Source organism: Dendrobates tinctorius, unplaced genomic scaffold (genome assembly GCF_039654945.1).
Source record: "Dendrobates tinctorius isolate UK_male_01 unplaced genomic scaffold, ASM3965494v1 ptg000035l, whole genome shotgun sequence".
Lineage (NCBI taxonomy): Eukaryota > Metazoa > Chordata > Amphibia > Anura > Dendrobatidae > Dendrobates > Dendrobates tinctorius.
Genome location: NW_027361703.1, coordinates 3,588,166 through 3,732,344, shown reverse-complemented (window position 1 = coordinate 3,732,344; position 144,179 = coordinate 3,588,166). Strand labels below are relative to the sequence as shown.

At 46.2% G+C, this 144,179-nt stretch overlaps 1 protein-coding gene across 2 annotated transcripts; it reads left to right on the top strand.

Annotated features, from left to right (window-relative positions):
- The first annotated feature begins 30,465 nt into the window (after positions 1-30,465).
- Positions 30,466-91,533, top strand: TWF1 (twinfilin actin binding protein 1). Of its 2 annotated transcripts, XM_073573230.1 has the most exons (9): positions 30,471-30,645; positions 48,651-48,728; positions 50,332-50,510; positions 60,105-60,200; positions 66,954-67,058; positions 72,769-72,894; positions 79,022-79,172; positions 80,294-80,415; positions 89,080-91,533. In XM_073573230.1, the coding sequence occupies exons 1-9, from the start codon at positions 30,621-30,623 to the stop codon at positions 89,248-89,250; spliced, it is 1,053 nt and encodes a 350-aa protein (XP_073429331.1). In that variant the 5' UTR covers positions 30,471-30,620; the 3' UTR covers positions 89,251-91,533. The 2 variants fall into 2 exon arrangements, with proteins under 2 accessions (XP_073429332.1, XP_073429331.1); XM_073573231.1 differs by lacking the exon at positions 72,769-72,894 and having other exon boundaries at positions 30,466-30,645.
- The last annotated feature ends 52,646 nt before the right edge of the window (positions 91,534-144,179 follow it).

Sequence of the window (144,179 nt, the reverse complement as noted above, 5' to 3'; positions counted from 1 at the left end):
ACATAGCCGTCATGGGACGTATTGGCATGACTTTTCATGATGCCTACGTGGCGTCAAAGGTCGGGAAGGGGTAAATAGTACCCTTTACAAAAGCCCCACACAATATACATGTAAAAGCACCACTTACACACACATTCCCAGTGTTTTGAAGAATAAAATAAAAATGGCGCATTCATCAAGAAGACACTATACACCACAGGAGGCATACCGTTTCCTTGCCTCTGACACGGATTCAGGCAGTGAGGAAGATCCCACATTCCTTTTCTATTTTTCCTCTTCTTCCTTCTCATATAGTGAGGAGGGACCCCCAGCAAGGCACCCTAGAACCCAGACAACCCCTACAGCAATCGATCCCATGTGGACTCCACGCCAAAAAATTATCTGCCTGTACTGGATTTCATGGGCAGCTCAGGAATCCAATTTGATATTACAGGCCTAACTGACTTTTTCAAATTCTTTTTTAGCGAGGAAATAATAAATCTTATGGTGACCTAGACAAATTTGTATGCCCATCAGCTATTCACCCAAAATCCCACATCATCATATGCCAGATGGACCCCTGTAAATCCAGCAGAAATGTTGACATATTTGGGCACTGTTCTCCATATGGATATAGTCAGAAAAACAGAACTTCGTCAATCCTGGAGTACTGATTGTAGGGGTTGTACTCACTTGGGTGCGACAGGAGGAAAACGGGAGGCTTGTTCCTTTAAAAGTTCATGTGGGTTTATTGCTTTATAAACCCAGAAGCAAAACAGAAAACAAACAGCCTTCAGATCAAGCAAACAAAATACAAATGTTCATAGCAGGGCTCTGCTCCGCCAGGCCTGTGGGCACACAGTCTAGGGTAGCGTCCAGTATTCAGGATCGGTCTGGAACCAAACACACAGGAGGCCTTCTCCCTCCCAACAGACAATGTGCCAAACAACAGTCTGCTTTATATAGGTTGTTAACCACACCCAGTGATGAGGTATGTGGGTAATTAGACCCGCCCATCTCTCATAGCTACCTGGTCCCAGGTGCAACAAACGAACCTCTTAGTGCTTTCATGCACTAGAGAAAATACTCCAGGTTACATCACAGAGACAAGCCATCTCTGCGACACATATCTCCCATCGATTACACGACCATTAGCCACACTACATGATATACTCTACAGCACACTGGTATTCTGTATGGCCATGACAAGGACACGATTTGAACCGATCCCAAAAATTTTGCATTTTAGTGATAATGCACAGTGTCCTCCCCAAGATGATCCTAACTTTGATTGTCTTTATAAAATTCAGCAAATAGTTTTACACTTCAGCAGAAAATTTGCTGAGGCATACAACCTCCAAAAAGACATCTGCAGAGATGAATCTCTGGCTCATTTCAAAGGGAGGCTAAAATTGCAACAATACCTTCCCAGTAAGAGGGCCAGGTATGGCATTAAACTATACAAGCTATGCAAGAGTACCTCACAGTACACTCACAGATTTAAGGTCTACGAAGGAAAGGACACCCAGATTGACCCTTCTGAATGCTCCCCTGTCTCGGGGGTGAGTGGGAAAATTGTGCAGCAATTACTGCACCCACCGCTGGATAAGGGATATCATCTCTACGTAGATAATTTTTACACTAGCATCCCACTCTTCAAGACCCTCTCTTTCAGAGGTACAGTTGCATGCTGCACCATGCGAAAAAAAAATCAGAGAGATTTCCATATGCCGCTTATTGGTCAACTGCTGAGAAAGGGTGAAAGCAGAGCGACAACATGCTGGTGGTCAAGTATAAGGATAAGAGAGATGTCCTTATCTTGACCACCATGCAACGTGACAACAGCTCCCTTGTCACTTTCCAAGGAACCATAACACAAGTCCCAAACCAAATTGTATCTTGGATTATAATAAGTACATGGGGGTGTATATCTCTCAGATCAGGTCCTCAAACCATACATTACTATGCAAAAAGCTAAAGTATGGTACAAAAAGTTGTCCGTGCACATTGTATGGATGGCACTGTACAATAATTTTGTGCTGTTTTGACCTTCCTTCAGTTTCAGAAGGAAGTCATCAAGGTCCTAATGTTTGGCACTCAGAAAGATAAGGGACCCAGTACTTCTGAAATGGATGGTACCCTTATCGTACAAGGTCAACATTTTCCAGGAGAGTTTCCCCAAACAGCGAAGAAGCGAAGATCACAAAAAAAGTGCTAAGTATGCTCCAAGAGGGGAATTCAAAAAGACACAATTTACCATTGTGAAATCTGTCCTGAGAAACCTGGTCGTTGCATTAAGGATTGCTTGAAGGCGTTACTACACGTCCACAAATTAATAAAATTTGGTTTTACCCTGTTGACACAACACACTTTTATAGTCTGATGTACTCTGCACAACTTACACATAACACCACATTATACATTCATACATCAGTAAAACCAAAAGCATTATTATCATTAATATACCTATGCTTCTAGATATTTCCTTGAGAGGTGTAGGTTTCCAAAATGGGCTCAACGTAATAAATTTCTGTGAAGCACCTAGGGCTTCAAGGTGTTCTCTAGTGACGAGCGAACGTGCTCGCCACTACTCGGTAGTCGCCCGAGTATCACAGTACTCGGTGTACTCGGAGAGCACCGAGCATTTCCGAGATTACTCGGCGGGAACTCGGGTCTCCACACAGCATTTTTGGCAGACTTTAGAGACTCAATCACGCTGCAGGGATTGTCTGCCAGGCAATGAAACACCACAGCCATCTTTATTGTGGTCATGCAGTGATTGGCTGGCCGCATCATCAGGGGTATAAGAGACCGGACGCCGTCCTGCTCGGCGCATTCAGCTCCGGATTGAGAGAGTGTAGGGAGAGCTGCAGCCTTGATAGGGTCAGAATTGGGGATTTATTAGCTAGTGTGGGGTCTACCATCTTAAATACTCACATCCAGCTGAAGCAACAGTCCTCCTAAGGACTAATTCCGGAATATATAGGTTCCAGTGTTAGGTAAGCAGGGTAGTGTACGTCGCTGTATACACATCAGTGCTAGGCCTGCAGGCACTGTATGTGTATATATAGATCACTGCATATATCAAGAGGGTCCATTCCCTTCCTGTGTTCTGGTGCTGCTACCAGTAGGATATATTAGCCATATATAGCTAGCCCCAGGTGTAATTGGAATACAGGCCACACATTTTTTTATGTGGTATCTCCGTTCCAGCTCATATCTGCATGCTCAAAGCATACCTCCCAACTATTGATGAAGGGAAAGAGGGACAAAGGCATGCCGCAGCAAATTTTAGGCCATGCCCCCAACAACACCCAATTCACAACTAGTCACAACCATGTCCACGCCCCAAACGCACCCATTTAGCACTGCTGATCACACTGACTGGTACTGAGGGCACAGTGGCTGGCATTATGGGCACAGTGGCTGGCATTAAGGGCACAGTGGCTGGTACTGTGGGCTCACTGACTGGTACTGAGGAAAAGAAAGAACAGAGTGAAAAAAGAACAGAGAAAAAGGAGAGAGAAAAAAAGAATAGAGAGAGAAAGAAAGAACAGACAGAGAGAAAGGAAGAACAGAGAGAAAGGAAGAACAGAGAGAAAGAAAGAACACAGAGAAAGAAAGAGGGGACAGAAAAAAGAGCAGAGAGAAAGAGGAGAAAGAAAGAACAGAGAGAAAGAAAGAAAGGGGAAAGAAAGAACAGAGAGAGAAAGAAAGAGGGGAAAGAAAGAGAACAAAGAGAAAGAAAGGAAGAACAGAGAGCGAGAAAGAAAGAACAGAGGGAGTAAGAAAAATCAGGACTATCCCGCTGGATCCGGGACGGTTGGGAGGTATGAATGCTCCCCACCATACACCTTGTACACGCACGGCTCCGCACACCTCATACACACACTGTTCTGCTTTGTATGCCTTGTACACACGGCTCCACTCCGTACACCTCGCACACACGGCTCCACTCAGTGCACACATTGCTCCACTCCGTAAACCTCGTACACATGCGGCTCTGTTCCGCTCTGTACACACACGGCTCAGCTCCGTACACTTCGTACACACAGGGCTCCGTTTTGTACACCTGGTACAAACGCAGCTCCACTCTGCACACCTTGTACACACAAGGCTCCGCACACCTCATACACACGTGCTCCGCTCTGCACACCTCATACACGCACGGCTCCACTCCGCACACCTCATACACATGCAGCTTCGCTCCGTACACCAAGTACACACATGGCTCCGCTCCGTACACCTCAGACATATGCAGCTCCGCTCCATACAACTTGTACACGTGCGGCTCCGCTCTGCACCCCTCGTACACATACGGCTCTGCTCCGCACACCTCATACACGGCTCCGCGCCGCACACCTCGTACACACACGGCTCCGCTCCATACACCAAGTACACACACGGCTCCACTCCGTACACCTCGTACACACACGTCTCCGCTCCATACAACTTGTACACACGCGGCTCTGCTCCGCACACCTCATACACACAGCTCCGCTCTGTACACCTCGTACACACACGGCTCCGCTCCATACACCTCATAGACACGGCTCCACTTCGTACACCTCGTACACACACGGCTCCGCTCCGTACACCTCGTACACACACGGCTCTGCTACATCCACTCTAAACCCCTCCTGACCCCACACATAAACTTCATCACAGGTCCTGTGCGCACAGAGCAGCCCAGTGACCTCATTGCTGGGATTTATCAGTGAGGGGCTGTGATGAGTCTCTCTGGGAGGACGAGGAATTGAGGGGTCGGTGCATGGGGGGGCATGGTGACTCAGTGCAGTGCGGGAAAAATAAGTGGGTCGCCCTCCCAGGACTGTGGGGTACTCGGTACCGGGCCGGTGTCAGCGGGATGTGTCACAGCAGCGGGGACCCGGTCCGTGGCCCTGGGCGCCCAATGTACAAAGGGGAGATTGAATGGTGGAATGTAGTTAATGGAATAGTTCGTGACGCCACCTGTGGTGTTCGGCAAGTGAGATGTTAGGCCGAAGCTGCATGCAGATCCTCTGGGGCTGGTGGTGTGTTGCAGCCAAGATGGTGAAGCTCCCCACAGGTGGAGCTGTAGCCCCAGGGCAGTGTAGATGTAGCGGGAGAGGAGAGGCGCAAGAATGAATGGAGGACACCAGGGCTTGCAGTTCCAAAGCTTTACTCACGATCTGTAGTACACACAGGTGCCTGCCTCCGTGCCCTGTCCTCCGGGTCAGGGACTCAGTCATCCTCCAGGCCAGATGGTATGCGCCCTTCCAACACTCCGCCAACATGTGCCTTTCTGAACGTCTCCTCTTATAGCGCCTTTAAGTGTGAAGTACTCCTAGTACTGAGTTACACTGGAGTGCCTCCTGACAGATGTTCCCAAGAACTCTTCTTTTACGGCAGACAGCTGTAGCCTGCTTCGGGGACTCCTTACTCCTGAGTCCCCGGCTCACTATCAATGTCGCTGTTGTGCCACCAAGTCTTAGTTGGGAGTAGTGCATTTACAGCCCACTGCTCCACCGGTGTCTGCTGTAGAACCATTAGTGTCCATACAACCTCGGGGACCGGGCCCCGGCCTTGCGCTTAGAACTTCTAGGCAGGGTTCTTCCTCTAACCCACGTCCTCTGTTCCCTTTTACTCCTACGTTCCGAACTAGTCTTTCCTTCTTATGGAAGATCAGGTTTCGGTTCAATGTCTTTCTCCTTCTTTCCTTTCCCGTGCCAGCAGACCCAGGTCACTGAGATCTGCTGCAGCACCTCCTTCCTCCATCCCTCTCAGGGATCTTCTGTCCTCACTCCTTTCTAAGTGACTCTCTGACTGACTGACCTCGAACTCCCTTTTCTATCCTAAGCCCTCCCGCTCTTTTATGTATCCTAACTCCACCCGCTTCCCAGCACGTTTCGTGTTCCAAGCACGGAGCCACCAAAGGTGCTCTGCTACACTCCAAGCAGGGAGCCGCAATGTGGCTTTGCTGAACTACTCTGTTGTGTGGGATGCAGGTGTTGGAGCATGGTCAGGAGCCTCCAACTTACCTGGATGGTGGGGTACCACACCTCAGGAGGAGGTGGCAACTGAGCCTCTGGGGTGCCACATAAGTTCCCACCTGGGACAGCGGGACAGGCAGTCAAAATCGGGACTGTCCCGCTAGATCCGGGATGGTTGGGAGGCTAGCTCAAAGTTTTGCCAGTTTACGGCGGTTTTTGTTTTTTGGCCTGGCAGTCCATGTAGTTAAATACAAAAATACAGGCCACACATTTTTTGGTGTGCTATCTCTGTGCCAGCTCATATCTGTGCTGCAGTTTTCTTTTTTTGTCCTGGGTGAAACTTTACTTATATACAACACTAGTTAGCCCAAAAAAAAAACAGGGCACGCATTATACAGTGGGGTCTATCTGTGACACGCCTCATACATCCATGTGACAAAATTTGAGGCATTTTAGGCCTAACTTCCCTTTTTTGGGCAGTCTGTCACTCTCTTTATAACTAGCAGTCTTTTTTATCCAAAATTTAAAAAAAATTAACACAGTCTGTTATCTCAGGCTGAGGCCTGGTGTATCTGTGGTGGAAAAATCTCCGTTTTGCAGGCATACTGATCACATATAATTTTTCTCCAAATCCAATTGTATTGAGCTTTTCAAATATTTCAGTAGTCCATTTAAATTGGGCAAGGCAAGGGGAAGTGGACGTGATGCTGAGGATGCATGTAGAGGACGAGGCCATGGACAAGCTGAAAGTGGGCCACGGCAAAGACTCTCATCTTCGCGCTCGACCTTCCTGTCCCAGTTTCTAGGGGACCGCACCACACCACTATTGAAGCCAGAGCAGTGTGAAACAGTTGTTGGTTGGATAGTGGATAATGCTTCCAGTCACTTAGCCACCACCACCACCAGCATGTCTTCCACACGGTCAAGTCTGAGTAGCCATGAGTGTGAACCAGATATTACCCTGATCCTCCTTCCTCCCGCTATGCCGAGTGCCCTGAGACAACTGATCCCACACTCAGACACGCTGAAGAGCTGATCAGTTTTCCATTTGGAGATTCCTGCCTCTCGCCCGCTCCACATGAAGCGGGGCAAGATGATATTCCATGTGGCGATGCACAAATCTTGGAGCAGCGACGGTCACAAGAGGTGGACGATGATGGGACACAATTGCCGGAAAGTCAGGAGGAGGAGCAGGGTGCGGATGTGGAAGACGAAGTGGTGGATGACATAGTGACTGACCCAACCTGGCAGGAGGACATGCAGAGCGAGGACAGCAGCACACATGGGAAAGGCGGCATATCACTCAAACAGGCAGGAAGAAGCAGTGTGGTGGCCGCAGACGGAAGGCGTGCATCCATTCCCCGTAACACCAACAGGACAGAAGTTGCCATTCTAACTGTTAGATCTTCCCTAGTCTGGTTATTTTTTAAAGACTATGCTGATAACCCCAAACAGGCCATTTGTAGCACTTGAGTCTGGTTATTTTTTAAGACTATGCCGATAACCCCAAACAGGCCATTTGCAGCACTTACCATGCCCGCATCAGAAGGGGTAGCAAACCTACCAGCCTGACCACCACCAGCATGATTAGGCACATGGCAGCAAAGCACCCAACTTTGTGGACCGAACCCCAGGCTCCAGGAACACTGCAGGTGACAACACTGCTTCTTCCACTGTTTTGCGTCCAAGCCAATCCCCAGTTCACCATGTTTGTGAGGATGCCTCGGGCCCTGCACCTGTTGTTGCCCACAGTCAACCAGCATCATCATCAAGCCCGTCCACGTCCTTGTCCCAGCCCAGCCTTCAGTTGTCTATACCCCAGTCATTGGAACGCAAGCGGAAATATGCAGCCAATGCCCCACAGGCCACAGTACTTAATTTGCACATTTCTCGTCTGCTTGCGCTCGAAATGTTGCCTTTTAGGCTCATTTAGAAGGAAGCTTTCTGCAACCTGATGGCAGCGGCTGTCCCAAGGTACTTGGTCCCCAGTCGCCACTATTCCTCCAGTTGTGCCGTACCAGCATTACACCAGCATGTGTTCCACAACATTACCCGTGCAATCAACAATGCTGTTACTGGGAAAGTCCACCTAACCACGGACATGTGGACAAGTGCCTGTGGGCAGGGACGGCACATCTCACTGACGGCACACTGGGTTAACATAGTGGAAGCTGGGACCCAGTCGGACCTTGGGATGGAACACATCCTCCCCACGCCGAGGATTGCGGGCCCTACGTCAATCAGGGTTGCCCCCACAGTCTACAGCTCCTGCACCTCCTCCTCTTCTTCAGCCTCCATCTCTGAAATGAACACATTAGTCAGAAGCTGCAAGCACTGCAGCATTGATTCAACCAAGCGGCAACAGGCTGTGCTGAAGCTAATCTGCATAGATGGCAAACCGCACAATGCAGAAGAGCAGTCAGATATTTGGATGACATAGCTGAACCTACAGCAAGGCATGGTCGTGTGTGACAATGGCCGGAACCTGGTGGCGGCTCTGAGGCAAGGTGAGCTCACACACGTACCTTGCCTGGCCCATGTGCTTAACCTCGTGGTTCAACGTTTTCTCAAAAGCTACCCGGAGCTGCCGGATCTGCTAGTGAAAGTACGTCATCTGTCTGCCCATTTTAGAAAGTCAGCTACAACTTCAGCTGCCCTTGCCGGGCTTCAGCAGCATTTGCAGCTTCCGGCTCACCGGAATGTGATGTCCCCACACGTTGGAACTCTACACTGCATATGTTGAAAAGGATTTGTGATTGGAAGAGGGCAGTTGTTGACTACCATCATCAACAAGGCCATAAATATTCAGTTTAGACTCCACACAAAAGACTTCAGGAGTAGACATGGATGTCAGACATATGTACCATCCTCCAGAACTTTGAGGACTGCACCAAGATGATGAGCAGCGATGACGCCATAATTAGCGTCACCATCCCGCTTTTCAGCATTCTGAAAACCTCTCTGCTCACAATTAAAGATGATGCATTGCAGGCAGAGCATGAGGGCATGGAGCAGGGAAACATACAGGGTAATTACACTCAGCCCAACCTCATGTCGTGGCAATGTGGATTGGCAGACAATGAGGAGGAGGAAGAACAGGAACTACTTTCATGCGCTATAGATGGTGCTACAAGCACAGCTGTCATACCATCTGTTCACCGGGGATGGCCTGAGGACAGGGAGGATGATGAGGAGGACAGCATGGTCAGTCGTCCTGTTGGTAAGGACACGGAAGTCTTGCCTGTTAGTAGTCTGGCATGCATGGCTGACTTTATGTTGCACTGCGTTTCTCGTGACCCTTGCATTATAAAAATTTTATAAAAATTTTCTGTGACACTCATTACTGGTTGATGACACTTCTAGACCCACGCTACAAGGAAAACTTTCAATCTCTTCTTCCAGAGGCAGACAGGTGTACAAAAATGTTGCTGTACCATAGGGCCCTTGTAGCGGAATTACTGAAAAAATTCCCATGTGAGAACGCTGGCAGCAGACGTCATAGTTTGTTGTACAGCCAAGGAGTCCAAGCGAGAGAGACAGAAGTAAAATCCAGCTCAGGCAGGGGAACAATGGCAAAGTTCTAGGACAGTTTTCTCAGACCCTCCCATCGTGCCACCACAGAGGCAAGGGGTGCTGTCACAAGAAGTGCAATGTTTGGGAAGATGGTGAAGGAGTACCTTGCAGATCATACAATCGTCCTCCGGGATTTCTCTGTGCATTTTAATTATTGGGTATCCAAGCTGGACACGTGGCATGAACTGGCTCTCCACGCCTTGGAGGTCCTGGCCTGCCCTGTTGCTAGCGTTCTGTCAGAGCGGAGTTTTAGTGCCGCTGGTGGCATTATAACAGATAAGCACATCCGCCTGTCAACTGACAATGCTGACAGGCTGACTCCTATAAAAATGAACAAGGGCTGGATTGGGCAAGACTTCTGTACACCACCGAATGAAAACAGTGAAACATATCCTCAAATACATTGTCTTTTTTGTGGAGGTGTATTCTCATACACCTCTTCACAACCACACATGGGTATCCGCTTCCTAATTTAGTCTGTTTGGTGTTATCCTCCTCCTTATCCTCATCCTCATCATCCACAACCAGTAGAATACCAGGGTGAACGTATTCCGTGATGCAAAAGTCACTCAATTTTTGGCAAGGGTGTTTTTATGATGCCCGTTACTAATTTGAAACCAAAACAAATTCTCCGCCACTAGATGACCAGGGTTAACGTGTTCTGTGCTGCTACAGGCAGTCCAATTTTTGGCAAGGGTGTCTATGATGCCCATAGTATATTTTTAAAAAATGTACCCTTCATGGGGAAATGTTTGACAGCCCATGCACTTCGTGTATGGGCATTACAAGTCTAGGAGACCCGCTCATTTACATTGGGCCTAGTTTTTAATGAGGCCTTCATCAATGTTTCCTCATTCTCCACCTCTAGATCACCAAGGTGAACGTATTCCGTAATGCAAAAGTCACTCAATTTTGTGCAAGGGTGTTTCTATGATGCCCGTTACTAACTTGAAACCAAAACAAATGTTACTCCCCCAGTGAGAACTGTCATAAAACTGAGATGTACTTATAGTCTTCCCATTCTTATATTTACCACTTTTCCTATCTGAGGAACATCCTCTTATGACCTGGTGTATACTTCTCCAATATAAAAATAGTGAAATCCTATTATATTATATTTTTATTTATATCCCTGTCTCTGAGCTGTTGCTAGGGACAAACATATCTCATTGAACACATTCTGGCTTCATATCAATGAACCTGTGTTCGCCCCTCCTTTTTGTTATTTTCTTTCATAGGTGGATTCACATTATTTATTTGATTTCAGTATGATTTATCATTATGTCTCCTCATTCTCCACCACTAGATCACCAGGGTTAACAGGTTCTGTGCTGCTACAGCCAGTCCAATTTTTGGCAAGGGTGTCTATGATGCTCATAAAATATTTTTAACAATTTTACTCCCCCAGGGGAAAATGTTTTTCAGCCCATGCACTTAGTGTATGGGCATTACGAGTCTAGAAGACCCGCTCCTTTAAATTGGGCATAGTTTTTAATCAGGCCTTCTCCACGTCTCATCATCCACCGCCACTAGATCACCAGCGTTAACGTGTTCTGTGCTGCTACAGCCATTGTCAAAATCCAAATAAGGGTGGGTGTTTATGCTGGGCGTTAAATATTTGTTATGGAAAAGGTTGAGGTGTACCCCACAGGAGAAAATGTTTGCCAGCCAACACACTTAGTGTATGGGCAATCTGCTGTCCAGAATCCCGGAGTGTCTATCAGCCATATCCTCCTTCTTCTCCTCCTGCTTCCTCAAACTCAGTGTGGACAAATCTGAACTCATCATCTTTCCTCCATCTCACATATCTCCCTTACCTGATCTATCACAATTAACGACATTGCGCTTTCCCCCATACCGGAAGTCCGATGCCTCAGAGTAACCCTTGACTCTGCCCTGTCCTTCAAACCGCACTTCCAAGCTCTTTCCATATCCTGTTGTCTCCATCTCAAAAATATTTCCAGAATCCATCATTTCCTCAACCGTCAATCTACTAAAATGCCCTCATCATCCCCCACCTCGACTACTGCAACATCGTTTCTGTGGCCTCACTGCTAACACCATCGCACCTCTCCAGTCCATCCTTAACTCTGCTGCCCAACTAATTCATCTTTCTCCTCACTACTCCTCCGCTTCTCCCCTCTGCAAATCTCTTCACTGGCTCCCATTCCCTCGGCGCATCCAGTTCAAATTACTAATACAGACCTACAAAGCCATCCATAACCTGCCTCTGACATATATCTCTGAACTAATCTCCCGATATCTTACCTCACGTAATCTCTGGTCCTCCAAAGACCTCCTTCTCTCCTCCACACTTATTCGCTCCTCACGTAACCACCTCCATAACTTCTCCCAAATATCCCCCATCCTCTGGAATTCTGTGCCCCAACATGTCCGACTATCAACCACATTCGGATCCTTCAGACGGAACCTGAAAACCCACCTCTTCAAGAAAGCTTACAGCCTGCAATGACCCCCCTGCCTCCTCACCACTAACGGAGCTATCACCTCACGATGACCAGAGCTGCTGCAACCCCCGTCAACGTACTGTCTTCTTCCTCACCATCCTGTAGAATGTGAGCTCGCAAGGCCAGGTTCCTCTCCCCTCTGTATCAGTCTGTCATTGTTAGTTTGTTTACTGTAAGTGATATCTGTAATTTGTATGTAACCCCTTCTTGTGTACAGCACCATGGAATCAATGGTGCTATATACCATATTTTGCGGATTATAAGACGCTCCGGATTATAAGACGCACCCCAAATTTTGAGGAGAAAAATACAAATTTTTTTTAATAAAATGGTGGTGTGTCTTATTGATTTACCGAGGGGTCCCAGGGTCACTGCTGGAGGAGGCAGGAGTGGGGTGATGTTGCAGGCCCCAGGCTGGGAGGAGGGTGTGTCCAATGTGCAGTGCGCTGCTGCAGGTGTGTTTCGCGCTGCGGATGTGTCCGGCAGTGCTGCGGGGGTCTCCGGTGCTGCTGCGGGGGGCTTTGCCGACATTCTGTGAAAGGCCAGAGCCTCTGCAGTTCCGGGATTTCCTGTGTGGTGGACTCCGGGAAAATGGCTGCCGGTGGGCGGAGCATGCCTAGATGGAGGTCTTGGCATCAAGATCTTGGGAGATGAGTTCAGCGCTGAAATATCATCTCCCGAGATCTTGATGCCGAGATCTCCATCTGCGCATTATCTCAAAGTCCACCACACAGGAAACCCCAGAACTGCGGGGGCTCTTGCCTTTCACAAAATGTCGGCAGAGCCCCCGGCAGCACTGGAGACCCCTGCAGCAGCACCGGAGACCTCCGCAGCACTGCAGGAGACCCTCGCAGCACCATCGGGCACCCCCTCATCCCAGCCTGCAGCAACGGTACCGGTAAGGTATATACTCATTATAAGACACACCCCCATTCCCCCAAAAAAATTTGGGGGAAAAAAGTGTGTCTTATAATCCGTAAAAAATTGGCAAATAAATGATAATATCAATCTTGGTGGCAAAAATGTAAATTATTATATTTTCACGGCCCAGTGGTTAAAATTTTGTGACACACCTGTGTTGTCAATATAATCACTGCAACCCTAGATGAATTCATTAAGAGGTTTTCATTGAGAAGTTTAGTTTGTAAAATGGGGTCATTTATGGGCGGGGGGGTTCTGCTGTTCTGGCACCTCAGGGGTTCTGCCAATGTAACATGGCACCCTCAAACAAGTGCAGCAAAATCTGCACTGTAATATGGCACTCCTTCCATTCTGAACTTTACACTGTGCCTCAAAAGTATTTTTCGGCCATATATGGGGTATCGTTGAACTCAGGAGAACTTGTACAACAAATTTTGGTGTCCGTTTTCTCCTATTACTCTTGTGAAAACACAATTTGAAGCTAAAAAAGATTTTTATGGGAAAAATGTGATTTTTTTTATTTTCACAGCTTAACGTTATAAATAGAGTTGAGCGATACCGTCCGATACTTCAAAGTATCGGATCGGAATGGATCGGCCGATCTTAAAAAAAAGTATCGGTATCGCCGATTCCGATACCGGAAGTCCCATTCAAGTCTATGGGACTTCCGGTATCGGAATAAGAAAAATCCTGTTTTTCCCTTGTACAGCCTCTCTGGGGTCTGTACGGGCCTTTCGGGGGGCTGTGCCGGCCTGCCAGGGGGTCTGTGCAGGCTCCGGTGGTCTGTGCCGGCCTGCCGGGGGGCTGTGCAGGCTCCGGTGGTCTGTGCCGGCCTGCCGGGGGGCTGTGCCGGCCTGCCAGGGGGGCTGTGCAGGCTCCGGTGGGCTGTGCCGGCCTGCCGGGGGGCTGTGCAGGCTCCGGGGGTCTGTGCAGGCATCGTCCGATGGGACTACAAGTCCCATCGGGCGATGCCTGCTACCATGACAGTGATTGACACATTAGCCAATGATGGGACAGTAGTAGTCCCATCATCCGGCTAATGTGTTGAATGTAAAAAAAAAAAAAAAAAATTACATGCTACATACATACAACATGCATACTACATACATACTACATGCAACATACATACTACATATATACTACATGCATGCAACATGCATACTACATACATACATGCTACATTCATACTACATATATACTACATGCTACATACATACTACATATATGCTACATACATACTACATATATACTACATGCATGCTACATACATACTACATACATACTACATATATGCTACATACATACTACATGCTACATACATACTACATATATACTACATGCATGCTACATACATACTACATGCTACATACATACTACATATATGCTACATACATACTACATACTACATACATACTACATATATACTACATGCATGCTACATACATACTACATACTACATGCATGCTACATACATACTACATGCTACATACATACTACATATATACTATATGCATGCTACATACATACTACATGCTACATACATACTACATATATACTACATGCATGCTACATACATACTGCATGCTACATGCATGCTACATACATACTACATACATACTACATGCTACATACATACCACATATATACTACATACATACTACATACAATACATTCATACAATACATACATAGACATACAGTACATATAACATAGAGTAACATACTTACCAATACTTGTCACATTGTTCCCCGAAGCCATTGTCTTTTTCGGAATAAATATTAACATAACAAACCACAAAAATACTCACCCACGATCCGAAGCAGTCCACGAGTGTGTCCCACGACGATCTTGGGTAGAGAACTGCAGCATCAGCTGTTGCTGCCGTTCTCTACGGGCTGCAGGAATCCAATGACGGAAGGTAGGTATCCTTCCGCACTGTATTCCTCCGCCACTTAAAAAAAAAAAAAGTCCCTAGTCTCACTTTATGCCATTGCTGTGTGGGAAATTCCCACGCAGCAATGGCATAAAGTGAGACTAGGGACTTTTTTTTTTTTTAAGTGGCGGAGGAATACAGTGCGGAAGGATACCTACCTTCCGTCATTGGATTCCTGCAGCCCGTAGAGAACGGCAGCAACAGCTGATGCTGCAGTTCTCTACCCAAGATCGTTGTGGGACACACTCGTGGACTGCTTCGGATCGTGGGTGAGTATTTTTGTGGTTTGTTATGTTAATATTTATTCCGAAAAAGACAATGGCTTCGGGGAACAATGTGACAAGTATTGGTAAGTATGTTACTCTATGTTATATGTACTGTATGTCTATGTATGTATTGTATGAATGTATTGTATGTAGTATGTATGTAGTATATATGTGGTATGTATGTAGCATGTAGTATGTATGTAGTATGTATGTAGCATGCATGTAGCATGCAGTATGTATGTAGCATGCATGTAGTATATATGTAGTATGTATGTAGCATGTAGTATGTATGTAGCATGCATATAGTATATATGTAGTATGTATGTAGCATGCATGTAGTATGTATGTAGCATGTAGTATGTATGTAGCATGCATGTAGTATATATGTAGCATGTATGTAGTATGTAGTATGTATGTAGCATATATGTAGTATGTATGTAGTATGTATGTAGCATGTAGTATGTATGTAGCATGCATGTAGTATATATGTAGTATGTATGTAGCATGTAGTATGTATGTAGCATATATGTAGTATGTATGTAGTATGTATGTAGCATGCATGTAGTATATATGTAGTATGTATGTAGCATGTAGTATGTATGTAGCATGCATGTAGTATGTATGTAGTATGTATGTAGCATGTAGCATGCATGTAGTATATATGTAGTATGTATGTAGTATGTAGTATGTATGTAGCATATATGTAGTATGTATGTAGTATGTATGTAGCATGTAGTATGTATGTAGCATGCATGTAGTATATATGTAGTATGTATGTAGCATGTAGTATGTATGTAGCATATATGTAGTATGTATGTAGTATGTATGTAGCATGCATGTAGTATATATGTAGTATGTATGTAGCATGTAGTATGTATGTAGCATGCATGTAGTATATATGTAGTATGTATGTAGCATGTAGTATGTATGTAGCATGCATGTAGTATGTATGTAGTATGTATGTAGCATGTAGTATGTATGTAGCATGCATGTAGTATATATGTAGTATGTATGTAGTATGTATGTAGCATATATGTAGTATGTATGTAGTATGTATGTAGCATGTAGTATGTATGTAGCATGCATGTAGTATATATGTAGTATGTATGTAGCATGTAGTATGTATGTAGCATATATGTAGTATGTATGTAGTATGTATGTAGCATGCATGTAGTATATATGTAGTATGTATGTAGCATGTAGTATGTATGTAGCATGCATGTAGTATATATGTAGTATGTATGTAGCATGTAGTATGTATGTAGCATGCATGTAGTATGTATGTAGTATGTATGTAGCATGTAGTATGTATGTAGCATGCATGTAGTATATATGTAGTATGTATGTAGTATGTAGTATGTATGTAGCATATATGTAGTATGTATGTAGTATGTATGTAGCATGTAGTATGTATGTAGCATGCATGTAGTATATATGTAGTATGTATGTAGCATGTAGTATGTATGTAGCATATATGTAGTATGTATGTAGTATGTATGTAGCATGCATGTAGTATATATGTAGTATGTATGTAGCATGTAGTATGTATGTAGCATGCATGTAGTATATATGTAGTATGTATGTAGCATGTAGTATGTATGTAGCATGCATGTAGTATGTATGTAGTATGTATGTAGTATATATGTAGTATGTATGTAGCATGTAGTATGTATGTAGCATGCATGTAGTATATATGTAGTATGTATGTAGCATGTAGTATGTATGTAGCATGCATGTAGTATGTATGTAGTATGTATGTAGTATATATGTAGTATGTATGTAGCATGTAGTATGTATGTAGCATGCATGTAGTATATATGTAGCATGCATGTAGTATGTATGTAGCATGCATGTAGTATGTATGTAGTATGTATGTAGTATATATGTAGTATGTATGTAGCATGTAGTATGTATGTAGCATGCATGTAGTATATATGTAGTATGTATGTAGCATGTAGTATGTATGTAGCATGCATGTAGTATGTATGTAGTATGTATGTAGCATGTAGTATGTATGTAGCATGCATGTAGTATATATGTAGTATGTATGTAGTATGTATGTAGTATGTATGTAGTATATATGTAGTATGTATGTAGCATGTAGTATGTATGTAGCATGCATGTAGTATATATGTAGTATGTATGTAGCATGTAGTATGTATGTAGCATGCATGTAGTATGTATGTAGTATGTATGTAGTATATATGTAGTATGTATGTAGCATGTAGTATGTATGTAGCATGCATGTAGTATATATGTAGTATGTATGTAGCATGTAGTATGTATGTAGCATGCATGTAGTATGTATGTAGTATGTATGTAGTATATATGTAGTATGTATGTAGTATATATGTGGTATGTATGTAGTATGTATGTAGTATGTATGTAGCATGTAGTATGTATGTAGTATTTTTTTTTTTTTTTTTTAACATTTAACACATTAGCCGGATGATGGGACTACTACTGTCCCATCATTGGCTAATGTGTCAATCACTGTCATGGTAGCAGGCATCGCCAGATGGGACTTGTAGTCCCATCGGACGATGCTTGCACAGACCCCCGGACATCAGCACAGCCCCCCGGCAGGCCGGCACAGCCCCCCGGCAGGCCGGTACAGACCCCCACAGGGTGCACAGACCACCGGCAGGCCGGTACAGACCCCCACAGGGTGCACAGACCACCGGCAGGCCAGCACAGCCCCCCGGCAGGCCGGTACAGACCCCGGGCAGTCCACACAGCCCCCCGGCAGGCCGGCACAGCCCCCCGGCAGGCCGGCAGAGACCCCCGGAAGGCCCGAAATGACGGCGCATCATGATGCGCACACACCGCGCATCATGATGACGTCAGGCTGTCAATCAACTTTGAACTTCCGATTCCGATGCCGACTTCCGATATTGAAAAAATATCGGAAGTCGGTATCGGAATTCCGATACAGCAAGTATCGGCCGATACCCGATACTTGCGGTATCGGAATGCTCAACACTAGTTATAAACTTCTGTGAAGCACCTGGGGGTTCGATGTGCTCAATACACATCTAGATAAGTTTAGTTTCCAAAATGGTGTCACTTATAGTGGATTTCCACTGATTAGGCACACCATGTAGGCATGTCCAAACCTGACATGACATTTGCTAATTATTCCCAAAAATTTTGCATTCGAAAAGTCAAATGGCGCTCCTTCCCTTCCAAGCCCTGCCATGCACGCAACAGTTGTTTTCCTCCGCATATTGGGTATCAGTGTACTCAGGAAAAATTGCACAAGAAATTGTATGGTGCATTTTCTTCTTTTACCCTTATGAAAATGCCAAATTTGGAGCTGAAAATCATTTTTGTGGGAAAAATTTGATTTTTTTTTTAATTTTCATGGCTTAACGTTATAAACTTCTGTAAATCACCTAGGGTTTCAAGGTGCTCAGCACACATCTATATAAGTTCTCTGAGGGGTCTTGTTTCCAAAATTGTGACACTTGTGTGGGGTTTCCACTGTTTAGGCACATCAGGGGCTCTCCAAACACGACATGGCATCCGCTAATTATGCCAGCAAATTTCACATTCAAAAAAACAAAATGGCATTCCTCCCCTTCTGAGCTCTGCTGTGTGCCCAAACAGTGGTTTCCCCCCACATATGGGGTATCAGCATGCTAATGAGAAATTGCACAACAAATTGTATGGTCCATTTTCTCTTATTACCTTTGCGGAAAAATAAATTAGGGCTATAGGAAAATTTTTGTGAAAGAAAGTTAAATGTTTATTTTTTCCTTCCACATTCCATTAATTCCTGCACAGCGCCTGAAGGGTTAATAAACTTCTTGAATGTGGTTTTTAGCACCTTGAGGGGTGCAGTTTTTAGAATGATGTCACTTTTGAATTTTGTGTCATGTGGCCTCTCAAAGTCACTTCAAAGGTGATGTGGCCCCTACAGAAATGGGTTTCCAAATTTTTTTGTAAAAATGAGAAATCTCTGGTCAACTTTTAACCATTATAACTTCCTAACAAAAGAAAATAATGTTTCAAAAATTGTGCTGATGTAAAGTAGACATGTGGGAAATGTTATTTATTAACTACTTTGTATAACATGGCTCTCTGATTTAAGGGCATAAAAATTAAATGTTTGAAAATTGCTAAATTTTCCCAAATTTCCGATTTCTTCACAAATAAACGTAAGTAATATCAAAGAAAGTTTACCACTATCATGAAGTACAATATTTCACAAAAAGACAATATTAGAATCAGTGGGATCCGTTGAAGCGTTCCAGAGTTATTACCTCATAAAGTGACAGTGGTCAGAATTGGAAAAATTGGCCCGGTCAGGAAGGTGAAAACAGGCTTGGGTGAAACCAGAGTCATCCAGCAGTTGCAGGGGAAACAGTGGCCTCCTCTGGCTGGTGATTAGTACTGCAGGCAATTGTATTGTAAGTTCTACATAACTAACAAAATAGAACAGCAGCTGCAAATAACATGCAAACGGATCATGGTAAATGACGGTCAGGGTATATTCCCCATCACCTCACATTCATGTGAGGCAGAATGGAGACATGGGGCAGAATTTAGACAAATTGGGTCAGAATGGAGACATGAGAGCAGAATGGAGACATGGGAGCAGAATGGAGGCAGAATTGAGACAAATGGGGCAGAATGGAGACACATGGGGTAGAATGGAGACAAATGTGGGCAGAAGAGAGACAAATGAGGCAGAATGAAGACACATGGCAGAATTTAGGCAAATAGGGGCAGAACAGAGACAAATAGGGGCTAATGGAGATATGGGGCAGAGTGGAAACAAATGGGGCAGAATGGAGACATGGGGCAGGATGGAGGCAGTGCGGAAAGGAGACAAATGGCACAATTGAGACACATGGGGCAGAATAGAGATATGGGGTCAGTATGGAGACACATGGCAGAATTTAAAAATGGGGGCAGAATGGAGATATGGGACAGATTGGAGATATGGGGAGGAATGGAGGCATAGGACAGATTGGAGACAAAGGCAGAATGGAGACGTGGGGCAGAATGGAGACAAATGGGGGCAGAATTGAAACAAATGGGGGAAGAATATAGACATGAGGGCATAATAAAGACAAATTGGGCCAGAATGGAGACACATGGTGGCAGAATTGAGACTTTGGGCATAATGTAAAAAATTGGGGCAGAATGGAGACAAATAGGGTTAGAATGGACATATGGGGAAGAATGGAGACACAATGAGGCAGAATGGGGACAGAAAGGAGAGACATGGGGCAAAATGGAGACAAATGGCAGAATGAATACATGGTGCGGAATCGAGACAAATGGGGCCAGAATGGAGACAAATGGGGCCAGAATGGAGACATGTGGGGCAGAATGAAGACAATGGGGCATAATGAAGACACATCGGGGCAAAATAGAGACACATGAGGACAGAATGGAGACTCATGGGGCAGAATGGAGATGAAATGGGGGTTGAATGGAGATTAATGGAGGCAGTATGGAGACACATGGGGCAGAATGGAGACAACATGGGGCAGAATGGTGACAGAGGGCAAGAATGGAGAAACATGCGGTAGAATGGAGAAATATGGAGGCGGATTAGAGATGACATGGGGCAGAATGGAGACTACATGGGAGCAGAATGGAGACACATGGGGCAGAATGGAGACATATAGGGCAGAATGGAGACACATGGGGCAGAATGGAGACAAATGAGAGCAGAATGGAGACAAAAATGGCAGAATTGAAACACATGGGGCAGAATTGAGACATGGGGGTATGGAGATATGGGGCATAATGGAGAAAAATGGGGGCAGAATGGAGACAAAGGGGAAAGGATAGAACCACATGGGAGCCGAATGGAGACACATGGAAGCAGAACGAAGACAAGGGGGCATAATGAAGACACATTGGGGCAGAATAGAGACAAATGGGGACAGAATGGAGACGAAATGGGGCAGAATGGAGACGACATGGGGGTAGAATGGAGATAAATGGAGGCAGTATGGAGACAAGGGGCAAAATGGAGACACGAGGGGCAGAATGAAGACAACATGGGGCAGACTGGAGACGACATGGGGGCACAATGGAGATGGCATGGGGGCACAATGGAGACAAAGGGCAAGAATTGAGGAATATGGAGCAGATTGGAAATGACATGGGGCAGAATGGAGATGACATGGGAGCAGACTGAAGTCACATGTGGCACAATGGAGTCACAAGGAGGCACAATGGAGACATATGGTGGTAGGATGAAAAAATGGCAGAATGGAGATGACATGTGGCAGAATGAAGATGACATGGGGCAGGATGGAGATATGGGGATATAATGGAGACATGGGGCTTCAATGGAGAAACCTGGGGGCACAATGGAGACAACAGGGCACAGAATGGATGACATGGGGCAGAATGGATACGGCATGGGGCAGAATGGAGACACATGGGGTAGAATGGAGACATCAGGGCACAATGGAGTCACATGGGGCACAATTGAGTCACATGGAGGCAGGATGGAGACACATGGGGACAGAATGGAGACACATGGGAGCAGAATGAAGATGAAATGGGGAAGAGTGAAGACAACATGGGGCAGAATGGAGACAAATGGAGGCAGAATGGAGGCACATGGGGGCAGAATGGAGACAAAATGGGGCAGAGTGGAGACAAAATGGGGCAGAATGGAGACAACATGGGGTACAATGGAGACAAATGGGTAAGAATTGAGACACATGGGGCAGAGTGGATACAAATAGGGGCAGAATGGAGTCACATGGGGCAGAATGGAGACACATGGGTGCAGAACGGAGACATGAGGGCACAATGGAGAAACATGGTGGTACTATGGAAAAACATGTGTAGAATGGAGAAATATGGGGGCAGATTGGAGACAGCATTGGGAAAAACGGAAATGACATAGGGCAGAATGGAGACAACATTTGGGTAGAATATAAACACAAGGGGGCAGAATGGAGAAACATGGGGCAGAATGGAGATGACATGGGAGCATGTTGTGAGTTCATTTTCCCCTTTACCACTGAGGCCCGAAGAACTCCCTCTTCTAGTAAAGAAAGATAGTGAGCCTGATTATCAGGCATCTGGGTCTAATGATGATGATTGGCTGAGTGGAGTTTCTGACTGGATATAAGGCTGTGCACGCCTTCCTGCTCTGCGGGTGATTTCTCTGTGGGATCCTTGGATACCAGTCTGAATTCCTGCTCTCCAAAAGCTAAGTTTTCTGCTCTTCCGTTTGCATTTGTACGTTGTCTTTGTTTTTCTGGATTTCTGTCATTCCCTGCTGGGGTGAGCTGAATTCCTTTAGCTCTGTCTTCAGAAAATACCTGAGTGCTGATACAGTTTTTGAAGCCTAGCTGCTTCATGGCCTTTTTCCATATCAGCCTGTTGGCTATTGTCTTTTTAGGGTTTTTTGCAGATTGCAGACAGCAGCTGTCCTATCCTGTCCTATTTTTAGTTAGCTTGGGCCCCATTGTTTGCTCAGCCTATCTTTCTATCTGTGTGTGTGTTTTTTCATCTTGCTTCACCGTCATTATATGTTGGGGGCTGCCTTTTACTTTGGGGTCTGCTCTGGGGCAGTTTAGATTTCCTTTTTCTGTCTTTAGGCTATTTAGTTTCTCCGGCTGTGATCGAGGGGTCTAGGGCACCGTAGGAACCCCCCACGGCTACTGCTAGTTGTGTTGTTAGGTTCAGGGGTCTGCAATCTGATAGTTGCCAACTTCTCCGGTTTTCTGGACTTAGCTGCTATTTTTGTGTCTGCCTCCTACGGTGACTCAATAACAGAATCACCCGCCGAACCGCAGATCCTAGGGTACTCAATAGCAGGAAAGAATATTAAAAAAAAAAAAAATAAAAGTGTGTATATTTTTTCCTCTATATCTCTGAGGCCGTAGGGGGATTTTTTTTTTCTCTCAATGGAGATAAAGCAATTGTCTGATCGTGTGGAGCAGCTCGCTGCGGAAGTGCGGGGAATTTCCGCCTACCTTGCTCATTCACATACTGCTGAACCAAAGATTCCCACACCTGATGTATTTTTTGGGGATCGGTCTAAATTTTTGAATTTCAAAAATAATTGTAAATTATTTTTTGCCTTGAAGCCTAACTCGTCAGGGAGCTCCGCGCAGCAGGTTAAAATTGTCATCTCTCTGCTACGTGGCGATCCCCAGGATTGGGCGTTTTCTTTGAAACCTGATGATCCTATTCTGACTAATGTGAACGCATTTTTTCAAGTTGGGTTGGGGTTGTCAGTGTGCCTTTAGTGAGGCTCCGGTGTTTTCCACCTCTCCTCAGTCGCATGATGTTCCTGATTATTTGGCGGACTTTTATGATGTATTTAGTGAGAATGAGTCTGCGTCTCTGCCTCCTCATAGAAGTTATGACTGTGCAATTGAACTGAGCCCGGGGTGTAAATTCCCCAAGGATCGGCTCTTCAATTTATCTGTACCCGAGCACGAGGCTATGCGATCCTATATTAAGGAGGCGTTGGAGAAGGGTCATATTAGACCATCCTCGTCACCCTTAGGTGCCGTTTTTTTTTTTGTAGCCAAAAAAGATGGATCATTAAGACCTTGTATTGATTATCGTGCCCTCAACAAAATTACTGTTAAATATCAGTATCCTTTACCCCTGATTTCGGATCTATTCTCTAGAGTTAAAGGTGCTTGTTGGTTTACCAAGCTTGACCTCAGGGGGGCGTATAATCTTATTCGCATTAAGCATGGGGATGAATGGAAGACGGCGTTTAATACTCCGGAGGGACATTTTGAGTACCTGGTGATGCCTTTTGGGCTCACTAATGCCCCTTCTGTCTTCCAGTGCTTCATGAACGATATTTTCCGAGATTTTGTCGATAAATTTTTGATTATCTATCTGGATGATATTTTGATCTTCTCCAAGGATTGGGATTCTCATGTGGAACATATTCGGACTGTGTTCCGGATCTTGAGGGAGAATTCCCTGTATGTCAAAGGATCTAAATGCCTTTTTGGAGTACAGAGGATTTCTTTTTTGGGATTTATTTTGTCTCCGTCAACTATTGAAATGGACCCGGCCAAGGTACAGGCCATTCACGATTGGGTTCAGCCCACTTTTTTGAAGGCCCTTCAGAAGTTTTTGGGTTTTGCTAACTTTTATCGGAAATTTATAGCAAAATTTTCTAGTATTGCCAAGCCATTGACTGATTTGACTAAGAAGGGTGCTGATGTGTTAAATTGGTCTCCAGAGGCTGTTTCTTCCTTTCAGGAGCTGAAGCGAAGATTCACCTCCGCCCCGGTTTTGCGGCAACCTGATGTCTCACTTCCGTTCCAGGTAGAGGTGGATGCTTCTGAGATTGGTGCAGGAGCTGTTTTGTCCCAAAAGGATCCTGTAACATCTAAAATGAATCCCTGTGCTTTCTTTTCCCGAAAGTTCTCTCCATCTGAACGTAACTATGATGTGGGGAATCGGGAAATGTTGGCCATGAAATGGGCATTTGAGGAGTGGAGACATTGGTTGGAGGGAGCTAAGCATCAAGTCGTGGTCCTCACTGACCACAAGAATTTGATTTACCTAGAGTCGCCTAAGCGCTTGAACCCTAGACAGGCTAGGTGGGCCTTATTTTTTACACGTTTTGATTTTGTGGTTTCTTTTCTTCCTGGAACTAATAATGTCAAGGCAGACGCCCTCTCTAGGAGCTTCTTTGCTGATTCTCCTGTGGTGACCAAACCTGCTACCATCTTAGGCGAAGGAGTAGTTCTTTCTGCCATCTCGCCCGATTTGAGACGTGCTCTGGAAGAGTTCCAGGAGGACAAACCTGAGCGTTGTCCCAGTGGGAAGTTGTATGTTCCTGACCAGTGGAAGAGGAGAGTGATGTCTGAAGTTCATTGCTCTGCTTTGGCTGGTCATCCAGGTATTTTTGGTACTAGAGATTTGGTGAGTCGGTCTTTTTGGTGGCCCTCCTTGTCTCGTGATGTCAGGAATTTTGTGCAGTCCTGTGGGACTTGCTCCCGGTCTAAATCGTGTTCTCGCTCTAGTGGGTTGTTGATGCCTTTGCCTGTCCCCAAGAGGCCATGGACCCATATTTCAATGGATTTTATCTCTGATATGCCTGTCTCTCAGAGAATGACTGTTATTTGGGTGATTTGTGATAGATTCTCTAAGATGGTCCATCTTGTACCACTCCCTAAGTTGCCGTCTTCCTCTGAGTTGGTACCCCTGTTTTTGCAACAGGTGGTTCGCTTGCACGGGATTCCTGAGAACATTGTATCTGACAGAGGAGTTCAGTTTGTGTCTAGATTTTGGAGAACTTTCTGTTCCAAGCTGGGAATTCAGTTGTCCTTCTCCTCTGCTTTTCACCCTCAGACCAATGGGCAGACAGAGAGAACAAACCAGACCTTGGAGTCATATTTGAGATGTTTTATTTCCGCTGATCAGGATGATTGGGTTTCATTTTTGCCCTTGGCCGAATTTGCTTTAAATAATAGAGCTAGTTCTGCCACTTTGATGTCACCTTTTTTTTGTAACTTTGGGTTTCATCCTCGATTTTCCTCAGGGCAGGTGGAGCCCTCTACCTGCCCAGGTGTTGACACTGTGGTGGAGAGAATGCACCAGATCTGGGACCAAGTGGTGGATAAGTTATCTCTCTCCCAGGAAAAGGCCCAGCGGTTTTCCAACCGACATAGGACCTTTGGTCCCCAGTTTAAGGTTGGTGATATGGTGTGGTTATCATCAAAAAATATTGCTATGAAGGTGGCTTCTCCTAAGTTTAAGCCTAGATTTATTGGACCTTACAAGATTTTGGAGATTATTAATCCGGTCTCTTTTCGTTTGGCTCTTCCTGTCACATTTAAAATCCATAATGTGTTCCATAAGTTTTTGTTGAAGAGGTTTGTTGAACCTGTTGTTCCTGGGGTGGCACCTCCAGACCCTGTATTGGTTGAAGGTAACATGGAATATGAGGTTGAGAAAGTACTGGATTCCTGTCTGGTTAGACGGAGACTCCAGTATTTGGTTAAGTGGAAGGGTTATGGTCAGGAGGATAATTCCTGGGTCTCTGCCTCTGATATTCATGCCAAAAGATTGGTGCGTGCCTTTCATCGGGCTCACCCTGATCGCCCTGGTGGCGTGGTTGAGGGTTCGGTGACCCCTCCTCAAGGGGGAGGTACTGTTGTGAGTTCATTTTCCCCTTTACCACTGAGGCCCGATGAACTCCCTCTTCTAGTAAAGAAAGATAGTGAGCCTGATTATCAGGCATCTGGGTCTAATGATGATGATTGGCTGAGTGGAGTTTCTGACTGGATATAAGGCTGTCCACGCCTTACTGCTCTGCGGGTGATTTCTCTGTGGGATCCTTGGATACCAGTCTGAATTCCTGCTCTCCAAAAGCTAAGTTTTCTGCTCTTCCGTTTGCATTTGTACATTGTCTTTGTTTTTCTGGATTTCTGTCATTCCCTGCTGGGGTGGGCTGAATTCCTTTAGCTCTGTCTTCAGAAAATACCTGAGTGCTGATACAGTTTTTGAAGCCTAGCTGCTTCAGGGCCTTTTTCCATATCAGCCTGTTGGCTATTGTCGTTTTAGGGTTTTTTGCAGATTGCAGACAGCAGCTGTCCTATCCTGTCCTATTTTTAGTTAGCTTGGGCCCCATTGTTTGCTCAGCCTATCTTTCTATCTGTGTGTGTGTTTTTTCATCTTTCTTCACCGTCATTATATGTTGGGGGCTGCCTTTTACTTTGGGGTCTGCTCTGGGGCAGTTTAGATTTCCTTTTTCTGTCTTTAGGCTATTTAGTTTCTCCGGCTGTGATCGAGGGGTCTAGGGCACCGTAGGAACCCCCCACGGCTACTGCTAGTTGTGTTGTTAGGTTCAGGGGTCTGCAATCTGATAGTTGCCAACTTCTCCGGTTTTCTGGACTTAGCTGATATTTTTGTGTCTGCCTCCTACGGTGACTCATTTATAACAGGAGCAGACTGAAGTCACATGTGGCACAAAGGAGTCACAAGGAGACACATGGTGATATGATGAAAACATGGCAGAATGGAGATGACATGTTGGAGAATGAAGACGACATGGGGCAGAATGGTGACATGGGGGTATAATGGAGACATGGGGCTACAATGGAGAAACCTGGGGGCACAATGGAGGCAACATGGCACAGAATGGAGATGACATGGGGCAGAACGGATATGGCATGGGGCAGAATGGAGACATATGGGGTAGAATGGAGACATTAGGGCACAATGGGGTCACATGGGGCACAATTGAGTCACATGGAAGCAGGATGGAAACACATGGGGCAGGATGAAGACACATGGGGACAGAATGGAGACACCTGGGAGCAGAATGAAGATGAAATGGGGAAGAATGGAGACAACATGGGGCAGAATGGAGGCAAATGGAGGCACATGGGGGAAGAATGGAGACAGAATGGGGCAGAATGGAGACAAAATGGGGCAGAATGGAGACAACATGGGGTATAATGGAGACAAATGGGCAAGAATTGAGACACATGGGGCAGAATGGATACAAATAGGGGCAGAATCGAGTCACATGGGGCAGAATGGAGATGACATGGGGCACAATGGAGACACATGGGGCAAAACGGAGACATGAGGGCACAATGTAGACATGGGGGCACAATGGAGAAACATGGTGGCACTATGGAGAAACATGAGTGCAGAATGGAGAAATATGAGGCAGATTGGAGACAGCATTGGGCAGAACGGAAACAACATAGGGCAGAATGGAGACGACATTTGGGTAGAATGTAAACACATGGGGGCAGAATAGAAACACAAGGGGCTAGAATGGAGACACATGGGTGCAGAATGGAGACATGGGGCAGAATAGAAACACGGATGTACAGTAGAATGGAACCACATAAGGACATGGAGGAAGGATGGAGACACATGGGGGCAGGATTGAGACAATTGGAGGTAGAATGGAGACATGGGGCAGAATGGAGACACTTTAGGGGAGAATGGAGTCACATGGGGACAGAATGGAGACATGGGGCAGAATGGAGAAACATGGGGACAGAATGGAGATGACATGGCAGAATGGAGACATATGGGGTAGATTGGAGACATGGGTGCAGAATGGAGACATGGGCAGAATGGAGACATGGATGCAGAATGGAAACACATAGGGCAGAATGGAGACACTTGGGGGGAGAATGGAGTCACATGGGGACAGAATGGAGACATGGGGCAGAATGGAGAAACATGGGGACAGAATGGAAACAACATGGGGCAGAATGGAGACACATGGAGCAGAATGGAAACAAATGGGGTTAGAATTGAGAAAAATTAGGCAGAATGGAGACATGGGGGCATAATAAAGACATCGGGACAGAATAGAGACACATGGCAGCATTATGGGGGCAGTCTGCTGGCAGCATTATATCGGGCACTCTATTGGCAGCGTTAAGGGGCAGAGTCTGCTGGCAGCATTATATCGGGAGCACAGCAAAAAAGGAAGAGATGCTTACCTGCCCAGGCCTCCAAACAAATGCAGTGGACCCCCATGGTTAAGATGGCGGCAACATAAGTGGAAAAATACAGATGAGACAACTGCTCACAGCCTACCAATGCATGGCGGGGGCGGTTGCTTGGTATATTGATGCACAATGAAGACTTGTATGCGGCGCTGTTAATACTATGGCAATGTGCAGCATCCAGGTTAAAAGTCTATTAGTTACGCCCTTCTATTAGATCAGGCGTGCTGCCCAGCACTATCAAAATGGGGTTGAATGGAAACAAATGGGGTTAGAATTGAGAAAAATGAGGCAGAATGGAGACATGGGGGCATAATGAAGAAAAAATTGGGACAGAATAGAGACACATGGCAGCATCATTATGGGGGCAGTCTGTTGGCAGCATTATATCAGGCACTCTGCTGGCAGTGTTATGGGGGACAGTCTGCTGGCAGCATTATATCGGGCACTCTGCTGGCAGTGTTATGGGGACAGTCTGCTGGCAACGTTATGGGGGAGTCTGGCAGCGTTAAGGGGGAGTCTGCTGGCAGTATTGGGCACTCTGCTAGCAGCGTTATGGGGCACAGTCTGCTGGCAGCTTTATGGGAGAGTCTGCTGGCAGCGTTATGGGGGAGTCTGCTGGCAGCATTATGGGGGAGGCTGCTGGCAGCATTATGGGGCATAGTCTGCTGGCAGCATTATATCGGGCACTCTGCTGGCAGTGTTATGGGGGAGTCTGCTGGCAGTGTTATGGGGCAGTCTGCTGGCAGTGTTATGGGATACAGTCTGCCGGCAGTGTTATGGGGGCACAGTCTGCTGGCATTGTTATGGGGGCACAGTCTGCTGGCAGTATTATGGGGCACAGTCTGCTGGCAGTGTTATGGGGCACAGTCTGCTGGCAGCGTTATGGGGCACAGTCTGCTGGCAGCATTATATCGGGCACTCTGCTGGCAGTGTTATGGGGGCAGTCTGCTGGCAGTGTTATGGGGCACAGTCTGCTGGCAGTGTTATGGGGCACAGTCTGCTGACAGGGTTATGGGGCACAGTCTGCTGACAGGGTTATGGGGGTAGTCTGCTGGCAGCGTTATGGGGCACAGTCTGCTGGCAGTGTTATGGGGGACAGTCTGCTGGCAGCGTTATGGGGGACAGTCTGCTGGCAGCGTTATGGGCGAGTGCTGGCAGCGTTATGGGGGACAGTCTGCTGGCAGCGTTATGGGGCACAGTCTGCTGGCAGCATTATATCGGGCACTCTGCTGGCAGTGTTATGGGGGCAGTCTGCTGGCAGTGTTATGGGGCACAGTCTGCTGGCAGTGTTATGGGGCACAGTCTGCTGACAGGGTTATGGGGCACAGTCTGCTGACAGGGTTATGGGGGTAGTCTGCTGGCAGCGTTATGGGGCACAGTCTGCTGGCAGTGTTATGGGGGACAGTCTGCTGGCAGCGTTATGGGGGACAGTCTGCTGGCAGCGTTAAGGGGGACAGTCTGCTGGCAGCGTTATGGGGGACAGTCTGCTGGCAGCGTTAAGGGGGACAGTCTGCTGGCAGCGTTATGGGGGACAGTCTGCTGGCAGCGTTATGGGCGAGTGCTGGCACTGTTTGTGAAGAGACACTCTGCAGGTACAGTTTATTGATGTCTGTCTGCAGCATGGTTTATGGGGTCACTCCTCTGACAATTAGAGGTCATGCAGTTATTGAAGGTATAGTGGTCATTAGCGTTATAGGCAGGGTACATTTCTGTTACAACTTGTGCCAGCAGCAAGCCTGCCTAAACAGTCGGGTGTTTGCCTTTGCAGTGGACATTTCCCTCTGCTGCTAGCCAGGGGGTCCCAAATCCCTGTGGTGATAGACTTGGCTCTTACGTAATGCAGCCATAGCATGCTTGTAGCTCCGGCGTTGTTCCACTAGAGGCCAGTATAACCAGCGTGTGTAATGCCCAGCTCTCCACTGTAGGGCGTGTACCCGGTGCCGGTGTTAGAAGCCGGCTTTGTTGCCCAGCAACCAGGCCGATGACGTGTATCCCGCTGGAGCCGGCTCACCGCTGTCACTTCCTGGTTGAGGTTCGGGAATTATTGCACAGTCCTTACCATGTCTCACCAGACCGGCATCCAGGGTGAGTACTACAGGGGCAGCATGGGGCAGAGGCGGGGAGCACACATCCCTAATAGATGCTGTACGGAGAGGAGTGTGATTCGCTAGTGCTGTTATAGTGTGAGGGCATAGAGAAGAGCTGCCATGTGAAGGCCCACTACAGGGTGCCCTGTACCCCTCCACCTGGGCACACCTCTATACAGTGCCCACTGCAGGGTGCCCTGTACCCCTCCACCTGGGCACAACTCTATACAGTGCCCACTGCAGGGTGCCCTGTACCCCTCCACCTGGGCACACCTCTATACAGTGCCCACTGCAGGGTGCCCTCTACCCCTCCACCTGGGCACACCTCTATACAGTGCCCACTGCAGGGTGCCCTGTACCCCTCCACCTGGGCACACCTCTATACAGTGCCCACTGCAGGGTGCCCTGTACCCCTCCACCTGGGCACAACTCTATACAGTGCCCACTGCAGGGTGCCCTGTACCCCTCCACCTGGGCACACCTCTATACAGTGCCCACTACAGGGTGCCCTGTACCCCTCCACCTGGGCACAACTCTATACAGTGCCCACTGCAGGGTGCCCTGTACCCCTCCACCTGGGCACAACTCTATACAATGCCCACTACAGCGTGCCCTGTACCCCTCCACCTGGGCACAACTCTATACAATGCCCACTACAGCGTGCCCTGTACCCCTCCACCTGGGCACACCTCTATACAATGCCCACTGCAGCGTGCCCTGTACCCCTCCACCTGGGCACACCTCTATACAATGCCCACTGCAGCGTGCCCTGTACCCCTCCACCTGGGCACAATTCTATACAATGCCCACTGCAGCGTGCCCTGTACCACTCCACCTGGGCACAACTCTATACAATGCCCACTGCAGCGTGCCTGTACCCCTCCACCTGGGCACACCTCTATACAATGCCCACTGCAGCGTGCCCTGTACCCCTCCACCTGGGCACAACTCTATACAATGCCCACTGCAGCGTGCCCTGTACCCCTCCACCTGGGCACAACTCTATACAATGCCCACTGCAGCGTGCCTGTACCCCTCCACCTGGGCACACTTCTATACAATGCCCACTGCTGTGTGCCCTGTACCCCTCCACCAGGGCACACTTCTATACAATATACTTATTCCAAACAAAGGAGAACAGTTATATTCACCCGAAAGGTACTAAATCATAATTTATTTAAGTAGACACACTAGAATCATATACCAAAAATAGACTACTTAAAAACCAAACTTTACCAAAGTGTTGTTCAATTAGACAATTTTTATTGATTAGAGACACCAACAAAAGATTTATTTAAAAAGTTTTTTTTTAAAAAAAAAAAAAGCATATTAGAGGAAACAGGTCAACATACATTATCAAAATATAGTAACCATGACCAGGCCATATAATATCTCCAAAAACTTAAAAACAGTTGATATAACCATATATAATAAAATTCCAGTGCTCATGTGCAGACTGTTGCTAATATACTATGCTAATAATATACCAAGTGTCACCATATTCTAATTATAAATAGATCCATAAAGTGCATAGTCATTTTTAATATAAAGTAAATCTAGATCATGATAATAATATAAGATAAATCTGAGTCATGATAAACAAGGGTTAATTTAACCGACCTGGATACATGCTGTGTATGTAGACGCTGTGACCTCGCACTCCAACGCGCGTTTCACACGCTTGCTTCCTCAGGGAGTGATGCGCATACTCCGGTGCCAGACTCAAACCCCCCCCCCCCCACCCCCCCCGGCCTCCGGCAGAAAGGGACAGTGCTGGACACAGGGAAGAAAGGTGAATATAGATGAAAGGGGGGTGAGGGGACCATGCATACCACGAAAGGGGGGTGAGGGGACCATGCATACCACGAAAGGGGGGTGAGGGGACCATGCATACCACGAAAGGGGGGTGAGGGGACCATGCATACCACGAAAGGGGGGTGAGGGGACCATGCATACCACGAAAGGGGGGTGAGGGGACCATGCATACCACGAAAGGGGGGTGAGGGGACCATGCATACCACGAAAGGGGGGGTGAGGGGACCATGCATACCACGAAAGGGGGGTGAGGGGACCATGCATACGACAAAAGGGGGGTGAGGGGACCATGCATACCACGAAAGGGGGGTGAGGGGACCATGCATACCACGAAAGGGGGGTGAGGGGACCATGCATACCACGAAAGGGGGGTGAGGGGACCATGCATACCACGAAAGGGGGGTGAGGGGACCATGCATACCACGAAAGGGGGGGTGAGGGGACCATGCATACCACGAAAGGGGGGTGAGGGGACCATGCATACGACGAAAGGGGGGTGAGGGGACCATGCATACCACGAAAGGGGGGTGAGGGGACCATGCATACCACGAAAGGGGGGTGAGGGGACCATGCATACGACGAAAGGGGGGTGAGGGGACCATGCATACGACGAAAGGGGGGTGAGGGGACCATGCATACCACGAAAGGAGGGTGAGGGGACCATGCATACCACGAAAGGGGGGTGAGGGGACCATGCATACCACGAAAGGGGGGTGAGGGGACCATGCATACCACGAAAGGGGGGTGAGGGGACCATGCATACCACGAAAGGGGGGTGAGGGGACCATGCATACCACGAAAGGGGGGTGAGGGGACCATGCATACCACGAAAGGGGGGTGAGGGGACCATGCATACCACGAAAGGGGGGTGAGGGGACCATGCATACCACGAAAGGGGGGTGAGGGGACCATGCATACCACGAAAGGGGGGTGAGGGGACCATGCATACCACGAAAGGGGGGTGAGGGGACCATGCGTACCACGAAAGGGGGGTGAGGGGACCATGCGTACCACGAAAGGGGGGTGAGGGGACCATGCGTACCACGAAAGGGGGGTGAGGGGACCATGCGTACCACGAAAGGGGGGTGAGGGGACCATGCGTACCACGAAAGGGGGGTGAGGGGACCATGCGTACCACGAAAGGGGGGTGAGGGGACCATGCGTACCACGAAAGGGGGGTGAGGGGACCATGCGTACCACGAAAGGGGGGTGAGGGGACCATGCGTACCACGAAAGGGGGGGTGAGGGGACCATGCGTACCACGAAAGGGGGGGTGAGGGGACCATGCGTACCACGAAAGGGGGGGTGAGGGGACCATGCGTACCACGAAAGGGGGGTGAGGGGACCATGCGTACCACGATAGGGGGGTGAGAGGACCATGCGTACCAGGATTGGGGGGGTGAGGGCTCCATGCATATCATGATGGGGATGAGGGGGTACCATGCATACTACGATAGGGATGAGGGGGTACCATGCATACCAGGATTGGAGGGTGAGGGGACCATGAATACCAGTATATGGATAAGGGGGTACCATGCATACCAGGATTGGGGGGGTGAGGGTACCATACATACCAGGATACGGATCAGGGGTACCATGCATACCAGGATTGGGGGGGTGAGGGTACCATACATACCAGGATACGGATCAGGGGTACCATGCATACCAGGATAGGAATGAGGGGTGCCATGCATACCAGGAAAGGAGGGGGGCAGCACATACCAGGATGGGAGACCATATACCAATAAAAATGCTCGCCACCCGGGCATAGAACAGGTTCATAGCTAGTATTTTTATATGGCACTCTCTGAACAGTTACTGTATACCCGGTTTGTGCCTATTCCGATAATTACTTTTGAATTTTATAACTTAAAAGGCCCATTCTGGAAATAAAAACTCATTTTATTCACTAAAGGCTCGAAGTTTAAAATAAAGCAAGAGTACAGTACTCAACGTGTGTGTTTCATAGCAGTGGTCATGGGCACCAGTGGCATGTGTATAAGCCAAAATAGACCGTCAGTACAGTACAGGCTTTCCCACATTCGTCACCGGTATAGATTAATCAGCAATTCAATAGGGAGACGTGAACAAGTGACACTAGTGATATCTGACCCTGAAGCACCAGTGTAACCGTAGCCTCGCTGCCAACAAGGCTTACTACTTAGTAATACGTCCCCTGCTGTCACATTATACTGCTATAGTATGGCAAGAATGAATTGACATGTTCTTTATTGTATGTGACTCACTGTAGGATCGCTCTGTTATGCACTGTCTGTAAGAACAAGAAGCCGGAAACCGGGGCACTTGGTATGGGAGGCAAAACACATTCTTCATTGGGAGAGATCAGCATGTTGCAGAGATACATAATATTACTGGCTGCTTGCGCTTGAGTCCATCCCGAACCTTGGTAAAGGCCTATGTCTTGTAGGACTAGAGAAGGACAAGTGCATTGACATATTGTCTTGCAAAAGTACTCACCCCCTTAGCATTTTTCTTGTGCAACCTGGAACCATGCCTGCTTGGCCCATAGGGGCTGGAACTGTGCCTGCTTGGCCTATACTGACTATCTCACTTACAACTCCTCATACTCTGTAATTGTGTAATGTAAATGGCTTAAGCAACCAACTTGTCCAAAAATGCTTGTTTGTCACGCATTGCAAAAAAACAAAAAACAAACAAATACATTGTGCAGTGTAGATGGAAATCATGGGCTCTTAATACAGTGGATGACATTCAGCAAGTGATTAAATGATCAAAAAATTTTTTTTTTTGTCACAATAAAGGTACAGTGTAAATGCTTGTCTGCCATCCAGTATATATTCCAATGATATCATGAATCCCTTGCACAATTTTGTACTTGTCTAGATATTCCTTTATACCTGTACATCTGTGTGAGATTGTTCTGGGGCTTGGATTATAGCCCAGTATACAATTGCTTCTTACTAAATTAGAATATCATCAAAAAGTTAATTTATTTCAGTTCTTCAATACAAAAAGTAAAACTCATATAGAGTCATTATGAACAGAATAATCTATTCCCAGTGTTTATTTATGTTAATGTTGATGATTATGGCTTACAGCCAATGAAAACCCAAAAATCATTATCTCAGTAAATTAGAATAATTAACAAAGAACACCTGCAAAGGCTTCCCAAGTGTTTAAAAAGTTCCCTTAGTTTGTTTCAGTAGCTCCACAATCATGGGGAAGACTGCTGACTTGACAGATGTCCAGAAGGCAGTCATTGACACACTCCACAAGGAGGGTAAGCCACAAAAGGTCATTGCTAAAGAAGCTGGCTGTTCACAGAGTGCTGTATCCAAGCATATTAATAGAGAGTTGAGTAGAAGGAAAAAGTGTGGTAGAAAAAGGTGCAAAAGCAACTGGGATAACCACAGCCTTGAAAGGATTAAGGCCATTCAAAAATTTGGGGGTGATTCACAAGGAGTGGACTGCTGCTGGAGTCATTGCTTCTAGAGCCACCATACACAGACGTATCCAGGATATGGGCTACAAGTGTCGCATTCCTTGTAGCAAGCCACTCATGACCAATAGACAACGCCAGAAGCGTCTTACCTGGGCCAAGGAGAAAAAGACCTGGACTGGTTGCTCAGTGGTCCAAGGTGTTGTTTTCAGATGAAAGTAAGTTTTGCATTTCATTTGGAAATCAAGGTCCCAGAGTCTGGAGGAAAAGTGGAGAGGCCACAGTCCAAGCTGCTTGAGGTCTAGTGTGAAGTTTCCACAATCAGTGGTTGGTGAGCTATGTCATCTGCTGGTGTAGGTCCACTGTGTTTTATCAAGACCAAAGTCAGTGCAGCCGTCTACCAGGAAATTTTAGCGCACTTCATGCTTCTCTCTGCCGACAAGCTTTTTGGAGATGGAAATTTCATTCTCCAGCAGGACTTGGCACCTGTCCACACTGCCAAAAGTACCAATACCTAGTTTACAAACAACATTATCACTGTGCTTGATTGGCCAGCAAACTCGCCTGACATTAACCCCATAGGGAATCTATGGGGTATTGTCAAGAGGAAGATGAGAGACACCAGACCTAACAATGTAGATGAGCTGAAGGCTGCTATCATAGCAACCTGGGCTTCCATAACACCTCAGCAGTGCCACAGGCTGATCACCTCCGTGCCACGCCGCATTAATGCAGGAATTGATGCAAAAGGAGCCCCGACTAAGTATTGAGTGCATTTACTGAACATACATTTCAGTAGGCCAAAAGTTCTGATTTTAAAATCATTTTTCAAGCTGGTATTATAAAGTATTCTAATTTACTGAGATAATGAGTTTTGGGTTTTCATTGACTGTAAGCCATAATCATCAACATTAACAGAAATAAACACTTGAAATAGATCACTCTGTAATGACTCTATCTAATATAGGAGATTCACTTTTTGTATTGAAGAACTGAAGTAAATTACGTTTTTGATGCTATTCTAACTTATTGAGTAGCACTTGTATATGCCTTTCGGGATTGTAATGTTCTGCTCTGGCACCTGCTTCCATACACTGAATGTATATGCTGGCACATGCCAGAGTGATAAATCGGGCACTAATGAATGCAGCCTGTAATAGGTTAAACAAATATTAAACTGGTAGTAGTAATTCTGCCTCATTGTTCACAGGGTTAATATGAAGTGTTCTGGGACCCCAATATGGCAGCATTGTCCCATTCACGTGCATAGGCGGTCGTCACGAAGTGTACGGCAGGGCAGATAGACCGCGCGATGTGCTTATATACTGGTGCCATTTCTTCAAGCCAACAGATGATCCCGGAGCAGGACCAGCAGTACTCCTCTGATCAAGGCGCCAGCTTTCCATCCCTTTCCAACTAGAGTTCATATCACTGCTCCCTTTTTTCCCATGCCCTAAATTTGAGGAATCTCCCACATAGTCTTGTGCGACAGTTTTAAACATGTAATCAGATGATTGTAGGGAATGAATCGGCTTTGTAGGTTATTAATAGCTGCGTTATTTTCTATAATGATATGGTAAATGTCATTCATAGTACAAGCCGTGTCTTAGCTGTGAGAAATCTAAATGCTGCAATGTTGGCCAATATTGACATCGGCTTTTCTTCGAAGCTTCTGAATCAGACTTTACCCCTCCTCAGACCTTTACTCTCCGCGTCCATCCTCCCGCCCCGTCTGCACAGTCCATCTGTGTTCCATGTAAACACAGCACAATGCTCTTTGCATTCCAGCGAGTGTCATTATGCTCCAAGACCTGTGAGTCTCTCCTAATAGGGAAGAGATGAGGGTTCTGTGTGGACATACATCATATAGAGTATGATGGGTAGAAGCATACCCTATCCTTGTTGTATAATGGACCCAAAATCGTTATGCAGAAAATGGCCAAGAAGGGCGGGGAATCAAGATATTACAGAACTGATACTAGACGATTGGAGCAGGGTAAGGAAATGCAAAATTAATGAACATTGGCAGGAAACCTACTTTAAACCGATGCGTGCCGCCTTGTATGCTTGCAACATACTGCCTTCCCTTAAGGGCCCTTTACACATAGCGATATCGCTAAAGCGTCACCGATTTTGTGACGCAGCAGCGATATCACTAGCAATATCGCTACATGTGATACTCACCTCTGACCGGCTCCCCCGCTGGCTGTCGCTGAGATCTCGTGCGAGATTGGCCTGGTCCATTTCTTGTCGTCGGCTTCCTGCTGGCGCCGACGAGCGAGCCATGGACACGGGCGGAAGACGGTCACCCTCGCCACGACAGACAGGTAAGTACGACCGCCGACCGCTGCTGCATCGCTGGTGAGATCGGCCTGTTTGGCAGCTCACTAGCGATCATTTAGTGATGCACCAGCGATCCTGACCAGGTCGTATCGTGGTCGGGATCGCTGGTGCATCGCTAAATGTAATGGGGCCTTAAGTTTTAGGGAATTTAAAGAGGTTGTCTTTAACATTGATGACTCATCCTTACGTTAAGTCATGAATGTCTGATTGGTGGGGGTGCATCACCCAGCTCCCACGACAATCACCTGTCCCACCTGTCCCAGGTGCTGGCGGAGGGCGAAACTACTACTTATGTAGCTGCTCCATCTACTGGTAGTGGCTGCGGCCGGGTACTGCACATCTTCCCTTTCTTCAAATCAGTTCCAGCCCCTGCCAGAACCTAGAACAGCTAATCGGCGGTGCGTGCTAAGAGTTGCATTCCCACCGATCAGACATTGATGACCTATCCTATTACAGTAGTGAACAACCTCTTTAAATGTCATGGTGGAATGCATTGTGAGATGTAGATGCCTCCCCTATAGGGTTCTGTTTGCATGACAGGTGTTCCTGATGTATTTTATTATCCGGATCATATATTCCAGCAGTCTTCATATTTACTCATGTATATAATGTGACATGATTAGATGGCAGAACTCCTAGTTCCATTTTGTGCAATGTGCAACTTTCTTTGATACCTCAGGTTTGAAAATACGGGAATCAGATTTACATTTGTTTTGTTCATATTTTACTTTAACACTATTAAAAAACAAGATTTAGCTAAAAAACCATGAAAGCATAATAAAACCTTCAAAACCTCATCATGCACATTATGGACCCAATTCAGTCAAGTTTTTGGCCATAATTCTGGTGTACGAAGGTGGAAAAAGTCCAATTTTGGCTCAACTTTTAGGCTGAACTAAAATCTTGTGAATTTTGTCATTCTCTGGCCATTATCACCCAGCGCCAACAAAGTGGGCAGAGCTGTAGCGTGGAAACTTCTGATAGTCACGTTCATGATGAGTAGCAGCGTTCCTTACACCACAGTCAGGGACTGGAGTAAGATTTGTGGCGAAGCACACTCTACATGTCAGGTGCCTCTGATTCTTGCGCGTCTTAATCAATTAGGAATGTCTGACTCCAGCAGACTCCCATCATCAAGACCAACATTGTTCAATCAGGGCTTGTGTTCATACTCTGCTCTCTTCTGGCCCTTTTCATCTTTTGATATTTTTGAATGATTACATGCGCACATCAGTGCAAGTATTGCACTTATCTACCATTCATTTGAGAGGAAGATAGCGGCCACTGCAGGTACAGATATTGCCAAATGTAACTACACAATAGGTAGGCACAAAAACACTGAACTTTAGGAAGGCAAACTGTGACCAGCTTAGAGATGCCCTTAATTTGGTGGACTGGGACAATGTCCTCAGAAATAAGAATACAGATAATAAAGGGAAATGTTAAGAACATCCTTAATAGGCACTGTAAGCGGCTTATACCTTGTGGGAATAAAAGGAAAAGAAATAGGAAAAACCCAATGTGGCTAAACAAAGAAGTAAGAGGGGCAATTAACAGTAAAAAGAAAGCATTTAAACTACTAAAGCAGGATGGCACTGTTGAAGCTCTAAAAACTATAAGGAGAAAAATACTTTATCTGAAAAACTTATTAAAGCTGCCAAAAAGGAAACAGAGAAGCACATAGCTAAGGAGACTAAAACTAATCCCAAACTGTTCAACAATATCAATAGTAAAAGAATCAAAAGTGTAGGCCCATTAAAAAATTGTGAGGAAAGAATGGTTGTAGATGACGAGGAAAAAGATAATATATTAAACACCTTCTTCTCCACAGTATTCACGATGGAAAGTAAAATCCTAGGTGAAATGCAGAGAGACAAAGAAAACCCTGTATTAGGGTGTGTGCACACTGCGGATTCTGCTGCGGTGTACAGTAGCATTCTCAGGCTGGTTTCACATTCGCGCTTTTTAAGCGCACGCACGGCCGGGGGTAGCTCCGCCCCCGAGCCGGCTCTCTGACCGGCGTGCCCGCCCCTTCCTTGTAGCGCCACCTCCTAGCGCACAGCGGCGCCTGCGATCGGCGCACCCTATCTTTAGCATAGGGTGCGCAGGCCGTGCGCTAGTTGCGCTTTGACCTGCGCTGCGCACTTTTGACGGTGCGCCGTGCGCGCCAAAATCAAACTTTTCGGATTTTGGCGCGCACGGCGCACCGTCAAAAGTGCGCAGCGCAGGTCAAAGCGCAACTAGCGCACGACCTGCGCACGATCTGCGCACCCTATGCTAAAGATAGGGTGCGCCGATCGCAGGCGCCGCTGTGCGCTAGGAGGCGGCGCTACAAGGAAGGGGCGGGCACGCCGGGCAGAGAGCCGGCTCGGGGGCGGAGCTACCCCCGGCCGTGCGTGCGCTTAAAAAGCGCGAATGTGAAACCAGCCTAAGCTATGGAAAAAAAAACCACTGTGCAGACGCTGCAGAATTTTCTGCGCGGATTTGCTGCGGTTTCAAAACCGCAGAAAGAATTGACATGTCAATTCTTTCTGCGGATTCCGCTGCGGTTTGCCATCTCCTCCATTGTGGAGATGAAAAACCGCAGGTAAAACCGCAGGTCTTTTGACTAATCTCTATTATTGGTAAAATATTTGAAGGGTTTCTGAGGGATGTTATTCTGGATTATCTCAATGAGAATAACTGTTTAACGCCATATCAGCATGGGTTTATGAGGAATTGCTCCTGTCAAACCAATCTAATCAGCTTTTATGAAGAGGTAAGCTTTAGACTGGACCAAGGTGAGCCAATGATCGTGGTATATCTTGATTTTTCCAAAGCGTTTGATACCGTGCCACACAAGAGGTTGGTACACAAAATGAGAATGCTGGGTCTGGGGGAAAATGTGTGTAAATGGGTAAGTAACTGGCTTAGTGATAGAAAGCAGAGGGTGGTTATAAATGGTATATTCTCTAACTGGGTCGCTGTGACCAATGAGGTGCCGCAAGTGTCGGTGTTTGGACCTATTCTCTTCAACATATTTATTAATGATCTGGTAGAAGGTTTACACAGTAAAATATTGATATTTGCAGATGGTACAAAACTATGTAAAGCAGTCAATACAAGAGAAGATAGTATTCTGCTACAGATGGATCTGGATAAGTTGGGAACTTGGGCCGAAAGGTGACAGATGCGGCTTAATGATAAATGTAAGGTTATACACATGGGAAGAAGGAATCAATATCACCATTACACACTGAATGGGAAACCACTGGGTAAATCTGATATGAAGAAGGACTTGGGGATCCTAGTTAATGATAAACTTACCTGGAGCAGCCAGTGCCAGCCAGCGGCTGCCAAAGCAAACAGGATCATGGGGTGCATTAAGAGTTCTGGATACACTTGATGAGAGCATTATACTGCCTCTGTACAAATCTCTGGTTAGACCGCACATGGAGTACTGTGTACAGTTTTGGGCACCGGTGCTCAGGAAGGATATGATGGAACTAGAGCGGGTACAAAGGAGGGCAACAAAATTAATAAAGGGGATGGGGGACTACATTACCAAGAGAGATTAGCAAAATTAGGGTTTAGTCTAGAAAAAAGACTGAGGGGAGATCTAATAAGCATGTTTATGTATATAAGGGGATAATACAAATATCTCTCCATCGATCTGTTTATACAGAGGAAGGTGGCGGTCACAAGGGGACATTCTCTGCGTCTGGAGGAGAGAAGGTTTTTCCACCAACATAGAAGAGGATTCTTTACTGTTAGGGCAGTGAGAATCTGGAATTCCTTGCCTGAGGAGGTGGTGATGGCAAACTGAGTCGAGGGGTTCAAGAGAGGCCTTTATGTCTTCCTTGAGCGTAACAATATTGTATCTTACAGTTATTAGGTTCTTTATAAGGACGTAGATCTGGAGATTTATTCTGACGGAATATAGGCTGAACTGGATGGATAAATGTCATTTTTCGGCCTTGCTAAAGGGCATGTCACACTAAGAGATATCGCTAGCAATATCGCTATAACTAGTGACGTTATAGCGATATTGCTAGCGATATCGCTGTGTGTGATACTTACCTACAACCCGCTCCCCCGCTGGTTATCGCTGATCGCGCGAGAACGTCCAGGACTGTTTCTCGTCGTCAGCTTCCTGCGGCGCTTCCTGCTGTGACGACGAGCGACGAGCGTGGACGCAGGCGGGAGGACGCAGGATCGCCTGGTGTGACAGGTAAGTAGCGGCCCCCGTCCCCAGCGATGTCGCTGGTGAGATCTGCCTGTGTGGCAGCTCACTAGCGACCACTTAGCGATGTACCAGCGATCCTGACGGCGTCATATCGCTGGTCGGGATCACTGGTACATCGCTAAGTGTGACAGTACCCTAACTGTCACTGTGTTATGTTAACATGCCATCTCCATAAGTTTTCTCAGAAAGTTATCTCTCTCACTGGACTAAGATAAGGTAACACTACAAAAGCCATCGACTGATCTCAAAGTAGTGTCCGATTTCTGATTACACTTTTCCGCTCTCTGATGTTCCAGTGCTGTTATCTGTGCTCTTTTAACTATTTATTTTACTCCTTTGTATTCCGCCATTAATTCCACAGCGCATTACAGATATTATCACATCTGTATTGTGCGCAAGGTAGTGTTCGAAGCTATAGTGTGTCTCCCCACATGATTTTTGTTTCTGGCCAGTGCTGGTTATTAAATAAAATCCATTTATATAGACTTGGCACACACCAAAAAGATTCTGATGCAGAAAGGTGGTTTTAATGAATTGCAGTACATACATACAGACGTTTCGGTCTAGGACCTTCATCAATGCACAATAAGTTGTACTGTGAGCTCTTAGTGACTGGGCTTTAAGGGGGACACCAATACTGCAAGGAGGCACCTGCGGCCATCCCACGTGGTTCTATATAACAAGTGGACGCAGTATCCGCCGCGAATCCACCCTTGTATGTACTGCAATTCATTAAAACCACTTTTCTGCATCAGAATCTTTTTGGTGTGTGCCAAGTCTATATAAATTGAAGTTCACGGATTGGGATCCTACTTGTCCACCACCTCCGGTTACCAGGGTTGTGCCAACGGTTTTGTTCTTTTAGTGCTGGTTATTGGACCCATTCTGTTATGATGTTGATGACCTAGTCCATGGCTAGGTCAGGAAAAGTGATGGGCGAACCTGTGGATGTTCGGGTCCAATGGATTCGGCCAGACATCTAAGAAAAGTTTGGTTCAGGTACCAGAGCTGTACCCGAACCTGAACCCCATTCAGATGATTGGTGGGCCCGAATTTCTATTTTTTGCTATACTGTCATCAGCATTACAGCGCAGCAAACATGGGATCTGATTGGCATAAGATCATTACCGCTAGTCAGAGAGCTGCGGCTCCCACGCTGTCAGATAACAGCATGAGCCAACAGCTGTGACCGGCGCTAAAAAGGTTACCTTCGGTCAAATGCATCAGCTGATGAGAATACTACTCCCATCAGCCTATACCTTCTTTCACTGTTAACAAGGAGAGCAGGTGCCATTGATGGGAGTATTTATAAGCCGGCCCCTGTGCTATAAATAAATAGTGAGTGGAATTGGGTCGGGAAAGAGTCGTGGCAACACGCACTCGTCATATTCATGACTGTGGCATTAATTACACCACATTTTACTCCAGGCCCCACGAGGCACCCACGGAAGTGCTAGCCAATTTTCAGACAGATTAATTAAGAAGCTTGTGTATCTTAATGAATCAATAGCGTCTGACTTTAGCCCATCTCCTCATCATGATGAATCGGGGCCCCTGTAAGTATTGAGTACTAACATTCAAAATATTATGGAATCGGGATCTGGGGCTGGGTGAGGGCTTTATTGCCGCCAAGCTGATTTGTTTATTGATGCCATTCTGAGGTAGATAAGATATTTTGATCACCTCTTATTGCAATGTTGCGGCAACCAAAATCTTAATTATGGCGGTTTTTTGTTCATTTTTACTCCATATACCAATTAGATCAAGCGTTTGAGCTCAGCATTTTTTCTTTTTTACTTTTAGGCCAGGTGCCCACGATCCGGAATTAGCAGTGCTTTGCCTTCACTGCTAGTTCCGAATTTACCACATTCAATACATTTCTATTGATGTAATTTCTCTTGCAGAGACTAGCGTCTCCGCAAGATAAATTGACATGTTGCAGTCTTGATAGACGCGCGGGGGATCCACAGGTGACCATGCACGCATAGTGGACATGGGATTCCTAGAAATCCCATCCACTATGCTGTAACATCTGGCCGCATAAATACGCAGCGTCAAACCCGCATCAGTTCGTGATTGTGGGCATGTACCCTTAGGGTGTGTGCACACGCTGCGGATTCTGCTGCGGTTCCACAGCGGTTATGGCTTCTGCGGGTCCGCAGCAGTTTTTGCTGCGGTGTACAGTACCATTATTCCCTATGGGAATAAAAATCCGCAGTGCAGCGCGGTGCGTTTTTTCTGTGGTTTTGAAACCGCAGAAAGAATTGACATGTCAATTCTTTCTGTGGATTCCATTGCGGTTTGCCATCTCCTCCATTGTGGAGATGTAAAACCGCAGGTCTTTTGACCTGCAGATTTACCTGCGGATTTTACAGAATCTGCACGGCCAAATCCGCACCCCATTCTGCAGCATGTGCATGTAGCCTTATAGTCTTAGTAGACTTTGATCTTCTGATCGTTTGTGCTACACATAGCAGGGCTTTAATCTGCCTGAAACACTGCGATTGGCTGTTCATAATTGAACAGCCAATCGCAGCGATCGTAGTTGCGAGGGGATCATCGCCACCCTCCGGGATGACTATTTCACTAGCTCAGCTCCAAGATGGCACTGGAATTTTAACACTGCAGTTGCGATGCCATATTAATGATCTGATATATCCATGTGTCCAATGTCGGTAAGTACCATTTGACCATGACGTATGGATACATCCAGTGTCGGGAAGGGGTTAAAGGAATCATCCTCCAACAGAGGTGGCAACCTCCCTAGTACCACAGTGTATAGTGTGTATCATGGTCTCCTATGAATCACAGTCCATAGCAAACCATTGGTACCTTGCGATCACGGCGTGGGGGAGGGCAATGGGAGCTGGTGTGCACATTCCATTTAAACACTGATGTCAGATATTGACAGTGGCATTTAAGTAGTTTACCACAGCAATCGGTGCTCGGCTTCTCTCCTGGAGCCCACTGCTCACAGCTTCTTGCTTTGCACAGGTGCAGTGCATTCCTGAAGATTGGCAGTTTCATTTAATTCAGGAGAAATTGTGTAACAAATTACGGGGTCTGTTTTCACGTATTATCCATTGTGAAAATTACAGATTTTGTCCTAAAACAACATTTTTGTGTGAAAAACTGAAAATTTTCAAGATGACAACATGTCAAATTCTATGTCGTCAAAATGCTCACTATAGCCCTGGAAAAAATCCTTGAGGGGTGTAGCTTCCAAAATGGGGTCACTTGTGGGAGGTTTCCACTGTTTAGGCACATCAGAGACTCTCCAAACGTGACATGATACCCACAGACAATTCCATCAGCCTGGGTTCCAAAACTTCACTCTTTTCCAGTTTTTCCCCCCATATATGAGCTTTCTGCGTACTGTGGAGAAATTGCACAACAAATTTTGGGGTCCATTTTCTACTATTACCCTTGTGAAATTAAAAATTTTGGGGCTAAAAGTACATTTTTGTGGGGAAAAATATGTGGTTATTTTTTTTCTCCTGGCTCTACATTACAAAGACCTTAAATTTAGATACATTCCTTGAGGGGGGTCTAGTTTACAAAATGGGGTCACTTTTGGGGTTTTTTATTGTTTAGGCACATCAGTGGCTCTCCAAATACGACAGCCATTTTTTGCGTTCAAAAAAAATCAAACGGTGTTCCTTCACTTCCAAACAGTAGTTTTCCCCCCACATATGGGGTATCGGCGTACTCGGGAGAAATTGCAAAACAAATTGTGCGGTCCATTTTCTCCTGTTGTGCTTGTGAAAATAAAAAAAATTTGGGGCTAAAGTTAAAATTTTGGTGAAAAAGTAAAATGTTCATTTTTTTTTTCCCTTCCACATTGCTTTAGTTGCTGTGAAGCACCCAAAGGGTTAATAAAGTTGAATGGGATTTTTATGACTTTTTTTATATTTTGTTGGAAAAATGAGAAATTGCTGATCAACTTTTAACCCTTATAACTTCCTAACAAAAAAAATGTTTAAACAATGATGCAGGTGTAAAGTAGACACGTGGGAAATATTAACTTTTTTGTGTGGCTCTCTGGTTTAAGGGAAGAAGAGTATTAGTTTAAGAATTTGCTAACCCTGCCATATAACACAGGGGCCTATGTTTTATCAGATATCACTTTTCCCTATGGGGTAGTGCAGATCTGTGATTAGCTCATGCTGATTCGTCGTGAGAAGACAATCACAGCATGCTACAAGTGCGTTCGAAAATCGGATCGCCCTTCCCATACAGGTTTGTGTGCATGTGAAACATCGGTCTTAGTTCGGATGTCATCCGATTTCATCTGAGTGCAGTCCAATAACCGCCGACAAAAGCATGGGATTTTATCGGGGTGTAGACCTTTTACATCCACGGTAAATATGGAACCAGGAAGAATAGATAGTACTTGCTTAAAGGAGATAAGGGCAAAAACAATTACTTTCGATAGAGTAAAAGGCTATAAAGCGTCAAGAACACATACACATTCTTTGCATTCTTCTAGTTGGAAATGAGGACCAGGAACCCATTTTCTCTTATTTTGCAGAGAATCCTCTTGATATTACCCTTATGAAAGGTTTCGCTGACCTGTTGGTAGATACGAAGTTGATTATGGCTATTTATGTCTAAGGGATGGCTAGCTTTTCACTAGTCCAAACGCTACTTTGCTAAACGGTAAGAACATATTGCATTAAGAGACCTTTAGTATATACTAAATACATACATGTATTTGGGTAAACTTCCTGTCATATATGTAGTGTATGAAAGTGAAGTCATAAGCTAACGGTTATGTATTGGAGAGGCTCAGTCATAAAGGGTTAAGAAGTTGAACTGACTTGCCATCAGTCACACTTGGCAAGCTTTTAAACAGAGGAAGTCGGTAGAGGACTTTGTACCAGTGTTACTCTACTGCACCCGGCTAGTGAGTATATTGTGTGTTCATGACTGCCAGTGCAAATATGGGCCATTTGTAGACCACTTACTTGCAATGTCTTCTCCAGTGCTGACGTACTTGTGTAATCGAGTGACACTAACCCCAATTTGCAGATGTTACACTTGTAGGTTGTTTCTACAGCTCTGGCAAGACCACTGCAAAATGTTCAGTTTGTCTGATTTTTCTCTTTCCAGGTATATTTTTGAGTAAAATATACATTGTTGTTTTATTCTATAAACTACTGACATGTCGCCGAAATTTAAAGCTAGAAATTTTGTATTTATTTGCAGCAAATGAGAAATGGTCAAAATAACAAAAAAAAGGCAGTGCTTGCAGACCTCAAATAATGCTAAGAAAACAAGTTCATAATCATTTAGAAGCAACAATACTAATGTTTTCACTCTGGAAGAGTACAGAAATCAATATTTTGTGGAATAACCATGATTTTTAATCACAGCGTTCATGCGTCTTGGCATGCTTTCCACCAGTCTTTTCATACCATAAGATACGTGCGCCTATAGGAAAATGCTTGTCAGCCACCATCAGTGGGCTGAGAGGAGCCGCAGGGGATCTGCCTGAATGTCTAGTCACCCATGCGGCTATTAAGTGTGTATCTCTGCAATGATCCTACAGCCAGTAACTGATACATGCTGCCCATGTTCCCGGTAATTTCATAATCGACCCATACTGCTAGATGGCAATGGTGGTGGGTTGCCAAAGCAACAAGCCGTAAACTAAAAAAAAAAAGTGTTAATTACATAGAAATGGTTAAATGCCGCCATACATATTCCACTGCCATCGGCTGAAAAATGCTTCATCTATTAGTTTGCCCGAATTTTGGCCTCGTTTCCCAGACCCAGTGTTCATCTGGTTGAGCGCTTATGTGTTCTCTACGAGAAAGACACTAACAAACCTTCCTGCCGGTGGCTTATGTTCTGGAGAATAAAATGGTCTCCAGTCCGATATTGGACATGCCCAATGGCCATCACCCCATACATATTAGATTGTCATCGAACCCATCAATATCGGAGGATAGGGCTGACGTTAATCTATTGTGTAGGTGGGGCTCAAAAATGTTAATAAACCTGTAAATTGCAAAGGTGCTTGATTTTATAGGCGCTATCCAACAATACCGATCCATGAGGATGGGAATATCCCTTTAGGAGGTTAATTGTGCCACATACTTTGTGCTGTCACTGATTCTTTTCAGAACCTGTTCGCCTACATTGAATGTGTTCTCGATATTCTCAAGCTTCTGACCGATTTTATTTTCACCCACAGCGAGTGAAGATGTTCAAGAGACCTTCGCCAAAGCTAGAAATGGCAAATACAGACTACTGAAGCTGGACATAGACGATGGTTTGTAATGCTCTTTATTTTATTTGGACAGCACGTCTGGGCTCCAGATCGGTGGCAGGAGAAATTACAATATACTTTTGTTTTTGTGTTTTATGTGTCTATTTGCAGCTTGTTTACTTGTGTTTTTTTTTACAATGAGCAGGAGCACATCAGAAGCAAATAACTCTATTTTATTGTGCATAATTTACCAGCGCTCTGAACACACCCGGCAGTGTAAACAGTGGAGGTTTTATGCTCTCGGCTACTTGTGTATTATGTGTGTGTGTATATATATATTTGTATATTTGTTTCCATGCATGCATAAGTGCAATTTCCCCTCTACTCTAGTACCATGGAAGATAAAACATCTGAGCGCCTGCCGAGCAATAAAGGAATGTGTTATGTGTATGGGGAATAGAGTGGAGGAAAACTTGTACTATTAAATTGCTCCAGACAACCGCTGCTGTTTCAGATCTGGCTACAAAGACCTGCAAAAAAGCTCCTGATTTTATAAGGAGATAGAGGCTGACTGCTCATGTAGTATAGAGAATAGGCAAAAATGGGGAAGCTGCTTGGGACCCCCACAATGATGTCCGTCTGCCCTAATTACAGCATCTGAACAGGAGGTATCGCTGCACAATCCCTTTATGTACGTGGCCTTAGCTACTGCTCGTTACAGACGGAAAAAACTTTTTCCAGCCATATGTGCTTCCTATATAGGTCAAGTCAAGATAAATGCCTAGGTTAGAATCATAATGTAGACCAGAGACCCTGATTCCAGGGATCTATCACTTACTGAGCTGCTTGCTGTAGTTTTGATAATATCATGGTGATTAAAGAGTGATTTTTATCATTTGTGGACTAGTAATGCTGCTGCCATGTAGTTCTTAAAATTTCATGTTTTTGTGTAACTCCACCCCACCACGGATTGGCAGCTTTCTGCCTATGCACAGCGTACACAGAAATCTGCCATTCAGTGATATGGGGCTGAGCATTCACACCTACACACAGCTTAGCATTCAGAGAACTGGTCGATCTGCAGCAGAGAAAACAGGAATTTTATCAAAACTGCAGATAGGAGACCAGTAAGGCTAGTTTCACATTAGCGTTGGGAGGCGCAGCGAACGCTCGCTATGAAGCTCCGTCCCCTGCCGCGCCTCCTCCATCAGCTCCGCCTATGGGCACATGCCGTTGCATGCGTCCTGCGTACCCTATTTTTATCATTGGGTACGCAGGCCATGCGCAGGTATGCTTTTGCTGCAACATACATCCTTTTGACGGTGCGCCGGCCGCACCAAAATGCAACACGTTGCGTTTGGCGCAGATCGCCACACCGGCAAAAGCATACCTGCGCACGGCCTGCGTTCCCAATGCTAAAGATAGGTAGCAGACCGCATGCAGCAGCATGCGCCCATAGGCGGAGCTGACCGGAGGAGGGGCGGCAGGGGGCGGAGCTTCACTGCGAGCATCCATTGCGCCTCCAATCGCTAATGTGAAACCAGCCTAAGTGACACATAGCTGGAATCTAGGTCTCTGCCCCTACATTATGCTCTTCTCAGATGGGGTAGCAAAAACCTTGAGATAAATTCCCTTTAACCTGTCTGGTTCTTTAAATTGTTCACAGAGGAACTGATCGTGAGCACCAGCGAAGAGCCAGCAAGTTCCTGGGACCAAGACTATGACGACTTCATTCTGCCGCTGTTAGAAGATAAGCAGCCATGTTATATTCTGTACCGGCTGGATTCTCAGAATGCCCAGGGCTATGAGTGGATTTTCATTGCCTGGTCTCCAGACTACTCTCATGTAAGTGTGGCGAGGCATAACCGCCGTCATTTTCCTTTTGATGTTCAGTATCCAGTTTCCATGAACCTGAATTGCGGGTTTTTCCTACTTTTCTCCTTCGCCTCATTGGGGGACACAGGTACTGCAGTGTATGCTACTGCCGCCTGGAGGCTGACACTAAGTGAAAAAAAAGAGGTTAGCTCCTCCTCCACCGTATACACCCTCGCCCCGATTGCGGGCGGAAACCAGTTCATGCTTAGTGTCCGTTGGAGGCACACGTCTGTTTTTTTTCTCCAGATTTCTTTTTTTTTTTTCTTTTTCCCTTTTTCTATGAAGATGAGACAGGGGCGACGGACCCTATTGAAAGGGTCCGATCTCCCCAAACCAACAACGGGCGATCACGTGTGAGTGTCGCCTCCACGTATCCTCTCCCACAACGTGGGACATGATGCCGGACTTAGCCCTGACCACCCCTAGGTATTGAAACCATGGGCTGTACAGAGGCACCAGCATAGTCCGTGCGGCCCCCACTGCTCCAGCAATGCTTGATTGCGGTGCTGCAAGGCGGCGGACGGTCCCTTTCCTCACCCCTTGAAGGGGTTAGATGGAGCTAGGGTGCCTGCACCTTCCTATGTGTGGCCCACCTCCCCTCTACCTGAGCTGGGAAGCTGAAGCATCGTCACGGAGGGGATGGCCTGGGAGGGCTCCTGCAGCAGCGTCCACAGGGCTGGAGCCCTTAGCCTTTTCATGTCGGGCAAAGGTAGCCCCCCGTCACTCATGGCGGCATGTCCTGGCGTCCGGCCACGTATCTTCAGCTGGCGGTCAGTGGCGTCCCCCCCCCTCCCCCTCGCGGGCAGACGCTGAAAATCCAGCCCGCGGCTTCGGCCGTGGCCTGGGCGGGAGCCGAAGAAATTGAGCTCCCGGCTTCGGACCAGCGCTAGGCCTCAACCGAAAGTACCGCCCAGGATGCCTCTTCTTCTGACAGCCCGCCCGCAGCTGAGGCGCGCGCTTCTTTGAGTGGAGCAACACCCGGCACTTCCAGGACACCTGGGGGGCACAGGACTGGGGTAAGTGCTGCACCCCAACCCGAGAGGCCACGTTATGGGTAAGCAAGGAGTGTTCCTTCTCTCCCCCCCCAGCAGGCTGCAGTACTGTCCCTGGCAGATGCAGCATCTCCGAAAAAAGAGAAGACGCACGCGTTCCTATCCGATGCATGCATCTCTTGACAGGCCGCTTTCCCGTGGGCGCAGAGCAAGCGATTATGCGAAGCCTGTGATACCAAACGTGCCCAGGAGCCCTCCCCTGTGACCGAGCCCGGTGTTCCAGAATGGGCCCTATCACTGTTGCAGTCTATGGCGTCACGAGAGCAATCTGGTCCATTCGCACCCCAGATAGGGGCAGGGATAGTGGCTCGCCTGTCTTGGAAGGGTCCTCCACCTCACAGGAGCCTCCGGCCTGCAGGGGCCGCTCTCACTCCAGGCAGACGCGGGGGGGAACCGAACCCACACTGCGTCTCCCGGCCCGTCCGGTGCCTCGGCATCCGTGAGTTCTACTTCTCGCTCTCCCTCACCAGCAGTCAAGAGCGAGCAAATTTCAGATTATGACTCGGACGAACCCCTGGATCTAAGTACCCCGGGGTGTCGAGAAACTGTGGACAGCCTCATCGAAGCCGTCAATCAGACTCTGGGGATTGAGGATGATTCCACCCTGGCTTCAGGCCATAAGGTGTCATTTAACCCTGTCACCCCTAAGGGTGGTTTGCACTTTCATGACCGGGCCAATTTTTACAATTCTGACCACTGTACCTTTATGAGGTCATAACTCTGGAACGCTTCTATGGATCCCGGTGATTCTGACATTGTTTTCTCGTGACATATTGTACTTCATGTTAGTGGTAAAATTTCATTCAAATAACTTGCGTTTATTTGTGAAAAAAATGGAAATTTGGCAAAAATTTTGGAAATTTCGCAATTTTCCAACTTTGAATTTTTATGCCCTTAAATCACAGAGATACGGCACACAAAAAACTTGATAACTAACATTTCCCACATGTTTACTTTACATCAGCACAATTTTGGAACCAAAATTTTTTTTTGTTAGGAAGTTATAAGGGTTAAAAGTTGACCAGCGATTTCTCATTTTTACAACACCATTTTATTTTTAGGACCACATCACATTTGAAGCCACTTTGAGGGGTCTATATGATAGAAAATACCCAAAAGTGACACCATTCTAAAAACTGCACCCCTTATGGTGCTCAAAACCACATTCAAGAAGTTTATTAACCCTTTAGGTGCGTCACAGGAATTTTTTTGAATATTTAAAAAAAAAATGAACATCTAACTTTTTTTCACAAAAAAAATACTTCAGGTTCAATTTTTTTTATTTTACCAAGGGTAACAGGAGAAATTGGACTGCAAAAGTTATTGTGCAATTTGTCCTGAGTACGCTGATACCTGATTTGTGGGGGGGAACGACTGTTTCGGCGCATGGCAGAGCTCAGAATGGAAGGAGCGCCGTTTGACTTTTTCAATGAAAAATTGGCTGGAATTTAGATCGGACGCCATGTCACGTTTGGAGAGTCCCTGATGTACCTAAACAGTGGAAACCCCCTACAAGTGACCCCATTTTGGAAACTAGAACCCCCAAGGAACTTATCTAGATATGTGGTGAGAACTTTGAACCCACAAGGGCTTTACAGAAGTTTATAACGTACAGCGGTACAATTAAAAAATCATATTTTTTCCACAAAAATGATCTTTTCACCCCAATTTTTATTTTCCCAAGGGTAACAGGACCCTAAAAGTTATTGTGCAATTTGTCCTGAGTATGCTGATACCCCACATGTGGGGGTAAACCACTATTTGGGCGCATGGCAGAGCCCGGAAGGGAAGCAGCGCCATTTGACGTTTTTGGCTGGAATTGAGATCGGACACCATGTCGCGATTGGAAAACCCCTGATGTACCTAAACAGTGGAAACCCCCCATAAATGACACCATTTTGGAAACTAGACCCCCCAAGGAACTTATCTAGATGTGTGGTGAGCACTTTGAACCCCCCAGTGCTTCACAGAAGTTTATAACGCCCGGGCGTGAAAATAAAAAATTCATATTTTTTCCACAAACATGATCTTTTAGTCACCATTTTTTTTATTTTCCCAAGGGTAACAGGAGAAATTGAACCCCAAAAGTTGTTGTCCAATTTGTCCTGAGTAAGCTGACACCCCATATGTGGGAGAAAACTACTGTATGGACACACGTCAGGGCTCGGAAGGGAAGTAGTGATGTTTTGGAATGCAGACATTGATGGAATGGTCTGCGGGTGTCATGTTGCCTTTGGAGAGCCCCTAATGTACCTAAACAGTGGAAACCCCCCACAAATGACCCCATTTTGAAAACTAGACCCCCTAAGGAACTTATCTAGATGTGAGGTGAGCACTTTGAACCCCCAAGGGCTTCACAGAAGTTTATAATGCCAGGGCATGAAAATAAAAAAATCGTATTTTTTCCACAAACATGATCAATTAGTCCCCAATTTTTTCATTTTCCCAAAGGTAACAGGAGAAATTGAACCCCAAAAGTTGTTGTCCAATTTGTCCTGAGTACGCTGACACCCCATATGTGGGAGAAAACTACTGTATGGACACACGTCGGGGCTCGGAAGGGAAGCAGTGCCATTTTGGAATGCAGACTTTGATGGAATGGTCTGCGGGTGTCATGTGCGTTTGGAGAGCCCCTGATGTACCTAAACTATTGAAACTCCCAACAGGTGACCCCATTTTGGACACTAGACCCCCCACGGAACTTATCTAGATGTGTTTTGAGCACTTTGAACTCCCAAGTGCTTCACAGAAGTTTATAACGCTCGGACGTGAAAATAAAAAAATCATTTTTTTCCACAAAAATGATATTTTTGCCCTCAATTTTTTATTTTCCTAAGGGTAACAGAAGAAATTGGACCCCAAAAATTGTTTTGCAATTTGTCCTGAGTAGGCTGATACCCTACATGTGGGGGTAAAACACTGTTTGGGCGCATGGCAGAGCTTGGAAGGGAAGGAGCACCATATGACTTTTTCAACTCAGAATTGGCTGGAATTGAGATCAGACGCAATGTTGCATTTGGAGAGCCCCTGATGTGCCCAAACAGTGGAAACCCCCAATTCTAACTCCAACCCGAACCCCAACACACCCCTAACCCAAGCCCTAACCCTAGCCCTAACCCTAGCCCTAACGGAAAAATGGAAATAAATACATTTTTTTAATTTTATTATTTTTCCCTAACTAAGGGGGTGATAACGGGGGGTTTGATTTACTATTTATGGCGGTTTTTATGTTTGGCGGCTGTCGCACGCTAAAAGACGCTTGTTATTGTAAAATTAGTTTTTGCATCACCACATATTGAGAGCTATAATTTTTCCGTATTTTGACCCACCGAGTCATGTGAGGTCTTATTTTTTGCGGGACGAGTTGACGTTTTTATTGGTACCATTTTAGGGCACGTGACATTTTTTGATCGCTTTTTATTCCGATTTTTGGGACTCAGAATGAACAAAAACCAGCGTTTCATGAATTTCTTTTGGGGGAGTGCGTTTACACCGTTCCGCATGCGGTAAAATTGATAAAGCGTTTTTATTCTTCGGGTCAGGACGGTTACAGCGATACCTCATTTAGGTCTTTTTTTATGTTTTGTCGGTTTTATGCAATGAAAACTATTTTATATAAAAAATAATTATTTTTGCTTTGCTTTATTCTGCGAGCTATAACTTTTTTATTTTTTCGCTGATGCTGTGTGGTGGCTCGTTTTTTGCGGGACAAGATGACGTTTTCAGCGGTACCATGGATATTTATATGCGTCTTTTTGATCGCGCGTTATTGCACTTTTTGTTTGGCGGTATGATAATAAATCATTATTTTTTGCTTCGTTTTTTATTTTTATTTTTTAAGGGGTTCGCTAAAGGGGTTAACTAATGGGACAGTTTTATAGGGCGGGTCGTTACGGACGCGTCGATACCTAATATGTGTACTTTTATTGTTTTGGTTTTTTTTATTTTCAAAAAATGAATTTATTGGGGAATATTTTTTTTTTTTTTTTTTTTACTAATTTATTTGGCGATTTTTTTTTTTAAATTATTTTTACACTTTTTTTTACTTTATTACATAGTCCCAGGTGGGACATCACTGTCCTGTGACAGATCGCTGATCTGTCACATCACAGATCACTGTGACAGATCAGCAATCTGTCACAGGCAGTGCACAAGGCTTCCTCATGCCTGCGCTTTGCAGGCACTGAGGAAGCCAGCTTCCTCCAGGCCCCCGAAGGCCCCCGTCGCCATCTTGGATCCGGGGGCCTGGAGGAAAGGAGTCCCCCGCAGCAGCGCTGCACATTGCGCTGCCGTGGGGGGCTCAGGGAAGCACGGAGGGAGCCCCCTCCCTGCCGATGCTTCCCTTTAACTCCCGGTACACCGCGATCATGTTTGATCGCGGTGTGCAATGGGTTAACGTGTCGGGGGCGGTCCGTGACCGCCCCTGACACATAGTGCCGGGTGTCAGCTGTGATAATCAGCTGACACCCGGCCGCGATCAGCGGCGCTCACCACGTGGGCGCCGCTGATCGCGCTAGACGTACTATCCCGTCCATGGGCATAGGGGCCCGGCTCCCATGGACGGGATAGTACGTCTGATGTCAGGAAGGGGTTAAGCAAGCTAAGCGGCCGCATAGAGTTTTTCGCACTCACCCAGAGTTTGAGGACATAGTGCAACGACATAGGGAATGGCCAGACAGGCGTTTCTCAGGAAAGAAGGCACTGGAAGCAAGGTATCTGTTTGCCCAGGATCTCATGGTTAAGGACATGGTGGGCCGATTCAACCTCCAGGAAGGCCTTGACTTCCCTACCTTATCAGTGCGGCTGCCTATTCAGAGAGAAGTTAGACCAGCTCATCTCCGACGCCACAGGAGGGAAGAGCGGGTTTCTCCCCCAACAAAGGGTCAAACCGCCGTTTCGCCACCAGTTTCAGGCACGGTTTCGGGCTTTTCGCAACCCCAGGTGGACTACAGTGGCCAATTCAAGTCGCCCCAACCAGGATAGGGATCGACAAGTCTCAGAGCCAACCCATTGGGGAGATTGCGTGCTCGCCAGCCCAGGTCGAGGGGAACCAGGCGGCCGCCTACTCTGGTTCGCCACGTCTGGGTCACCGTCGCACACGACTCATGGGTGAGAGAGCTGGTATCCTCAGGGTACAAGATAGAGTTTGTCAGGTACCCCCCAAAGCGGTTCTTTCTCTCCCGTCTTACCAAAGGGGAGACCCGGGCAAGGGCGTTGATAGGATCCATCGAATTACTCCAGCACAACGGAGTCATTATTCCTGTACCAGAGCACGACAAGGCTCAGGGCTTCTAGTCCAACCTATTCGCAGACCCCAAGAAAGACGGGACGGTCAGGCCTGTTTTGGACATAAAGCTCCTGAACAAATCAGGATCAGACGTTTCCGGATGGAGTCTCTTCGTTCAGTTATTACGGCCATGGGGCAGGGAGAATACCTGGCCTCTATCGACATCCAGGACGCCTACCTGCACATCCCCATTTTCCCCTCCGCATCAAAGATTTCTGCGCTTCGCCATCAGCGGCTTACCTTTCCAGTTCGCAGCGCTGCCCCTCGGGCTAGCCACCACCCCCAGAGTGTTCACAAACGTCATGGCAGTCGTCATGGCCATCCTGCACTCTGGGGGCATAGTCGTTTTGCCTTACTTAGACGACCTCTTGGTCAAGGGACCTTCAATTTGGGCATGCGAGGAAAGTGTCTCTTTCCCGCCTAGGATGGTTGGTCAACATGAAGAAATCATCCCTGGTCCCAGCTCAGAGGATTGCCTTTTTAGGGATGATCTTCGACACCTGCTAAGAGTTGGTAATTCTCCCTCGAGACAAAGCCCTAGCGCTCCGGCAGGGAGTCCGGACGCTTCGCCGACCGGTCCCTCACACCATCCGTTTTCGTGATGAGGATACTAGGAAAGATGGTGGCAGCGATGGAAGCGATCCCGTTCGCCCAGTTTCATCTTCGCCCCCTGCAGCACGCCCTCTTGTCATCCTGGGACAAGAACCCATTCACGCTCGATCACTGGTGCCGGTTGTCCTCTCAGGTCAGTCAGTCACTCGAGTGATGGTCAGTTCCGCACTGCTTCAGGGGAAACCTTTTCCCCCAGACCATTGGTTGGTAGTCACAACCGATGCCAGCCTCCTCGGCTGGGGAGCGGTTTTTTGCCACCACACGACCCAGGGACGGTGGTCACCGCAGGAGGCACGCCTCCCGATCAACTTGTTGTAAATACGAGCGGTCGGGCTGGCTCTGCAACAGTTTCAGCACCTTCTAGCAGGCCGCCCCGTCCGGATTCAGTCGGACAACGCCACGACGGTGGCTTACATAAATCATCAAGGGGGCACCCGCAGCAGAGCAACCATGCGCGAGGTAGGGCACGTTCTTCACTGGGCCGAAAGGAACCACTCGGTGATATCGGTGGTCCACATCCCGGGCGTGGAGAATTGGGCGGCAGACTTCCTCAGCCGGCAGGGTCTTGCGTCCAGGGAATGGTCACTGCACTCCGAGGTCTTCCTGCAGAGTTGCCAACGGTGGGGAACACCGGATGTGGACCTGATGGCCTCCAGGGTGAACGCCAAGGTGCCCATGTTTGACGCTCGGTCCCGAGACCCGCAGGCGATCGCCGTGGATGCGTTGGTTCTGCCATGGAACCAGTTTCGCCTCCCATACTTATTCCCCCCGCTGCCACTACTTCCGAGGGTCATGAAGAAGATCAAAACAGAAGGGATTTCAGCGATTTTGCTGGCCCCAGACTGGCCCCGTCGTGCGTGGTACGCAGATCTAGTGCAGCTGTTCGCAGACGTTCCTTGGCGTCTGCCAGAGCGCCCAGATCTACTTTCCCAGGGCCCGATCTTGCACCCGAGCTCAGGGGCAGTGTGTTTGACGGCATGGCCGTTGAATCTTGGATTCTGACCCAGGCGGGGTTTGGGCGCGAGGTGGTGGCTACAATGGTTAGTGCCCGGAAGCCTACCTCGGCGCGAATTTACCATCACACCTGAAAGGTGTTCTTTTCTTTGTGTCGAGACCACGGTTATCCTCCGCTGAGATTCTCTATCCCCAACATCTTGGCCTTTCTACGGTCTGGAATAGACTGCGGATTGGCCCCGAGCTCTTTCAGGAGACAGATATCGGCTTTATCCATCCTGTTCCAGCGCAGAATTGCTGCCAATTTACAGGTAAAGACTTTCATCCAGGGAGTGTCCCACTTGGTACCTCCCTATAGGGAGCCCCTGGACGCCTGGGACCTTAATCTGCAGGAAGCGCCATTTGAGCCGCTACTGGATGTCTCCTTGTCATACCTTTCCTGGAAGGTAGTGTTTCTTGTGGCGATAACATCAATCAGGCGGGTCTCGGAGCTGGCAGCTCTATCCTGCCAAGCCCCATTTCTCACTTTCCACAAGTTTAAAGTGGTTCTCAGACCAGCTCCCCCCTTTTTCTGCCGAAGGTCGTTTCCTCGTTTCACATTAATGAGGATATTATCTTGCCTTCATTCTGTCCAGCACCGATACACCAGGTGGAAAAAGCTCTTCACACGTTGGACCTGGTAAGAGCCCTCAGGAGGTACGTGTCACGGACGGCTCCCTTTTGGCAGACAGACACGCTATTCGTGCTCCCCGAGGGGCGCAGGAAGGGACTTGCTGCCTCGAAATAGACCATAGCCAGATGGATTCGTTTGACTATTCAGGAGTCCTACCACATCAGAGGTGCGTCGGTTCCAGCAAGGATCAGAGCACACTCTACTCGGGCAGTGGGCGCCTCTTGGGCGCTTCGGCACCAGGCTTTGACGGAAACAGGTTTGCAAGGCAGCAACCTGGTCCAGCCTGCACACGTTTGCCAAACATTACAGTATTCATACTCAGGCTTCAGCAGATGCAAGCCTGGGTAGAAGGATTCTCCAAACAGCGGTGGCGCACCTTTAGACAGGAGGTGCATGTAGCTTGGATCGGTGAGTCAACTTCCCACCCAGGGACTGCTTTAGGATGTCCCACAGTACCCCAATGAGGTGAAGGAGAAACAGGGATTTTTGTGATTAAACTCACTGTAAAATCCTTTTCTCCGAGACGCTCATTAGGGGGACACAGCACCCACCCTGATAGCCAGTTGGCTCTTGTTTTTTTAATTAATGTGCATTTTCGTTGACATTGAGGTGGTTATTTTCTAGACATATTGGTACTTGCATTAAGGCTGATTTTGTTGTTCTCCTACTGCTTTTGCACGAAACTGGTTTCCGCCCGCAATCGGGGCAAGGGTGTATACGGTGGAGGAGGAGCTAACCTCTTTTTTTCACTTAGTGTCAGCCTCCAGGCGGCAGTAGCATACACCACAGTACCTGTGTCCCCCAATGAGCGTCTTGGAGAAAAGGATTTTACGGTGAGTTTATCACAAAAATCCCTGTTTTACTGCAGTGTTCTCTTTATTATGTTCACATGACCCTTACACATAGAGGATAGTCCTTTTTATGGCTTAATATGGTGAGATTTCATCCAATTGTCATAATGATCTTCTCTTCTTGGGCACATTCAGGTGAGACAAAAGATGTTGTATGCTGCAACGAGGGCGACTGTGAAGAAGGAGTTTGGAGGTGGACACATAAAAGATGAAATTTTTGGAACAACTAGAGTAAGTGTGTGAAATGATAGACAATTGAGCTTATTTCTAGGCTCTCATTATAGCCCTGCCAGAGCCACTGTGTGATTTTTCTTACTTGTCAAAGTTAAGTTTTTTTGACCCTTCCACTTATCCTTATTCCTCTAGTGGACATTGATGGCTGCTTACGTTTTTACTATAAAACTGTGTAACATTTCACCTTTATCTTTGAACCATCCACTCCCCCAAACATAATGGGCATTCAGATCCAGTGTTAGGAAGCAGAGCGGATCATTCATCCCTTTTTATCAAATTGCTAAATATCCAGGTCAGCAGTCAGCACCATAATCCTTAAATCCAGGGAGCGGACATCTGTCTCATTTGCAATAAGGAATGATACTATGATACTATATATGCGATGTGATCTGGTGACTGTAGAAGAAGCAGCCTGTGTATCACATCACATTTTCCCCGGATGACTAATGGAGCTGGACATATTTTTCCTTGTAAGGGGAAGCAGAAGAGTAGCCATCATTGTAGTACTGCTATAACAGGGAAGCAATGAATGTTCCCATTAACCCCTGCTCAGCCCTTATTTCTTCATACTATCTTTATTTCAACATATAATTAAATAAAACCATTTCATTGATTTTTATTTTAATTATTATATAACGTCAGTAGGTCAAGCAGAGGATGTAGGATCAGGCGTTTTATTTGTGACTAATGGGCCTGTCACACTATCGCTAGCAATATCACTATAACATCACTGGTTTTGTGACATTATAGCGATATTGCTAGCGATATCGCTATGTCTGATACTTACCACCGACCAGCTTCCCCACTGGTTATCGCTGATCGCGCAAGCACGTCCTTGGCCGTTTCTTGTCGTCGGCTTCCTGTGGCGCCGACGAGCGACGCGTGGACGCGGGCGGGAGGACGTCAGGATCGCCGCGTCTGACAGATAAGTAGCGACCCCCGACCGCTGCTATGTCGCTGGTGAGATCAGCCTGTGTGGCAGCTCACTAGCGACCACTTAGCGATGCACCAGCGATCCATATCGTTGTCGGGATCGCTGGTGCATCACTCAGTGTGACAGTACCCTAAGGCTACTTTTACACTTACCGGGTTTTTTGCGGGCCGTATCGCCGCAAAAAAGGCGGATCGACGTTTTTCATGCTTCCAATACTATGGAAATAGTATTGGGGAAAAAAACGGCGTTCCGCAAAACCGGAAGTCAGTGGGGGCCATGTCTATACGCCGTGAAAAAGATTGAGCAAGCTCGATCTTTTATCACGGCCCTAAAAACGGCCCCCACGGCCGTACGGCACACAGCACACCGTGGAATTTTTACGGGCCGATTTTGGGGCCGCAAAAAACGGCCCGCAAAAACACGGTAAATGTAAAAGAAGCCTCAGGCTGAATGTTGCATCAGGCAGGTGTTCAGGTTGCTGCTAACCTGTATTTTACTTTGATTACTACCGCCAATTAATGACATTGTGTGTTCGGCTCTCGTTATATTTTTAGATACTTTTAAATGAACCTGGCTAAAGCGCTGCAAATAAGGTTTATGTGGTTGACTGTCTTTCTGGCGAAAGGCAAAATTTAATTATTGTCAACTAATCTGTAAACTAACAGTCATCCCTTGTGTCATTGGATTGGAGAAACCGCTCATTGGACAGACTTAAGATCTGATAACTTCCATGTGGGTGACAGCCTGTTTCAGCATGAAGGGCTGAGGCTTAGCCTTAATTTACGGTGGCTTTTTACAAAATGCTATGCTCACACATTGCATTTTTGCAGTGTTTTTTTTTTTTGTTGTTGTTGTTGTTGCCGCCACACTTTTTTTTTTTTTTTTTCTCTGCAGAAGCGAATCTGAGAAAGCAAGGAGAAAGTTCAGAAACTCAGCAAAAAATAGGTTTTGCAGCGTTTTTGGTAAATCAAACTAACTTTATTAAAGCACCACTCCAGCAGTTTTTTTTTGTTTTTTGTAAAGTGGTGCTACTAATATAAAGTCCCTTATCCTAGTCTTATACTTACCAGCCTCTGTCTTCAGCTTTTCCCAGCTCCACTCCAGTCCCGCAACACCATCTTGTGACCGCACCTTCTGACTGACCGGAAGTCAGAGGTAATGGCCACAAGCTCTGAGTGTAAGTCTGACAGCCACGTTCTGACCCCCATAGACTTACATGGAGAAGTGACCTTCGGCTCGCCCAGCAAACACTGGAGTGCATTTGGGAGGTCACCACCTGCAGAAGACGACTGGATTGATGGCAATAACCAACGAAGACATCGGCTGGTAAATGTAATACTAAGGCAGGGGACCTTTAGATTAGTGGCACCACTCCAGCTCTGCAATAAAAAAACACTGGAGTGCTGCTTTTAAACATGTTCTATAGACAAATCGCACAAGTAATCCACACACACAAAATGCAGAAGATAGTTAAATAAAAATCTTTAAAATAAATAAATCTTTATTTTTATATAGCGCTAACATATTCCGCAGCGCTTTACAGTTTGCACACATCATCATCACTGTCCCCGATGGGGCTCACAATCTAAATTCCCTATCAGTATGTCTTTGGAATGTGGGAGGAAACCGGAGTACCCGGAGGAAACCCACACAAACACGGGGAGAACATACAAACTCCTTGCAGATGTTGTCCTTTGTGGGATACGAACCCAGGACCCCAGCGCTGCAAGTTGCATTTTTACTGCCAAGAGGGAAGGTTTTGGCTGCTGAAAAAAAAAAAAAACACTGCAAGAACACTGTGCGAACATAGCCTAACACTGAGTCTGGCAGCCTTTCATGGAGTAGATGGATGTGACCAAATTTGCGTATAGGTTTTGTGGGAACATAGTCCATTTAGGGCTGCATTCTGCGGTCCACACTTTTGTGGTAAGAAATTGTTCAGATCCTCTCACAAACAAAGCATGGGGAAAGTGCTGTGCGTGCTATTATACGTGTAGCTGTCAGTCACAAAAGGACTGCTCACTAGACTTATGTGTAATTTAAATGATAAATTCCCATCTCTTTTCAGTATTGTACATGACATATTTCCATTACACACATTTAAGTAGGATATATATATATATATATATATATATATATATATATATATATATATATAAATATATATATTATATATACAGTATATTGTAATGTTCCACACTATGAGTGGATGGAGAGTTGAGGCATACGCTGGAACACTCAGGGTTAAAAACAAGACCAATGGGATTATTAGTAAGCAGCATCAACACAGTCTCTTTCTCTGTGACCCTGGTCAGTATAACACGGATCCCTATCCGTTACCTGTTGGTGTCGGCCACACAGGTTCCCTGATGTCTCTTATCCTCAGAGGTATCCCACAAACGTATCTCACTGACCCCGGTCAGTAACACTCACGGTTATCAGACGGTCCACTCTGGAGGTATCTCACAGGCCTCCTTCCTCTGGCTCAGACTAGCCAGCACTGCCACATGTGCCAAACACCCCTACATAGCCCTAACCACTCACAGGTACCTATCACATGGCTAGTCAGGTGATCGTGACCTCACCGCAGATCCTCAAACACACAATCACATACAGGCTTCATCTTGGGTATTCAGACACACACCCCTTGGGTGGGTATGTAGGTGTCTGGACTCACCCATCTCTCCAAGTCACCTCCCAATGTATAGCAAAAACCCTCCGCAGTACATCTGCTGAGCAAAACACGCCCAGGCTTCCATCACAGGGTCACCCACCTCTGCGATACATACCGCCCATCAATCACATGACCTGTCGCCATGTGTATGTATGTGTGTGTATATGTGTGTGTGTATATATATATATGTGTGTGTATATATATATATATATATATATATATATATATATATATATATATATATAATATCTTTAAAGGGAATCTGTCATCCCTTTTTTGAGATATCATATAATAACATTCAATTGTGTGTCACATAAGGATTCTCTTCGTACTTTTGCTTCCCCCTGACCCCGCACCTTTCATGCATAAATACCTTGTTTATATCGGTTCAGATGTATGTAAACTGCCGCTGTCCGGTCCGCTGGTCAGGGCTTATTCACCTGCTCCCCCCCCTCCCTGTCTTGCTTTACACAAGAAAAAATATGTAGAGGAAGACAGGGGGGGAGCAGGTGAATAAGCCCTGACCAGTGGACCGGACAGCGGCAGTTTACATACATCTGAACCGATATAAACAAGGTATTTATGCATGAAAGGTGCGGGGTCAGGGGGAAGCAAAAGTACTAAGAGAATCCTTATGTGACACACAGTTGAATGATATCATTATATGATAACTCAAAAAAGGGGTGACAGATTCTCTTTAACAGCATGCCTTTGCTTAACCCACAAGAACATTCTGTAAAATAACAGAGTGAGACATATTTTTAGGATTTATCGCAAATTGTTGTTCCTAAAACTATTTGACTAACAGTTTGAGAGAAAATAAAACAAGCCTCATGTGTCCCCTTCTGTGTCCTTCTTGCACTCGGGTCTTGTGGGCCCAGTTGGGATCATTGCTATAGTTGTGGCCAAAAGTATTGACACCCCTGCAATTCTGTCAGATAATACTGTTTCTTCCTGAAAATGATTGCAAACACAAATTCTTTGGTATTATTATCTTCATTTAATTTGTCTTAAATGAAAAAACACAAAAGAGAATGAAGCAAAAAGCAAAACATTGATCATTTCACACAAAACTCCAAAAATGGGCCAGACAAAAGTATTGGCACCCTCAGCCTGATACTTGGTTGCGCAACCTTTAGCCAAAATAACTGCGACCAACCGCTTCCGGTAACCATCAATGAGTTTCTTACAATGCTCTGCTGGAATTTTAGACCATTCTTCTTTGGCAAACTGCTACAGGTCCCTGATATTTGAAGGGTGCCTTCTCCAAACTGCCATTTTTAGATCTCTCCACAGGTGTTCTATGGGATTCAGGTCTGGACTCATTGCTGGCCACCTTAGAAGTCTCCAGTGCTTTCTCTCAAACCATTTTCTAGTGCTTTTTGAAGTGTGTTTTGGGTCATTGTCCTGCTGGAGGACCCATGACCTCTGAGGGAGACCCAGCATTCTCACACTGGGCCCTACATTATGCTGCAAAATTTGTTGGTAGTCTTCAAACTTCATGATGCCGTGCACACGGTCAAGCAGTCCAGTGCCAGAGGCAGCAAAGCAACCCCAAAACATCAGGGAACCTCCGCCATGTTTGACTGTAGGGACTGTGTTCTTTTCTTTGAATGCCTCTTTTTTTCTCCTGTAAACTCTATGTTGATGCCTTTGCCCAAAAAGCTCTACTTCTGTCTCATCTGACCAGAGAACATTCTTCCAAAACGTTTTAGGCTTTTTCAGGTAAGTTTTGGCAAACTCCAGCCTGACTTTTTTATGTCTCGGGGTAAGAAGTGGGGTCTTCCTGGGTCTCCTACCATACAGTCCCTTTTCATTCAGACACCGACGGATAGTACGGGTTGACACTGTTGTACCCTCGGACTGCAGGGCAGCTTGAACTTGTTTGGATGTTAGTCGAGGTTCTTTATCCAACATCCGCACAATCTTGCGTTGAAATCTCTTGTCAATTTTTCTTTTCCGTCCACATCTAGGGAGGTTAGCCACAGTGCCATGGGCTTTAAACTTCTTGATGACACTGCGCACGGTAGATACAGGAACATTCTGGTCTTTGGAGATGGACTTGTAGCCTTGAGATTTCTCATGCTTCCTCACAATTTGGTTTCTCAAGTCCTCAGACAGTTCTTTGGTCTTCTTTCTTTTCTCCATGCTCAATGTGGTACACACAAGGACACAGGACAGAGGTTGAGTCAACTTTAATCCATGTCAACTGGCTACAAGTGTGACTTAGTTATTACCAACACCTGTTAGGTTCCACAGGTAAGTTACAGGTGCTGTTAATTACACAAATTAGAGAAGCATCACATGATTTTTCGAACAGTGCCAATACTTTTGTCCACCCTCTTTTTTATGTTTGGTGTGGAATTATATCCAATTTGGCTTTAGGACAATTCTTTTTGTGTTTTTTTCATTTAAGACAAATTAAATGAAGATAATAATACCAAAGAATTTGTGTTTGCAGTCATTTTCAGGAAGAAACTGAGTATTATCTGACAGAATTGCAGGGGTGTCAATACTTTTGGCCACAACTGTATATTTGTCTGTATACTCTGGAACTTTGTGCTTGACATACTGCACAATTTGCCATTTTAGAGGGGAAGCCAGTGCAATCATCAGCAGGTCAAGCTTTTTTAATCCCTTGTGATCAGCTGTTAATGCAGAGCGAAGGTGCATCCAATTACACTATATCCCTTCAGGAAAATGCAGACTTAAAGGGGTATTCCCACCTCCAAGTTTCTTTTCTCATATGTAGTAAGTGTAATAATAATATTAACAAATCCAGTTAGAAATGTAGTATAGTTCTTCTGATTTGCTATGTTGCTTACCCCATGCTAAGTTATTCATGGTTGCGCCCACTAATTGTGAAGTGTCCACTGTGTGAGTGAACGTAACCATGGGTACCTTTAGCTACTGCAATCCCCAGCACATCGGGTAAGCGACATAGCAAATCAGAAGAACCATACCACATTTCTAATTGGATGTATTTGCTAATATTATTATTACTACACCTAGTACATATTGACATTCCAGGTCCACCAGAGCTGTTCTTACACAGCAGCGCTCTGATAGAAATTTACGGTCGTTTTTTTCAAAACGGTAATTTTCACTACATTTCACCACTGAACACTACTTTTATGTGCAGGAAGATGTTTCGCTGAATGGGTATCAGAAGTACTTGGTCTGCAGATCGGCTCCTGCCCCTCTTACAGCATCAGAAGAGGAATTGCGGCAAATTAAGAGGAATGAGGTAAGGTTTTCTATTCTGTAGGCTGCTTCCGATTTGTAGGTGGCAGTGGGCCCCCTTATCTCTTGGGCAGTGCACCTATGGAATGCCCATCCCGGAACGTTGTGTGTTGATGTGTTAGGGAAGTGCAAGCCCATCTCTGGCGTAGATATCAGCTATATGCACACGGTGCGGATCCTCCCGTGCAGATTTTTCCGTGCGGATTTTACTAAATCCGCAGGTCAAATGACCTGCATTTTTCCTGCGGATTTCTGCCTTTTTGTGCGGTTATCCACTGCGTTTTTCCACCTGCGGATTTGTAGAATGGAGCAGGTGGAAAACTGCAGCAAAACCGCACAAAAGAAGTGACATGCTGCTTTTTTTTTTTCCCCGCACAAAAACCGCGCTGAAAAATCTGCAGCATGTGCACAGTGTTTTTTTTTTTTTTACATAGGCTATAATGGTTCTGTACATCACCTGCAGTTCTGCTGCAGATCCGCAGCGGTAAATCCGCTGCGGATCCACAGTAGAAACCGCACCGTGTGCACAGACCCTTCAGCTTCTGGTGCCCAGACAGACCAAGATGCTCTAACTTTATTAAGATATGAGCACCACCTATGTACCGGCAACTTTGTTAGAATATTATACCCTGTATAGATTGTTTTCTCAATAAGGGCAACACTGAAAAGAAAAAATATGCGTACCTCCTAATATATTTGCCTCTTCCTGCTGCGCTATTATGCTTAAAAGGGGTGTATAGCGCATCATTCTTTAGTAAACTTCCAGCCATATGTTAATAGTCTGCATTTCGTGGGTAAACTTTACATTGGTATGCAGCGTTTAAACAACCTGCTTTTTTCCCCCAATTTATAAAATTATTACTTCTTGCCCTATATGAACAGACCTGTGCTATAACTGATAAATGGTATTTGTGGACCTTGATAAAATTGTTGCATTGGGCCCTGGAGTCTTAAAGGAATTATCCACTTTTGGCACGAAAGTCTGCAGTCCCTCTGTGATTGCAGATCTATGAATCCTCGCAGAGTGCTCTGTCAGGACTTTCCGGTGCCAGCAGTGAGACTGAGCAGTTATGTGATCTCAAGTATGCGCTATGCACACTTCCGGCCACATTCTGACTAGACGTGTGCGGCCTCACTCAAGTCACTAATTTTGAGCGAGGCACGTCTAATCTGAATGTGACCGGGAGCATTCATGTCACATACTTGTGATTTACATGAGCGCCAGCAACGGAGATTCCTGACAGTGCACGTGACTGAAGACTTTTTTTGCCAAATCTTGATAGCCCCTTTAAATGCCTTACACTATACCGCCTTTACACCTCCTATGGAAGATGCCCGTTTCCATAAGGATGTGAACAGGCTGTGGGATCGTGATCCTGCTAGCTCAGAAATGGCCGACGGGAATGAGTCCGTGTTTGTGGAGTCTTAAATAACTCCTGTCAATAGCAACCAAGGTATGTAAGGCGGTTGCTCCCTCTATCGCTCCGTCAGCTCCCCGCAACGCAAGAGAGACCGATGGTTTCTATGGAAACGAGGAACCCATCTATGGACTCTAAGTCTGCCATAGACCAAAGTTTAATAGATCACACCAGATACTTCATCTATTAGCTTTCCTGTTGGTATAAGACTAACAGGCTTGTATTAGCTGGGTAATAAAACAAATGACATGTTCAAGTCTCTTTTTGTGACTAAAAATATGGTAAAATAAATTGAAAAGTTTTTTTGTAAAAAATAAAATTTTTTTCCCAAAAAAAAGTAGTTTGTCAATAACCAAACACCCAAAAAAAAACATAGGTCTTAGGCTAGTTTCACACTAGCGCTTTTGAGCGCAGCGACGGCCTGCGCACGGTCGCCGCTAAGCCCCGCCCCCTGCCACGCCTCCGCCGGTAGCTCCGCCTACCGGCGCATGACGCTGCATGTGTCCTGCGTCCCCTATCTTTATCACTGGGGGCGCAGGCCATACGCAGTATGCGTTTGGCGGCGCATACGCCTTTTTGACGGTGCGCCGAGTGCAACCAAACTGCAGCAGGTTGCGTTTGGCGCAGGTCGGCGCACCGTCAAAAGGACGCATGCGCCGCCAAACGCATACTGCGCACGGCCTGCCCCCCAGTGATAAAGATAGGGGACGCAGGACGCATGCAGCATCATGCGCCGGTAGGCGGAGCTACCGGCGGAGGCGCGGAAGGGGGTGGGGCTTAGCGGCGGCCGTGTGCAGGCCGTCGCTGCGCTCAAAAGCGCTAGTGTGAAACTAGCCTTAGATCACCCGTCCATAATGACAATTAAACTATGTGTCACCCACAGTGAACACCGCATAAGATCAAAACTAACCAGAATTGATATTTTTATTAAAAAAAATGAAAATTAAGCCATGCCTCTCAGAATATAACCATAAGAAAAACTTTTATTTATTTTTTTGTGTGATTTTCTTGTAGTAAAACCTAAAAAGAACTAAAACCTGTAACGAAAAAAAAAAACTGGGGGCAGTATAAGTCTTCAAATATTAACCAAGTATGTTGACTTGGTTTTATCATTGTTGTATCAAAGTGCTGAAATATATATATGTGTGTGTATGTGTGTGTGTATATATATATATATATATATATATATATATATATATATATATATATATATATATATATATACACACACATATATATAATGTGTGTGTGTGTATATATATATATATATATATATATATATATATATACACACACACACTAGATGGTGTTCCGATTCTAACGCATTGGGTATTCTAGAATACGTATGTAGTTCATGTATGAAGTTTTAATAATAATGCACCCCCAAATCCTGATATGCATGGTCCCCTCACCCCCCCACCTTTTCATGGTAAGCATGGTACCCCCCCCATCCTGGTATGCATTGCCCCTCACCCCCCAATCCTGATATGCATGGTCCCCTCGCCCCCCAATCATGATATGCATGCTACCCCTCGCCCCCAATCCTGTTATGAATGGTCCTTTCAGCCCACAATCCTGGTTTGCATGGTCCCCTCACCCCCTTATCCTGGTATGCATGGTGCTCTCACCCCCCCTATCCTGGTATACATGCTACCCCCCTACCCCCCAATCCTGGTATACATGGTCCCCCTCACACCCCTTTCCTGGTATGCATGGTCCCCTCACACCCCTTTCCTGGTATGCATGGTCCCCTCACACCCCCTTTCGTGGTATGCATGGTCCCCTCACCCCCCCTTTCGTGGTATGCATGGTCCCCTCACCCCCCTTTCGTGGTATGCATGGTCCCCTCACCCCCCTTTCGTGGTATGCATTGTCCCCTCACCCCCCTTTCGTGGTATGCATTGTCCCCTCACCCCCCTTTCGTGGTATGCATTGTCCCCTCACCCCCCTTTCGTGGTATGCATTGTCCCCTCACCCCCCTTTCGTGGTATGCATTGTCCCCTCACCCCCCTTTCGTGGTATGCATTGTCCCCTCACCCCCCTTTCGGGGTATGCATGGTCCCCTCACCCCCCTTTCGGGGTATGCATGGTCCCCTCACCCCCCTTTCGGGGTATGCATGGTTCCCTCACCCCCCTTTCGAGGTATGCATGGTCCCCTCACCCCCTTTCATTTATACTCACCTTTCTTCCCTATGTCCAGCGCTGTCCCGTTCTGCCGGAGGCCGGGGGGAGGAGTCTGGCACCTGAGTACGCGCATGCCCATACCACACTGTCCGGCGCCACTGCAGTGTGTCTTCAAGAAAATGGTGGCGGTAAGCGCCGATTCATGTCTGAAGTGGGCATGTTGTGGTGCCGGACTCGGCGCCTGTGCAGTCCTCGCTCTCCGTCGCCATGTTCTTGAAGACACACCCCCCTTTCGTGATATGCATGGTCCCCTCACCCCCCTTTCGTGGTATGCATGGTCCCCTCACCCCCCTTTCGTGGTATGCATGGTCCCCTCACCCCCCTTTCGTGGTATGCATGGTTCCCTCACCCCCCTTTCGTGGTATGCATGGTCCCCTCACCCCCCTATCGTGGTATGCATGGTCCCCTCACACCCCTTTCGTGGTATGCATGGTTCCCTCACACCCCTTTCCTGATATGTATGGTCCCCCTCACTCCTATTAAACTACACACATACAAAAAAAAACATTTATACTCCCCCTTCTTTCCTGTGTTCCAGCGCTGTCACGTTCTGCTGGAGGCCGGGGGAGGAGTCTGGCACCGGAGTACGCGCATGCCCATAGCGCTGTCCGGCGCCATATTGCTGAAGACACACTGCAAATGTGTGTGTGTGTGTGTATATATATTCGCGTATAAGCCGAGATTTTCAGCCCATTTTTTTGGGATGAAAGTCCCCCTCTCGGCTTATACAGTCATATACCAGGGGATCAGCGCGGGAGCGGGGATTTCAGGTCATACATACCCCCTGGTGCGGTCTCTGCAGCCCCCCTGCTTCTCCCGGTCTCAGGCTCCTTCCTTCAGCGGTCACATGGTACCGCTCATTAAAGTCATGAATATGCGCATATTTATGACTTTAATGAATGGTACCACGTGACCGCTGAAGGAAGGAAGGGAGACCAGGAGAAGCAGGAGGGCTGCAGAGACCGCGCCAGGAGGGGGTAAGTATATTCTATATTCACCTGTCCCCGCTCCATCGCTGCTCTGTCCTCTCCTCCACGTCCTCTGTCTGTGATGTTCAGGTCAGAGGGCGTGGTGACGTAGTTAGTGCGCGCCGCGCCCTCTGCCTGAACGTCACTGACAGAGACCCGGCAGACAGAGCGACACACAGCCATGGAGCGGGGATCGATAAATATCGTCAGTGCCGGGGTCCTGAGCCAGCGGTGACACAGACACCTGGCCCCGCCTGCTCAGGACACTGGCATTGGGCCCCCAGCGACGAGAGGTGAGTGTCATTTTTTTTTTTTTTGCAGTGGCAGCAGCAGCATATGGAGGCATAATTCTGGAGCAGCATATGGGGGCATAATCTATGGAGCAGCATATGGGGGCATAATCTATGGAGCAGCATATGGGGGCATAATCTATGGAGCAGCATATGGGGCATAATCTATGGAGCATTTTATGGGGCCATAACCTTTATGGAGCAGCATATGGGGCATATTATTCTATGGAGCATCTTATGGGGGCATTATTAACCTTTGTGAAGCATTATATGGGGTGTATTTTGTGTGGAGCATCTTATGGGGCCATTATGAACTGTATGGAGCATTATATGGGGCTCCTGATTCAATAGGGATATTCAAAACATTTAATCTACTGATGTCTCAATTAATTTTACTTTTATTGGTATCTATTTTTAATTTTGAAATTTACCAGTAGCTGCTGCATTTTCCATCCTAGGCTTATACGCAAGTCAATAAGTTTTTCCTGTTTTTTGTGGCAAATTTAGGGGGGTTGGCTTATACACGAGTATATATGGTATATATTATTTTATTAATTGACCTGACCCTCAGAATAAAGTTAATACCTTATTTATGCAATGTATGAAAGTGTAAAATGTTATAGAAAAAAAAAGAAACATCAATTCTGCTTTTTTTTTTCCCATAAAGAGTTAATAAAAGTTGGGTGGTAAGCTGAATGTACCCCACAATGGTGCCACTACCAAGTCCTCTGGCAAAAACAAACCCTCACACAGCTATGATTATGACAAAAAAAAAATATTTGTGGTGTCCCATTATGATGTTTGCTGTGACGTGGTCATTTTATTAATGAAACGTTCCTTTATTGGGTTCACAGACTCACTCCGAGGTTTCTGTAGACACTAAACACCAGACTCTCCAAGGAGTGGCATTTCCGGTAGAGAGAGATGCATTCCAGGCACTGAATCAACTGAAGAGCAGGAAGCTGAATTATGTCCAGTTGGTGAGTCAAGGCTGCTTCTCTGCTGGCCCTACATACATACATACCGTATTTTTCGCTTTATAAGACGCACTTTTGTTCCCCCGAATTTTGGGGGAAACTGGGGGGTGCGTCTTATATAGCGAATCTGTGTGCTGCTGTGCTATAGAGTGGGGGGGGGCGGCTCTGGCATGGAGTCAGGGGGCTGGCATGGGCCGGATGGGGGCTGCAGAGACAGCGGGAGGTCCTGTGCTCCCGCTCATTAGGCTCATGTAATATTCACTGCACCCGCTGTCCATCACCTCGGTGCTGAAACAGCGGTGCATATTACATGTGCCTGCACTCACCCCCAGTCACTATAGACACCTACTGATGATCACTCCTGCTCTCAGCTCCCCCCTGGCTTTCCTGTGTCCAGTCTGCTGTCATCCTCCTCCTGCAGGGCGAGCGGCAGCAGCAGCTCATTCAGGCAGCTCATCGTTTCAGGACTTTGCATGATGTGACCATAGGACCTGCGGTCACATGACTCCCAGTGTGCACTGCGAGTCACATGACCGCAGCTGAACAGCTCCTATTGGTCACATCATGGAAGGTCCTGTAGCTACAATGAGCTGCTTGAATGAGCAGCAGCTGCGTGTGCCCTGCAGGAGGAGGATGACTCGGCACAGACACAGGTAAGCCACAGGGGAGCTGGGAGCAGGAGCGATCATCAGTAGGTGAGTTAACTGTTTATTATTTTAGCATGTGCTTGCCAGCAGGTGGGAAATATAGGGATGGGGGCCATGTGTGACAGCAGGGGGAAATATAGGGATGGGGGGGACAATGTGTGCCAGCAGGGGGGAAATATATGAACGAGGGGGCATGTGTGCTAGCACGGGGGAATATATGGAGGGGGGGACAATGTGTGGCAGCAGGGGAAAATATATGGAGGGGGGGACAATGTGTGCCAGCACGGGGGATTATAGGACCGGGGTGACAGTGTGTGCCAGCAGGGGGAACATAGGGACGGGAGGGCTATGTGAATGCCAGCAGGGGGGAATATAGGGACAGGGGGACAATGTGTGCCAGCAGGGGAAATATAGGGACGGGGGGCCGTGTGCGTACCAGCAGGGAGGCATATAGAGAGAGAGGGGCCATGTGAGTGCCAGCAGGGGGGCATATAGTGACTGGGGGGGTCATATCCAGGATAGGATGGGGGGCTATGTGCCAGCACAAGGGGGCCATGTGCCAGGATGAGGGACATATATATGATTTGTAAGACGGACACTGGCATTATAAGACACACCTACATTTAACATAAAAAAAATATTTTTTTCTCTTTTTCTTCACCAAATTTGGGGGTGCGTCTTATAATCAGGTGCGTCTTATAAAGTGAAAAATACGGTACATACATTAATGTAAAGTGCTGCGGAATATGTCGGCGCTATAGAAATAAAACATTATTATTATACATGCACGCCACTGTCCGCTACATCAGAAACTCTTGATTTTTTTTCTTTTGCTTTTATTTGATCTTTAACTTGCACAAGAATAAAATGTTTCTCAAAGAATTCTGTAGGTTTAGGGCTCACTCACACAAGCTTATAACACGGCTGATTGATATGCGCTATTTTATCGGGTATCATTCGGCCCAGTGTTATACTATAGAGAAGTACAGATCTGTGATGTATCCGATAACACTCAGCCCAATGTTATACTATAGGGCAGTACAGATTTGTTATATATCAGATAGCACTCAGCCCAATATTATACTATGGGGCAGTGCAGACCTGTGATGTATCAGACAGCACTCGGCCCAATGTTATACTATGGGGCATTACAGATCTGTGATATATCAGATAGCACTTGGCCCAATGTTATACTATGGGGCAGTACAGATCTGTGATATATCAGATATCACTCAGCCCAATGTTATACTGTGGGGCAGTACAGATCTGTGATATATCAGATAGCACTTGGCCCAATGTTATGATATGGGGCAGTGCAGATCTGTTATGCACATTATGCAAAAAAGGAATGGGGAACGGGAGAAGTCAGCTCACCATTTGCAGTCTCATTCCAAGAGTGAGTTCCACTCACGGAACCGCCTTGGCTTGGGCGTGCAAGTTCCAAAGAATGAAGAAAAAAGGTACTCCAGTGTGGAAAAATATAAAACTTCGTCTTTAATGGAAAAAAAAAACAGGCACAATGCAAACAACCTATAGATCCCAGAGTCAGGGCTGTGGAGTCGGTGTCATGGAAATTGAGGAGTCAGCGGTTTGGCTGACCAACTCCACAGCCCTGCCCGGAGAGCTACAAACCGACGCGTTTCGACACTCCGGTCTTAATTATGGTAGATGCCATCCGAATACAGTATGATTTACGTGGACACATACAGTGGCATTTAAAAGTTTGGGCACCCCTGGTCAAAATTACTGTTATTGTGACCAGTTAAGCAAGTTGAAGATGGAATGATCTCTAAAAGGGCTAAAGTTAAAGATGACACATTTTCTCTGTATTTTAGGCCAAAAAAATTATATATTGTCATTTTTTTACATTTTAAAAATTACAGTAAGGAAAATAAGCCAATGCAAAAGTTTGGGCACCCTGCATAGTTAGTACCTAGTAGCACTCCATTTTAAAAATATCACAGCTTGTAAACGCTTTTATTAGCCAGCCAAGAGTCTTTCAATTCTTGTTTGATGGATTTTCATCCATTCTTCCTTGGAAAATTCTTCCATTTCTGTGAGATTCCTGGGTCGTCTTGCATGCCACAGATTTTCAATGATGATCGAATCGGGGGACTGTGAGGGCCATTGAAAAACCTCTAGCTATCGCCTTTTGAGGTAGTCTATTGTGGATTTTGATGTGTGATCATTATCCATTTGTAGAAGCCATCCTGTTTTCAAATTCAGCTTTTTTACACATGGTGTTATGTTTGCATCAAGAATTTGTTGAAATTTCATTGACTCCATTCTTCCCTCTACCTGTGAAATGTTCCCAGTGCCATTGTCTGCAACACAACTCCAAAGCATGATTGATCCATCCCCATGCTTAATGGCTGGAGAGATGTTCTTTTCCTGAAATTCTATGCAATTTTTTCTCTGCACATACCTTTGATCATTGCGACCAAAGAGTTTTATTTTAACTTCAACGATTCACAGGACTTGTTTCTAAAATGCATTGGGCTTGTTTAGATGTTCTTTTGCATACCTCTGATGCTAAATTTTACGGTGAGGGTGCAGGAGAGGTTTTCTTCTGATGACTCTTCCATGAAGGCCATATTTGATAAGGTGTCTCTGAACAGTAGAACAATTACCACAACTCCAGAGTCTGCTAAATCTTTCTGAAGGTCTTTTGCACTCAAGTGGGGGTTCTGATATGCCTTTCTAGCATTCCTACAAGCAGCTCTCTCTGAAACTTTGCTTGGCCTTCCAGACCTTATCTTGACCTCCACTGTTCCTGTAAACTGCTATTTCTGAATTACATATTGAACTGAGGAAAGGACAACTTGAAAACACTTTGCTATCTTCTTATAGCCTTCTCCTGCTTTGTGGGCCTCCACCATTTTCATTTTCAGAGTGCTAGGCAGCTGCTTAAAAGAACCCATGGTGGCTGTTTTTTCGCACAAGGTTAGAGGAGGCTATGTGTTTCTAAACCTGTGGAATCTGCATCAGCTGGCTTTTCCTAACATTGAGGGTGAACAAGCCATATCCCTTACAGGCTAATTAAGGTCTGAAACCTTGGTCAGAGTTATCTGAGCACACAAATCTCCAAAGGTGCCCAAACTTTAGCATCGGACCATTTTTCTTTTTGTAATTTTAAAAATGTGAAAAAATGACTGTGTATTACTTTTTAGCCTAAAATACAAAACCAATGTGTCATCTTTAACTTTAGGCCTTTTAGAGATCATTTTATCTTCAACTTGCTTAACTGTTCACAATAACAGTAATTTTGACCAGGGGTGCCTAAACTTTTGCATGCCACTGTACAATGGAGAAATTACTTTCTCCATCTTCTCTGTACCTTTGATGCGATTTTCTCATGCGAGCGAATTGTGGCACAGCGCATTGATACTCGGCTCATACTTTGACAGCGTTTGAGCCGAGTGTCATTAGCATAATCTGCCCGATTCTCTCGCGTGAGAGAACATATACCAGTATGAGCGAGCCCTTAGATAGGGTTTTATTGTACAGTAGGGATGAGCGAGTATACTCGTTAGGATTCGGTACTCGGCGAGTAATGCGGTACTCGAATCCTAGCGAGTAAATTTCACTACTCGCCTCGCAATATTCGGATCTCCCGCCCGGCATGTGTTAGTCAATTACAGTAAAGCCGCTGCCGCCTTTGTTGTGGCGTTACTGTGATTGGATGGCCGCGCAGCGTCATAGTCATAGCCTATGAGTCATAAGCTATGACTGTGTGTGCGGAGAATGTGTGCGTCGGGCTGTGGGCTCTACCGGGCTGTGCGAGGCTGTGCCGTCCTCTGCCAGGCCTCCGGTCAGCACCTCCTATGGGCGCATGATGCAGCATGCGATCAGCGTACCCTATATTTAGCGTTGGGTACACTGGCCATGCGCTGGTTTGTTTGTGCCGGCGCATACGCCCTTTTTGCACTGCGCCGAGCATACAAAAATGCAACACAGTGCGTTTGGCGCACGTCGGCGCAGCGCAAAAAGGGCGCATGCGTCGTCAAAAACATGCCAGCGTACCCAACACTAAATATAAGGTACGCTGGTCGCATGCAGCGTCATGTGCCCATAGGAGAAGCTGACCGGAGGAGGCGCAGCCAGGGGCGGAGCTTAGCAGCGGCCCTGGCGCTGCGCCTCCTAACGCTAGTGTGAAACTAGCCTAAGAAAGCTGAGCGCACCGCTCCGAAGCCCTATAGTGAATGAATGGAGCGGTGGTTGGGCATGCTCACTGCTGCTCCATCCTAAAGGGAATACAGAGGTAAAAATGACCTTTTCTACTGATAAGGTCTCATTCCCACGTTTGTGTTGAAACATGTACGTGAAAAATGGCACTGACGTCATCAATGTTTTCCATCAGTGTGTCTGTTTTTACCATCAGTGTGGTCATCAGGGTTTTTCACAGACGGATAGAGGAAGAAATTACAGTTTTCTACTATACTTTGCATTGTTAAACAAGTACAGCAGACAGATGCCATTCATGTTCTGTATGTTTGTTTTTTCACGGACCCATAGATTTGTATTGACCATTTTCATCCGTCCTACCGGAAGTAAATGGACATGTCTCCGTGTGTTATGCTCGGGCACACAATCCGTGAAAAGCACCTTAGGTTATAATGGATACATCTTGTATTTGTGAAAAAACAGATACGCACGGAGGCCTCATTCCGATGTCAGTGTGCTATCTCAGCAGTCGGAACCATTCAGATCTGTACGTTCTCAAAGCTGCTGCCGGTAGAGAGGTCCTAGATGGCACGGTACCCTTTACTTTGGCAACTACAATAACTGCTTCCCCGTAGTGTATAAACCCAACATGAAGGAAAACCTTACACCACTAAAGACAAGTCACTGTCATATGTTCACACATTGCGTTTTATGCCTCGTTTTTTGGTGCGGATTACTTGTGTGATTTGTATACAGTACACATTTAATAAGTTAGCTTTATGCACCAAAAAAATGCAACAGTGTTTTTGCAGGTTCTCATGTCTTTTTATGGGTGAAAAAACTGCAAAAATGAAAGACCTGACTTACTGCAGATTTAATACACTGCAGTTTTCCAATTTAAGCAGTAAAAGAAAAACAAGTTTGTGTATGAGACTTCTGAAATCTCATAGCTGTTGCTGATACTGTGAAAAGTAGCTTTTAATTTGTATAAAAAAGCTGCCAAAAAACGCAATGTGTGAACACGGCCTCATACTGTATGAGCGCATTCTTGTAGTTTTCTAGAATTGCTTACTAAAACTGCATACTTTACATTCAGCTGTAAGGTAAAGTACATGTTAGTCCTAATATTTCCCTTTTACTTGCACACATGTATATGTTGTTCATTCAAATATATAGAACAGGTCAGCTGTGAATGTCATTTCCCAGGCACAGCCTATTTGCATGTCCTCTAGCACTATGTAAAACTGTGGTATATGCCCTAATGCATTTCATGTCATGTATTCACCTATCCTCTTTATTAACACTTTATTTCTTCTTAGAAAATCGACATACAGAATGAAATCATAGTTTTGGCAAACACTGCATACACAGAAGTGAAGGACTTGCCAGCAAGGGTTCCGAAAGATGCTGCACGATACCACTTTTTCCTGTACAAGCATTCCCATGAAGGGGATTACTTGGATTCTATAGGTACTGGACTTGCTTTTATCAATCATTTGAAATGATTTCTCTTTTCAGGTAACTAAGCATTCATTCAGGAGATCTGTTGTTCCTTAATTAAAGAAGTTGTCCTGCAAACAAAGTCCATTTTAATCAATAGATCCTGGAATAGTTGTAAATTCCACAATTGGATGTGTTTAGATAAAATGTCCCTGTGCTGAGATAATCTTATCGTGCCCCTGCTGTGTGCTGTGTAATGGCCGTGTATGACCGTACAGGGACATGGTCTGATCATACCACAGCTCCTGGGCAGGGGAGGAAGCAAAAGAGAATACAGACAGGACAGCAGGGGATCACAGCTAATGATTTTTGTGTAAAACAAGTTTAAAAACAGGTAGAGAAATATTTTACTTTACAGAAAGCATCAGCTGTGATCCCCTGCTGTCCTGTCTGTATACTGTTTTGTGTTCTTCCTTGCCCAGGAGCTGTGGTATGATCAGATCATGTCCCTGTACGATCAGACACAGCCATTACACAGTACACAGCGGGGGCACAATTCAAAGATTATCTCAGCACAGGGACATCTTATTTAAACACATCCAATTGTGGAAATTATCATTCCAAGATCTATTAAAGTGTACTTAATTTGTGGGACAACACCTTTAACTCATTAAATACATTTTAATAAATGGAGCTATACTGATTAAATTATTATTGACTACTTGGACAACCCCTTCTTAAAGGTAATCTGTCAAGTTTTTGCTATGTAATCTGAAGACAGAAGGATATAAAGGATGTGTCACTTGTCAGAGTGTGTGCGATTGTTTACTGTGTAGGATTTATCACTAAGGGATTAACATTGCCAGACTACACTAGTCTCCACCTGTGCTAAGCAGCTCACTGTCTGTGGACTTTGTACATACAGAAGCTGGTGTGGGCGGAGTTAGCTTTATCAGCTCAGCTTCATTTTAAATCTAAAAACTGATTGTATCATAACTGCTGCACCCAGTAAACGAAGTGATACATCCCTGGAGAGTCAGGGTCTCTTTGCCTATGCTGCTCTCAGATGAGGTAGATGGTGATTATCTGCATCCAGAATATAATTTTTAACCCTTTATTCTTAGAGATGTGTTTTTATTATATCTTTACAGTGTTTATTTATTCCATGCCCGGGTATAACTGCAGTATACGAGAGCGAATGCTTTATTCCAGTTGCAAGAGCCCATTGTTAGATGTAATTGAAAAACAGATAATGATGGAAATTGTCAAAAAGGTAATGTTGCCTTGTTCAGAGTACTTGCATCGGTTATTTTATGTTGCTGCAGACCTTAGTGATTTTTAATTTGAGCTTTGTAACTGCACACACAAACAGTTTGTCACTCTTCAGCTTGTACTGTGTACTCTAGGTAGTGTCTGGGGTGATCCTATTTCCATTTTAGCACTGTGGCTGCATTGACCAGTTTTTTATTTCTTTATTAATATTTTGGCAGGTTAAAGCAGTTGTCTACTACTTGGGCAACCGTTTCTCAATTTCTATATTCCTCCATATAAAATAAAAACAACCTATACTTTCCTCCTGTGACGCTGACGCAGGGACTCCCAGGGGTCACAAGATGTTATGTCACATGAGCCCTGCACCCATTCCGCTAATGGGCCGCTTCACTGTTGCCTCCTTCAGACATAACTAATGTCCGGAGGTGGTGTGAGAGCAGAAGCAGTTCTGGAGTGAAGCAGGCAATTATTGACCAATGTTGGGGTACAAGGATCCCTTGACATAACATTCCGCGAGACTCCACGCCAACTTCTCTGGAAGTGAGTATAGGCTGTTTTAGTTTTATATGGGGGGCCGATAGCAATTAAGAAGGGATTGTCCGAGTAGGGGACAACCTTTTTAACTTTGAAAGATGAGGCTGTATCTGTGGGTCTGTCAAAGATCACATCAAGATCAAAGGGTGTAATAATCTGTGAGGTCACATGTAGAGATGAGCGGATCAGACGAAGTTCAAATTCACTGGTTTTCCTGAGTTCTACAGAGAAAATCTATGAATTTAAAGTTCCTTACTGTGCTCATCGGTTTTTCCAAATTTTAGAGCATTGTAAACATAAGTAAAAACAAAAATATTAATATTCCACTCTCTCAACCACTCCTGCTGCTCCCTGCCCACTGTCCAGTCGTCCTCCCCTTCGTTGTCACATCTCCAGACCGTGTTCACTCTAAGCTGGAGCTGCAAGTATGTCCAGGCGCATGAGCAGTGAATTCCAGGGTCTGCTTGCGGCAAGACTAGCATAGTGGGTAAATTGCGACTGAGTACTGGACAAAAAGGCAACATCACTTACCTGCCCAGATCTAGGAACAAATGCACTGCAGGGTGCAGCCAGCCCATAAAGCAAGATGTCAGCAACACAGGTGCAAAATACCAGATTAGCAGTCACTCTCCACCTTACCTGGGCAGGTAAGTGTTGCTGCCTTTTTGTCTGCTGTTTAAAAATTAATTTTTGGAGACCTTGAGTCTTCTTTAGTGGCCTTGCTATTTAGTTTAGGCGACTGAGTACTGGACAGCGAGCAGAGCGCAGTGAGGTTGGTCAGAAAAGTAAGATGGTGACAAAAGGTGAAGAAAAAACATACCTCACCGCTCATGTTTACAGCCATCCCGATTGTTTCCTACCCCTGTCAGGTCTTTTGCGTGTCGAATATCTGACCCATTGTGCTCTCTAAATTGGGACTTCTGGCTGACGGTAGGCCCCGGAGCAGGCGCAGTGAACTCCTGTGCACGCTCGTTGCATGAAGTCCCAGCCTACAGTGAAAACCGGGCACAGATGTGACACAACGGAGTCGTGGAGGACCATACAGAGGTCAGAAAGCAGCGGGGATAGCCAGAAGAGTGTTTTTTGTTTTTTTGGCTTTTAAATTTTTTTTTAACCTTTTGCTGATCCTATGCTGTTCAGAAAGATGGTGTTTGCAGCAAGCTGTTATTTTGCTGAATCTGCTCAGAGTAAATTACAAAAATGTCCATGTTCTCCAGAATTCAAATTTCTCGTTCGCCTTATTGGGGGACACAGAGACCATGGGTGTATGCTGCTGCCACTAGGAGGCTGACACTATGCACAAAAAAAGGTTAGCTCCTCCTCCGCAGTGTACACCCCACCGACCGGCAGGAAGTTCCTCAGTTTAGCTTAGTGTCAGTAGGAGGTGGACACGGGTCTTTTATTAGACCCCTATCTACCTCGTCGTGCGTCGTTCCTTTACAGGTTTCGGAGGGATACGGAGTGAACAGTCACATCCGTACTCCCACAAAGAGACTATGAGTACGGCGTGTACTGCCACCCCGTATCCTCATAGGTCTCCGCGGCAGGACCAGGAGCCTCGCACAGGTGCGTGCCAGCTATACGGACGGTCCTTGCCCCCCGCCTCCCACCATCTCGCCTACCAGAGCCTGACGGTTGGACGAGGCGTGGATTCCATAAAGACGACAGACAGCGTGGGATTCGCAGGTACCTTTATTGTGGCCCCCGGCCTGGGTGAGTATGCGATCTAGCGGCCCCCCGGCATTTTCATCCTAGGGCGGTCGCCAGGGGACCACGGTAGGGCCTGCGCGCCCGCTTCTCCCCACGGTCGCCGCATCCATGAAGGCCCCTTTTCTTTCGGGCCTTGTTCTGCGCCCCCCCCCCGTTTCTTCTTCATCCCGGCAGGGGTATACAGGGGTCGGGCTGTGGGAAGCAGGGACGCGGCCCGGGGTTGCGGCCCGGTGTTGCGGCGCATCTTCCGCGCCGACCCCCTGCTGACAGGCGGCCGGCGCTATTAATTTAGGCCCCGGCTTCATCTCGGGCCTACCGCTGCGTCGCGGCCACGCCCCCTGCCCCTTTCTTCTAAGCGGGCTTCTCTCCCGCCCGTCCTAGGCCTTCCCAGCCCTTTTGCCTCACACCAGCCTGCTATTGGACAGCGGGCGGTGCTAAGGGGATCTCTGCGGCGAGCTCCGCCCTTCTTCTCCCTCTGGCAGCGCGCCCTTTCCCTGGTGGTCGCCATCTTCTCAGCCTGCCAGCCGGACCTCATTCCCTGCCGGATTTCGGTCGCTGGGCCTTTTTTTTTTTTCAGCCGGATTGGCCTGGCCTCATCCTGCAGCCAGATCAGAGAGCGTCGCCCTTGGGGACACCGGACCGTGAGTAGCTCTGCACCTGCAGACTGACACCCTTCTCTGCCTTCTATCCCCCAACCAGCCGGCACTGCCTCTCTTTTCACTATGTCCAACGCTAAGTCTGATCGTACCCGCTCTGCGTCCAGCCCGAAGCCGCTCAGGAGCCATCCATAGCCCCAGGGGCGAGTGAGCCCCCCATGCCGGGTTGGGCCTCCTCTCAATCACAGTCAGTGGCAGACCTCATCAAGGTGTCTCAGTCCCTAGTAGCCGTTCTGGACAAGTTGCCCTTGGGAGCTTCGGTGGGACCCAGCACGTCTCAGGACGTCCCATCTGAGCCAGCCAGCGGCAGTCGCAAGAGGCCCAGGCAGGACCTCCAGGCGGAGTCCTCCCCTCGTCCTATCTCACCCCATAGTCCCCAGCAGTCTCCCTCTCGGGCCTCCTCCCCGGAGTCAGGCGAAGCGCTTTCGGAATCGGAAGGGGTCTTAGAGCTGGATTCGGACCAGGATGCGAACATGAAGGTTACGGTGCAAAACCTCATTGCCGCGATTCACCATACCTTTGACATCGCTGACGCCCCTGCGAAATCCTCAGATCAGGAGGTTTCGTCCAGACGGGCGGAAACACCATCCAGGGTGTTTCCCTTCCATTCTGAGTTTGGAAAGATTTTTACAAAGGAGAGAGAAGATCCGACCAGACGCTTTCAAGGAGGAAAGCGTCTCGGCGTGCTGTACCCGTTTGCTAAAGAGCTCACGGACAACTGGGCCGCTTCTCCCTCGGTGGACCCTCCCGTGTCCAGACTTTCTAATAATACGGTCCTTCCGCTGTCAGGTGTGGCGTCGCTAAAAGATTCTAATGATAGGATCATAGAATCTCTAGCAAAATCTGCCTTCGAAGCGGCATCAGCAGCGGTATTTGTTTCTTCTTGGGCAGCAAAGGCCATATCCACTTGGGCAGATGACCTTCGGCAGGGCATTCTGGATAAGGCACGACCAGAGCATTTGGCCGATCTCGCCAATCAGATTTCCCATGCGGGGGATTATCTGCTTTCTGCCTCCTTGGATGCCGCATCTTGCGCAGTTCAGGCGTCAAGTAACATCGTGGCAATCCGACGTACAATTTGGCTCAAGGCCTGGCAGGCGGACTTGTCCTCTAAAAAGTCTCTGACCAATCTGCCTTTTCAGGGAGTGCGTCTCTTCGGATCACAATTGGATCAGATTATTAAGGACGCTACCGGAGGTACGAGTTCTCTTCTCCCCTCCGAGCCTCGCAGACCTCCTCCAAGGCGTCAGTTTCGTCCCTGTCGGACTTTCCGCCGTTTCAATACGGCGGAAAACCCTTCCAACAAGCAAAGGCCACAGGCACGTCAGGAAAGAAAGAAGGTTTCCTTCAGGCCCACTCCGTCCTGGCGGTCCCACTCTTCCCAGGGAAGACCGTCCAGATCTAGATCTGGACGGTCTACGTCCGCATGACTACCATCGGTCTCCCGTGGGTCCCTTCCAATTGGGAGGTCGACTTCTCTTCTTCAGCGACGTCTGGCTCGCCTCAGTAGAGGACGCTTGGGTCAGAGAGGTTGTATCAACAGGATACAAAATAGAGTTCATTTCTCTTCCACGGGATCGTTTCTTACAATCCCGTCCGCCGAGGGATCCGGCCTTGGTCCCGGGGTTCGGTTCGGCCATCGCCTCTCTTCTCAGTTCCGGGGTGATTGTGCCCGTTCCCGAATCGGAACGCTTCACAGGGTTTTATTCAAACCTGTTTGTGGTGCCGAAAAAGGACGGGACAGTTGACCCATCTTGGATCTCAAGTTACTCAACAAGAGAGTTCGCCTTCGCCACTTCCGGATGGAGTCAGTTCGCTCGGTAATTGCTTCCATGGAGGAGCAGGAATTCATGGGTTCCATAGACATCCAAGATGCCTATCTACATGTGCCCATATTTCCCGGACATCAGAAGTTCCTGCGGTTTGCGATTCTTCACGAACATTACCAGTTCGTCGCGCTTCCTTTCGGGCTCGCCACCGCTCCCAGAGTCTTCACGAAGATTATGGCGGCGTTGATGGCCTTGTTGAGGATCAGAGGTCTCGTTCTTTTTCCGTACCTCGACGATATCCTGATCAAGGCCCCCTCCTTTCAACAGGCCCGCCTAAGTGTGGCGATCGTTCTAGACACCCTGTCCAGTTTTGGGTGGATCGTCAACCGGGAAAAGTCCTGTCTGGTCCCTACTCAACGTCTTGTGTTTCTGGGCCTTCTGTTCGACACTCGTCGGTCAAGGGTATTTCTCCCACAAGACAAGATTCTTTCCCTGCAGCAGGGCGTGCGATCATTACAGATCACACGATTTCCATCCCTCAGGTCAGCCATGAGGGTCCTGGGGAAGATGGTGGCGGCGATAGAGGCAGTTCCCTTTGCCCAATTTCACGCCAGGCCACTCCAGCAGGCCATTTTGTCCAGGTGGAACAGGTCGGCTCTGTCTCTGGATCGTCCGGTTCGCCTTTCCTGCCGCATCAAGCGGTCTCTCAACTGGTGGTTGACGTCTCCCCTCATTCTCTTGGGGCGGTCTTTTCCCGTTCACTGGCAGATTGTCACTACGGACGCCAGCCTCATCGGCTGGGGTGCAGTGTTCCGCAATCACACTGTTCAGGGTCGATGGTCGACTCAGGAATCAGCTCTGCAGATCAATGTCCTAGAGATACGGGCGATCCATCTAGCTCTCGTCCACTGGGAAAGGCGCCTCAAGGGCCTGCCTGTCAGGATTCAGACAGACAATGCCACAGCGGTGGCATATATCAACCGCCAAGGGGGGACACGGAGTGTCTCAGCCCTGGCGGAAGTGTCCAGAATTCTTCAATGGGCAGAGACCTTTGTTCCAACGATTTCCGCGGTTCACATTCCCGGCGTGGACAACTGGGCCGCCGATTTCCTCAGCCGCGAGGGTCTCGCGGCAGGGTAATGGTCCCTACAGCCGGAGGTGTTTCATCTGCTCTGCCGTCGGTGGGGAACCCCGGATGTAGACCTCATGGCATCTCGCCTCAACAGGAAAGTACCACAATTCGTGTCCAGGTCTCGGGACCCTCTGGCAGTGGGCGCCGACGCTCTGGCCGTCCCTTGGTCACAGTTCGTGCTCCCCTACCTGTTCCCTCCTCTGCCTCTTCTTCCCAAGTTGTTGAAGAAAATCAAAGCAGAGGGGATTCCAGTCATCCTCATCGCCCCGAATTGGCCCAGAAGGTCTTGATTCGCAGACATTGTCAACCTTCTCGCGGACGCCCCCTGGAAGCTTCCCGACGGGCAGATCTGCTGTCTCAAGGCCCGATTTGCCACCCCAATTCTCGGTCGCTCAATTTAACGGCGTGGCTGTTGAGACCGAGGTTTTGAGACGGGCAGGAATCTCTGATCGGGTAATTCATACCATGATCCGCGCCAGAAAGCCTTCTTCTTCGAAGACCTATTACCGTACTTGGAAAGCCTATTTCTCCTGGTGTGAGGCCAATGACATCGCGCCCTTGGTTTTTTCGCTCCCTTCTATTCTAGCGTTTCTTCAGGCAGGGCTGGATGCGGGGCTTGCTCTCAGTTCCTTGAAGGGTCAAGTTTCGGCACTGTCCATTTTATTTCAGAAAACGCTGGCCTCCCGGCCCCAGGTCAAAACCTTCCTCCAGGGTGTGGCTCACACGGTTCCTCCGTACCGAGCTCCCGTGGATCCTTGGGATCTTAATTTGGTTCTTCAGGTTCTGCAGGGTCCTCCTTTTGAACCTCTCGGGGACGTTTCCCTTTCCCTCCTTTCTTGGAAAGTGGCCTTTCTGGTGGCCATTACCTCCATCCGGCGCGTGTCGGAATTAGCGGTACTTTCTTGCCACTCTCCTTTTTTGGTCCTTCATCAGGACAAGGTAGTTCTGCGGCCTCCGCCCTCTTTTCTTCCGAAGGTGGTATCTTCGTTTCACCTCAATGAGGACATTGTTCTGCCATCCTTCTGCCCGAGCCCAGCTCACCCTCGGGAGCGGTCTTTGGACAAGCTGGACCTAGTCAGGGCATTGAGAGTCTATCTAGCCCGGACGACTTCCTTGTGGAAGTCAGACTCTCTGTTCATCACCCAGCCTCAAAGGCCACTATTGCACGCTGGATCAGATCGGCAATTTTGGAGGCATACCGGGTCAAGCATCGAGTGGCCCCTCCAGGGGTCAGAGCGCACTCTACCCGGGCGGTGGGGGCCTCCTGGGTGGTGCGCCACAGAGCTTCCGCGCTGCAGCTTTGCAATGCTGCAACGTGGTCATCGGTTCACACCTTTGTGAAATTCTACAGGGTCCACACCTACGCTTCGGCGGACGCCAGCCTATGTAGAAGGATTCTGCAGGCTGCGGTGGCGAGTCCACTGGCCTGATGGAAGTTTGTTTCCCACCCCAGGGACTGCTTTGGGACGTCCCATGGTCTCTGTGTCTCCCAATAAGGCGAACGAGAAAACAGGATTTTTTGGGTTGCTTACCGTAAAATCTGTTTCTCGGAGCCTTCATTGGGGGACACAGCACCCTCCCATGTTCTACAACTCCTGTTCTTATGTTTGTCGGTTTGTTACAGTTGAGTTGTTTGTTCTGCTTTCAATCTATTCTGTTACTTCTCCTACTGCTTTCTCACTAACTGAGGAACTTCCTGCCGGTCGGTGGGGTGTACACTGCGGAGGAGGAGCTAACCTTTTTTTGTGCATAGTGTCAGCCTCCTAGTGGCAGCAGCATACACCCATGGTCTCTGTGTCCCCCAATGAAGGCTCCGAGAAACAGATTTTACGGTAAGCAACCCAAAAAATCCTGTTTTTTGTAAAAGTCAAATACATTTGCTCATCTGTAGTCACATGTTGAACCTCTAAGCAACTAAAGGCCTCTCTCACAATGGAAAATGTTAGTGTTCATGAATCCTCCATCAGGACGGCTTGTCATCATTGATGAAACAATTCAATAAATTTTACTAGGAAAATGTCAGGACGTCTGTCCATGATGTGAATCTTAACAAAACTACCCCAAGCACACAAAAGAATGGATTAAGGCTGTGTGCACACGCTGCGGATCTGCAGCGGTTTTGGTCCTGTGGATCTGCAACAGTTTCTGCTGCGGTGTACAGTACCATTATTCCCTATGGGAAATGGAAACCGCAGTGCAGACGGTGAGGATTTTTCCGCGCGGATTTGCTGCGGTTTCTAATTCGCAGAAAGAATTGACATGTTTCTGCGGATTCCGCTGCGGTTTACCATCTCCTTCATTGTAGAGGTGATAAACCGCAGGCTAGTCCGCAGATAATCCGCGGGTCTTTTGACCTGCGGATTTACCTGCAGATTTTGCTAAATCCGCGCGGATCAATCCGCAGCATGTGCACACACCCTAAGAGTAAAGTTAGTTTTGGAAAAGTCAAGTCAAATTCCTGACGTAAATCCTATAGAAACATGGTGGAAGGACCGAACATGGACAGTTCATGGGAGAAAATCCACTAACATAACATAATAGAACAGTCGATGTACACGACTTCTCACTAATCGCCGGAAACATTTAGCTCCACAAGTGGTTCACACCTGGTACTGAAAGCAAAGGTTCACATACTTTTGCCGCTCACAGACGTGACGTTGGATAATTTTTCTGATTTAGAAAAATTGCAAAGTCTAATATATTTGACTAACTTATTTGATTTGGTTCTCTTTATCTTTTGGGAGTTGAGTGAAATTCTGAAGTAATTTTTGGGTCAAATTTATGTAGAAAAATAGAAAATTGTGAAGACTCGCACGCTTTCAGGCACCACTGATTGGTAAATAATTTTTATTTTATTTGTACAGCTTGAAATAGATAATGGAGATGAACTGACCTCCGATTTCCTCTATGATGAAGTCCACCCAAAGCAACATGCACACAAACAAAACTTTGCAAAGCCTAAGGGTCCAGCTGGAAAGAGAGGCATCAGGAGGCTCATCAGAGGTCCTGCAGAAGCCGAAACGGCCATTGACTAGAACTGTATAGCGGGATCTTCATGTGTGGAGAGGTGAACAGTGGCCATTCCACCCCGGTGTTCATCTATGCACACTACATTATGATGTTTTCAGTTTGTCATTCCTCCACTCCTGTCACTTTCGACTCCTGTCCTGAAGCATTTTGATGATTGCTCCACTGCACTACGTTCTCTCCTACATAAAAAAGCAATATGGTCACCAGTAAAAGAAGGAGCTCACGACAATGCATTAGTGGTATGCACATAATAAGGGGGAATTGACACTATTACTAATATATGTTTGTATTTGTGGCAATTATGCTTTTTACTAAATGAGGAAATCTCAATGGCTTCCCTTTCCTATTTCCACCACCAAGGTAGACTTTATCATAGCTTAGTACCATGCAATGCATTTTTCATTTTTTCCAATGTTTGTAACATATTGAAACGAAACTCTTGTACAATTGTAAAATTTGACTACGAACATACTATACTATAGCTATCAGTACACTAATCGGTTGCCTCGGCAAATCCATTGCTGGTTATCTACAGCTCACTGTATCTTGTGTACAGTGTCCTACACAGGTCAATATATCCCCTAAGAAGGCGAAACCAAGTCTCGCCTCTCCCAAAGATCTGTGTTGCTACCTTTATGCAAATGGAAGAAGTTATACAAAATAGTCTATAGCTTTGCTTCGAATAAAGGAACCTCTAAATATTTTCCCTCGAAGATAAAGCAGATAGGTACCCCTCAGGTATTTATACAGTGCAAGGTTGTATTGGTAACAGCACTACAATAGGGGATTGTTTAAAGGGAATCTATCAGCTGGTTTTTGCTATGTAATCTGAGAGTACCTTAATGTAAGAGCAAATACTGTGATTACAGTGATATCACTTAGGGTACCGTTACACTTAGCGATGCACCAGCGATCCCGACAACTATATGGATCACTGGTGCATCGCTAAGTGGTCGCTAGTGAGCTGCCACACAGGAAGATCTCACCAGCGACATAGCAGGGGTCGGGGGTCGCTACTTACCTGTCAGACGCGGCGATCCTGACGTCGCTCGTCGGCGCCACAGGAAGCGCCCGGCGAGAAATGATCCAGGACCTTCTCGCGCGATCAGCGATGAGCTGCGGGGGAGCCGGTCTGAGGTAAGTATCACATGTAGCGATATCGCTAGCAATATCGCTGCTACATCACAAAATCGGTGACGTTACAGCGATATTGCTATCGATATCGCTATGTGTAACGGGGGCTTTAGTAAGCTGTGATTTGCTGTCCCCATACAATCGGCGTTTTATCAGCAGGAGATAATCACCAGAGGACAACCTGCCTCCTAGGGCAATCATGCCCCCAGCACTGATTAGCAGCCTCTTGTCACTGTACAATGTGCACAGAAATCAGAGGGGTGCGGATGCACAGCATAGAAAACTCTGCTGCACCCAGTAAACTACGGTAAGTGATATATCCCTGGAATCGGGGTCTCTGTCTATACATCATGCTGCTGTCAGGTTACATAGCACAAACCTGTTGACAGTTTCTCTTTAAATTGGTTGTATCCAATGTGTCTGTTCACTTCCATATAATGTAAATCTCTCAGGAATTTATCCTAGCAGCAAGAAGTGAAAATGTTTCCTCTGCAGGTCTTCATACCCTTTCTGGCAAAAGTATTGAACAGGACGTAGACCGCCATCTACAGCTATGTAGGTGAACCCTAAAAATGTTGTCAACTTTGGACAACCGTAGGAAATGTCCCTTAGTAATCTGATAGAGGGGGATCGTTGTTGTGACACCATGATTGGCTTCTCCAGCAGCGAAGTAACAATAACCAAAACTTGAATTTAGCAGGTGTTTTGCTGCTCCTTGCCTTGCTATTGATGGAAATTGGCCACGTTAGTCATTGGCCTGTGTTGTGGCGCTCAGGACAAGTTCTGCTGCTGCTTTTTTGTGTGATCTATGCATTCTATTGAATAGAGCAATATAACACTGAAAATACTCAGCCGCAGTGGCCACTTTATTAATGCATTTGTGTATCCTCCCACTTGTGAAATGCAGGTACAGTGGAATCGCCACACAGCCTGAAACTGACATTTCAGCCACAAGTGCCGATGTCTTATTTTGAACTTTTTTACTTCTGTATTGCACACAGTTTATACAGTATGTCACATCATGGTTACAATTATTGTTTTATATTGACCCCGTAGCGGTATAATGGGCAGGTCATATTTGTAAGCCCTTGACTACCACAGCGGTTCAGTTGTATTCAGCTGTGGCGCAGAATAAAGTGTTTTTTCCCTCTTCATCTTTTACTATGCGTTCTTTTAATCAGCTTTTTTTTTTCACAGCCTTGATTTCTTGGAACCAAAGATTTATCTGTTGTGAAAAAAACCTTTTTCGATGTTTTAAAGGGATAACGCAATAATATTGATTTTCTGCTCTGCCGTTAGTTGGTCACGTCATAATCTCTGCATCCACCGAGTGAGTATGTATGAAAACCACAGAAAACATGGTGGAGACTCGGATGGTCATTATGTAATATAACTGTGCTCCTCTTTGACAAACATTATCAAAGGTGTTCTTAAGTGATGAGCGAGTATACTCGTTGCTCGGGTGGTCTCCGAGTATTTTGGCGTGCTCGGAGATTTAGTTTGTGCCGACGCAGCTTCTTGATTTGTGGCTGCTAGACAGCATGATTACATGTGAGGATTCCCTAACTAACAGGCATCCTACACATGTATTCAGGCTGTCCAGCAGCCACAAATCATGTAGCTGCGTCGGCACAAACTAAATCTCCAAGCACCCCCAACTCGGCAGACACCCGAGCATGCTTGCGAAAACCCAAGCAACGAGTATATACTCCCTCATCACTAGTATTCTTCTATTTTTTTTTTTTTAGAAGTATTGAAATTGCAGAGTACTACGCTTTTTTTTACACTTCTAAAGGAAAATATGGATCCTTTTCCTAAAGATGGCCATATGTAAGCATAGTCGTGCTACATCATACACTACATCTGACATTTGTGGCCCCCCATTTTGGGCTTTTTAAATGTATCCATTCTGCGGATACGAAGATCGCAATGTCCTTAATAGATACATCGCTGCCATGGCTGACAGACAGGATTTTATTAGAATTTTTAGATTTTTATTTTCCAGGAATCTGACTACATTCTAAGCACATTGCCATTGATTGGTCCTTTGTTTAGATGTGGGGTCTGATCAAATCTAGGTGCAATCCTACAGGGTTTGATCCACAATTGAGCCCCTTTATCCTGGAACTTAATGATGGTGCGAGATAATAGTAAATCTGTCATGTGTCTTATGTATCAGAAGATCATTTGGCTGAATTTTCCCTATTAATGTGTTTCTCCCCCAAGTCTTCTAGAACGCAACTGTTTTTCAGCTGAGGATCTTTTTCACAAGTGTGGCGAACTTTACCTAGAACCAGGCCTTTAGTTTTGCTTGCAGGTAGCAGCCATTAATAAAATCTTACTGATTTTGGAATTCTTTCATAGAGTACTTTTTTCTATGCTTTCAATCTGGAAATTTACCTATAAACTGTTTTATTGAAATGGCATGTCTTACAACCTTTGCTGATTTATGCAAATTTCTAATAGAATAATTACATTTTTACTGCCTTTTGTTTCACCTGTATGTATGATTATGGAATGATATGAATTTGAAAGAAACAAAAAAAATCTACATATGAAGAATATTTGTGAATAAACTCAACCCAAAAGCATTGAATTTGGCTTGTAGATTCCTTTCCACTTACCTGATTGCTTTACTTTTTTACTGTCACATGTAGCCAGCAATCAAAGCTGGTTTCAGTTAATTACTTGTAATACTCTCGCATCAAAATGTTTGATTTTTTTTTTATTATTATTGCAGGATTATATTTAATTGCTATCAGCAGGTACTGGTCTAACTGGGCTCACATACAATATATAATCGAGAATCCAATCAGACTGGTGGTGGGCTCTGTAACCCTGATTTATCAGCATTCAGACCACACACCAAGCATAGAACAGAACACAAACAGACTTAATAAAATCAGATTTGTGTCTCCTCAGTTCAGATGACTTTGAGTTGGGCATGCACACACTGGTATTCGTGTCATCTATTAATTTTGTATACATGTAGCCTTGAGTGGCAGGGGGCCCTTGATCTACTATATTGTATCTTGACATCTACCGTAGGTGGCAACAGCATAAATAATGCTGGAAATTCAATCAGCCTTGAGTCAAGCCACCTACTACCAAGTGGCAAAGCGGCATATAGGCACATGGCACACATCATACAGAGGAACATTAATTTGTATATCAATACTTATTTTTTTAATCTTTGGATTGTGTAAATCCAGCTGTCTTGTGAGCAACAAACAGCTGATCATTGGGGTTACTCCGTGTCAACCCCCACCAATCTGATATTGAGGAACTATTCTTGCTATAGGTAATATATTAAGCCTAAACTCCTTTAACCCCTTAACCCTTGTATCATATGTTAGGTATCCTTTGATGCAGGCTCAGGAGCTGAGCCTGCATTTTTTTTTTACTGATAGATGATGCCTGTGTTCAGTCTTTAACAGCAGCGTGTGGAGTGAAGACCTGCATTTCTGTCATGACCATACATACACCTTTAAAAGCCTGCCAGTGGCTGACATTGTTAGGAGACTTTGATTTTATAATCCTATATAATTTTAATACCATAGTAGTGCTGTATATAGTATAAGCAATTGACTGCATGCTCCAGTAACATAAGTGACTACCCTGACAGACTGAGGATACTACTTTCCTGCTACCCTGACAGGCTGAACTCTCTTCCTCATCGATTGTGGGGGACACGTTCCCAGCATCCAGACATACTGGAGGAAAAAACCTTCCTTGCCTCCCTTATTACTTATTATATATATATATATATATATATTAGAAAATATAGCAGTTTTAATCTTGGGACAACTACCACTGGCCATATCACAATTCATCATGACGCCGGTCAGCTGCATGCGACCTTATAGTACCCCTGATTCTCCCCATCCTCCTCAAATACCTCAGGAGCAGTGATAATCACAGGATAGCTACCATTGTCCCAGTTAACAGTCCGTTGTGACACTGGTCATCTGCACGCAACTACCTTCATTATGATCCCCATGCCTGTTTCCATCGCCCTTAGCACTGACATTTGTGCCTTTTAAGGGATTGTAAGCCATATCACCCTGCAGTGTGACATGGCTGAGTTCTCCAGTACCACAAACCAAATTTTCATTATGAATCACATTGAAATTCACATAACCAACTTTTGAAACACATGACTACCAGATCTGGGAGGTTTGTCGGGAATGTTCTGGGCAACCAACCACCCCACATCAGTTCCCAATAAAACGTTTGTGGGGAGGCTCTCTGACACCTCCACTTTTCTTAACTCCCTCGCCGCACCCCAGTCCGGTAAAACCTTGGGACAGTAAAGGACAGCGAACCCCCACAAGCCCAGTGACAGTCAGGGTCTTCCCTGGGAATGAATTCTTCAGCTAACAAACTCAGCAGATGAAAATTCGTTCTGCATCAGTGTCCTTGAGCCTCACAGTGATGGTATCCGCCAAGGTAACCGGTTGCAAATTTCAACAGGCCCTCCCAACCTGCCTCAAACAGAAAATGAACAACTGCAGTAGGCTCCTCGGCCTCCGATGTGGGGATTCTCTTTCGCCTGGCTGGGCAAGATATAGCCAGTTCTGTCACAAGTATAACACCGGAGGGAGTCGGATGCAGTCCAGGTGCTGGAAGAGGTGAGACCTGAAGGTCAGCTGGCAGGGGCATTGGTGGTGGTTGTTGGCTTACCCCCTCTCTAGCTGGCATCGGCTAACTTCAATATCTCAAGTATGTGGTTGACCTCATTGGTATCGGCAGTCTGCACGAAACGCATGTTGGGGCTGCGTGTTCCGGGATCCTTTAAAGAGGGACTATGGGTAAGAGTGGCCTTTTGTTACCTTATTTATTTTTCTGACATCTTATGCTGCTTTCAGCGGGTTTTGTAGCCATTAGGATTTTCTGAATATCTTATGTTGTTCATAGCGGGTTAGGCATTAGGCAGCTTTTATGGAAAAGCCCTTTTCTGTGTTTGCACTTTACTACTGACCTTTATGGGATAATATTACTTGCTTACATGTTGACACTTGCACTTTTTGGCTACATTCAGGATGTATTCATCTTAGACATATTAGTGTTGCTACCTCCCCACCTCTATATATGTATACCTAAGGCCTGGTTTACATACTTGTTTGCTTGTTCCTTACCCTCTTTTTTTGAACCCTGTATTGTTTGTTTATATGAAATCTTATGTGGTGATATTTATATCTGAATAAAATATTGGATTTTTTATCTCTATTTTGGATCGACAGCTTTGTGTGTCACCTTTTCCAAAATTGTGGTTAAACAACTGTTTCAAACGTGATGCTAGAATAACCTGTGGCAAGTAACAGATTTGGGCAATTTGAAAATCACCTGAAACCAGATAAAAAGGGGAGAAGTTGACTGAATCTTTATATTTTGTCTCTGCATGTGCTAAACTAAGCTTGGAAAACAGAAAGAGAAGAGCACTATCTGAGGACTTGAGAACCAAAACTATCGAAAAATGTCAACAATCTCAAGGTTACAAGTCCATCTACAGAGAGCTTGATGTTCCTTTGTCTATGGTGAAAAACATAATCAAGAAGTTTAAACCCATGGTACTGTAGCTAATCTCCCTGGATGTGGACGACTGAGAAAAATTGACATTTTGCAACTCAGGACAGTCCAGATGGCTAAGCAGCCCCAATCAAATAACCAAAGAGATTCAATCTGTCGTGCAGTCTCAGGATGCCTCAGTGTCAGTGCGAAATACAGGCGGTAGTGTAGAGGGGGGCAAGGTTCGTAACCTCTCATCAGCCGACGGGCCCAGCGGTCGCGGGCCTACAGCTGTGAGTCTGTTGCGAATTGTACTTGCCTCACTCTGCTTATTAATAAACTGACCGACCTGTTCAACCCATCCATGCTTGTCGGTGTTTTGTTATTACGGGATTGGTGGGAGGCGGGATGGCACTGCTTACGACACACAGGTCTCTGCAGTCTGGCAGGCACCGTACTGAATAAGGATGGTGCCTCTGACTGTAGAGCCCCCTGTATCTGTTGACATTTGCATGAAATGAAATGCTGCTGCAGGAGACCCAGAAGAACCCCACTGCTGATGCAGAGACAAAATAAGACTGCAGTTTGCCAAAATTTACGTGAGTAAGCCAAAATTCTTCTAGGACAGCGTCTTGTGGACAGATGTGACCATAGAACCTTTTGGTAAAGCTCATCATTCCATTGTTTACTGAATGAGGCCTACAAATAAAAGAACACTGTACCTACAGTCAAATATAGTGGAGATTCAAGGATATTTGGGTGTTTTACTGCTTCTGGCAGTGTCTTGACTGTGTGCAAGGCATCATGAAATCTGAAGACTTGTCAAAATGATTTTGAGTCGCAATGGAGTACCCAATGTCAGAAAAATGAGTTTGCGTCATGGGTTTTCAGCAGCACAATGACCCCAAACATACTTCAAAAGCAACCAGAAATGGATGGAAACAAAGCGCTGGAGAGTTCTGAGGTGGCCAGCAATGAGTCCACATCTAAATCCCATTGAACATTGTGGAGAGATTTTAATGTTGCTGTTGTGAAAAGGCACCCTTCAAATATGAGAGACCGGGAGCATTTTGCAAAGGAAGAGTGGTCCAAAATTCCAGATGAGAGATGTAATAAGATTGTTGATGGTTATAGGAAGCAATTGATTGCTGTTATTCATTCCAAATAATGTTCAACCAAATATTAAGTTAAGCATGCCAACAATTTTGTCCTGCCCATTTTACAGGTTTTGTTTGAATTTATGTCCAATTCGCCATTTTGTCATCTTTTTTGTTTTGTTCCAATACACACAAAGGAAATGAACCTGTGCGTAGCAAAACATGTTAAGTGCAATAATTTCTGGGATAAATACTTCATTTTCTGGAACAATATCAAGGGTGCCATGACTTGTAACCATTACTGTAATATATATATACATATACACACAGGGGTTGGACAAAATAATGGAAACACCTGGAAACATCAACAAAAGTTACTTTTATATGGTGTAGGTCCACCTTTTGCGGCGATTACAGCCTCAATTCTCCGAGGTATGGATTCATACAAGGTGTGAATTGTTTCCAAAGGAATTGTAGCCCATTCTTCAGTTAAAACACCCTCCAGTTCTTTGAGTGATGATGGAGGTGTAAATCGACATCTAACTTGAATCTCTAAAATCGACCATAAATGCTCAATAATGTTGAGGTCTGGGGATTGTGGGGGCCAGATGAGATGCTCAACTTAATTAGAATGTTCCTCGTGCCATGCTTTAACGATTCTAGCTGTATGAATTGATGCATTATCATCCTGAAAGATGGCATTCCCCTCCGGGAACAGTGCTTGAACCATAGGATGCACTTGGTCGCCCAAAATCCCTAAATAATCTCGGCTGTTAATTCTTCCATGAAGGGATATCATTGGCCCGGCGGATCTCCATGAAATAGCACCCCAGATCACCACAGAACCTCCGCCATGTTTTAAGATTGGGAGAAGGCAGTCTGGATGGAAAGCTTCTTTCGGCTGTCCCCAAACGTACACTCGGCCGGAGGTCGGAAACAGGGTAAACGATGATTCGTCTGAGAATATCACGTTTCCACTGCTCGAGGGACCAATTCTGGAGGTTTCTACACCACTCTAAACGCTTGGAAACATTTGTCATTGAGAGCAGCGGTTTCTAATTGCAGCTCTTCCATGGAATCCAGATTTGTGCAGCTCCCGATGAACAGTTTTTGTGGAAACTGGGTTCTGTAGGTGTTTATTGAGCTCAGCAGTGATTTTCGGAGCAGAAGTCTTGCGATCCTCTCTCACAATTCGCTTTAGAGTCCGATGGTCTCTCTCAGTCAACTTCGACTTTCGTCAAGATCTGTGCTTTGCTGCGGACGTTTTTCCTTCTCTTTCAAACGCAGTCATTACTTTGGAGACAGTACCTCTTGACACGCCAAGCATTCGGGCACTCTCTGTTATACTAGCGCCTGCCATACGAGCACCAAGAATTTGGCCTCTTTGAAAATCTGAGAGGTCTGCCATTGGTATCAGGTTCTCATCAATGTTCTTACAATTCTGCAAAACAGTTAATTTACATACACATATCACATAACACAAATAATCAACAACAAAACATTACCATATGTCACGGTTTGCATGTTTATAACATGTTCGAAGATTATGATGCCAAAACGTTAGGTGTTTCCATTATTTTGTCCAACCCGTGTGTGTGTGTGTGTGTGTGTGTGTGTGTGTGTGTGTGTGTATATATATATATATATATATATATATATATATACACACACACACACACACTGGTGTAGTGACCACTGTATCCAGTAGGGGGCGCTGTATAGGTGGTCTAGGACAGGCGTATAAGCATTTCCAGTGTCCTGATAGGAGTAGGATGCTGAGTAATCGTAATGTATCTCAAGGTGGGTGGCCTTGAGATGAAGACTTGTGTATGTGTTGATCAGCAGTGATACTGCTGAGGTTCCGTGTCAATGTCTTAGGGAAGTCTTCAGTTAGCTGGAGAGATGGGCGGGAACAGCTACCTACAAATCCACCCAGGGGTGTGTCTGAAAACGCTGGTAGTAAAAGACTGTGAGTGTGAAGGACCTGTGATGAGGTCATAGCCATGTGACCCGGTGGCGTGGCTACGGACCATATAAGGTGGCCAGGGTAGGTCACATGGGTGAATGCTTGGACCCGGTTGGTCCGTATGGAAGGTCTCGCCAGACCGACTGTGCTAGGAAGAATAGTCTGCCTTCCTGCCTGACAGCACGTGTGTGAAGTGGCTGTGAGTAATGGCGACGTGTGCCTGATAGTTCCCTGAAGGGAATGAACGTGTACAGTGTGGTGAAGCAACTATGAGGTAACCCGGACACGGGGGTGTTACTAAGAGACTGTATACAATTTGACACAATCCAACATATCAATGAACATAATACTTTTTCTATCTAGAAATAAGAACGTTCAAAAATGGCTAAATAAGGAGGCAACTCCCATGGAAGTATATGAACCTATATAGAAATGGAGTGTGAACGCCAAAAAATTCAACAAGGTAGGTATATTATAGTATCAAAAATATTTACTCTTTATTAGTATAATAGCAAAACAAGTACATTAAAAAGTACAATCAAAAATGATCAGGGAAAGGAGATGACACAGAGGAATGGAATCGCCGCACATATATGGTGAGTACAATGGTACAAAAAATTGTCAAATCTGCATGAAAACCCAATTTTTTGTACCTTTGTACTCACCATATATGTGCGGCGATTCCATTCCTCTGTGTCATCTCCTTTCCCTGATCATTTTTGATTGTACTTTTTAATGTACTTGTTTTGCTATTATACTAATAAAGAGTAAATATTTTTGATACTATAATATACCTACCTTGTTGAATTTTTTGGCGTTCACACTCCATTTCTATATAGGTTCATAAGAGACTGTAAAGCCTGTTGGCTGGATGAAGCAAAGCCTGTGTGACCACAGGGCTAACAGAGGGAAGCTCTGTCATGGACGCTATACTGTTTATATGAACTTTATGTTGCTGCTGTGGGTTTATGATGCCTGAATAAACCGCATGGATTGTTATTGTTTTATGGAAAACCCGTGCCGGACGTGATTATTTGGCTGCTAAAGCGAGTGTCCCCAACCTTGAATGACAGCGCTACCTTACAATACATATATACATATACACACTGCTTAAAAAAATAAAGGGAACACTTAAACAACAGACTATAACTCCAAGTAAACCATACTTCTGTGAAATCAAACTGTCCACTTAGGAAGCAACACTGATTGACAGTCAATATCACATGCTGTTGTGCAAATGAAATAGACAACAAATGGAAAATATTGGCAGTTATCAGACACCCTCAATAAAGGAGTGGTTCTGCAGGTGGGGACCACAGACCACATCTCAGTACCAATGCTTTCTGGCTGATGTTTTGGTCACTTTTGAATGTTGGTTGTCCTTTCACACTTGTGGTAGCATGAGACGGACTCTACAACCCACACAAGTGGCTCAGGTAGCGCAGCTCATACAGGATGGCACATCAATGCGAGCTGTGGCAAGGTTTGCTGTGTCTGTCAGCGTAGTGTCGAGAGGCTGGAGGCGCTACCAGGAGACAGGCCAGTACATCAGGAGACGTGGAGGGGGCCGTAGGAGGACAACAACCCAGCAGCAGTACTGCTACCTCAGCCTTTGTGCAAGGAGGAACAAGAGGAGCACTGCCAGAGCCCTGCAAAATGACCTCCAGCAGGCCACAAATGTGCATGTGTCTGCACAAACTGTTAGAAACTGACTCCATGAGGATGGTCTGAGGGCTTGACGTCCACAGGTGGGGGTTGTGCTCACAGCTCAACACCGTGCGGCCCTCCAAAGAAATGCCACCCCACACCATCTAGATAAGCTCCTTGGGGGGGTCTAGTTTCCAAAATGGGGTCACTTGTGGGGGGTTTCTACTGTTTAGGCACATCAGGGGCTCTGCAAATGCAACATGACGCCCGCAGACCATTCCATCAAAGTGTGCATTCCAAATCGGCACTACTTTCCTTCCGAGCTCTGCCATGCACCCAAACAGTGGTTCCTACCCACATATGGGGTATCAGCGTACTCAAGACAATTTGATCAAACCTGTTAATACTGGTCTCTATTATTGGCCATGTAATGGTGAGCTTGCGTACAGGGGTATAAGCCTGGTGGGCCAAAATTTACATTATGTAATCAATACTAGGTGCCGCCACTCCGTGTATTATACTCTTAATATGGAGGCAATTATATAGTGGGTGAAGGTTTTATTATCTAAACAATATCTAGTTTCACCGCTTAATGGGGTGTACCCTAATCTATTATGGTCTTTTTATCATACACTATATCATCGTGTGAGCCCTTTTTTATGAATACTGAAGTCTGTACGCCTAAATTATCTCACCATCAATTTAGTCATTGTGTACATGCCTTTACAACCTTTGCTGTTTTTCAACTTGGCGCAGTGATGTAGATTTACAATCTATCATCTACCTATGGTCATGTACTAGCAGTTTATGGCCATTGACTATTGTTTCATGACTCACGCCGCTCTCTATTATTGGCGCATAGGCGTTGTTCTGTAAGACTCACTTCTATATTATTAAAATCTATTTATTGGACAAAGGTTCATATGTCTGTAACTTTTACTGATTGGTTTGTATTATGCGCAAGTGTGATAGTTCATAATGTCTGTGACTTTTGATTATATGCTGTATTTTCTATTTTTTGAGCCTTGAACGCCGGCACTTGTGCACTAACAGAGTGCCTTTTGCCCTCAATATTTGTCAACATTGGGTATATGGCATATATACGATGGGTCTAAATCATCATGGCCTTCGGCTTATTTCTAGGTCGTAGTTGCTGGTGACTGCACAGCAGAGGGAATTTGTCAACGATATGGGCCCTCTTATTGTTATTGTCTTTGTGCGTTTAGTGTGTATCACCGTTGCCTAGTTATACATTGGCGCTTGCGCATTTACTTATTTTTCATGCTTCTAGTATTTGTCAACATTTGGCTCAAAATACATGTAAAAGGTCTAGTTCACTATAACCCTAAGATTAGATACTACATGCTATGTCTTTGGACGCCGGCACTTGTGCACTTAATGGACCATTCTATGCCTCTAATATGTGCCAATGTCTGGTATACAACGCATGTGCAATGGGTGGAACTATTATGATCTTTGATGAACTTACATATTACAATTGCTGGTGTTTGCACATTTGAGCGAACATATCAGAGATATGGTTCTCTCGGAGGCTATTGAACTAGTGCGCCTGGAATGTGTTATTGTTGCTTAGCTACGCAGGCGCCTGCGCAGTAACACTTTCTCAAAAGTGCCTTCAGTATTTGCCAGTACCTGATATTTAGCGCAAACGCAATGGATTTAAACTATTGACTCTCTATCCACTTTCTGGTTATGGACGCCGGCGCCTGCGCATTAAATTGAATCGTAGACGCCAGCGACTGCGCATTGATACTTCTTAGAGACGCCTTTAGTATTTGCCAGCACTTGATATCCAGCACATGCGCAATGAGTCCAAATAATTATGACCTACTATTCACTTCCTGGATATAGACGCCGGCGCCTGCGCACTAGACAAAACTGGTCTTTGAGATATGGCTTCTTACCGTTACCATCGGCCACACGCTTTGTGTCCTTTACTGCGGTTTTGGTAAGCGTCAGCGCAGCTGTGCTCCATTATTGAATTAATGAAGTGTATAAAGAGACACATAAAATGGACAATTAGTACCCCTGACGAAGCCACGACTGGTGGCGACACGCGTCGGGTCTCTGGCTCCACTCCACTACATTTATGGGCGTTTGGTATAGATGACTTTAGGATATGGTATAGTTCTTTCATAGGTGGCTATTTTAGCCTGTATTATTTGATCGGATATGATCAAAGAGTTTGGGTATTGAAAATAAGTTCTGGCACGATGTGGCGGTTTATATAGAGGGGCATTTATACCCTTAGACTTTATCCCGCCGTTTATAAACGCACCAGGGGCAGGTTGCACTTTGCTATAGGGGGCCATGTTAGCCTCATTATGTATTTACTTTTACAGATCTAGCAAGATTTGACATTCTAAAGAAACATGGAAGCAATTGTATGCTACCTGCTGTAATTCCTATGTAAGACTTGTTATTTTGGTCTATAAATGTGTAGATGTTTGAGGAACTATGCATGTCTTATGTAAATATTTTACCCTTGATCATAAGCTTTAGATAATCTCCTTCACATGTACACCATATGCCATATACTTTTGCAGTATTGTTTAAACAGTGTATTGCCCTATTCAGCCTTTTTCATTCATGTTACATCAACCCACAATAATAATTAAGTTTGTAAAGGTTGTCTATTGTGGTATGCTATTTATATGCTTATAGGGCTGTTCTTAAGGGGCTACTTATTGTGGAGTGTTTTGTGCTATGAGATTTTGGTTCCATTTTGAACCTATGGACTTTTGTATGTCACATGTGTGACGGATTTTAATGTTTTTAATTCTTGTGTGTTCATCATGTGTGTCTTAATAAAGAATATTATTTGTATTTTTGCCAAATCCGGTCTCAGGTGATCCCCTTTCTGTGGCTTATTCCAAGGACAATTTGAACAGCAACTTTTGTGGTCCAATTTCTCCTGTTACCCTTATGAAAATAAAAAGTAGCAGGCTAAAAAATCATTTTTTATTTTCATGGCTCTGCGTTATAAACTTCTGTGAAGCACTTGGGGGGGTTCAAAGTTCTCACCACACATCTAGATAAGTTCCTTAGGGGGTCTACTTTCCAAAATGGTGTCACTTGTGGGGGGTTTCCACTGTTTAGGCACATCAGGGGCTCTGCAAACGCCACATGGCATCTGATCTCAATTCCAGACGATTTAGCATTGAAACGTCAAACGGCGCTGCATCCCTTCCGAGCTCTGCCATCCGTCCAAACATTGGTTTACCCCCACATATGGGGTATCCGCATACTCAGGACCAATTGCACAACAACTTTTGGGGTCCAATTTCTCCTGTTACCCTTATGAAAAATAAAAAATTGGGGGCGGAAAGATCATTTTTGTGAAAAAAAATGAATTTTTATTTTTACGGCTCTACATTATAATCTTCTGTGAAGCACTTGGGGGTTCAAAGTGCTTACCACACATCTAGATAAGTTCCTTAGGGGGTCTACTTTCCAAAATGTTGTCAATTTTGGGGGAGTTTCCACTGTTTAGGCACATCAGGGGCTCTCCAAACGCGACATGGCGTCCAATCTCAATTCCAGCCAATTTAGCATGAAAAGTCAAATGGCACTCCTTCCCTTCTGCGCTCTGCCATACGCCCAAACATTGGTTTACCCCCCCACATATGGGGTATCAGCCTACTCAGGACAAATTGCACAACAACTTTTGCAGTCAAATTTCTTCTGTTACCCTTAGTAAAATAAAACAAATTGGATCTGAAGTACATTTTTTGTGAAAAAAAGTTGAATGTTCATTTTTTTTAAACATTCCAAAAATTTCTGTGAAACATCTGAAGGGTTAATAAACTTCTTGAATGCGGTTTGGAGTACCTTGAGGGGTGCAGTTTTTAGAATGGTGTCACTTTTGGGTATGTTCTGTCATATAGGCCCCTCAAAGTGACCAAATGTGAGGTGGTCCCTAAAAAAATCATTTTGCAAATTTTGTTGTAAAAATGAGAAATCGCTGGTCAAATTTAACCCTTATAACTTCCTAACAAAAAAATCATGTTTCCAAAATTGTGCTGATGTAAAGAAGACATGTGGGAAATGTTATTCATTAACTATTTGTGTGATATGACTCTCTAATTTAAGGGCATAAAAACAAAGTTTGAAAATTCCAAAATTTTCAAAACTTTCACCAAATTTCCTTTTTCCACAAATAAACACAAGTCATATTGTAGAAATTTTACTGCTATCATAAAGTACAAAATGTCACGAGAAAACATTCTCAGAATCACCAGGATCCGTTGAGGCGTCTCAGAGTTATGACCTCATAAAGTGACAGTGGTCAGAAATGTAAAAATTGGCCTGGTCATTAAGGTGAAAACAGGCTTTGTCTCCAAGGGTTAATAATGAACTAAAAACACTTGAAATTTCAGGAATAGATGCAGGAATATAGAGGTAAAGGTAGTAGAAAAGTTTATAAATAGCAGCAAGGTATGCAATGTTACTTTATTTAAAAATCATGTACCACAATTCATAAAGTAGATTATAAATAATAATAATTAAAATAATTTCTAAAGTGCCAATGCATATAAAGAAAAGAAAAGTAGACATTGGAACAAAGTTTTAAATTGCTAATACTGGCCAAACAGTAATTGATTTCAGGAATATCCTGATTAAAATAGATCAAATAGTGTCAAAAAGGAGCCACCAAGTGCAATTTTAGTGACTGACCACTAGATGGCACTTCTATGTCATTATTCTAAGATGCATGTGCATAAACCACAGAAAAATTTTTTTTTTTTTTTTGAAGCAACCAAAATTGTGATCTATTACAGGATCTCCTCACTATAGGCTATACTAAATATGCCATTATAGTTGCAGTACATGCATGCATCTGTCTATAGCAGTCAATATAGTGGGAAATAGACTGTGTAAAGCCATGATTGAAAAGTGGAGATGAGAAAGCTTAGAACACCTCGGATCTTCTGCAGTATGTTTGTTGTGAAGCTATAACATCTTGGCCCCGACACGCGCGTTTCGCCCTGCCCCCGAAGAAGCTTTCACACCCGCTCTCTTCCTTAGCCCGTGGTCAGACTTGTGAGAAACTCGCACGGGTCTTGCAACTCAATACCCGGCACTGCCGCCGGCACTCGGGACCGGAAAAATAGAAATACATGCAGCCGCACACTCCATCCCGAGTGCCAGGTAATGAGATGCGAGACTCGTGCGAGTTTCTAGCAAGTCTGACCCCGGCCTTACGCACACTCACACCCGCTCACACTGACACACACACACACACATTCTCTTTCATACCCTCTTACAAGCAGAATCTCACTCTCACACACAAACTGTTTCTCACACACATACTCTCCACTCACAAACTCACACACACAGACTCTCCACTCACAAACTCACACACACACAGACTCTCCACTCACAAACTCACACACACACAGACTCTCCACTCACAAACTCACACACACACAGACTCTCCACTCACAAACTCACACACACACAGACTCTCCACTCACAAACTCACACACACACAGACTCTCCACTCACAAACTCACACACACACAGACTCTCCACTCACAAACTCACACACACACAGACTCTCCACTCACAAACTCACACACACAGACTCTCCACTCACAAACTCACACACACAGACTCTCCACTCACAAACTCACACACACAGACTCTCCACTCAAACTCATACACACAGACTCTCCACTCACAAACTCATACACACAGACTCTCCACTCACAAACTCACACACACAGACTCTCCACTCACAAACTCACACACACAGACTCTCCACTCACAAACTCACACACACACTCTCCACTCACAAACTCACACACACAGACTCTCCACTCACAAACTCACACACACAGACTCTCCACTCACAAACTCACACACACAGACTCTCCACTCACAAACTCACACACACAGACTCTCCACTCACAAACTCACACACACACTCTCCACTCACAAACTCACACACACAGACTCTCCACTCACAAACTCACACACACAAACTCTCCACTCACAAACTCACACACACAAACTCTCCACTCACAAACTCACACACACAAACTCTCCACTCACAAACTCACACACACAGACTCTCCCACACACTTTCACACATCCGTCTATCACCATCAGTCAAAATCTGCCGTTTTTTTCCCATTGAGTTGCATTACCGGCGGATCTTGATGGATGGTCATCCGTTGGATCCGTTTTTATACGGATCCACCAAAATTTTGGCGTCCGCCGACTTGCCCGGACGGACAATGCAACGTTTTTTTGGCCGGCCGGATCCGCATTTTACAGGGCGCATGCCCGGAGGATTTGACTCAGCCGGAAATTTAACCCTAAACTCAGTTCTGGCGGCTGAAAAAATTTTTTTCTCTCTCTCTCTCCTTTTCCAGGCACGGTTTCCTTTAAATTTCTGCCTTATCCGGATCCGTCAAAATGACGGTCCGGTGACACCCGTTTGTTTCAATCCGCCAACGGATCCGTTTTACGCCATTTTGGTTGATTTCAACTGAGCTAAAAAACGGATGTGTGAAACAGGCCTTAGACACACACTCACTTTCAAACACGCTCTTTCATTGTCCTACACACACACACACACACACACACACACACACACACACACACAAAACACACTCCAACATTCACTCTTTCTAAGGCAACTTTCACACATCAGGTTTTTGCCATCAGGTGCGATCCGGCTATTTTTTGAAAAACCGGATCCGGCGAAATCAGGCGCCAGATCAGTTTTTCTCTCATTGAATTGTATAGTGCCGGATCGCACAGCATGGCCTTCCGTTTCTTCAGGTTTTTGCCGGATCCAGCAAAAATTTTGATTCTGGCATCTGGAAAAAACGTCTCTAACGTTTTTCGTCTGCCGCGAAAAACCGGACAGCGCCGGAGCCGTTTTTTTAAGTCTGCGCATGCTCAGATCCATTTGGCCAGCCCCCAGGAAACAGATATAACCTGCTAGACGGATCCGGCAGAAAAACGGATCCGTTTCTTTAGTTCTCCAAAATTTACGCCAGATCCGTTTTTTCTAAAAATAGCCGGATCCTGCCTGACGGCAAAAAACTGATGTGTGAAAGTAGCCTTAGACAAACACACCCTCACACACTCAAACATACACATTCTCACACACTCTAACCCTCTCACTCTCTTGAAAATGCACTCTCACACACACACATGATCTCATACACAGTCTCTCACATGCATACTCCCACTCAGTCTCTCACACAAACACACATTCTCTCACACACAGTCTTGCTTCCATACGCTTTTAGACTCACTATTTTTCTTATACAATTTAACTCACACACAATCACAGACACACTCATTGTCCTTCTCACACACTCACAATCTTACACAATGTCTCTCTCATACACACCCACACTCGCTCTCTCATACACTCTTTCACATACATACAGACACACTCTTAAGGCTCATTCACACGTCAGTATTTTGCATCAGTGTTTGTATGCCAAAGCCGGAATGGAACTTAATGAGAAAAAAAATATAATTGAAAGACTGACTCCTGTTCCTTATTTTGGAGACATTCCTGGTTTTGGCATACAAATACTGATGAAATACTGATCAAAATACTGATGTGTGAAAGAGGCCTTATACACAGAAACACACTCTCGCACTCAAACATGCTCTCAAACACTCTCACTATATTTTTCTTACACAAATACACCCTCACTTTTTTCACACTCACTCTCTCACATATACATTCTTTTACACACTCGCACACACTAATTCTCTCTTACTCACAAACGCACTCTTTCACACCCACACAGTCTTACTCTCACTCATACTCACTATTGCTTACACACAATTTCACTCACACAGCCTCAATCACATACACATTCTCAGTCTCTCTCACAAACACCTTCACACACTCACAATCTCCCTCACATGCCCTCTCTCTCACACTCACTCACAATCATTCTCACACAAAAACACTATCATTCACACACTCTCTTTCCTTCACGCTCTCACAGACACTCACTCTCTCTCTTACACCCTTTCACATAAACACACATTCTCACTCTTTTACATTCTCACACGGTCTCTCTAACACATTCTCACACAAAGTCTCACACACACACACACACACACACTCTCCTACATACACACTCTTTCAAACACTCTCTTATACACACAAAAACACATATACGGTAGTAATAGACTTTTTCAGACACACCAATACATTCACTCCCACACTCTAACACAATCTCTCATATGTAACTCACACACACCATCACCACTTTCCCTCACACACGCGCTCTCACATACTAGCTCTCTCCTACACACACACACTCTCATGTGGGCATACACAATCGCTTTCACACACTCCTACACACTAACACACAGACTGTTTCACATAGACTCCCACACACACACACAGTCTCTCTCATACACACACATACACACACTCAGTTTTGCAAACACACACATACGATCTCTCAGTCACTCATACACACACACAAACACTCTCATACACTCTCCCACACGCCAAAGCACTCACTCTCATATTCACACACTCTCACACGCACTCTCCTACCCACATACTCTCCCTAACATACAGTCACACTGTCTCACTTACACAAACACTCACACACAATCTTTTTCATAAACTTTCTCTCACACTCCTTACCTCACACTCTACCACACTCTCTCACATACAGTCTGTCACTTTCATATTCACACTCTCACATGCACTCTCCTTCCCACACTCTCTAACATACACACAGTCTCACATACGCAAACTCTCTCACTCCTACACACAAGCACACTCTCTCATTCGCAAGCAAACACACACACCCGCACAGTTTCTCACACAATGTCTGTCATGCACTCTTTCATACCCTCTCTCATACACTCTCCTACACGCACTCTCCCACACAAACACTTTCACACTCACAGAAACACGCCTGCATTCCCATAGACTGCAATATGTTTTCTTTGCGCATTCCATGTGCATGCAGTTTTTTGAGACAGGTCGGACGGACCAAAAATGCAACAGGGTGCGTCCGGCGCGCCTGGGTGCACACTACTAAAAAAAAAAAAAAGCATACGCATAGAAACGCATGCAAACGCTAGACCATGCGCCCCTATTTTAAAGATAGGGGCTCAGGACGTATGCGCATGTACACGCAGGAAGCGCTGCGCTAAAAAACGCTAATGTGAAACCAGCCTTACACACTTTGAAACACACTCGCTCTTTCTTACAAGCTCACTTTCACACACACACACACACACACTCGCACATTCTCCTACACATACACACTTTTTCACACACAAAAACACTTAGGCGCTCACTCTGTCACAAACTCTCCCAAACCACACTCAAATACTTTCTCATACACACACAATCTGACACATTCATACGCATACTTTACACATTGTCACACACTTTCTCTCACACATTCTCCTACACACACATACAAAAACACTCTCACTGTCTAACACACAAACTCTCTCACACCATCACTCTTATACACAAACATTCTCTCATGTACATACAATCTGACACATTTATATGCATATTTTACACACACACTGTCATACACACACTTTGACACACTCATTCACACACATTCACTCAATCACTTTTACATTCATACTCTCACGTACACACTCACACACTTTCACTCACTGTCTTACACTCACTTTCCTACACACTCACTTTCCTACACACTCATATCCACACACACACAAACGCACTCACTCCGTCTCTGTCACTCACAAACACTCACACATGCAGTCTCACAGATTCTCCCTATTAGACACACAGTTTTTCTCACACACTCACACAAATTCTTACACTCTCTTACAAACTCTTTCACACACACTCAGTCTCACCCCCACACACTGTCTTTTCCTCACACACAAACTCTGTCTCACACAAATTCTGACACACACACTCACATATACTATCTCTCACACACACTCTCATACATACTCTTACTCATTCTCATATACCCTCTCTCAAATGCAAATATCACACTTTCTCACACAAAAACACTCATGGTCTCATTTTGCACACACACTCTCACACATTCACATTCTCCTACACATACACACACTCATTCACACATCTTTACACACACATACTTACAAATGCACGCACACTTCAATGCACTAACACTCTCCTTCACATTCCCGCTTACTCACACACACTCTCCTACAGACTTTTTCACACACTCACTTACACACACATGCGCTCACTCTCTCATACACATACTATCTAACACTCACACACATTCTCATACACTTACACACACACTTGCTCACACATACACACAATTTCCTACACACTCTCTCATATCCACTCACACACTCACAAATACAGTCTCTCCCTCACACACACATTCTGTCACACACACACACTAACTCACATTCTCACTCTTTCACAAACACATACTCTCTAACATGCACTCACATTGACACTGACAGTCACACTGTCTCACATGCACGCTATCTCTCCCACACACCCTCATACACACTCTGTCCCAAGCACTTTCTCTCACACACACATTTTTACTCTCTCATACTAATTCACACTCCTCTTTACACACACTCGCACACACACACACTCACAGTCTTGCATACCAACACTGTCACACACACACACACTCATAATCTCATTCACACTCATCCTTACACACACTCACATCCTCTCTCTCACATACACTCATACACACACTTTCACTCTCACATACACAAACACACACTCACACACATTTATACTCTCACACATATACTCATTCAAACTCATCCTTACACACCCTCACACTCACTCTCTTAGGCTAGTTTCACACTTGCTTTTTTTTGCAGCGTGTTTTTCCCGCAAAAAAAGCATTAAAAAAACGCATACAAATGCATACAAACGCTGCGTTTTTTTTCAAGCATTTTTATGCGCATGCAGGAAAAAAACGCAGCGTTTTTGCGCGTTTGTATGCGTTTTTTGTGCGTTTGCGTTTTTTTACAGATTTTGGAAAAACCCCACAAAAATGAAAAAACAACCATTCAACAACACACAAGACCAATGGGACTTCATTGTGGGTGTGGTATGTTAATATATAGACCCTGTCTACAGTATTCTTCACATTTGCTTGATTCTTCTCGTGACCATGGATCTGCGCTGGAAGAGTTTTCACTTCAACTTGGATTTGGACATCGCGATGGCTCAGGCGTATGCAGTTGCTTGCCATGAACAAAGGAAGAGAGAGAGGCAGCGAAGACGGCGGCGTATGTGGATACATCCGATTGTTGAACTCCGGGAGAGCCGTGGGGCATACCACACCCTCTACAGCGAGCTACAGGCAAACCCGGAGAAATTTACAGATTATATCAGGATGTCCCACGAAAGTTTCATGGATTTGCTTGCTCGTGTCCAACAATCCATCCGGAGACAGGACACACAGCTCCGTCGTGCGATTCCTCCTGAGGAACGGCTACTGGTGACATTACGGTATGTTTTAAAAACCAAGGGGTGCGGTCTGATGTTTTTTTTTTAAATTTAGTATTCAAAACCTTGGGTAATTATTTTTCGTGAATGTACTAATATTTTATTTTATAGTTTTTTAAAATAATATACATAAATATTAATTTTACTTCTTTGTCTGTTCACAGATTCCTGGCGACTGGAGAAACCCTATCTTCACTACACTTCCAGTACCGTATTGGAATCTCTACCTTGTCTGGAATTGTTGCTGACACCTGCCGGGCTCTCTGGAATGTTCTTTGCCCAGAATTTATGCCCCTGCCCACCACTGAAAAGTGGATGGAAATTGCTGACAAATTCTGGACAGTATGCAATTTTCCCAACTGTTTGGGAGCTGTTGATGGTAAACACATACGGATCATCAAACCCCAAAGAACGGGATCTGAGTACTATAATTACAAAAAGTACTTTTCAATAGTACTCATTGCGATTGCGGATGCCGGATGTATGTTTGTAGCAGTGGACATTGGAGCATTTGGCCGTGGTAATGACTCACAGGCTTTTAAAAACTCAGACATGGGCCGGAGGTTGTATGGCAACCAATTTAATTTCCCTATGCCACGGCCTCTTCCTCACACCGAAGCTCCGCCACTGCCCTTTGTAATGGTTGGCGATGAGGCTTTTCAAATGTGCGGAAACTTACTGAAACCCTACTCCAGCCGGGACTTGGACCACACCAAAAAAATATTTAATTACAGGCTGACCAGGGCCAGAAGAACTGTCGAGTGTGCTTTTGGGATTCTTGTTTCCAGATGGCGAATTCTGGGCACGGCCATTAATCTTAAACTTGAAACAGTCGATGAGGTGGTGAAGGCCTGTGTGGTTCTACATAACTTTGTGATGGCTAAAGAGCACCCGACCTTTGAACTGGACGATGATGCTCCTAACCCATTGCCTGAATTCACTCAGCACACTCTCAGGTCATCCGTTGAAGTTGGCCAAATGAGGGACCAATTTGCGGCCTACTTTATTTCTGATGTAGGACGGGTGCACTGGCAAGATGAAATGGTGTAATGTTTTTGTTTGTTTATGGAAATAAAAAACCTTATTTGATACCATTACTGAGTGCACTATATTTTTTAAACTCCAATTAAATAAAAAACTTCCCATGTATAACTGAATTTTTTGATGTTCACACACCTGGGCAGGTAAATACACATATGAGTTAAAATGCAGCATTGCTAGTCTGCGTGAAATATATTGGAACGAGCAAAGCTGCAGGCCATGAATCAGGAAACCATTTTTTTTCAAGAGAAAATTGTGCAACTAGTTGAAAACAAAGTATGTGATTTTCTCAAAACACAACCCTCAAAACCCAACCCCAATGAAAGTCCATGGGGAATACAAGTCAGCATTGAGTGGATGAATGTAATCTGCTCCATTCCAACTTACAAGTTATTACACTAGGCCTTGGAATGACTATACTAGGCCGTGGTATTTCAAATATGAGTATAGTAGGCCTTGGGCCTACTAGTATAGTCATATGTGAAATACCACGGCCTAGTATAGTCATAACAAGGCATACTCAATTTTTACCAACTAGGATCTTGTTTCACGAAAAACAACCAGATTCTAGTTGGTGAAACTAGAGTTATTACACTAGGCCTTGTAATGACTATACTAGGCCGTGTTATTTCAAATATGAGTATAGTAGGCCTTGGGGCTAGTAGTATAGTAATATGTGAAATACCACGGCCTAGTATAGTCATACCAAGGCCTACTGTAATAACTCGATTTTTAACAACTAGCATCTTGTTTCACAAAAAACAAACTGGTGAAACTAGAAAGAAACTTATTTTTAAGACAAGTTTCAACAGTTTGTTTTTCATGAAACCAGATCCAAGTTGGTAAAACTCGAGTTATTACACTAGGCCTTGTAATGACTATACTAGGCCGTGGTATTTCAAATATGAGTATAGTAGGCCTTGGGGCTAGTAGTATAGTAATATGTGAAATACCACGGCCTAGTATAGTCATACCAAGGCCTACTGTAATAACTCGATTTTTAACAACTAGCATCTTGTTTCACAAAAAACAAACTGGTGAAACTAGAAATAAACTTATTTTTAAGACAAGTTTCAACAGTTTGTTTTTCATGAAACCAGATCCAAGTTGGTAAAACTCGAGTTATTACACTAGGCCTTGTAATGACTATACTAGGCCGTGGTATTTCAAATATGAGTATAGTAGGCCTTGGGGCTAGTAGTATAGTAATATGTGAAATACCACGGCCTAGTATAGTCATACCAAGGCCTACTGTAATAACTCGATTTTTAACAACTAGCATCTTGTTTCACAAAAAACAAACTGGTGAAACTAGAAATAAACTTATTTTTAAGACAAGTTTCAACAGTTTGTTTTTCATGAAACCAGATCCAAGTTGGTAAAACTCGAGTTATTACACTAGGCCTTGTAATGACTATACTAGGCCGTGTTATTTCAAATATGAGTATAGTAGGCCTTGGGGCTAGTAGTATAGTAATATGTGAAATACCACGGTCTAGTATAGTCATACCAAGGCCTACTGTAATAACTCGATTTTTAACAACTAGCATCTTGTTTCACAAAAAACAATCTGGTGAAACTAGAAAGAAACTTATTTTTAAGACAAGTTTCAACAGTTTGTTTTTCATGAAACCAGATCCAAGTTGGTAAAACTCGAGTTATTACACTAGGCCTTGTAATGACTATACTAGGCCGTGGTATTTCAAATATGAGTATAGTAGGCCTTGGGGCTAGTAGTATAGTAATATGTGAAATACCACGGCCTAGTATAGTCATACCAAGGCCTACTGTAATAACTCGATTTTTAACAACTAGCATCTTGTTTCACAAAAAACAAACTGGTGAAACTAGAAAGAAACTTATTTTTAAGACAAGTTTCAACAGTTTGTTTTTCATGAAACCAGATCCAAGTTGGTAAAACTCGAGTTATTACACTAGGCCTTGGTATGACTATACTAGTCCGTGTTATTTCACGTATGACTATACTAGGCCTTGGGTTGGTTTTTAACATGTATTTACCCATCAGTGTGTGTGAGCGGCGCAAACAACATTAATGAAACTTAGTAATGGTGAACCACAAATGTAAATTTATTTTTTATCACAAAAATAAACCAAAAAATTATTTTTTCCGTCGTTTGGGGGCAGATGGTTTCAATTTGGGGGTGTGCAGGGAATATGCAACACTTGCAGTTGAAGACGGTGTTTGAGGGGAAGGGGCAACAAAACTTGTGGGGGAAGGTAGTCCAGTTAAGGGAATTAAACTAGGAACACTTGGAGGAGAGGAAATCTGTTCAGGTACATTAGTTGTAATGGCATGTCGCCGTAGGCTTGTGTGCCTGGACCGACTTTGGCCCAATGCCCGCCTTGATAGATTTCGCCTTGAACTAGGGGGACCTACATTCAATATTTGCCCCGTCTGCTGGTATGGCTGCTGCTGCTGCTGAGGTGGCGGCTGCTGCTGCTGAGGTGGCGGCTGCTGCTGCTGAGGTGGTGGCGGCTGCTGCTGCTGAGGTGGTGGCTGCTGCTGCTGAGGTGGTGGCTGCTGCTGCTGAGGTGGTGGCTGCTGCTGCTGAGGTGGTTGCTGCTGCTGCTGAGGTGGTTGCTGCTGCTGCTGCTGAGGTGGCTGCTGCTGCTGCTGAGGTGGCTGCTGCTGCTGCTGAGGTGGCTGCTGCTGCTGCTGAGGTGGCTGCTGCTGCTGCTGCTGAGGTGGCTGCTGCTGCTGCTCTTCGTTGTCAGTGCTCGTCCTTGCAGGAGGACTGGTGGCGGCAGTGATGGTCCAGGTTTGCAGAGTGGTGGTGGCAGGGCTACTACATGTTGTTGTAGCGGCAGGGCTGTTCCATGTTTGCCTAGTGGTGGCTGAGCTCCACGCATGCATGGGAGTGGCGGTGGTGCTCCAGACAGGAGCAGCGCTTGCCATGGTGGTGTCGGTGAAGTGACCAGCTGCACTCAGACTTGTGGTGGTGTAACGGTGGGTGTCCTGGCTTTGAATAGAGGTGTCCGTGCAGTGGTATGCAGCACAAGTCGGTAGTGAGGTGAAGCGAGTCAATGGTGGCACAGGTGGAAAGGACACCACTGACTGCTGACCGTACCGATTATGCTGCATAGCCTGCAAGAAAGCATTGTTGCAGGCCTGCAGCACATTCAGCTGTTGATCAGGACTAAGGTGTTCCGCCATGCCCTTTTCAATCTTACTAAAAAAATGGTGTGCTGGTCTGTTGAGGTCGGCCTCCAGACGGTCAAGGCGCTGTTCTACAGAATTGAAGCGGTGTTCAAAGTGGTTAAAACCACGTTCCATGAGTGCAAAACCGCTTTCAACTCTGTCGGACAGTGACTTGAGGCTGGAATTAAATGTCTCGCTCAAATGCATAAACTCGGGCAAGACATTCCTGTCCAAGGCCCTCTGCCGCTGGCGGGTAGTGCCCGCATAACCAGTGGCAGAGACCTGGGACAGGGGAACACCTGATGGCCCAGCTTCCTGGTCACCAGCTGTGTGTGTGGTTGACCTGCAAGGTGCTTCCTGGCTGTCGGATGGCTGGGACGGGTCAGAGGACGTCCGAGGAAGGACCGCTCCAGGGCCAGGTTGCAGGGTGCTGCTCCAGGTGCTGTGGAAGAAAGGAAAATCATTACTACCATGCCTTTACAAGAAGCATCAGCTGTGGATTAGAAAAACACAGATTAATAAAAATAAAAACCCTAAATATATAATACTTACGATCTCGTGGCAAGGACCGGTCTTAGGAACTGCAACGCGTGATAGTGACGGTATCTAGTTCTGGTCCTTGACGCAGATCCACTACGAACCTGGCCCTCAGCACGAACATCACTGTTGAAGCGGTCCTTGATCGAACGCCAACGTGTTCGGACTTTGTCCACTGTTGATAAAAAAAAAAAAACAGTGCCGTCAAGGACAACAGTCACTGCGGCACAATGTAGCAATACAATACTCAAAGCAGTCACTGTAGACCCCGATGGACACTGTTGGGTTTCCTGCTAGAATACACCTAGCACGAAACCCAACAGTGCCGTCAAGGACAACAGTCACTGCGGCACAATGTAGCAATACAATACTCAAAGCAGTCACTGTAGACCCCGATGACACTGTTGGGTTTCCTGCTAGAATACACCTAGCACGAAACCCAACAGTGCCGTCAAGGACAACAGTCACTGCGGCACAATGTAGCAATACAATACTCAAAGCAGTCACTGTAGACCCCGATGACACTGTTGGGTTTCCTGCTAGAATACACCTAGCACGAAACCCAACAGTGCCGTCAAGGACAACAGTCACTGCGGCACAATGTAGCAATACAATACTCAAAGCAGTCACTGTAGACCCCGATGACACTGTTGGGTTTCCTGCTAGAATACACCTAGCACGAAACCCAACAGTGCCGTCAAGGACAACAGTCACTGCGGCACAATGTAGCAATACAATACTCAAAGCAGTCACTGTAGACCCCGATGACACTGTTGGGTTTCCTGCTAGAATACACCTAGCACGAAACCCAACAGTGCCGTCAAGGACAACAGTCACTGCGGCACAATGTAGCAATACAATACTCAAAGCAGTCACTGTAGACCCCGATGACACTGTTGGGTTTCTTGCTAGAATACACCTAGCACGAAACCCAACAGTGCCGTCAAGGACAACAGTCACTGCGGCACAATGTAGCAATACAATACTCAAAGCAGTCACTGTAGACCCCGATGACACTGTTGGGTTTCCTGCTAGAATACACCTAGCACGAAACCCAACAGTGCCGTCAAGGACAACAGTCACTGCGGCACAATGTAGCAATACAATACTCAAAGCAGTCACTGTAGACCCCGATGACACTGTTGGGTTTCCTGCTAGAATACACCTAGCACGAAACCCAACAGTGCCGTCAAGGACAACAGTCACTGCGGCACAATGTAGCAATACAATACTCAAAGCAGTCACTGTAGACCCCGATGACACTGTTGGGTTTCCTGCTAGAATACACCTAGCACGAAACCCAACAGTGCCGTCAAGGACAACAGTCACTGCGGCACAATGTAGCAATACAATACTCAAAGCAGTCACTGTAGACCCCGATGACACTGTTGGGTTTCCTGCTAGAATACACCTAGCACGAAACCCAACAGTGCCGTCAAGGACAACAGTCACTGCGGCACAATGTAGCAATACAATACTCAAAGCAGTCACTGTAGACCCCGATGACACTGTTGGGTTTCCTGCTAGAATACACCTAGCACGAAACCCAACAGTGCCGTCAAGGACAACAGTCACTGCGGCACAATGTAGCAATACAATACTCAAAGCAGTCACTGTAGACCCCGATGACACTGTTGGGTTTCCTGCTAGAATACGCCTAGCACGAAACCCAACAGTGCCGTCAAGGACAACAATCACTGCGGCACAATGTAGCAATACAATACTCAAAGCAGTCACTGTAGACCCCGATGACACTGTTGGGTTTCCTGCTAGAATACGCCTAGCACGAAACCCAACAGTGCCGTCAAGGACAACAGTCACTGCGGCACAATACAGAGCAGGGAAATACTCACTAAACGCCTTTTTGGAGGATGCTGTGGCGCTGTCCCAGCCATCCATCAACGCTGCGGCCACCTCATTCCATAGCCGCCGGGTCACCACAATGTCCTTGTGCAGCCGGTCACGGCTGTCCCACAACGGCGAACGCTCCTGGACCAGGCTGATGAGCTGCTCATTATCCAGGTAGACGTCTTCATCCCGTTGTGGAACCTAGACAAAACACATTCATTAGAATAATCCAATTTAAATTGAATAAAAAGTTACAAAAAAATAAACATAAAAAAAGAGTAAAAATAGAAGATAAAAAATAAAGAACATTACAAATCATTTGATACTTACATTCCGTATCACCACCGGGACTTGGCTTCGCTGCTCCTGCTCTTCGCCCTCACTAGTCCCGTCCGCAGAAGATGATGATGACGATGTCTTAAAAAAGTTGAAAAAAAATGTAAGAGATTTGGAGAAGCAGCAGATATACTTACCAGATGCACTAAAATAATCACCTCACGGTCTGCTTGCGCCAATTCCTGCCGCGATGGGGAATACTCGGATTCTGAAGACATACTGCATGTAAAAATAATAAAAATCATTAGTACATACATAATTTAAAAGGACAGGCATATAATGTAATATACTCACATTCTTCGCTGATATAATGGGTTCTTGGTTGACTGTCTGCTCTTCAATCTGTCAGTGTAGTAGTGGCAGAGTTTTGGCAGGCACCTCCTTTATATAGACTTTTTTTTTTTGACTTTAGAAGATTATAACTAGGACAACAAGTGGACACCACCAAAAAAACGCAGCGCTAAAAAAACGCTTACATGCGCATGCCAGTGCGCACGTATGCGCATCCATAGGCTATAATGGCCATTTTTAGCGCAAAACGTGCACATACGTGCGCATGCGCTTTTTTCCAGGGCCAAAAAATGCAACATGCTGCGTCTGGAAAATACCAACGCACACCCCAAAAAAACGCAGCACATGAAAATCGCATACATGCGCTTACCAGCGCGCAGGTATGCGCACCCATGTTAAATATAGGGGAAAAAACGCATGCGCACGTATGCATTTTTTTACAGCGCAAAAAAACGCAAATGTGAAACCAGCCTTACATGCTCACTAACATGCACTCTTCCAGTCTCCTTCACATTTCCTCATACACACACATTTTCTCTCATACACTTGTAGTGTCGGTGGTGGGGTGCCGAGCTGGGGGGGGTGGTCCTACTTTTATGCCGCGCAGAGATGATACAGAGACACGATGAGGCAGATTCTGGGTGCAACAGGTCCAAGTTTATTGCTCACCGTCCGACTGACGGTCCTCGCGGTACACCGCGATATCTCTCTCTGCCCTCCGTGTTCAGGGCCGCTCCAACACCGTATGTTACACTAGGGACGTATTTATACGTCACGTCCCGTCTCACACTGTGACAATCCTGACAGCTCGGTTACTGTGGCCGCCTTAGGCCCGTACACCAACAGCACTTTACTAATCAGTCTCGTCGTTACACATACGGTGTCTTCCACCCAGAGCCTTGTCTCTGCTGCGGTCCTTCCCTGTCAGGACCACCCCCCTGACGTTTCCTCTCCTCAGTCCCCTTGGTCGGATTCTCCTCAGGGCACACAGACTGGCGAAGTCCTCCTGTCACCTGGGCTCCCCCTGGGGACTGGAACTTTCTGGAACCCTCCCTCAGTATTTATAACTTCCCCGGTTCCTTGAAACTGTCACTAACTGTCACCACGCCCCCCATGACCAACGGTTTCTAAAGCCCTAAGCTGCTGTAAAGTCCTTTGCTCACACTCCACCCTGCCATCTAATGGTCATCCCAAGGTACTGCACATCCACTACACTTTTCTAGTTGTTTCCCCACTGTAATCACTGTCTCCTACCTACACTGTGCAAACCTATCTTTCTTCACTCTGACTAGTCCGTCCGTCCGTCAGGTCACCTTCCCTACACTCCCCCTTCCTTTGTCCATTGTCGTCCTCGACAATCGTCATCCCTGCCTTCGTCGTTCTGAATCTACACCTACATTCTGTTGTCGGACCAGAAGTTGAGCCAAACCCACTATCTGCGGGGGCCGAACCATACTGGGAGCACTATGCTCTGAGCAGCCTACTGCTACTCACCAGCGCGCACGCCACATGACAACGTCTTTCAAATTGGGCAAGGTACACCCGTATTCTCTCTACGGCGTGTATCTTTCCCCTACTCTCCCCTACTGTTACCTTTCACTATCCGGTACGCCATGATCGAGGCCACTCACCTACCAGATCATTGCCGGCGCCCGCCTTTCCTTCTTCAGGGGTGTCCGTGGTGTCGGGGACCTGACCTAGGACGGCTGTCTTTCTCACATCTTCCCATTCATTTTCCTTCTTTCAATTACATGTCATGGTCGGCGTCCCGGTCTCCCAGACCTCAACTCTTAGATCCCTACCGGATCTCACACTTTCCTTTGGTCCCGCAGACCTTCCCTTAACCCGGACCTGTTGCATTTTACTTTGCATATTATACATCATACAACTTTATAATAGCACAAGTACCCCATTTTTTTATAATTTTTTTTTTTCCATTTTCTCTTACTTTTAAAACCAAAATATAACATAACATTGCATTTCCTCTTTCTTCCTCCCCCCCTTCCTTGGACCTGGACACTCCTCCACTTTTCCGTATCCCCGTTCTGTCAGGTAAACATATTTTCGTATATAAAGAACATAGAAAGAAGAAAGAAAGAGAGAGAAAATAGTTGCATCAGTTAAACAACAACAAAACTTTTTTCTAAATGCAACTGTCCTTATAATCTGCACAACGGTGCATCGAACTCCTGACAGTCTATACCACTCTCAATGGACAGAGGTGAGGGCTCCACGGGGATACTGAGGGTGTCCATTCAAGTCCTCTTCTTTTCCATGACGGCCTCTCCTTGAGTGTGGAGCAGGTTCCACACTTCCTGCTCCCGGGCCTTTTTCTTCCTGATCACCTCCACTTCCCACACGGAGGGAACAGCACGGGCCCTGGAGTCCGGTGGGCGGGACTCCGCTGAAAAAGACCGCAAGACAGAAACGGCCGAAGATTTCTGCGGCCCAGCAGCCGCTGGGGTCAGGTGGCAAATGGGGAGAACCGGGTCCTCGGGGGCTGGAATCACAGGGCCCGCTAAATCGGTCGCAGCCGACTCCAGCAGCGGCATAACCGCGGCCTCAGGACAGGCCGCATCCACTACTTCCAACGGAGTCGGAGTAACGGCCGATTTCAACAATGCAGCTGCTATTAGCAGGGAAAGCGCAGCAGCATCTTCTTTGGGTGAGCTCTGCACTGGTGACTCCGGGCGGGGTAGTTCGGGGACATGAGCGGGGACCTCGCTCAGCTCTGCATACACCACGGGGCCCGTGGTAACTAGGCCTTCCGGTGCGCAGGGGGCCGCGTGCTGCAGCAGAATGGTGGGGGCCGCTTGCGGAGGCACTGGTAGGGCCGGGGGTACTCTCACCTTCCCCGGCGCTGCGGCCTCCGTTTCATCATCACGCAGTTTCCCCCGCAGCCTCCGTTCCTTGCTCCACTGTCCTGCGGGCCTTCCCTCCGGACTCGGGGGCTCCGCTGAGAAGTCCTCTGCTGGTATTGGTGGCAGCCGTTCTCGCTGACTCCCCTCAGGCTCCGCTCCCCGGCTCAGCATCCCGCTGCCTGCCCGTAAATCTGAAGATGACTTCTGGTGCAGCTCCATCTCTCGCCGCCATTGCCACTCTAGGCGGCCGATGCCCCGACACCCGCAGCATCTCATACCGTCCGTTGGGCAGCACTCGAATGGCGTCAGACAGCCGCAGCCAAGTTTTTCTTCTGTGCCACTCCTCCTGCTGGGTGGGGCATTGGCAGACCTTTCCATCCATCTGCCAGGGTCCAATATATGGAAACGTCGGTCTCCGGGCATATATTGCTTCCTTTTGGGGTACGTTGGAGGGGGTCCCAGTCCATTCTGAACAACTGCAAACACCCGGACCTCTCCTCTGCGCTGAAGTAATACCGCCATCTTGGGCAGAATCAGCTACTGCCTTGGATCCTCTGCAAGCAACACAGATCCGACACAGCGTCCCAATTTGTAATCCACAGGTCAGTAATTTTTAGTCCACAGGTGTTTATAATCCGAAATAGAGCAGTCCAAGTTTTCCTCAGTCCTTCAGTTGCAGGCCTGCCGCAGAAGATAGCGTATTAGCGGCGGCGATCCTGCCGACTACGCCAAATGTAGTGTCGGTGGTGGGGTGCCGAGCTGGGGGGGGGTGGTCCTACTTTTATGCCGCGCAGAGATGATACAGAGACACGATGAGGCAGATTCTGGGTGCAACAGGTCCAAGTTTATTGCTCACCGTCCGACTGACGGTCCTCGCGGTACACCGCGATATCTCTCTCTGCCCTCCGTGTTCAGGGCCGCTCCAACACCGTATGTTACACTAGGGACGTATTTATACGTCACGTCCCGTCTCACACTGTGACAATCCTGACAGCTCGGTTACTGTGGCCGCCTTAGGCCCGTACACCAACAGCACTTTACTAATCAGTCTCGTCGTTACACATACGGTGTCTTCCACCCAGAGCCTTGTCTCTGCTGCGGTCCTTCCCTGTCAGGACCACCCCCCTGACGTTTCCTCTCCTCAGTCCCCTTGGTCGGATTCTCCTCAGGGCACACAGACTGGCGAAGTCCTCCTGTCACCTGGGCTCCCCCTGGGGACTGGAACTTTCTGGAACCCTCCCTCAGTATTTATAACTTCCCCGGTTCCTTGAAACTGTCACTAACTGTCACCACGCCCCCCATGACCAACGGTTTCTAAAGCCCTAAGCTGCTGTAAAGTCCTTTGCTCACACTCCACCCTGCCATCTAATGGTCATCCCAAGGTACTGCACATCCACTACACTTTTCTAGTTGTTTCCCCACTGTAATCACTGTCTCCTACCTACACTGTGCAAACCTATCTTTCTTCACTCTGACTAGTCCGTCCGTCCGTCAGGTCACCTTCCCTACACACTTACACAATCACACACACATTCTCTCACAGACTCAATTTCTCACACTTAATCTCTCACACATACACTTTCTAACACTCTCATACACCCTCACAGACTTTCATACAAACACACACTAACACATTTTATCACACACAATTTCTCTCATACACTCTCACTCTCCTGCATAATTCTTACACATAATTGCACACTGTCTCTCACAGTCACTCTATCACACACTCTGACGCTCACATTTACACACATACTCACATACACCCTCACTCACACTCTTTCCCTTACAATCACACACTTTTACATTCTCACCCACTATCCCACATACCTTCCTACACACACTCACTCTTACTGTTGCGCACACACACACACACACACTTTCACACAAACACTCACTGTGTTTCTAACTCACTCACACAATCTCTCATACTCCTACAAACACTCACATACACACACGTAAAACACGCTTACATACTATGTCTTACACACTCACTCACACTCTTAAACACACACTTTCTCACATACATTCTCTCACATATACTCACTCTCCCAGTCTCATGCACACACACTCATACAAACAAAAACAGATACACTCTTGCACACATCACACACTCCTACACTCTTTCACACACTTGCCCTCTCACAGTTTCTCACACATTCTCCTACACATACACACACTTGCTCTCACACTCTCACAGACACTTTGTCTCAGTCTCTCACACAATCTCTTACACACAAACTCACACATACTTACTCTCTCACATTCTCTTTCACATACTCTTACACCAAAACTGTCTCACACACTCACAAGCACACTCTTTCCCTCATATACACACTCTGTCTCAAACACACACTATTTTACTCACACATTCTCACTCTTACACACACTCTAACATACACACACTCTAACATACTTGTGGTCTTTCCTGATGAAGAAGTAATTTGTACTTTGAAACACGTAGCATAAACCACCATTTTGTTTTATATACTGGGATATACGTTTCATTAACTGCTGCAAGTGCAGAAACCATCCACAAACCTTTCCTTCCATCCTTTTATGTCTTATGGTGAATTGCTGACCCGTGGATCTGCTGCAGCTGAAATTCCATTTGACATGATTTTTGAATATGTCTAGAAGGTGAGTGTAATCTGATTTTACTGTCATATCTCTCGGATAAGACCCTATTTTTGCGCTGATGTCTCCTACAGCTTTGTAATCACTCTAACACAGTCACACTCTCCCACACACACACATCTCATACACACTGTCACAAGCACATTCTCACACACACACTCACTTTCTCTCACACACACTTTCCCAAACACATTCTTATTCTCACACACACTATCATCCTTACACTCACACACATACTCTCTTGCACACTCTGAAACACACTTTCTTACACACACTCTCACACATACAAGCACTCACTCTCCTTCACTCTCACATACACATTTTCTCACACTATCACTTACACACACTCAGACAGGCACACTATCACACGCAAGTGCTCTCACTTTCATACACACAAGTCCTTACGCACTCTCACACATACTGACTTTCACAAACTCAGTCTCACAATTTCTTGCACTCTCACACTCAATCTTTCTCACACATTCTCAAACACAGTCTCACACACATTCTCACACACTTTTCCTCACACATACTGTCTCTCACACTCTCAAATGCTCGCGCATACTGTCATGCACACACTCTTTCCCACACACTCAAACACACACACAATATCTCTCACACACTCGTTCACATTCTCCTACACATACACACTTTCTCACACTCTCTTACTCTCATTCACACTCATCCTTACATACACACACCCTCTCAAACACTCACTCACACACTCTTAAACACTCACACTTTATGCGCTTAATCTTACACACAAGCACTCGGTCTCCTTCACATTCCCGCACACACACAAGCACTCACTCTCCTTCACAATCCTTCACACACATTCTCTCACGCAAAATCACACACTATCCTACATACTCTTTAACATATACTCATACACGCAAAAAACACACACGCTCTCACTGTCATACACACAAACACATAGGTGGCATAGGTGGTTTCCTTAATTGGAGACTGCCCTTCCCGTGGTTGTTCCTTCCCGGGGAAAGACCTGGCTAGCCATTGCTTGCGTTGAGAAACATGTGATGGTGTCTCCGCGGCTTGTGTCTTGTATGTTTTTACATATTTCCTATAAGGGATGGGGGCATTGCTCTAGAATCACTGCGTTGAGAAACATCTGATGGTGTCTCCGTAGTGTTGGATGTTGATCTCCAGGAGTTCATTCATCCTCATTTTTCACAGTCTTCTTCTAGGCATTGCTCCTACTGGCCAGTTTCCTACTCCACACTGATGAGGGGCAATACCCCGAAACAGCTGTCTGTGGATGGATACCATGTTTTGGCATAGGTGGTTTCCTTCATTGGAGACTGCCCTTCCCGTGGTTGTTCCTTCCCGGGGAAAGACCTGGCTAGTCATTGCTTGCGTTGAGAAACATGTGATGGTGTCTCCGCGGCTTGTGCTTTGTATGTTTTTACATATTTCCCATAAGGGATGGGGGCATTGCTCTAGAATCACTGCGTTGAGAAACATGTGATGGTGTCTCCGCAGTGTTGGATGTTGATCTCCATGAGTTCATTCATCCTCATTTTTCATAATCTGATTTTACTGTCATAGCTCTCGGATAAGATCTTATTTTTGCGCTGATGTCTCCTACAGCTTTGTAATCACTCTAACACACAGTCACACTCTCCCACACACACATCTCATACACACTCTCACAAGCACATTCTCACACACACACACTTTCCCAAACACAGTCTAAGGCCGGGGTCACACTAACCTGCGCAAATACGGTCCGTAGTTTACAGGCGTAATACGGATGAATGACCTCTAAATAGTGGTCCGTAGGTCATCCGTAAGCAAGGTGTGGTCGCGTATTTTGCGCATGTGAGCATCCATATGTAATCCGTATGGCGAGATTTTCTCGCAGCCTTGCAAAATGGACATTTAACGGTTTTGAGGCCTGCTAACAATTTAAATCATTAGCCTCCACCCTATTTATTGGCTCAGGAACAGGTGGCTGCCTCCATTCTGGCCATTTGTGACCTTGCCTTCACTAGGTGTGTTGGTGTTGTATGTGCAACATGGCAGAGGGTCTGAGTTTCAATACAACTGAGCAGGTTCTCTTCAACTGGCTTTTGTCACGGCGCTTTGGGCAACCATACCCAGTGATAGTGGATCCGCGGAGGAGGATCCGCATGTGGGTACATCCACTTTTGAGGCAACGACTCACAAGAGGTCATTTTCACCGCCTCTGTTCTTCTCTGCGGGAGTATCCACTGCAATTTTACCAATACTGTCGCATGAGCATTTCCACATTTGATCGACTCTTGGAGGCAGTGGCGGATTAAGTGGACTATGGGCCCGGGGCTGTTCATAAAACCTGGGCCCCTGTACCCCCCTTCCCACCTGAGCGCTGCGGTCCCCGTGCGGGAATTGACAGCCGTACGGACCGCAGCACTTGGTTTGCTGCGGGTCCATACGGAAAACCCGCCACCATTCCACCACGTGTGGACATGGCCTAAAAAGACGTTGCACATAAGCTGTAGGCCTACGGCCAATACGCACAAAATCTCCCAACGTGATCCTGGCCATAGGGGATCCACTTTAATGTCCCCACTTTAATTTGAAGTCCCCTTACTTCATCCATTGCAGTCCCCTATCACCCACTCACTTCATCTGCAGTGCCGCTTCATCATTTGCAGCCCCTTATCCCCCCTTCCATTTCATCATGTGCAGTCCCCTTCCCCCCCAACTTCATGTGCAGCCCCACTACCCCTTCATCATGTGCAGTTAATTTTACCCCCACATCATGTGCAGTCCCCCTTACCCCCAATTCATCATGTGCAGCCCCACTCACCCCCCCTTCATCATGTGCAGCCCCACTCACCCCCCCTTCATCATGTGCAGCCCCACTCACCCCCCTTCATCATGTGAAGCCCCCACTCATCCCCCCTTCATCCTGTGAAGCCCCCACTCACCCCCTTCATCCTGTACAACCCCAGTCACCCCCCTTCATCATATACAGCCCCCAGTCACCCCCCCTTCATCATATACAGCCCCCAGTCACCCCCCCTTCATCATATACAGCCCCCAGTCACCCCCCCTTCATCATATACAGCCCCCAGTCACCCCCCCTTCATCATATACAGGCCCCAGTCACCCCCCCTTCATCATATACAGCCCCCAGTCACCCCCCCTTCATCATATACAGGCCCCAGTCACCCCCCCTTCATCATATACAGGCCCCAGTCACTCCCCCTTCATCATATACAGGCCCCAGTCACCCACCTTCATCATATACAGGCCCCAGTCACCCCCCCGTCATCATATACAGGCCCCAGTCACCCCCCCCGTCATCATATACAGGCCCCAGTCACCCCCCCTTCATCATATACAGGCCCCAGTCACCCCCCGTCATCATATACAGCCCCCAGTCACCCCCCTTCATCATATACAGGCCCCAGTCACCCCCCCTTCATCATATACAGGCCCCAGTCACCCCCCCGTCATCCCCCTTCATTGTGTACAGCCCCCACTCACCCCCTCCCCCATTTAATTCATTTTATAAATAAAAAAAAATAAAAAAAGTTCCCCATACTTACCTCACAGCCGGCTCGCTCCCCAGCAGCGCCTCTGCTTTCAGCATCCTCCGGGACATGTCGGCGCGTGCACGATGACGTCATCGCGCACGCCCGACATCTGACCCGGAAGTACAGCCGGAGCTGAGCAGCCGTCAAGGTGACGGCCGTGCACAGCTCCCGGCCCCTCATAGAATGTGACGCGGGCGGCTGTCTGCTGCCGGCGGCGTCACAGCACAGGGCACGGCCGGCCCTGTACAGGTGCTGGGGGAGCGGTCCGGGGGGCATTTGCCTCTCTGCCACCCGGCCCAGCCCGCCCCTGCCCCTGGGCCCCCAAAAAACCTTGGGCCCGGGGCGACCGCCCCATCCGCCCCTATTAAGATCCGCCATTGCTTGGAGACAGTGCGCCCTGGGATAACCTTTCAGGACACAAGGATGCGCAAAGCTATATCTGCAGAGGAGCGACTTCTACTCACAATACGGTATGTACTACACAACCACATTCTCTATGTTCATAATGTGTTTGCTAAAGTATGTTTTTTGGCCTTCTTGGATTAAGTTTAATGCCCTCATCTTACTCAAAATATGGTTCAACTTACACACCAGAATGTTAGCTCTAATATGTACTGCATATCACTTAGTCATTGTGCAACCAAATATGTGTGTGTTATTCTATCTCAATTCCTACCAAGTTTGCTCGGCATGTAACTGATGTTTTTCGACTTTATGCATTCTAAAATTATCAATTTCTGTTGTTCTACAGCTTCCTGTCCACTGGCCTGTCTTATGCCGCCCTCCACCATGAGTTTCTCATTGGAAGATCAACCATTTCAGGCATAGTGAGGTCTACATGTACAGAAATCTGGACAAGACTCCATCAAGTGGTCATGCCCAAGCCTAGGATGGAAAACTGGTTGAGGATATCAAGGGACTTTGAGGAGGACTGCCAGTTTCCTAATTGTATTGGGGCCCTGGATGGCAAACATATCCGGGTGCGTAAGCCGCCGAACTCTGGCTCCCAATTCTTCAATTATAAACAATACTTTTCTGTTATATTGTTGGCTCTGGCAGACCCTCAATACAAGTTTATAATTGTTGACATTGGGGCCTATGGAAGGACGGGAGACTCTAGAGTCTTCAACACTTCCATAATGGCTCGGCGGCTACGCACCAACCAGTTGGATCTACCAAAACCACGCCAGCTACCAGGCTCCACTGAAGAATCAGTCCCTTATGTCCTTGTGGCAGATGAGGCGTTTCAGTTATCGCGCAATGTCATGAGGCCATATCCCCGGCGCAACCTTGACCACAGGCGCAGAATTTTTAACTTGCGCCTATCACGTGCTAGGCGACTGGTGGAGTGTTCCTTTGTCATTCTTTGTGCCAAATGGCGGGTACTCCAGTCTGCCATGCAGTTGAGTGAACAGAATGTTAATGAAGTTGTGAAAGCCTGTGTGGTTCTTCATAACTTCACCAGGATACATGATTGTTCCTCCTCTGCTTGTGTTGTGCGTAGGCCAGACAATGTGCGCAGGGTGAGACCACCTATGAACCCTCAACGTAGACCGCTCTCTGGCCTCAAAGTGCGTGATATTTTCACTAATTACTTTATCTCACCTGAGGGGGCAACTTCTTGGCAAGACCATGCTGTGTCTATGTTATAATTTGTTTCTTTAAGTGTGTCTAAATATATATTACTCAACCCCTTATGATTCTATGACTGTTTCATTGCATTGGTTAGTGTATGTTAGTATATTGACAGGGTTTTTGAGAAATCACATAGAGACGTTAACTGTAGTAGACAAATTTTTAGTTTTGCCTTTTTGCTTTTTTTTATATCTTAAAGGCAAACATAATATTGCCATATGATAATTTTGGCAATGGGCAAAATTGCCCTTTTGGCATTATTAAACTTTTTTGAAAAGTAACATTATATAACATAACCCCAAAAAAACATTAGGCAATAACAACATTGCTCCCTGAGAATATTTAAATACAAAGGCAAAAAATAGGTGATCACCAAAAACAAAATTAATGCTAAAAGAGAACACTCACATTTCTTCAGAATGTTTTCCAATCATAGAAATATTTCACCATGACAGGCAAGGCTACCTCACGCCTTTCAGACAGATATTACCTGTCTGTAGAACAGAGAATATTTAACCATGCTATACTGGAAAGGATGAAAAAACAAAAATCACTTGTTAAGACATAGAGAGAACGTGATATTCTGAAGGCTGGTTGCCTTGATTTGTTACTATAGATTGCTAGCAAAAAAGGTGACTACTTCACTAAGGCCAGCACACCTTTCCTAGGCATTAGCAAGTGAGTAGTGTCTTTCCACCCTTTGACTTTACAGTATAGCGCGTTTAAATATTCTCTTTTGTACAGACATGTAATATCTGGCTGAAAGGCGTGAGGTAGCCTTGCCTGTCATGATGGATTCTTAATATGATTGGAAAATATTGTTCAAAAATTTGAATGTTATATTTTTAAACAAAGTTTGGAGATGGAGCCCAAATGTTTTTTCCTTTGTATTTGTAGCACCAGTGAAACCGCACTGGACATCTACGGCCATCAGACTTATAAATCCTCATAGGTTGGGGAAGGGGAACGTGGAAGAGCAGCCCATGGGTGCTGCTGGACACTGTGGCCAACATCGCCCTGTGTGGGGCCATACTGTTGCCCATGATGTGGGAATTGTCCTGCCTCCTGGGAATGTTGGGGGTACTGGCCAGAGTAATGATGGGGAGGGGCATCTTGTTGGCTGCGGTAGGCACGTGGCTCATACCCACCAAGATAGCCATAACGTCCCCAACCAGGTTGGAACCAGCCTCCAACACTGGGTGGGTACAAGTGGCCATATTGGTGGGGTTGGCTAGAGGCTGACATTTGTGGCTGCTGAATAGATGGTTGGGTAGTGGGAGGAAGGGGGTGAGGTGTAGGCCCACGTATTTGAGGATCCTCAGATCCTGCTTGAGCTTGCATTTGTGGGGGGTGCCTAAGGCGCATGAGATTTCGTGGTGAAAGCTGCCACCTCTCAATGTATTCAAATAGTTTGTAGGGCGTATTGGGGTATGTGCAGGCATCAAGCAGGATCTGAAAGCATCCTCTAATATGGAGCCTGACCTCACGGGAAAGGGCACGGAGATAATTGGCCAGGCTGCGAGAGTATGCCTCCTCCCCATCATCAGTGTGAACTCTGGCTAGATAATTCAGGACCCCAGTGTCCACATAGTGCGGGTATCAGGGGCAGGTATTTGCCGTCTTCGGCTTCTTCCTCGCCGGGATGTGGCAGCAGGCTGAGGGGAGCCCCGGATGAGGCCAGTTGGGCTGCTGCTGATATTGCCCTGATCCGCTGCTGGTGCTGATGCAGCAGCAGCACCAGATGGTCCTGGTGGTGGGCTTTGGGGCGCAGGCAATGGCACATCCTGACTCGAATCTTCACCCCTGCTCCTAGTAGGGGGAGAAGATGGGCCAGCCACCTCTTCCCCTGCAGACCCAGGTTCAATGATGGCCTCTGTATCTGAGCCAGTGCCTCTGTCCGTAAGGTTGGACTGAGTTCTGTGAAGAAATAGAACAGAGCCAAAAATAAATACCTATTTTTGGCCCTGTAAAATATCTGTGTAATGTGGTGTGAGGTATCTACTTACGGTCTCAGATCCAGAATTGGGGCGAGGAAGGAGAGGCGGTCGTAATAGATATATTTTCTTTTCACGTAGCCAGCATCCCCACTCCTGGACCGCTGCTGGTATTGGTCCCGGATGCTTCGCCAGCGTCTCATCACATCTTCCACTGCAATGTGACAGGAAATATTGTCAAAATCACATATTTGATAGGTCACATTTGCTACCAGTAGTCTAGGCATGGGGCCTTCTGGGGTGTGCTTTCTACCCATGGTGGCATATCTAATTGGGCAGATACACAGGGTCTCTTTAGTTGATGTATCAAATAGCTACACTTAATAATTGGTTTGTCTAGGAGGATGAGGAGCTTGTGGCCTAAACCCAAATTATGGCTGTGTGAATCCATGTGTCACATCCAAATCTAACGGCCTCATGAGGAAAAAAGTACAAGCACAGGAAGGGGGGTGCTGATTCTATATTCCTTTTTTGATGTGTGCTAAGGTTACTCATGTTTTGGCTTGTACTTACGAATTTTATGCTGCTCCTCACGTGGCTGATCACCAAAGTCATGGTACATCTGGCAACAGATGCGCCTCCATGACGCCTCCTTTCTTGCCCGGTTGGAATAATGTGCATCACGTTGTTCCCAGAGTTTGGGACGCTCCTGCACCAGGACTATTAACATTTCCACATTAATGTAAGTGGACACCATGATGCTGCTGTACTCCGTGGAGGCGTACTTCCTGGATGTCTGGAGCGCTTTTTGTGCTCATTTGCATGTCTAGGCTTCCCGATGATGGTTTGGCCCATTTCCTGTCACCAGCCAAAAGACCTGCGTATTGCTCGCAGGTCACACGTCTGGTCCGTGTGTAACCCGTTTTTTTTGCACACCCATAGACTTGCATTGGCGTACTACGGCCGTAGTACGCTGACAATCGCAGCATGCTGCAATTGGCACGGACCGTAGAATACAGATGAGAAATATACGGCTGGTGCGAGGGACCCCATAGAGAATCATTGGTCTGTGTCTAATGCGTGCTTTTTGCGCCTCTCACTCGGCCGTATTCCTCGCCAGAGTGACCTCGGCCTTACTCCCACACACACTCATTCACACTATCATCCTTACTCTCTTGCACACTCTGAAACACACTTTCTTACACACTCACTCTCACACATACAAGCACTCACTCTCCTTCACATTCACTCTCACATACACATTTTCTCACACAATATCACTTACACACACTCATACAGGCACACCATCACACACAAGGACACATTCACACATACTGACTTTCACATAAACTCAGTCTCACAATTTCTTGTACTCTCACACTCACTTAATCTTTCTCACACTCACTCACAAACATTCTCACACATACTGTCTCAAATGCTCACGCATACTGTCATGCACACACACTCTTTCCCATACACTCAAACAGACACACTATCTCTCACATTCTCCAACACATACACACTCTCACTCATCCTTACATACACACACCCTCTCAAACACTCATTCACACACTCTTAAACACACACTTTATACGCTCAATCTTACACACAAGCACTCACTCTCCTTCACACACATTCAATCACGCAAAATCACACACTATCCTACATACTCTTTAACATATACTCATACACGCAAAAAACACACACGCTCTCACTGTCATACACACAAACACATGGTGACACTTTCTTTCACATACACACTCACATACATGCAAAACACAGATACACACATGCGCTCTCACTCATATACACGATCACACAGTCTCGCGTTCTCTCACATACAGTGTAACAAGCACTCACTCTCATACACACAGACACGCAATGCCACACTTTCACACTCACACACAATTTCTCTCTCACACTTTCTCCTACATATAAACACTTCATTTCTCACACAATCACAAATTCTCTCACATTCTCTCACACTCACTCTCCTACACTCTCATATCCACTCTCACATTTTCTTTATCACTCACACTCTCCTACCAGATGCACTTTGACACACTCCCTCTCCTAGACACACATTCTCTTTCCCACACACACTGTCTTACGAACACAAATACTGTCTCACACCACACATTCTCTCACACACACTTATACAGTCTCTTAAACACATACTCTTCTACATACACTCACATATACATTTTCACACGCACATTCTTTAACACACGCTCTTACACATACAAGCACTCTAACACTTTCCTTACACATACAAGCACTCACACTTTCCTTCACACTCCGTCTCCCACACAGTATCACACACTTTTACTCACACACAATATTTATCACATTCTCCTACACATGCACACTCTCATACACATTCTCTTACTCTCACACACACACACTTTCATCCTTAGGCTAGTATCACTCACTCTTACATGCACACACACTCACATGCCCACAGTCACTCTTACGTGCCCACACTCACTCTTACATGCACACTCTTACACGCACCCCCTCTTGCTCGCATACATACACTAACTTACACACCGTTTCAATCACACTCACACACATTCTTTCACACTTACATACTCACACACACAAATGTTCTCTCTTACACAAACACTCTTACACTCACTTTTACATGTACACTCGCACGCACCCACTCTTGCACACGCACATACACTAACTTACACAGTTTCAATCACACTCACAGACATATACACATACACTCATATGTATACACTCACATACAAACTTACACATTCTTTCACACATACGCACACAAAAACTCTTACACAAACACACACACATGAACACTCTCCTCACACTCTCATACATATTCTCACACATGCACTCACTCTACCACACATTCCCACTGTCTTTCCCGCAAACACTCTCAGACTTATTCACTGTCTCACTCACATGTACACAAAAATATACTTTTATAAACACTGTCATACACTCAGTCTCCGACACTCTTTCACATACACACACTAAAATTCACACTCTCACATACACACTCCACAAACACACCGACTCTCCCTCACACCACACTCTCACTTATGCACACACTGACACACAAACACTCACTGATACACTGACCCACTAACACAAATTCTGACTGACACACTCACACAGTCTCTCTAACACACAATCTCACTAATACATACCCATACACACTATCACAAACATTCTCACATACTCTTTCATGCTCTTACACAAACACACACTGTCACTCTCGCACACCTCTTCCACACACTCACACCACACGTCTCACACACTCGCTCTCAAATATATTCTCACAAACTCACTCTCGCACACCCTTACTGTCTCTCACACACATTCACACATGAACACACTTGCATTCACACACTCTCACACATAGATCTTTCACTGTCTCTCATACACTCTACCCATACACTCTCTCACATTCACACTTTCAAACAATGCCTCTCATACACACTCATATATACTGTCACTCACACGCATTGTCTTTCCCTTACAATCTCGCTCACACACTCTTTCAAACCCTGTCTCTTTCCATCACATACGCTCTCTTACATTCACACACACAATCTCACACATTCACTCGCTTACACGCTCTATTCCACACTCGCTCTTACAGACACAATCACACACTCTTATAAACACTCTGTCTCCCAGACTGTCTGACACATACACACTCACATTCTCTTTCACTTACACATGCAATCTGTCACAAACTCGCACACTCCCTCTTACACACATACAAAAACACTGTCTCACACACTCCTACACACACACACTATCACTCGCTGTCACAAAAATCAACACAAATTCTCTCACACCAACACACACACCTTCCCACATACACTCTCACTCACTCAGTTTCTCACAGACATGGTCTCTCTCACACATACACATTCTATCACACATTCAGCTACACATACTTTACATACACACACTTTCTCACACAGTCGTTCCATCACTCACACATTGATACATACTCTTTTACACGCACTCTTCTTACACACACAATCTCCCTCTCATATACCTACACACTCACATTCTCTGACTCACTTTCTCACACACTCTCACCCCCTGTCTTTCCCTCAGACTCTTTTACACTCTGGCTATCCCATACACTCTCTTTCTTACACACACACACAATTTATCTCTCATACACTTTCTCACATACACTCCTACACACACGCTTTTTCTCTCACATAAACATTGTCCTACACATACTTTCTTTCACACAGACACACTATAACACTGTCATGCACAAACACACTAATAGTGTCACACATCCTCCCAGACACTGACTCACTATCTTTCTCACACATACTGTCACACACACTTTCTATCCTCACATGCATCTTGCTCCTACACATACTTTCTCTCACACACACTCACACACATTCTTCTACATATACACAATTACTCTCACACAGTGTCTTTCACATATGCACTTTCTTTCACACACACACACACAATCTCTCACATCATTCCCACACTCACTCTTGCGCACACACAACCTCACTGTTACACACACACATTCTCTCACACCCAAACCTTTTTACACACATATTCTACACCTAATTCCACACACTCACTGTTACACACACTCAAATACACTCACACACAAATAGACTATCACAAAAACTTTCCCTATATCACACGCAGTCTTTTCCTCACACTCTCACACACACTGACACAATCTCACACTCTCTTGCTTACACACAATCTCGCTCTCACTCATTCTTACTCACTTTCTCACACTCACTTTTTCTCTCACATGCTGTCTTTCTTTCACACTATCGTACACACACTTTCACAGTTTCTCACTCACACGCTTTTTCTTTCTCACACAAACACACAAAATCTCTCACACATCCTTTCACACAGGCACCCACACTATAACACTTTCTCACACACACTCGCTCTCACATACACTTTCACAAACATACTAATGTATGTTTGTGAAAGTGTATGTGAGAGCGAGTGTGTGTGAGAAAGTGTTATAGTGTGGGTGCCTGTGTGAAAGGATGTGTGAGAGATATTCTCCTACACACGCATACTGTCACACACAAACTAATACTGTCACACATCCTCCAAGACACTGACTCACACACTCTCATACACACACTTTAACACTCATACATTCTCTCACACACTCTCAATCACATATACTCTCATACACACTCATATACCCTCTCACACAAACTACATCTCATTCACAATCAAACATGCATTCTCAATCACAAACTGTCACACACACACACAAATACTCTCCTATACAGTGTCTTTCCCTCACACACACACTCCCTGATACACTCACACACTTCCAATCTCTCATGCACACTTTCTTTCACACACATTTTCTCAAACGCTTTCTCCCACACACACTCTATAATACACACCAACACGCTGTCAGGCACCCTCATATTTCTCTCTTACACACACTTTCTCACACTCAAGTCTCACTCACAGACACTCTCCTACACATACTCTCTTACATCCACTCACACATTCTCACAGCCTCTTACACACACATGCACTGTATCTCACACACTCTCAATTACACAAACTTTCTCACACACTAAAGGCCCTGTCACACTAAGCGATCTCGCTAGCGAGATCGCTGATTTTGTGACACATCAGCGATCTCGCCAGCGAGATCGCTGTGTGTGACGGGGATCAGAGACCGCTCCCCCTGCCGGTTATCGCTGATCGTGCTCGAGCGGCCTGGGCCGTTTTTCGATCGCTGGTCTCCCACTGCCCAGCACGCATCGCTGCGTGTGGCAGCGAGAGACCAGCGATGCTGGTTGCTAATGTAAACGTCGGGTATCCAGTAGCCGCGGCTCCTGGATACCCGCTGTTTACCTTGGAAACCGGCGTACACACTGGTTTCCAAGGTAAACGTCGGGTATCCAGGAGTCGCGCGGCTCCTGGATACCCGACGTTTACACTAGAAACCAGCGTCGCTGGTCCTGATAGCTGGGGCTGTCTAACGATGTCCCAGCGATCCCATCATGTCAGATCATTGGTGGGATCGCTGGGACATCTTTAGTGTGACGGGGCCTTAACACTATCACACATGCACTCTCAGTAACACTCCTACACACATTCTCACATCCACTCAACTTTCGCACACACACATTCTATATATACATACACTTTCACACACTCAGTCTCTTTCCTTCACACTCACTCAGTCTCACTTTCACACACACTCATTCTACTTAGGCTGATTTCACATTAGCATTTTTTTGCGCAGCGCATCGTGCGTGTCCATGCGCATGCGTCCCTATGTTTAACATGGCATGCGCATGGTCTTGCGTTTGCATGCGTTTTTTCAAGGTGTGCACCTAGGCGTGCCAGATGCAACCCGTTGCATTTTTGGGTCCGCCGAAAGGCGAAAAAAACCCGCTTGCGCACGGAATGCCACAAAATAACGCATTACAGTCTATGGGAACACAGGCGTTTGCATGGACATGCGTTAGTCTGCGGTTTCATGCGTTTTTGGCGTAAAATTGTGTAGACACTGGATTTAACCCCTAGAGAACGAATGCGCATAAAAATGCAAACGTGCAAAAACGCATGATGCGTTTTTTGCATGCGTTTCTATTGCGCACGATGCGCTGCGCAAAAAAAGCTAATGTGAAATTAGCCTTACACTGTCTCACTCACCCTCTCATACAAATTCTCCGAGACACCCACTCATTTACACACTCATACACATTCTCACATACACTCCTACACACTCTCTCACAGACAGACAATCTCACACACTCTTACAAACATATACACTCACACGGTCTCACACACTATCACATCCACTCACACACATTTTATCTTTCAGTCTCATACACTCTCGAACACACCCACACATTTTCATACACACTTTTTTGCACAAGCACTCACACACCCTTTCCTTCACAGTCACTCTTTCACACTCCCTCACATTCTCATACACACCCTCTCAGTCTCAGACACATTTTCCCTCACATAAAGTAGTAACCCACACTCGCACTGTCAGTTTCTTTCCCCCACATTCGCACGCATACTCACTTTCTCTCATACACACACACACACTTTCCATCACACACATTCTCACATAGTCTCTTTCTTACAGAGGCACTGTCTCGCACAAAATCCATCTTAGGCCGGAGTCACACTAGAGAGATATATGGACGAGTGCTATGCGAGAAAAAATTCAATAGCACTCAGACCAATGTTAATCTGTGGGGCAGTTCCCATCATCCGTTTTTTTTCTTGGCCGTATTATATGTGCAGGTGAAATCACAGCATGCTGCGATTTGCACCGTATTACACCCGAGACTCGCCAATGCAAGTCTATGGGTGCAAGAAAAACAGGGATTTTTGTGATAAACTCACCGTAAAATCCTTTTCTCTGAGACGCTCATTGGGGGACACAGGTACTTTGGGTGTATGCTACTGCCGCCTGGAGGCTGACACTAAGTGAAAAAAAAGAGGTTAGCTCCTCCTCCGCCGTATACACCCTCGCCCTGATTGCGGGCGGAAACCAGTTTAGTGCAAAAGCAGTAGGAGAACAACAAAACCAGCCTTAATGCACGTAACAATATGTCTAGAAAATAACCACCTCAATGTCAACGAAAATGCACATTAATTAAAAAAACAAGAGCCAACTGGCTATCAGGGTGGGTGCTGTGTCCCCCAATAAGCGTCTCGGAGAAAAGGATTTTACGGTGAGTTTATCACAAAAATCCCTGTTTCTCCTTCGCCTCATTGGGGGGACACAGGTACTGTGGGACGTCCTAAAGCAGTCCCTGGGTGGGAAGTTGACTCACCGATCCAAGCTACATGCACCTCCTGGCTAAAGGTGCGCCACCGCTGCTTGGAGAATCCTTCTACCTAGGCTCGCATCCGCTGAAGCCTGAGTATGGATATTGTAATGTTTGGCAAACGTGTGCAGGCTGAACATTTGCTGCCTTGCAAACCTGTTTCTGTCGAAGCCTGGTGCCGAAGTGCCCAAGAGGCGCCCACTGCCCGAGTAGAGTGAGCTCTGATCCCTGCTGGAACCGGCGCACCTCTGATACGGTAGGACTCCTGAATAGTCAAACGAATCCATCTGGCTATGGTCGATTTCAAGGTAGCGAGTCCCTTCCTGCGCCCCTCGGGGAGCATGAATAGCGTGTCTGTCTGCCGAAAGGGAGCTGTCCGTGACACGTACCTCCTGAGGGCTATTACCAGGTCCAACGTGTGAAGAGTCTTTTCCACGCAGTGTACTGGTGCTGGACAGAATGAAGGCAAGATAATATCCTCATTAATGTGAAATGACGAAACGACCTTCGGCAGAAAAGGGGGGAGCTGGTCTGAGAACCACCTTAACCTTGTGGAAAGTGAGAAACGGGGCTTGGCAGGATAGAGCTGCCAGCTTCAAGACCTGCCTGATTGATGTTATCGCCACAAGAAACACTACCTTCCAGGAAAGGTATGACAAGAGACAACCTGTAGCGGCTCAAATGGCGCTTCCTGCAGAACGCCTAGGACCCGATTTAAGGTCCCAGGCATCCAGGGGTGCCCTATAGGGAGGTGCCCAGTGGGTGACTCCCTGGATGACAGTCTTTACCTGTTAATTGGCAGCAATTCTGCACTTGAACAGGATGGATAATGCTGATATCTGTCTCCTGAAAGAGCTGGGGGCCAATCCTGAATCTATGCCAGACCATAGAAAGGCCAAGATGTTGGGGATAGAAAATCTCAGCGGAGGATAACCATGGTCTCGACACAAAGAAAATAACACCTTCCAGGTATGATGGTAAATTCACGCCGAGGTAGGCTTCCGGGCGGTAACCATTGTAGCCACCACCTCGCTCCCAAACCCCGCCTGGGTCAGAATCCAAGATTCAATGGCCATGCCGTCAAACGCAGGGCCCCTGAGCTCGGGTGCAAGATCGAGCCCTGGGAAAGTAGATCTGGGCGCTCTGGCAGTCGCCAAGGAACGTCGGCGAGCAGCTGCACTAGATCTGCGTACCACGCTCGACGGGGCCAGTCTGGGGCCAGCAGAATCGCTGAAATCCCCTCTGTTTTGATCTTCTTGATGACTCTCGGAAGTAGTGGCAACGAGGGGAATAAGTATGGGAGGCGAAACTGGTTCCATGGCAGACCCAATGCATCCACGGCGATCGCCTGCGTGTCTCGGTACCGAGCAACAAACATGGGAGCCTTGGCGTTCACCCTGGAGGCCATCAGGTCCACATCCGGTGTTCCCCACAGTTGGCAACTCTGCTGGAAGACCTCAGGGTGCAGTGACTATTCTCTGGACGCAAGACCCTGCTGGCTGAGGAAGTCTGCCACCCAATTCTCCACGCCGGGGATGTGGACCGCCGATATCACCGAGTGGTTCCTTTTGTCCCAGTGAAGAATATGCCCTACCTCACGCATGGTTGCTCTGCTGCGGGTGCCCCCTTGATGATTTACGTGAGCCACTGCTGTGGCGTTGTCCGACTGAATCCGGATGGAGCGGCCTGCTAGAAGGTGCTGAAACTGTTGCAGAGCCAGCCAGATTGCTCGTATTTACAACAAGTTGATCGGGAGGCATGCCTCCTGTGGCGACCGTTGTCCCTGGGTCGTGTGGTGGTGAAAAACCGCTCCCCAGCCGAGGAGGCTGGCATCGGTTGTGACTACCAACCAATTGTCTGGGGGAAAAGGTTTCCCCTGAAGCAGTACGGAACTGACTGTCCACCACTCGAGTGACTGACTCACCTGAGAGGACAAGCAGCACCGGTGATCGAGCATGAATGGGTTCTTGTCCCAGGATGACAAGAGGGCGTGCTGCAGGGGGCGAAGGTGAAACTGGGCGAACGGGATCGCTGCCACCATCTTTCCTAGTGTCCTCATCCCAAAAACGGATGGTGTGAGGGACCGATAGACGAAGCGTCCGGACTCCCTGCCGGAGCGCTAGGGTTTTGTCCCGAGGGAGAATTACCAACTCTTGGCAGGTGTCAAAGATCATCCCTAAAAAGGCAATCCTCTGAGTTGGGACCAGGCATGATTTCTTCATGTTGACCAACCATCCTAAGAGGAAAATAGACTTTCCTCGCATGCCCGAATTTAAGGGCCCTTCACCAAGAGGTCGTCTAAGTAAGGCAAAACGACTATGCCCCGAGAGTGCAGGATGGCCATGACGACTGCCATGACCTTTGTGAACACTCTGGGGGTGGTGGCTAGCCCGAAATGCAGTGCTGCGAACTGGATATGTAAACCACTGATGGCGAAGTGTAGAAATCTTTGATGCGGAGGGGAAAATGGGGATGTGCAGGTAGGCGTCCTGGATGTCGATAGAGGCCAAGTATTCTCCCTGCCCCATGGCCGATATAACTGAACGGAGAGACTCCATCTGGAAATGTCTGATCCTGATAAATTTGTTCAGGAGCTTTAGGTTCAAAACAGGCCTGACCATCCAGTCTTTCTTGGGGTCCGCAAATAGGGTGGAATAGAAGCCCTGAGCCTTCTCGTGCCCTGGTACAGGAATAATGACTCCGCTGTGCTGGAGTAATCCAATGGCTCCTAGCAATGCCCTTGCCTGGGTCTCCCCTTTAGGAAGACGGGAGAGAAAGAACCGCTTTGGGGGGGTACCTGACAAACTCTCTTGTACCCTGAGGATACCAGCTCTCTCACCCATGAGTCATGTGCGACGGTGACCCAGACGTGGCGAACCAGAGTAGGCGGCCGCCTACTTTGCTGATGTCGCCTAAAGAATGCCTCAAGTCATTTGGCTGAGGCTCTCTGGGACTTGGTTCCCCTCGACCTGGGCTGGTGAGCACGCAATCTCCCCAACGGGTTGGCTATGAGACTTGTCGCTCCCTATCCTGGTTGGGGCAACTTGAAGCAGCGGAATTGGCCGCTGTAGTCCACCCAGGGTTGTGAAAGGCCCGAAACCGTGCCTGAAACTGGTGGCGAAACAGCGGTATGACCCTTTGTTGGGGGGAGAAAACCGCTCTTCCCTCCTGTGGCATCGGAGATGAGCTGGTCTAACCTCTCTCCGAATAGGCAGCCGCACTGATATGGTAGGGAAGTCAAGGACTTCCTGGAGGTTGAATCGGCCCGCCATGTCCTTAATCATAAGGCTCTCCAAATAGAAATTGCATTTGCGGCAGCCAGCGCCGCTCAATTGGCCGCATCCAAAGAAGAATTAAGTAGTCCCCAGTCATAGCGATCTGACTCGTGATCTCTGATACCTCTGCAGGTATTTCCACATCCTGCAAGGCTCTGTTCAATGATTCAGTCCAAGAAATTATGGCCTTGGCTACCCACGTTGCTGCGAACGAGGGAGAGAGTGCTGATCCTGATGCTTCAAAAACTTAGCGAGCCAAGCTCTGTATGAGACGATCAGTGGGGTCCTTAATAGGAGAACCACTAGGTACAGATAACAGGGTTTTAGAGGCCAAGCGTGACACGGGTGGATCCACCGTTGGGGATTCCGTCCATTTTATACAGAGATCCGGGGCAAACAGATACCTTGCTTCCATCGCCTTCTGGCCTGAGAAACACCTGTCTGGTCGTTCCCTGTCCTCAAACTCTGGGTGAGTGCAAAAAACTCTATGCGTTCACTTAAATGACACCTTATGGCCTGAAGCCAGGGTGGAATCATCCTCAATCCCCAGAGTCTGATTGACGGCTTCAATGAGGCTGTCCACTGTTTCTCAACACCCCGGGGTACCTAGATCCAGGGGTTCGTCCGAGTCATAATTTCTGAACTTTGCTCGCTCTCGACTGCTGGTGAGGGAGAGCGAGAAGCAGAACTCACGGATGCCAAGGCACCGGACGGGCCGGGAGATGCCGTGTGGGTTTGTTTCCCCCCCCCGTGTCTGCCTGGAGTGAGAGCGGCCCCTGCAGGCCGGAGGCTCCTGTGAGGTGGAGGACTCCTCCAAGACAGGCGAGACACTATCCCTGCCCCTAGCTGGGGCGCGAAGGGACCCGATTGCTCTCGTGACGCTATAGACTGCGACAATGATAAGGCCCATTCTGGAACACCGGGCTCAGTCGCAGAGGAGGGCTCCTGGGTACGTTTGGAATTGCAGGCTTCGGATAATCGCTTGCTCTGCGCCCGCGGTAAAGCGGCCCGACAAGAGATGCATGCAGCATATAGGGACATATGCGTCTTCGCTTTTCCGGAGATGCTGCATCTGCCAGGCATCAGTACTGCAGCCTACTTGGGGGGGGGGGGAGGGAACACTCCTCGTCTACCCATAACGTGGCCTCTCGGGTTGGGGAGCAGCACTTACCCCAGTCCTGTGCCCCCG

Excerpts from the sequence above, each read along its gene's own strand:
- TWF1 (XM_073573230.1), top strand. The coding sequence starts at position 30,621 with ATGTCTCACCAGACCGGCATCCAGG. Across the intron at positions 30,646-48,650 it reads TCACCAGACCGGCATCCAGG|CGAGTGAAGATGTTCAAGAG; the intron begins GTGAGTACTACA and ends TTTCACCCACAG. Across the intron at positions 79,173-80,293 it reads GGATTACTTGGATTCTATAG|TGTTTATTTATTCCATGCCC; the intron begins GTACTGGACTTG and ends ATATCTTTACAG.